This window comes from Mesoplodon densirostris, chromosome 10, assembly GCF_025265405.1.
Source record: "Mesoplodon densirostris isolate mMesDen1 chromosome 10, mMesDen1 primary haplotype, whole genome shotgun sequence".
Classification (NCBI taxonomy): domain Eukaryota; kingdom Metazoa; phylum Chordata; class Mammalia; order Artiodactyla; family Ziphiidae; genus Mesoplodon; species Mesoplodon densirostris.
In genome coordinates, this window is record NC_082670.1 from 98,321,524 (window position 1) to 98,441,301 (window position 119,778).

Here is a 119,778-nt window from a genome sequence, read left to right on the forward strand (position 1 = left end):
AAGTAAGTGGGAGGTAACAAGTAAAAACAAAAACTGTGCTTGAGTAGTGGTAACTTTAAGAATAAAATACCTTATTTCCTCCATTAGCCTTTTCAATGAAGCAAATGTTTTTGTTTGTTTTGCCCAAATTAATCATCAACTGATGAAAGCGTATAAAGAAACATTTTATATCCACAAAGTGACAGACTAACAAATGTGGCCAAACACCCCAGCAACACAACTGTTTCTCAGGATAAATGTTTTAACATTAGGAGGCTAGGTGCAAAAGTAGCAATCAAGAGTTGGCTGAACACTTAAGAATATTATGTGACTTAGTTTTTGAACAACCAACATAAAGACAAGCCTCTCCTTTCGAATGACATGCTAGAAACAAATGTGCGGTCTTCAAGGACTGGGGAATCAGGCTGGGATCCTGATGATAGGGACCTCTGGTTGGAAGCCATCACTCTAAGACAAGGTGCTTTCCTGGCATGTGAAGCAGCTGTTGGGTTTCACAGGATGGAGGCACCGCCCTTGACCTTGTCTCATCTACTGAGGCACGAAGAAGCACGCTCATAATTAGGTTCCTGGCAGAACAGCCTTGCTTTTTGGAACAAAAATTCCCACAAACTGCTCAAATATCCAAGTTATCAAGTAGCTAAACGACAAGAAAGTTTTCTAGCAAACAAAACACATACATATCACAAAGTCATTTCTTTAAAATAAAACATAATAGAGGGAAAGAGAAAAGGAAACAATGAGAGTGAAGCCTGATTTAGCAGATACCACTTTATTCGACACAGTGCATGATCTGAAGCATCTGACACTCCACAGCCAACAAGATTTCCTACTTCCCTATTACAAAATACTGGATACCCTGAATACAGTTAATTCAGGTTCTTGGTTTTTTTCTCCTACATTTAGAATTAAACTGGTTTCTCCATGTAGCAAACATTTCACATTCACCAAAGGCTTTGGGGAGAGGGGGAAATAGGGCTTGTAACTGCCCCCCTGAACCAAAGGCACTTAATGTTAAAATATAAAGCACAGTAAAGTCACCTCACAGACATCCCTGCGTGTTCAGATTGCTGAACTTGAGCGCACCATCACCGGCCCAAGTGGGATTCATTTTAACAATGTAAAAGACACTGATTTCCTTGAAAAAACAAAGTGCAGTATGAATATAAAGACCCATCACTGCCACCCCCCCCCCATTCTTTTCTGAAAATAATATATAAGAGAACAATTATTTTACATGATTAGTATTACCCAAGGTTCACACATGGGAAAAAACAGCTAAAAAACAACCTGCCATAGATTCTCACTATGAAATCACAATAGAATCTGATATATTCAGACAATATGCGAGTTGGGAGACAGCCTCAGACATCATGTTGTGCATCCCCTCACTGGACAGATGAGGTCACTGAGGCCCAGGAAGGTCAAGCGTGGGACCCCGGGGTCTAACCCCAGCGGCAGAGCCTGGGTAGAACGCAGACCTCCTGAGTCCTAGCTCAGGGTGCCCTCCACCGCCTTCCTCTTTAAAAGACTCTCAAAAGTAAAACATGAAATACACCACACAATAAAGCACACTTGCTGATGCAGGTCAGCTATTTGGTCTCGCCACATGGTTCCTTTGGCCATTGGGCAGGTATGTAACCCACCTCGGGGTGGGAATTCTTCACACGAGGTTGTTCAGCCTTTGAGGGAAGCCGCGTGCAGGTTAGACATGACTTCTTCTCCGATTCAGGAAGGCTCTTCGTGGCTCTTAGCCTGTGGTGGGCAGGTGGTCGGCTGCACAGCGGAATCCCAGATTTGAAGCGGAGCTGTCAGGTGTGTTCTGGCTTCGAGCAGCACAGCGATACCTGTAGCAGTAGGACTTTGCAGAGATAACCAGATACATGAGTGCTCTTGGACTCTGGGGTGAAGGCTCTCAACTGTCAGACTGATGTTGTACCCAAGTACCAACTGTAGAGAATTATGCCTGTCTGCAGACAGTGCCTGCCCTACAGGCACCCGCCTCCTGCACAGTTAGCAGCTATGTTTCCGAAAAGGGTAGCACATTCAGAGCTCACCACATTATCTGGTGTTATGTTATAAACATGACTAGATATAGTACAAAGATGTTGGTGTCAGCATTACTTAGAACAGTTAAAAAAAATGTAACGACCAATGGTTACATAAGTTATGGCGCATCCATAATTTAGACTCGTAAGCAGCCATTAAAAGGCATGTTTTCATGTAACATTTAATGACATAGGAATTTCTCAGGATACAATCTTAAATGAAAAAATCAGAATACAAAACTGTATATGTGCTATGATCTCAATCTAGATAATCACGTATGCCAAAGAAAAGCAGACTGGAAGATTCAAAATGCACCACAATCTGAACCGTAGTTATCCTCAGGCAGTGGAGTTTCAAATTTCCGATGATAACTATGTATTACTTTTATAATTTAAAAAGTTATTTGCACATTTAGAATAGCATTTGACAAGAAACCAAGTAATAAAGCTAAATGGAAATTGGGAAAATATTAATTAAGAGCAACATTAAGATATTATTTACTATCCAGCAGGTTGGCAAAAATTGAACAGCAAGCCCAGGAACATCAAGAGTAGGAAAGGCTGTGGAAAACATTTTTTCTTAATACATTGCTTTTGGAGTTTAAATCATAGTAATTCATAAAGCTATGTATCTTTGTGTGGGGGACTTGTTTGGTATTGTTTTATGTTATAAGAGCAGAGTATGGTATATACATATGCACAAACACACAGGCATCAAGCTCTCCAGGCATGGTGCTAGGCGCCTTCACCACTTATTTGACTTGATCATAATGGCCAGAGGAATTAAATGAGTTACCCTACATGACACAGTTGTTAAAAGAAGTAGAATTCGAACCCAGGTCTAACGGTGGTGTGCTTGACTGCCTAGCAACAGTCGATACTCGTAGATGAAAAGGCATCACAACTCATGATTCTGTCCCACCCCTGTTATAGCCCCCTGCATGTACACACGTACTTCCACAAATAAGAAAGCCTAACACATATCCCTGGTCACCTACTAGATATTCAGTGAATAACCACAGATGACTGGATTCAAACACTTCAAAAGCTTCCACATTCCAAAAATAACCATGCATGGAACTCTTATGTCCTAAGATCTTTGATCAAAAATAACAGAGAATGGGGCTTCCCTGGTGGCGCAGTGGTTGAGAGTCCGCCTGCCGATGCAGGGGACACGGGTTCGTGCCCCAGTCTGGGAAGATCCCACATGCCGCGGAGCGGCTGGGCCCGTGAGCCATGGCCACTGAGCCTGCATGTCCAGAGCCTGCGCGTCTGGAGCCTGTGCTCCGCAACGGGAGAGGCCACAACAGTGAGAGGCCCACATACCGCAAAAAAAAAAGAAAGAAAGAAAGAAATAACAGAGAATGAAAATAAACTAGTTACCCTGTGTACCCAAGAGCATCAACTCTGAGTGGGCCCTGGGAAACTCAAGTCCCTGCCACTGGTTAACGAAACTGCACAAAGAATCATGTAGAGTAACTTTGGAACTCATGAGGGAGAGAGAATTTGTGGAGGGGCAAAATAGGTCAGCATGAAAGAGGTTTTTTGTTTTTTCCTTAATTCTTATTATACTCCTTTCTCTCACAAAAGTTGAATGTTTCTAATCTTCATAAAAATTATCTCTAGAGCTGACAAAGGAATTCTCTGGAGCACTTCCACCATAAAAAAAAAGAAAAAAAAGACATGGTGCTCTGTCTTTTATAGATAGCAGAACAGTAGCAACCAATTTTCCCATTTTCCCTGTGGCCAGTGAAGAATGTAACACTATTACCAATATTCAGGCAGGCAGAGGGAAAATGAATAAAAAAATATGCCTGAAATAATGAAAGAAGTGATGGCATCTGCTACTACCTGTGATTGGGATGCAATGGAAGCTCTAAAATGAGTAGAGGTGACCATGCAGGAAGACACAGCAGAAGCTCTGTTCCATGTAGGGCCTACTCACTGGGCTGCTGTGAAGCAAGGTGCTTTGGTATTTCTAGAATCAAGCTCCTGTGGATAATGCAGGGCCCCAGGCTCTCAGTGTATGTAGTGAATTCCACATTGGAGCAAGAATCGAGTTTGGGGCAGGGGGGCAGGCAGTCAGACAGGGACATTCTTGTCCCATAACTGGACCACACATGACAAAAAACAATCAAGCGTTTCCTGATCGCCTCCTATGCACAGTGTCCCGCTGGAGATCACAGGCTGGTTGAGGAAACAATGATTACACATCAAAAAGCTACAAAACAAGCTAGGGTTAAAATATTCTGAGGCTACTATTAATTCAGGGGAGGAAATGGTCACTAAATGTCTAATTTTTTAGGAAAGACTTCTGAAGGCAGAACTTGGCCAGAGCGGGAATTACGTGATTATGGCAGTGGTCTTCCGACTTGAGTATACAGAAGAATAGCCTGGAGAGCTCATGTAAATAACTATTCCTAGGCCACAAACCCAGAGATCCTGATTCAGTAAGTCTGGTGTGGGGTCCAAGAATCTGCATTTCTAACCAGCTTACAGGTGCTGCTAATGCTATGGGCCCATGGACCACAAACTGAGTAGCACCGATTTACAGGACTTAGAAACGAGGAAAGAAGGTATGTTAAGTGGAGAAAACAATGACATCAGAGGCATGAAAATGGAAAAATTCAGGCAAGTGAAGAGGATAGCAAGGCCACAGCCTGAGACTGTCAGAGCATGGTTTATTTATTCATTGAATATTTGAGAGTTTACAACATGCTAGATGCTATTCTGGGCACAAGGGAAGCAATGCGGAACAAAACAATGTACCCGTTCGGGAAGCTTACATTCAACAAGGAGTTAAGTAGTCAGACAATAAATAAAGAGATAAATTCAAGACTGCTTCTGGCAGTGGTCAGCTTGGAAGAAAGTCACATAGGGAGAGAGGACTAGGCGTGACTAGGTGCTACTTAGATAAGGTGGCCTGGGAAGGCTCCTCTGATGAGGCGCTGCGAGAGCTGAGCTGCCCAAAGATTTAGAGAATGAGAATTCCAGGCAAAAGCAATGAGTGGTACAGGGAGGATAACATGATAAAAAGCAGGAAACGTGGGTAGATAAATAGCATGGAGTCACATTAAAGGTGGTCTTCTTGGCAGAAAGAGGTTGGGCTTGACACAGGTGGAAACTGTGACAAACATTTTGCTAATTTACTCACCTGAAAAGGCAAAATCCAAGACTTATTAGCTATTTAACCTTAGGCAAAGCCTTTCTGAATCTGCTCCCTCTTCCAATAAAATGGGGCTATTAATGGAATAATGTCAAAATGCTTCATCTTATCTTTACGTGAAAAAGTAAAGCAGTAGACATGTGGAGATTATTGTAATTGTTACTTTATAATGAACTCAACACTCTTAATTAAAGGAGCTCACTTTGCCTGTCTTATCTGACCTCCTTGGGTTAGCCTGCTTCCTTACTAAAACAAAAGCAGCTTCTCTGCAGGTCTTAGTGATCTTGTGTTGGGAAGATGATTCCTTGCCAGCATCTGAATATGGTTACGCATTTGCTACAAAAATAGGAAAATTATTTGTTATATAAATGGAAAAGGTGAAGGGGTATCTCTGGTGACAAGGCATACGACTGAGGTCTTTGTTGGATGGCATAGTTCAATATGCAACTTATCTCTCAAATTATATAACAAACTGTTTTAAAATTTGGTTTTCATATGCCACAAAATGCAGGCTGTAGCAACGGTGAAGAATTGTGCCTGACTGGAACACTGTGATCAGAAAAGAGATCCATGATGTATAAGAGATTATTGACCATAGTCATATTTGAAGGCCCTGGTACATACAGCATAATTCCATTTTGGGAAGAAAAAATAAAAGTGCACCAAAAAGTTTGGTAGAATACTATTAATAGTTTTCTTCAGAAAGCAGGGTGAACGATTTTTTTCATTTTTATGTTTATTATTTATTTTCTAATTTTTATGCAATGAAAATGTTTTGCTTACATAACAAAAAAGCTTAAAATCAGTGACAACAAAAAGAGCTAGTCCTTTTTTGGATCATAGCAGTACCTAAAGTCTTCCATTAACCTAAATGATGAAGAACTAAACACTAAAAAGCAAGTCTCACTACAAGTTAGTGTTGAAAGGTCAGGACCATCACATGAGAAAACAGTCAGTTCACATTATCATTCCACTGCAAATGCACTCATTCACTCAGCAAACATTTATTAATAAGTAGTTCATTTTAAATTCCGGTAACGGGCAACTAATGGAATACGTAATTAAAGAGGAAAATGGTCTGATTTCATATGTCCTCATTGCTCTTTCTTTTTTTCCAACTCTACTTTTAGCACCAAAAATGGTTATTAATGATGTTAGGTCTTTGAGTGGTTGAAATATGGGTCATTTTATTAATTAAGAACCGAGGTAGTAGTGAGGGCCTATTTTAGCCCCATTTCATCAAAATGGCTAATTACTTTGTGAAATTGACCTCGATATCTGCACTAAGAATATGATCCTGGATTCAAGAACAATTCATTTAAGATAATGGCTTACCAGCCTTGGGGCTCTGAAGTCAAGTGGGACGGCAATATGATTTTTATGAGAGGAAGACTTTTAGGGATAAAGAACAGTTTTAAGGTAATTGTAACTCATTATGAACAAAATGACTATAGAAAAATGACACAGCAGAACTCAGGTCTCTCAATTTCCCATCCATTGCTCTTGCCACTGACACTTGGACAACTCCTTTTGCTACTAATCTTGGTGTAAAATGGTGGGGTTGAGGGTGTAGGGGAGTGAGGATTTCGTCAATGTTGTAGGTTGGGCTAAAGATCCCACAGAGATTAATCTAACAACTTCAAGAAAGACTAGTATTTCTTGAGTACTTACTATGTGAACTGTTCTAAGAACTTCACATGTATTAACTGACTTAATCCTCTCAATAATCCTGAGGTAGGTATTATTAGCATGTGCATCGTATACACAAGGATAAAACCGACGCACAGGTATGGTAATAGTGTGCCTAAGGTCACATGGTTTGTAACTGTGAATCCAGGATTACAGTCTTTTCAGTCCCATTCCAGAATCTGTGCTCTTAACACCATGTTGACTCATAGTTGTTCTTTCTGTGCCTCGTCTCCTTACTGAAGCTATACTTTGGAGGGACTTTCAAAAAGTCAAAAATAATAATCAGAGCTTACTTTAGCCATGCAAACTGGCCCTGGGCCACAATCAAAAGTAAGTCCCCTTCTGAGCAAGGTGATTTTTTTTGCAAAATGAATTACATTATTCTTTTCTCTTTCTATTGATTTTCTTTCTTTTACTGATTTTTACCTGTGCTATAGTAATCATTTCCAGGATTCTGCCTATCTAGTTAGCAGTTCACTAGTTGGTTTTTATTCAAAAGAGAAAATGGGGGAAAACAATCTTATTATAATAAAGATGATGATTAAGAATGATGGTGTTGGGCCTCCCTGGTGGCGCAAGTGGTTGAGAGTCCGCCTGCCGATGCAGGGGATACGGGTTCGTGCCCCGGTCTGGGAGGATCCCATATGCCGCGGAGCGGCTGGGCCCGTGAGCCATGGCCGCTGAGCCTGCGCGTCCGGAGCCTGCGCGTCCGGAGCCTGTGCTCCGCAACGGGGGAGGCCACAACAGTGAGAGGCCCGCATACCGCAAAAAAAAAAAAAAAAAAAAAAAAAAAAAGAATGATGGTGTTAGCAGCAACTAACTTACAGAGACTTTACCATAAGCTACGCACTGTACCAAGTGCTTATTTACTTTGCTGCATTTATTCCTCGTAAGAACCTTACAATAGGTGCAATTATGATGTACATTTTACAAATGTGAAAACGGAGGCTTAGAAAGGTTAAGTAATTTGCCTAGTTACAGGCAAAGACTAGCAAAGAACAGTTACAGAACTCCAACCCAGATCTAATTCTAGAGTCCACATCTTAATATACTTAGTGGCAGTTAAAACTGCCACTCTTAATCTAGTGTAAAGAATAAGCACTGAAAGTAATTCACAGCCAACACTGTGCTGTTTTCTTGACTACACCAAAATAACCAGGCTGAGGTTAAAAACCTACATCATCTACAATTAACTTGACCAAAGATCCTAGAGCTGCCGTTTCTCTCTGGAAAATCTTGTGGATCCCACTCAGTTTTGTCACTCTGCTATTCTCTTTTCCGGAATACTCTCTCCATCACTCTGAGCCTGATTAAATTAAAACTTATCCTTCAGGGTGACTAAGAAAAGTTAAAGATGTATAATATAAACTCTAAATCAGCCACAAAAATTTTAAAACAAAGAATTATAGCTAATAAGCCAAAGGAGAGACAATGAAGTGATAAAAAAACACTTAATCCAAAAAAAGTTAAGAAAAAAAAAGCAAAAGGAAAAGAACAGATGAGACAAAGAGAAAAACAAATATCAAGACAACAAATTTAAACCCAGCCATACCAACAATCACATTAAATGTAAATGGTCTAAACAGCAAGTGAAAAGGCAAAGTTTATGTCAATAAATTCATTAACTCAGCTGAAATGGACAAATTCCTTGAAAGACACAAACTCCCAGAGCTTAATCAAGAACAAACAGATAATCTGCACAACTCTGTAGCTATTAACTAAATTAAATGTATGGTTACAATTCTAGGCCCAAATGGTTTTCCTGGGGAAATTCTATCCGACATTTAAGGAAGAAAAATGCTAATTCTACATTAACTCTTCCCCAAAAAATTCAAGATGAGGGAATATTTCCCAATTCAATCTATGAAGCCAGCAATACACTGATACTAATACCAGACAAAAACAAAAACAAAAACAAAAAAACAAGAGACCAATACCAATCACAAACATATTTTAGCAAACTGCATCCAAGATATATACAAAGGATAATACATCATAACTAAGTGGATGTATTCCAGGAAGCCAAGGATGGTTTAACATTTGAAAACAGAAAATCAATGACCATAATTCACCATATTGACAGGCTGAAAAAGAAAAACCACATAAACATCTCAATAGCCTTAGAAAAAGCATCTGGCAAAATCCACATCCATTTCTGATAAAAAAAAATTCTCAGAAATCTAGGACTAGAAGGAGACTTGCTCAAGCTGATAAAGGGCATCTTTGAAAATGCTATAGCTTATATCATAGCTAATTTTGAAAAGTCATATGTTTTTCCCCTAAGATCAAAAATTAGGTAAGACTGTCTGTTCTTACCACTCCTATTCAACAATATACTGGAGGTTCTAGCCAACACAATACACTAAGAAAAAGCAATAAAAGTATCCAGATTAAAAAGGAAGAGGTAAAATTGTCTATACTCACAGACGGTATAACCACTTATGTAGAAAATACAACAGAATGTACAAAAACAACAGGGAGATCAACTCGATGCTTTGTGACGACCTAGAGGGGTGGGATAGGGAGGATGGGAGGGAGGCTCAAGAGGGAAGAGATATGGGGATATATGTATACTTAGAGCTGATTCACTTTGTTGTACAACAGAAACGAACACAACATTGTAAAGCAATTATACTCCAATAAAGATATATATATATATATATATATTTTTTTAATCTACAAAAACATCACTTATACAGATGAGTTTAACAAGGTTACAGGACACAACATAAATATACAAAAACCAACTGTACCATGAAAATGTATTTATTAAAAATACAGGGCTTCCCTGGTGGTGCAGTGGTTGAGAGTCCACCTGCCAATGCAGGGGACACGGGTTCGTGCCCCGGTCCAGGAAGATCCCACATGCCACGAAGCGGCTGGGCCCGTGAGCCATGGCCGCTGAGCCTGCGCGTCCGGAGCCTGTGCTCCACAAACGGGAGAGACCACAACAGTGAAAGGCCTGCATACACACACACACACACACACACACACACACACACACACAAATATATATATATATATATATATAAAACGTTAAAAGATATTTTAAAAGAATAAATTAAGAAGCTTATAAAAATTTTAAATATTTAAAATAAGCAAGAAAAATGAAATGTTAAAGTAGACACATTCATATGCATGGCACTGGAATATTTTGGTGTTCATGCTTAAAATGTTTTTTACAGGATTCATTTTCTCCACTTATTTGTGAGAAAAAAATCTTCTGGTCTTTAATTCTTATAGAGTAAATGGACTCCCAATTAGGAAAAGTGCCATATGTCAGACACATAACTGGTGGTAATTAGGGTTTTGAGATGCTCTTGTGCAAAAGAGATTCACCTGTTTTTCATGAAAGTCTGGTTCCCCAGCAAGAGGATTCAGATACACCTGCAGCAACAGCTTCAATCAGAGGAAAAAAATCTGGGACTACAGACAGATGGGTATATGAACACTTAAAAATACTGGGACAACCTAGGGCAATGCTTTTAATTTAAAATTAAAGTTAGAATTTTAAAGATAAATTTGTCCACATCTTGTTATAAAGGTAAGTGTAAAGCATAAAGTCAACTCAACTCTATGAACTGCCACCTAAATAACTACACTAAAAATTCTAAGAAATGCAGAAGACACACACCCCTACGAACTCGCAGGTATACATAATTTAAATAGGTTCTCTTTAGGCCAGTGGCTCCCAAACTTTGATGTATGTTATGATCACCTTGAGAGCTTTAAAATCCTGATGCCCAGGTCACAATCCAGAAATATCAAGTCAGAATGAGGTGAGTGAGGAAATAGGCATCAATATCTTTTATAGAACCCAGATGATTCTAATGTACAATAAAGTTTGAGAACCATTATTTTTATTTATTTATTTATTTTTTGCGGTATGCAGGCCTCACACTGCTGTGGCCTCTCCCGTTGCGGAGCACAGCCTCTGGATGCGCAGGCTCAGCGGCCATGGCTCACGGGCCCAGCCGCTCCGCGGCATGTGGGGTCTTCCGGGACCAGGGCACGAACCCATGTCCCCTGCATCGGCAGGTGGACTCTCAACCACTGCGCCACCAGGGAAGCCTGAGAACCATTATTTTAAGGCAAAGTTTGACAATGCCTCCATTATCAAATTAATAACTTAATCTGGAGCCATTACAGTTTTAAGTCTCTGACTGAATTACCATGGGAAGCTTCTTGTAATAACAATCCGCAAAATGCCATGTTTGCATAGAGATAGAAGTTGAAGTGCTAGATAAACTAAAAATATATGATTTAAAGAAAAAAAGGGAGAGAAGTGGTATTCGATTTCTGAACACCTTAAAAAGGTAACTCAGGAAACATTGAGTTACTTCTACTCACCAAGAACAACCAACTCTGACACTGAAATTATAGCCCAAAGAGAAGAATCATTCTCTGAGAGAGATGTTTATTCCACAAAGCACACACTATATACCTAGAACACTTGGGATGTTTTTATTCCAGTATACCACAATCTACCCTCCATTTATAACTCTCAACTTAATCTCAACAGACAAGCCAGAAATTTACGGAAGTCTCAAATAAATTAAGGGTGTGCTTCCAGACTTACATGCTGGAAACCAGATAAATAGCTCACCCTGATTCATGGGACAACAAAGGTCTCTCAAAGGGTCAAGATACAACAGATGGAATATGGTTGACAACAGATCATTTACAACCTCTGCTTCTTGAACCACTTTTCCCCATGCCTGTGCACAAACTTTTTTTTTCCTGGCGTTGATGGAGATAGGTATGTATTAACAGAAGTGGATGAGACATCTTGGGGCTAATGTTTACAATGGATCCATAAACCTGCTGTTAGAACACCAAAACAGAGTTTAGTGACTTGACTTACCTTATGGCACATGTAGGATCCACCTTTCTTCACCCGGTCTTTCCCAGAAGGGGGGCCTTTCTGTGGAGGAAGAGAAGAGAACTCGCTAGTCCATAAAGCACAGCTGTCCCTCCCACAGTCAGAGGGTCTATTTTAAACCAACCAGCTCTCACATGGTTGCCTAAAGTCTCCACATGCATTTCTGCCCCTGGGTCTTGCACCTGCACCCGTGCACCTTCTCGAATGCCCACCTTTCCAAATCCTACATCTTCTAAGGTCCAGCTCAAGTTCCGACTCTTTGGTGAACTCTTTGTGACTACCTTAAGCAATCCAAACCCCTACAGTGTTTCCTACCTAGATGACTAATAAGCTGCTTCGCAGCACCTCTTACATCACCTTCTCACACTGATGGGCAAATTTATCCTGCATTATAACTGGCCAGCTCAACTAAATTGGCAAGCCTCTTTGAATTATGTTTTTAAAATCCTACTGTTCAACACCTAATAAACCCTTTGCTGACTGAATAAACGGATATGCTTTTTATCTTTAAAAAAATTTTAGGTCAGGTTTACTGAGGTATACTTTATATACAGTAAACTTTTATACTTTTAAAACTTTTAAATGCACACTTCTGATGAGTTTTGACAAGTGTATAGTCATGTAACCACCACCACAATCAAGATATAGAACATAGTTTATCTTTTTCAAAAAGATTTATACAGTATGTATTATGAACCAAGTAGAGTTCTAAGTATTCTGCAAATATTAACTCATGTAATTTCTGTAACGACTTCTGAGATTAAGCAAATGCCAGAACGAGGATTCACACCGAGGCAGCCTGGCTCCAGAGTTTAGAGACCAAGAGTATAGGAAATTGGGCAAGGCCTAAAAGAAGGCAAGAAGGAACAGTGGCGGGACTTTCCTGGTGGCTCAGTCATTAAGAATCCACCTGCCAATGCAGGGGACACAGGTTCGAGCCCTGGTCCGGGAAGATCATACATGCCGCGGAGCAACTAAGCCCGTGTGCCACAGCTATTGAGCCTGCACTCTAGAGCCCTTGAGCCACAACTACTGAGCCCATGCGCCACGACTACTGAAGCCCATGCGCTCTAGGGCCCATGTGCCACAGCTACTGAGCCCGCGTGCTGCGCGCCGAGAGCCCGTGCTCTGCAACAAGAGAAGCCACCACAATGAGAAGCCCACGCACCTCAACAAAGAGTAGCCCCCACTCACCGCAACTAGAGGAAGCCCGCACGCAGCAACGAAAACCCAACGCAGCACCCTCCCCACCAAAAAAAGAAGGAACAGTAGCTACCACTGCAATGAGAATTGGAGCCAGAAAAAGCCAGCCAAGAGGTAAGACTATTACTTCTAGGGAGGGCTCTGGATAAATGTGCAATGGAAATGAACACCGTAAAGCTGCCAGGACAAAAGCCTCATCATCACGTAAGCCATGCAAAGAGTATTTGAGAGTTACCAGTAAACTCCTACAAACCAGAGCCACATCTGGGACATCTGAGGGGGATAAGAATTTTTTGCTTTTCCTTTGTTATGCAAGAAGTCAACTAATCATACAGCTGCCTGTTCTTTGTTTACTGAAAATAAGAGAAGGTTGAACAGAGCCTCCTGTCTTAGTTTTCCTTTTGCTTATCAAAGGCCCAGACGTCAGTGGCAGAAGTTAAAAGAACCATGTTTTCTCCAAGCATGGCTAACACACTGACTCGCAAATGTCAACTTGTGGGCAGAAGTTCATGTTTTCTTCTAAGCCAGGTACTTAAAAGCTGTCAAAGACCAAGCCACTGGTTATTTTTCATTCCACTGCAAGGCCACGGCATTTCCATGGCCTTAAATGTTTTATGTTACATTAACAAACTTTTATTGATTACAAATGGGCAAGCTATAATTGAGAGGAGCTACATATGAAAATAATGACTTCACAAAACAGCATCCTTCCCAGGAGTAACTGGAATCTTACAGCTATTACAACAGAATCTGCTGGGTGAGTTTATCATTCTATAAAAGCAGCATAATCACCAAGAATTCACTGAAGCGGAAATGAAAGCATTTAAAGCTGTGTAGCTATCCCATAGCACGGCCGCTCTCTCCGACATTAAATTTCTTGCTTGGGGATTCTTGCGTTACACTGCTTCAGGGGGGTCTCTGCATGCTGGGTTACAATGGAAAAAATGACAGTTTAAATGCTGATTAAAGTCTCTCACAGTATCTGCTATCATGCAAGATTAAATTCTTTTGTCAAGTTAGATCCAAGAACAACAAAAAGGAGCTGATTTGCCAACAGGAAGGAGAACAGAACAGTTCCCTTTCACCACCATCTCCAATGAAGTAAGTCTGCAATCAATAAAAATGACACTCGGGCTTCCCTGATGGCGCAGTGGTTGAGAGTCCGCCTGCCGATGCAGGGGACGCGGGTTCGTGCCCTGGTCCGGGAGGGTCCCGCGTGCTGTGGAGCGGCTAGGCCCGTGAGCCATGGCCGCTGAGCCTGCGTGTCCCGAGCCTGTGCTCCGCAGCGGGAGAGGCCACAGCAGTAAGAGGCCCGCGTACCGCAAAAAAAAAGACACTCATCAAAGTGACCCAAGCGCTCATGAGAGTCATCCCGGGCTGAAACGACCACAGCAGTTAACACAGTCCTCTAGGTGGCTGCTCATTTGGTCCTTATAAATAAAACTATTTTTGCCAGAAAACAACATGATGTAGGATCAGCTACATCTGTTTGAAATGCTTACCACTTTGCCAAAAAACAAAACAAAACAAAACAAAACAAAAAAAACAGAAAAATTACTCGGAGTGTGTAGTGGGTTGACTAGTGTCCTCCCAAATTCATGTTCACCTCAGAATGTGACCTTATTTGGAAATAGGAACTTTGAAGATTTGTAATTTCTGTATTAGTTAAGATGAGGTCATACTGGATTAGGGTGAGCCCTAAATCCAATGACTGGTGTCCTTATAACAGGAGGAGAGGACACAGAGAAGGCCATGTGAAGATGGACACAGAGACTGGAGTGATGCAGCTACGAGTCAAAGAATGCCAAGGATTCCGGGGAACTGCCAGAAGCTAGGAAGAGACAAGGAAGGATTCTAGAAATTCTGAAGTGAGTATGGCCCAGCCAGGACCTTGGTCTCAAGACTTCTAGCCTCCAGAACTCAAAGAATAAATTTCTGTTGTTTCAAGCCACCAAGTTTATGGTAATTTGTTATGGAAGCCCCAGGAAACTAACATAAGGGGGAAACGTCTCCATTTTTCTCATTAAAGAAAGGATCGGTAAATCAAAATTAACGTTGTCTCTCATGATCAAGTTTGTTACTGCAGGTTAAAACAACTTGAGAAGCTACCGACGGTAGTGTCTGAATACTTCACCTCTCTGACTGTATACTTGGCAAGAAGAGAGGGCCATGTCACATAACCTGCACCACCAGTACTCAAGAATCTAAGTAAAAATACACACTGAACACAGAGACCCTGATCAGAAACAGACAAGAACCCATGTGAATGTTGTCTCCAAAGGGACTACTACCCATAACTGCTTTACTCCCAGACAGCAAAATACGAACAGGTCTCTAATGCTTGGATGATTGCAAGGACAGCAAGGAAAAAAAAAAAAAGAGCAGGTTTCTAAATGTTAGCCCCAATAATCTCAAAAGGCCAAGCAAGGTGTATCTCAAGTTCTCAGGACAAGAGCTGAAGGAGTAATGCTCCGAGTGCTAGTGCAGGGGAATAGAGCCTCATCTAAAACACCTCGGAAGGCATAGAAGTCCTTAGTGATGAAACAAATCCACAGAGGATGCCACAGAACCACTCCTCAGCAAGACTGGCTTGTTGAATGAGGAGTAAGCCTGCAGGAAGAGGGCTGACCGATGTGCTGGGGGTGGCCAGCTCGTTCTTCACAGGAGCATAAACAACGACATTTTATGTAGTGAAGAGATACGCTTCCCTTTCCCTCCGTGTCATATGCAATACAACAACAAGGACAGCAAAAGAGGGAACAGAGCGTCTGACAAATTTTCATCAGTCAGCAAAGAGACAAAAAGCACTTCTTTTAAACCATGTGTGATGAAATCCACAGTGTGGAATACTAAGCAGCTGTTAATAAAAATGAGGCATGTTAAAAAAATATGAGGCACTTCTGTATGAGTATATTGTACTGTCGCTTTCACTTAGAAAATGACATGGAATCAAGCATTTATTCTGATTTTCTTATATGTTGTGCCCCAGTGGGGAGTTGATTACCTGGAGTGAGCATCTGGCCCTGGGGCACAGGAGGGTGCCTCCCCCCACAGGCCGCTCCTCATGGGTCAGTCATGCACTCGTCCGTATGTGCTCATTTTCATTCATTTCAGTGTATGGTTTGACCCATGGATTATTTAGAAGTGTGTTTATTGTCCAAGTGTTGGACATTTTCCTATTTTATTTCTGTTACTGATTTCTAGTTGGATTCCACTGCAGTTGGAGAACACACTCTGTATGACTTCAATTTTTCAAAATTTGTTGAGGTTTATTTGATGGTGCAGGATACAGTCTATCTCGGTATATGTTCCATGAGTACTTGAAAAGAAGGGGTATTCTGCTGTTGTAGGGTAGAGCGTTCTACAAATGTCAAGTAGATCCCATTGGTTGATGATATTGTTGAGTTCTTCTATATCCTTGCTGATTTTCTATATAATTGTACCATCAATTGTTGAAAGGAGCATTACAGTCTCCACCTACAATTGCAGGTTAGTCTATTTCTCCTTTCAATTTTATTAGTTTTTGCTTCATATGTTTCAGCTCTTTTCACTGGGGCATACATATTTAGTATTACTATGTCTTGGTAGATTAACTATTTTATCGTTACACAATGTCCTTCTCTGACTCTGGTGATTTTCTTTGCTTTGAAGTCTACTTTATATGACATTAATATAGCCAATCCTGCTTTTTTCTGATTAATGTTTACCTAAAACATCTTTTCCCATCATTTTGTTTTCAACCTATTTATCATTATACTTGAAGTGAGTTTGCTGTAGACCGTATACAGTTAGGTTATGTTTTTTAATCCACTCTGCCAATGTCTTTTAATTGATGTATTTAGACCATTGAGCTTTTAATGAAATTACTGATATCTAAGCACTTAAGACTGTCATTTTATTTTTTGGTTTTTGTCTGTTCTCTATTTTTTTGTTGTTTTCTTTTTTCTGCCTTCCTGTGGATTACCTGAACATTTTTTTAAAAGAAATTCATTTTTATGTACCTATAATGCTTTATCACAGTTTTATATATATATAAATACATACACAATATATTTATAAATATATATTATATATTAATATATAAATATTAAATATATAAAACACATTTTATATTTTTATTAAAATATGTGGATATATTTTACATATAGTTATATATAAAATATTATGTTTATATATATTTAAAATATTTTATATATATTTACATTTATATATATATACATATAACTGTGATAAGATATGTCTACTGGTATTATTTTACCAATTCCAGTGAAGTATAGAAAATTTACCTCCATTCCCAACCCTCTAGCATCCCCTGTTTATAACTGCATTAAAAACTTCCTCTAAAAAAAAAAAAAAAACTTCCTCTAAATACATTTAGAAACACATCAACGTTATAATTTCTGCTTCAACCATCGAACAAAACCTAAAAATCTCGAGAGAAGGACAGCCTACTGTATGCACCCATATTTCTCCTTACTATCTTCCTTCTTCCATCCTGATGTTCAAAGGTTCTTTCTGTAAAAATTTCCTTTCTGTTTAGTGAACTTCCTTTAGACATTCATTTAGGATAGGTCTGCTGGTGACAAATTCTCCAGTTTTCTTTCATTTGAAAATGTCTTGATTTCCTCCTATTGTAAAAGACATTTCACTAGATAAAGGATTCTGGGTTGGCAGTTCTTTCAACACTTAAAAAATATCATGCCCATAGGGAACACAGGGGAAAAGTATCATGCCATTTCTTCTGCCCTTTATTAGGGTCTCTGATGAGAAACCCACTGTCATTCACACTGGCCTTTCCCTTATAGGTAAGGTATCAGTTTTCTCTGAGTGCTTTCAAGATTTTTCTCTGCCTCCTGTTTTCAGAAGTTTAATTATGATATGTCTTGGTATGGGTTTCTTTGGGATGATCCTATTTAAGGTTCACTTAGCCTCCTGACTACAGGTTTAATCTCCTCCCAAATTTGGGAAGTTGTCAGCCATTATTTCTTTGAGTACTCTTTCAGCCCCATGCTCTTTCCCCTCTCCTCTGAGACTCCCATGACACAAATGACCACCTAGAGGGGTGGGATGGGGAGGGTGGGAGGGCGACGCAACAGGAAGGAGATTTGGGGATATATGTATATGTATAGCTGATTCACTTTGTTATACAGCAGAAACTAACACACCATGGTAAAGCAATTATACTCCAATAAAGATGTTAAAAAAATTTTTAAATTTAAAAAATAAAATAAGAAAAACAATGTTAGATGATCTTTTTACAGTCACAAAGGTCCCTGAGGCGTCATTCATTCATTCATTCATTTTCTATTTTCTCTCCATCATTCAGATTGAATAATTTGTTTCCGTTTTTTCCCCCTTTGATTTTTTTTCCCTCTCTGTCCCTTCTATTATGCTGCTGAACCAATTCACAAAGCTTTATTTTGGTTATTCTATTTTTCAGTTCTAAAATTTGCCCTTAGTTCCCATTTATACTATTTATTTCTTTTCTGAAGTTTTTATTCTTTTTTCATTTGTTTCAAGAATGTTCATAATTGCTCACTTAAGTATTTTTATCATGACTGCTTTAAAATCTTTAGCTAAATGGGTAATTCTAACATCTCTGTCATTAGTGTTAGCATCGATTGTCTTTTTTTCATCTCGTTTGGTGCCTCCCTGGTTCTTGATATGACAAGTCATTATTCACTTGAAACCTGGATAATGTTTATATGTTACAAAACTCTGGCTCTTATTTAAATATTCTGTTCCCCTGGCTTTCTTTGACGCCACATTGGCAGGGGAAGGGAGAGAGCCATCTCGTTACTGCCAGGTGGAAGAAGAAGTCTGGGTTCCCCACTCAGCCTCCACTGACACCTCATGAGGGATGCTCATTACTGGAGAAGGTGAGAGTTTTGGCTCCCCAAATGGTAGCCACTTACACTATGGAGAGGGGTGGCCTCATTACTACCAGGCAACTATGAAAGGCCTGGCACCCCACCTGGCCTTCTCTAACACCACCCTGGCAGAGGTATTATGTCACCTCAATACAGCCTCATGAGGGTGCAAGTATAGGCTCCCCACCCTGGCTTTTGCAGGCGTGAGAAAACACAGTGTTTTCCTGTCATGCTTAGATGGAGTAGGGTGGTTTACTGACTAGAAGTTTTCAGTATTGCTAGACTGTCCATTTCCTATTTCCCCTTTGGCTAGAGAGAGCAGGCTTTTCTTGGGACTTTTCTGGTTTACATTCCCTGCATTTGCTGGCTTCTTCAGCTCCAAGTCTGGGATATATGAGGCAAAAAGAAAATCCATGGAACTCACCACCATGTCATTCCTAGGGTCCCAAGGTCTGCAGATACTCTGCCTTCTTTTCACTCTTCAGGGACTTCTTATGTTCCTTTTCTAGGTAGTGTCTGGAGTTTTAATTGTATTTAGTGGGAAGAAGAGGGAAATGTATGTCTGCTCCATTTTCCCAGAATCAGGTCAGACTTCCTTCACATTCATTTTTAAAGGATAGTTTTGCTAGATATAGAACTCTTAGTTGATAGTTGTTTTTTTCCAGCCCTTTGACTGTATCATTACACCGTTTTCTGACTTCCACTGTTTCTGATGAGAAAGCAGTCATTAATCACATTATTGTTGTCCTGTATGTGATAAAGTGCTTTTCTCTTGCTGTTTTCAAGATTTTCTCTTTGTCTTTCAGCACTGTGACTATGACATGTCTAGGTATATTTCTCATTTGTGTTTATCCTAGTTGAAGTTCACTGAATTTCTTGGAACTGGAGATAATTTTCATCAAGTTTGATAAGTATTTAGATCATTTCTGCAAAAATGTTTTGTCCTTTTCTCTCTCCCCTCTCCATCTGGGACTCCTATTACACACGTGTTGAAATTATGTTGAAATGTCTGATACTCTCACACAGGCCTCTGTTGATCTGTCTCCAATTTTTTTCCTCTCTGTTCTTTGGTTTGGAAATTTTCTCTTGATTTACCTTCAAGTTCACTAATTCTGCCATCCTACCATTTCTAATCTGCTATCAAGTTCATCTAGGGAACTCTTCATTTCAGTTATTATAATTTCAATTCTAGAAATTTCACTTGGTTCTTCTTTTATCATTTCCATTTGTCTGTTGTGATTCTGTATTTGTTGATTCACATTGTATTTTTTATCAATTCTTTGAATATATTTTCCCTTAATCCTTTAAACATAATAGCTGCTTTTAAGTCTTTGTTAAATCCAGTATCTGTGCTTACTCAGTTTCTATTTAACTAATCTTTTTCCTTGGTATTGGTCACAGTTTCCTGTTTGCATGTTTATTGCTTTTTAGGTGAAAAGGAGACATTTAGGTTATTTATACACACACACATACACATATAAAAATCCCCTCACTGGAATGATGTGAGGATTAAAAGAGAGAACGCATAGAAAGCACTGAGCAAATAATAAACAATAAATGTGCAGTCATTATTGTTTACTATTACACATTATTAGTTCATGACTAACTCAGACTTCCTGAAGGTGCCCATAAACAAAGTGGCATGTAACCTCCAAAATTCCAAAACCACAGTGGTACCTTGACCCGTTTCTTCTAAGGCCAAAACCTCCAAAAGGAGTCTAAGTTCTAATAAAATAGCTGAACTGTTATTAACACTGCAGAAGGAAGACAGACTATTGTATAGTACAATGAAATTCACATAGCTGGTCGCAGCATTCAGATGCTGTTACCACAGCATCCGACTTAGCAAAACATTAACGTTTTTAATGGTAAAACCCAAACAAAAACATTCTGGTGGCCAGAGAAGGAGTGGAGAGAACTTCTCCTCAAGAAACTTTTAAAAGTCTGAAAATATTATTTGACTTTGTGCTACTTTCTCTTTCCCTTGCCTGGTACAACCGACACCACAAACACCTGAGGAGAAAACTGAGATTCATTATTTTCAATTTGACAATGGCAGCTAGCCTTTATTTTAATAACATTTGTGAGAAGACCCAGAAATCTCGTGAATACCTTGAAGTGTTTTAATGATTGTTTTCATCTGCATATTAGATACCGCTTAAGACCAACAAATGATAACAAGAGTAACTGAGAAGAAGCAACGGACACCCAGTAAAGGATCAAATTGGGGAAGGTCAGACCTATTTCTCACTAAGTCTTCCTCCATTTCACTACACCCTACCCGTCTGCTCAAGCCAGAATCCTGAGGAGCAATTCTCAATTCCTCCCTCTTCCCACCCCGACATCCAGCTGGTCTGATAAGCTCTACCTCCAAGGCAGATGGCGAATGGGTGGCAGCTATCATCTCCATAGTAACCACCCTGGCTCCAAACCACCACTTCTCCCCTGGACTACTACAATAGCCTCCTAAGACGTCTTGCAGCTTCCAAAATGGTACCTAGTAGGAGGAGCACAATAATATTTGTAGAATGAATAAAAGACTATGCCATTGTGAAAGAAGCTAGACAAAAAAAAAAAAAAAGTACACACTGTATGAGTCCATTTATCTAAAACTCTAAAAAATACAAACTAATTTACTATGACACAAAGCAGATCGGTAATTGCTCACATATGAGAGGTAGAGAAGGCAAAATGGAGGGATTACTAAGGGGCACAAGGAAATTCTGGGGTGTTGGATATGTTCACTATCTAGACTATGGTGGGTTCATGGATATGTGTGTATATATATTTATTTTTTGATCAGTATATATATTTATATATATAATTATGTATATGTATACATATACAAACTGATCAAACTGTACATTTTAGAAATGTACAATTTATGCCAATTATATCACAATAAAGCTTTTTTTTTTTTTTAAGAAGATGTTGGGGGAAGGAGTTTTATTAATTAATTTATTTATTTTTGCTGTAGTGGGTCTTCGTTTCTGTGCAAGGGCTTTCTCTAGCTGTGGCAAGCGGGAGCCACTCTTCATCGCAGTGCGCAGGCCTCTCACTATCGCGGCCTCTCTTGTTGGGGAGCACAGGCTCCGGACGCGCAGGCTCAGCAGTTGTGGCTCACGGGCCTAGTTGCTCCGCAGCATGTGGGATCTTCCTAGACCAGGGCTCGAACCCATGTCCCCTGCATTGGCAGGCAGATTCTCAACCACTGCGCCACCAGGGAAGCCCTAAAGCTATTTTTAATGAAAGTAAACCAATTTTTAAAATTATGGTATTTTAAATAAAATATGAGGAGTGGGATTGGCTTCAAATAATCCAGGAGAGAAGGGGAGCAGGGATGAGTGGACGGAAATATAAATGAAACAGGATTAGCCATGAGTTGATAATTATTAAGGCTGGGTACTAAGGACATGGGGGTTTAATATACTATTCTCTCAACTTCTACATGTTTGAAATTTTCTATAATAAAAACAATGTTTTAGTTAAACAAGAGAAAATCATAAACCAGATTAAGCTCAAAGAAGAAAAAACTTCCAGAGCCCCAAAATGCTAGGAGTCAAAGGTTTTCTTAGAAGTTTATGTACAGGGGGTTTGGAGTTTAAAAGGACAGATTTCATTTTCCACTCTCTGACCCTGAGAAGCGTGCATCTTCCCTTGAGAGCTAAGTCATCCTCGCCCTGATTGGTTAAAAGCTGGGCTCTCTGCACACTTGACTTCTAGTCAAGCCTTCAAGCTATCTTATCACCCGGGCTCCCACAGGCATGGTTCTGGCAGCCTGAAGTTTAGGATTATACAAAAATGATCTTGCTGCCCATTTGAAGCACTTCATGCATGCTAAAACAGTGCCCCTGTTAACTCACCAGGTACTATAGCAACAGGCAGCTCAGAAACACACAAACAGGAGCAGCCTTTTCAATCTTTTCCTTCAAGCCTCTGCTCATGTGTCTCCTAAAATGGATCTCTTTTCAATCACCTCAACCATTTTTAAAGAAAGGAACTCTGCCCACATTTGCTTAGAGCAGGCTAATACCTCTTCTCTCATTTGATCCTCACAATAACCTTGGGAAGCAGGAAGTATCATGATCCCCATTTTAGGGATGAGGAATAGTGAAACTCAGAGAGACAGAAAAAATGGAGAGCCCCAGGTCACACAGCTAGCTAGTGACAAGGCCAGGAGTCAAGGTCCCTCCCACATCTGTTCCTGTCCAGCTCAAATCTCTTCCAGGCTAGCTGCACCTCTGACCAACTCACTCTGTTTACCTGATGTCGAACATAACAAGGGATTTTAAGAGTGGGTAGCTGAAACCGGTATTTCAAATAAAGCTTTTTCAATTATGTGTAATTTTATTCATTCCCCAGCACAAGGTCCAACAGAAGGGACTGCAATTAGCTTTAGACCTTGCATGAGGAGAGAAAAAGGAGGGTGACACCCAGAGAAAGGTCAAAGAAAGGAAACTAGAGATCAGATTGGAAAGAAAAGCACATTAAACACACAGTCCAAGTTAACAACCCCTGCAGTATTTTCTCTGTAAAATCAGCATGTGCTGTATGGTGATTACCCTGTTAGAGAAATGAATGAAAACAGTCATTTCCTCCATGTTACTTGTTTCACCCAATCTAGGGTAAAAAGGAAGAGAATTTGCAAAGCTGTATTAACTCGCTGTCAGTGTCCATGGTCCTCCATTTTCCAAAAACAGATGTCACTTTCATAGCCCAAGGACTACAGTAAAAATTCTTGCTTGGGGGGATAATACATAAAAGTGGATATTTAAAAACACTGATGCCAGTTGTAGCAGCTAATAATAGCAGCTAATATTTACTGAGCACATATTAGAGTCGGGTACTATTTTAATGTTTTTCATCTTTAAAATGATATTTTGATGTAGTTTCTATTATTGGTAGGGCAGTTATAGAATTTATTGTCCAAATAAGGATACTTTGAGGAGTGAATAGGGCCGCTATTAACAACTGTGCCAGGCATGAGCACAGGCTAGGAATGTTTGGACACCCCATCATTAGCCCCATCTTACAAATGGAGAAATAAAGAACAGAAAGGTTAAACTGCCTGTCCAATGACACACAGCTAGTAAGTGGAGCAGCCAGGAGTCAAGCCCAGGCCATATGGTTCCAGGCTCACACTCAGCCACTTGGCCATGTGCCCCTTATGAGCTGAAGTGGTATCATATTTTTTAAATAAATTATTCCACTGTTCCAGTTTGAAGAGCACAAAGCTGTCCATATTTCACAAGCTCACTGCAAGAAAATGGCTAAAACTCGTGGGAAACTGTGAGTCGAGAGTTCACATTGTTAAAAAATAAAAGACATTCATTAGCTTTGGGATAGAGCTGAAAAAACTCCCCTTGTTAGATGTGCCTCTCCTAAAGTACTTCTCTTGGCATATGACATCTGCTTCTTTCACTTAGGAATAAATACACATTTAAAGTAGCAACACTTACCATTTAAACAGACATCCATACTTAGATTGATACTGCAGATGCCTTCAGTGGTTTCACTGGCTCAAACCTCCCTGGGTTTGGGGGTCTCAACCTCATAACATGGAAGCAACTGTTCCATTTCATAGACCTACTTTGTCAAGTCTCATCTTCCCTTGTGTATTACTGGAATGGTTTTCAAAAACCTCCAAGGAAAAATCACACCCCAGAAATAAAGGGATAAGGAGGAAATCCAACATCTTCCTTTCATTACAAAATAAACTACAGGTGCCATGAGACCTCAATGAGCCACAATGTCAGGTCGGTAGAAAGTGTCTTTATGTACACACAAGACTGCGTGTGGACATGCTTCTTAAGGCAACATGATGTTGGTCTGTTTCCCATTATCTTTTTTCTTGGGTCCCTCGTGACATCACTGTCCTTTGCACTTACAGTTCTTTCTGCCTCTTCCCTGAGACTTCTCACTCCATTTAGTGTCTCTGTCAAATGACAAGCTTCCAGACAGGCTGAAAGATCATACCCTCCTCCACCTACCATCACTCTCTCTCTTCATACCCTATATATATCCCCCTTCCTCCTTGCTGTGGTATCAAAACACAAATATCTGGTCTTTGTCCCCAGTTCCTGGCACAGAGCTGAAACCCCTGGAAAAGATGTGTCTTTCTTTTGGCTATTCCTGAGTTATATACTTTATAATTAACCAGCAATCATAAGTAAAGTTCTTTCCTGAGTTCTGTGAGTTGTTCTGGTAAATTATCAAACCTGAGGAAGGGGTCATGTGAACCCCCAAATTCAGTCTGCCAGGCAGAAGTGTGGCTAGCCTGGGTACCCCATTTGCAGCTGGCATCTGAAGTAGATGAGTCTTGAAGGACTGAGCCCTTAATCTGCGGTGTCTGGGATAACTCTAAGAGTTAGTATCAGAATTGGATTGAATTTCTGGACACCCAACTGGTGCTGGAGAATTGGTGTGGAAAAATGACACGTATTTGGTGTCAGAAAAAAACACACACATTTGGTGTCAGAACGGTGCCAGAAAAAATTAAATACACCAGCGCTTACCACTTGGTGACAAATTACAAATTGCTTTCCTTCTCCTACTAGAAAGCAGACACCTTGACAGCATGGACTTTGCTCTGTTCACTGCTTTATCATTTGAGCCTTAAATAGTGGCTGGGATTGTAGATGTCAATACTATTTGAACTAGTAGATGATCACCCTGCACTTAAGCTTCTGTGTAATGACTCTTGGCCAAAGTAGAGATTCACCAAAAAAAAAAAAAAAGAGGCGAGAGGTTAGAAAGAAGAGTAAGACGGGAGAGCCCCCTGTGATACAATGGGAAATACATATTTGGTCTTTGAACTGGTTCTCCAGAGTGATGAGTGGTTTCTGTGTGTTAATAAGATGACTGGTAGCTGGAGAGCCCTAGAGAGCTTCAGGATGGGAGCTGGTCAATCAGAAAGACCCAGGCATTATTATCGAGTTGGAACTTTCAGCTCCACTCCCTGATCACTGGGGAGGGGGAAGGGGAAGGGCTGGTAATTGGAACTAATCGCCAATGGCCAATGATTTAATCAATTATACCCATGTAATGAAACTTCCATAAAAAACCCAAACAATGAGGTTGGAGAGCTTCAGAGATGGTGAACACATCCACATGCCAGCAGGGTGGTACACCCCAACGTCACAAGCATAGAAGCTCCTGTGCATGGGACTCTTCTGGACCCCACCCTATGTACCTCTTCATCTGGCTGTTCATTTGTATCCTTTATAATAAACCCATGATAGTAAGTTAAGTGATCTGTGAGCTGTTCTAGAAAATTATCAAACCTGAAAGAGGGGAGCTGGGGGAACTCCTGACTCAGGAGCCAGCTCAGGCAGAAGTGTGGGTACCCAGAGTGCCCAATACTTGGACTGGCATGTGAAGTGGCAGCAGACTTGTAGGACTGAGCCCTTAAACCTTGGAGTCTGTGCTGACTCCAGGTGGTTAGTGTCAGACTAACTTGAATCGAAGGACACTCAGTTGGTGTCCAGAGAATTGGACTTGGTTGTTGGCATGGAAAAAAACCTACACATTTAGTGTCAGAAGTGTTGTGGCACTTTTCACAGAACTAGAATAAAATTTTTGTTTTTAATTTGTATGGAAACACAAAAACACTGAACAGCCAAAACAATCTTGAGAAAGAATGGAGCTGGAGAAATCATGCTCCCTGACTTCAGACTGTACTACAAAGCTACAGTAGTCAAAACAGTATGGTACTGGCACAAAAACAGACAGACAGATCAATGGAACAGGATAGTGAGCCCAGAAATAAACCCAAACTTACATAGGCAATTAATCTGTGACAAAGGAGGCAAGAATATACAATGGAGAAAAGACAGGCTCTTCAATAAGTGATGCTGGGAAAACTCAACAGCTACACATACAAGAAAGAAATTAGAACACTCTCTAACACCATACACAAAAATAAACTCAAAATGGATTACAGACCTAAATGTAAGACTGGACACTATAAAACTCTTAGAGGAAAACATAGGAAGAACACTCTGACATAAATCGCAGCAAGATCTTTTTGGATTCATCTCCTACAGTAATGGAAATAAAAACAAAAATAAACAAACGGGACCTAATTCAACTCAAAAACTTTGGCACAGCAAAGGAAACCATAAACAAAATGAAAAGACACCCTATAGAATGGGAGAAAAATATCTGAAAATGATGCAACTGACAAGAGATTAACCTCCAAAATATACAAACAGCTCATACAGCTCAATATCAAAAAACAAACAACTCAATCAAAAAGTAGGCAGAAGATCTAAATAAACATTTCTCCAAAGAAGATATACAGATGGTCAAAAGGCACATGAAAAGATGTTCAACATCGCTAATTATTAGAGAAATGCAAATCAAAACTACAATGAGGTATCACCTCACATCGGTCAGAATGGCCATAATCAAAAAGCCTATAGGGCTTCCCTGGTGGTGCAGTGGTTGAGAGTCCGCCTGCCGATGCAGGGGACACGGGTTCATGCCCTGGTCTGGGAAGATCCCACATGCTGTGGAGCGGCTAGGCCCGTGAGCCATGGCTGCTGAGCCTGCGCGTCTGGAGCCTGTGCTCCGCAACGGGAGAGGCCACAACAGTGAGAGGCCCGCGTACCGCAAAAAAAAAAAAAAAGCCTATAAATAATAAATGCTGGAGAGGGTGTGGAGAAAAAGGAACCCTCCTATACTGTTGGTGGAAATGTAAATTGGTACAGCCACTATGGAGAACAGTATGGAGGTTCCTTAAAAAACTAAAAACAGAGCTACCATATGATCCTGCAATCCCACTCCTGGGCATATATCCAGAGAAAACCATAATTCGAAAAGATTCATGCACCCCAATGTTCACTTCAGCACTATTTACAATACACAAGACATGGAATCAACCTAAATGTCCACTGACAGAGGAATGGATAAAGATGTGATACATACATACAATGGAATATTACTCAGCCATAAAAAAGAATAAATAATGCCATTTGCAGCAATGTGGATGGACCTAGAGATTATCCTACTAAGTGAAGTAAGTAAGTGAAGTAAGTCAGAGAGAAAGACAAATATCATATGATATCACTTAAGTGTGGAAACTAAAAAAAAAAAAAAAAAAAAAAGGATACAAATGAACTTATATACAAAACAGAAACAGACCCACAGACACAGAAAACAAATTCATGGTTACCAAAGTGGAAAAGAGGAGGAGTGATAAATAAGGAGTTTGGGATCAACATTTACACATTACTATATATAAAATAGAAAATCAACAAGGACCTACTGTATAGCATAGGGAACTATACTCAATATTTCATAATAACCTGTAAGGGATAAGAATCTGAAAAAGTATATACATGTATAACTGAATCACTTTACTGTACACCTGAAACTAACACAATATTGTAAATCAACTATGCTCCAATTTAAAAAAATATAAAATAAAATAAATAAATAAAAATAAGACCCTGCTTTCAATTCTTTTGGGCATATACCCAGAAGTGGCACTGCTGGATCAGAGTTCTATTTTTAACATTCTAAAGAACCACTATGCTGTTCTTCCAAGAAGCTGCACCATTTTACTTTCCTACCAACAGTGCACAAGGGTTCCAATTTCTTCACATCCTTACCCACACTTGTTATTTTCTATTTTTTTTAAATAGTAGCCATCCTAGTGGGTATGAGGTGGCCAAGGGCCTCAACTTCTACACCTTCTAGGTAGAAATGTCTAGGTAGGAAGGAAAGAGAGAAGAAAGAGCAGCAAAGTCCAGGAAAATGGTTAATACTCTGACTTATACAACGGTAGATACATATGATTTGTTTCAGAGATATAGACCATAATAATTGTGCAAATAAGCGGTAGAATTCAACACAAGGCCATGACATATCTAAGTGCTAAAATCCAGTCAACCTAAACACACAAGTAGCAATTATTAAGAGAAAATAAGTAGCACATTGGATTTCTGCAACGAAGAGCTAACTTTCTTATCATCTGCTAATAGGTGTACACTGTTAAATGGAATTTGTTGTCTAATAATGCAGATGGTTCTTTAATTTCTGAAAGCTTAATATGCTAATGTACTACACAAAAGAACATTCATGGCCTATCCAATCCTGGAGGGGTTGGTTCTAAAGTATAGAGAAATCAGTTTGTTTCATCCTAAACAAAGCAAGGTATATAGTAGCATCATCCTAAAGAAAGGTGACTTCTGGGTCAATGAAAACCAAGCCACCAAGATCACACGGTACCAGCTACATCTGCTGAAAGGTCTACTCCAGGTTCAGTCACTTCCATCTCTCAGAATAATGGTGTAAAACCGTTCAGTCCTGCTTGCAAAGCCAGATATGGCTCTAAAGCATTGCGAGAAATAAGAAAAACACAGTTTAGTCTTCTGGAGGATTTCGTTTATCACATTCTCTTACACTCACAATCTACTGTGTTCTTCAGTGACAACTCATTAGCAAGTTATGAGAGAGCATAAGCAATTAGTTTATACCAAATAGTTTGTTGGTTTTTTTTTCCTTTTTTGCGGTACGCGGGCCTCTCACTGTGTGGCCTCTTCCGTTGCGGAGCACAGGCTCCGGATGCGCAGGCTCAGCAGCCATGGCTCACGGGCCCAGGTGCTCCGTGGCATGTGGCATCTTCCCAGATCAGGGCACGAACCCGTGTCCCCTGCATCGGCAGGCGGACTCTCAACTACTGCGCCACCAGGGAAGCCCCCAAATAGTATTTTTAAACATTTTTTTGCAAAGAATACTTGAACACTTCCATGATTTTATTTTGTACATTGCAAAAGTAGACAAGTGCTAAGTGCCCAGTTCTGTAAGTTCTGTCACTTCGTTAGAAGCAGTGTTCACTTTTTTTAGTGAGTATAAAGCAGAGACTGTCCACGGAAAGAAGTGCTATTTACAGTTGCATGTTTCCAGATGTCTTATCTCCTTTCCATATCCCTAAAAAGGTCCAGAATAAATGTCTTTCATGAATTAGATTTCAGAGTGAGGTGTCATTTCATAGCTTGTTAGCTTATTGTGTTTGAATTTTCATTACACATAAAAACAATAGCCACAATTAAGATTTATCAAGTGCTTACCACATACCAGTCACTGCGCTAAACATTTTCTTTGTGGTATCTCATTGAAATCTCTCAGTAACGCTACAAGGGGTAACTACTATTTCCTCACTTATAGATGAGGAAGCTGAGAATTTAAGTGACTTGCCCCAGGTTAATCAGCTGGTAAGTGGCTAAGATAGGAAACCAGGTCGGACTCCAAAACTGCCTGAGTTTAACCATCATGATATACTTCCTCCTCACATATAGTTAAATACATAAGCACATATATATAACGAGGTGTGTTTGCTTGACTCCTTAACATCTGCAGGCTACATGAGGGCAAGCAGATCAGGTCTGTGGGATTCCCAGAAGCCAGCATATAAGTCTGGCATTCAGTAGATTGCCAATAAATTTTGCTGAAAGAATAAAAGTATGTATTTATATAGAAATCACACATGCGGATATGTATGTACCTATACTATCAATATGTCCACATATCCAAATGAAAAATTCCCCAGAATAACCTGATATAAAAGATGATTGAACTGTTCTATTTTTCTCTTCTCAATAACATGTTTTTATTTCCAGATCCTTAGGGAAAGAACAAATGAGTCAAACTATGGCATAGGAAAAGGCATGAAAGGTGAAGCTATAGAAGTGGAAGATGATGCAACATTACTTCACAATTCTTTAACAGGTTAAATGTTCAGTGCAAAACCTGACTTGCCGAATCAATACTTTTATTTTTTATTTTTTTTTTTTTTTTTTTTTTGCGGTATGCGGGCCTCTCACTGCTGTGGCCTCTCCCGTTGCGGAGCACAGGCTCCGGACGCGCAGCCTCAGCGGCCATGGCTCACGGGCCCAGCCTCTCCACGGCATGTGGGATCTTCCCGGACCGGGGCACGAACCCGTGTCCCCTGCATTGGCAGGCGGACTCTCAACCACCGCGCCACCACGGAAGCCCGAATCAATACTTTTAAAGAACAATTTAGTGGAAGTAAGAGATTAGGAAGGTAAAAAGGACAAGAAACTGATTTAAAATCTCAAGATATAAAAAACCATAGGCATAATTCACTGCCTCTCCCTTGCTCTGGAAGAAGCCACTGCATGACACAGTAATTCACATCTCTTAAATTAACTTTCATATTTATAACACTTTCTGAAATTCCTGACTTAGTGTATGCAGTTTGTGGTAAGATACTATAAGGAAGTAAGTAGCCTTTCAAGTTTTGTATTTCAGGTGACATCTGGAGTCTGGTAAATACTATATGAGTCTCAAGATCAGAAGACCTGGGATTTAATCCTGACTCTGCAAATCAAATTCCAAATCTGGGGCAAAGTGAGAACCTCTCTCCACTCCCTGAATTATCATAAGAAATGAGACTAAAACCACATGTCTCCTTTTGCACAATCAGGAATATTTTGCGGGTGTGAGAAATACAGAAGAGTCTCTGAGAAAGAGGGAGGGAGGGAGACAGAGACGACTCTGAGTGCTTCAAGGAGAAAAAAACCAAATATAAGTGTAAAGTATAAAGAATGTTGACTTGGATCCTCACAAAAGCACTGGGCAGCCCTGGGGTAAATTCAGGCTGTGGACCAGGGTCTGAGGCATACCTCTTCTTCTGCAACCCAAACAGTTTACTGTAATAATCTAGAAAGCTAGAGTGCAGAAGGGCTTGAGGGACTGTCTCCAGGTTGACAGAGACCACACTTTTTCTTCCCAAACAGTGTGCAATGATTCCACCTCTGGTTTAGGAGTGCTGTGGTCAAGGTGTTTACGACTATAGGCTGTCGTATGTGAAAAATGGTAAAGAGAATTATTCTGCGTGCCAGAATACACACATACACTAACCCTTGTTGACTGTCAAGCATGATGAGACAGAGGCCTTAGCCGAAAATGTCAAGCATAAATTAGGGGCTGAGATACTGGGGGAGTGTTGAGGGAGTCACTGCAACACCAAGAAAAACGATCTGTCCAGGAAGGCCTAGAGTAGGAAGGAGACGGGAAGGGAGGCCCACGGAGGCGGAAGCCAGGACGCCAAGCCTGATGCAGAGGCTCTGGCTCTGGATACAGCGCCTGCACTTCCGGCTGTCGATTCATTCTGCAAACCACACCAGGAAAGGAGAGAAAAACCTTGTGCAACAGACCCATAAGGGAGGCCTCTTCCACCTAGAGTTTGGCAAGTACTCGCCTCTGTCCAGAAATGCTGCTCAGACTTGGCCTGTCAGCTGTGGACCCAAATAAATAAGGGACCCAAGTGACAGAGACTCTGCAAGACCCCACCCTCCTTTCCCCGTGGCCCCTTCCAGGTAAACAGAGGTGCAGAGAAGGAATAAACAACCTCTGAAAGGAAGTCAAAAACTTGGGCTTCAGTTCTAATTTCCTAAGCGTCAGTGGGGCAAAGGCTTCCTAGTATCATGGAAGAAAGGAACCATAATTAGGGATTGTGAAACTCAAACTCTCTGTAGGCAAGGATGGTATGACATTTATGTCTGCCCCTAGGACAAAGCAAGTGCTCAATAAATGCTTATTAAACAAATGGAAGAAAAGAACATAATCTGGTCTAATAAACAAGAGGATGTGCTGTAGGGGAAAGGATTTTCAAAATGGAAATGTTCCAACTGTGGGGTGCTTGGAAAGTAATCAGCTCTTGTTTACGGCGTGCTTACCGTGCAGGTACAGTGCCACGTGCTTGAATCTCTTGTGAATTCTCAGAACAACCCAATGTCCTTAAATTTTATCGTTACTCCCACTTTACAGGTGAGGAAACAAAATCAAAAGATGTCACCCCCTTCTCCCAAGGCCACTATGCCATCAGTGGCAAAACTAGGATGTAGAACGAGGTGTGAATCGTTTTAAAACCTGTCCTCTTAACCATGTTCCTACCAGCTTCTTCACCCATCACTGCCTGTTTTCCAAGCCAGCACAAGACTCCAGGGCTGCTGTCCAGATTTACTGTACCCTAGGAATGGCTTGCTACATGCCCAGCAAAATTTACAGAGGAAGCAGTAAGCCAGACAAGGGCAAGATGACTCACCAAAGGCCCCTTGACATTTTAAAGCTAAATCTCAGATGGAAACCCAGGCTGCTGACCTCTGCTCCCATCACGAGGCCACGGTTCTGTTATTCAGTGCGGCAAGAACCTGACTGAGGACAACAAATAACCACATTAGCAAACTCTTTGCTCTTTGCCTGTCACGTTTTTGTTATAACCCCAACCCATTATACCGACCTCCTGTCATCCCAATCTTAGAGCATATGGCTCCCCCCTCCCAGGAGTGCTGTACGCTGTGAAAAAGAGAGCTCAGAAAAGCCCTTTTACTGAGCACGCCAAACGAGGAAAGCAAGTCACAAGTCACTCTCCAAAGCCCCTAGTTGGTTAGCTCACAGAAATTCTTGAAACAGCTCGACTGTGCCCATAAGAAGAAAAATACACTGCGGCAAAACCAAAAGAAAGAAACACACACACACCCCTCTCACTGCTTTTACTTTTACTTTCACCGTGAGTATGGAAAAGGCAAGGCGCTTCAGGACTGAGGGGCAAGCAGAGGGCAGCTGTGGCTTCGGGCTTTACTTCAAGAAACTGAAGGCAGCAGGGAAATAAAGGAATGAAAACCCTTCCTCTGCTTACCATGAATTCCTCACGAGGCCATGCCACGTCCTTCCTGTGTCTGGATGCCAAGGACCTGGCACACAACGGCTGCCATCCTTTCTAAGGGCACCTCCTCAGAGAAGGTTTCACGGCTCCAACCAGCAGAGAAAAGAGCTCAGGGAAGCCGTACCTCAACCACATCAGCAGCAAATCTCACCGCAGCACATCGTGATGTATCTGATCACGACCCACCCTCTCCCTGGACTATGCGCTCCCTAACAGCCAGCCCGTCTCATGCATCTTTGCATCCCCGAGAGCCGATACGGCCCCATAACACAGTATAAGTCCTCAGGAAATGCGGCCTGACCCCAGGGCCGACCTCTGCCTTGAGCCTTGTCCCATTCACGTGGTATCACTGACAAAACCACAGCCAAATTGGTTGATTGTAAGAAGCTGGAAGGGAAAACCACTACCATAAATGACACAGCTGATAGTCACAATGAGGTCTGTAAGCAGCCTCTGAAGGTTGAAACCCATTAAAAAAAAATGGAATTTGATGGACAGAAGAGATAGGCTCCTCATTACATTTCAAAACACAGCTACATGGGGCTGCCCTGGTGGCACAGTGGTTAAGAATCCGCCTGCCAATGCAGGGAACATGGGTTCAAGCCCTGGACCGGGAAGATCCCACATGCTGGAGAGCAACTAAGCCCGTGTGCCACAACTACTGAGCCTGCGCTCTAGAGCCCACAAGCCACAACTACTGAGACTGCGCTCTAGAGCCCACGTGCCACAACTACTGAAGCCCACGCGCCTAGAGCCCGTGCTCTGCAACAAGAGAAACCACCGCAGCAAGAAGCCTGCACACTGCAATGAAGAGTAGCCCCCACTCTCCACAACTAGAGAAAGCCCGTACGCAGCAATGAAGACCCAAAGCAGCCAAAAAAAAAAAAAGAATAAAATAAATCAATTTTTTAAAAAAAAACAGCTACATAACATAAAGAAAAGATTCAAAAAAGTTTGAAAACTAGTTTAAAAAATAAATGCATAGGGCTTCCCTGGTGGCGCAGTGGTTGAGAGTCCGCCTGCCAATGCAGGGGACATGGGTTCATGCTCTGGTCCGGGAAGATCCCACATGCCGCAGAGCAGCTAGGCCTGTGAGCCATGGCCACTGAGCCTGCACGTCCGGAGCCTGTGTCCACAACAGGAGAGGCCACAATAGTAAGAGGCCCGCGCACCGCAAAAAAAAAAAAAAAAAAAAAAAAAAAAAAAGCATAAAACACAGCTGCATAACAACAATATTTAGGGAGACCCAGCCTAAAATCAATATGCTGGGGAAGAAAGGGAAGTCTTATTTGGCTACCACAAGCTGCTCCTCCTGTTGCTGCTGCTACTACTACACATAGTAGTGAGAGGACTCAGCAGTGGAGGACAGAACCGGTCACGTTGAAAACGGAAGCTGCCATGTATTGTATGCTTGCTATTTGCCAAATATTGTGCTAAGTGGCTACAAACACTCTCTCAGTTCCTCACAACGACTCTATGAAGTAGGAATCTACATCCCCCTTTACGAAAGAAGCAAACCTGAATCCCAGAGTCGTTAAGTGACTTGCCCAGGGTCACACACCTGGTAAACCACAGTGTCAGTAATAAAATCCAAACCTGGCTCTACTGAATTCCACTGGCTCAACCTTTAACTCCTACCACAATCTGAGACCTGACGACACACAAGGAGGAAAAAGGACAGCCCCACTATTATTTGCATCTATCAGGGAACATCTAGAATGCTGTGTACATTTCCAGATGCCCATTTAGAAAATGGGACTTTTTTAACCACTCATATTATTCAGAGGAACGTAACCTGGGTTGCCCTGGATTGGAAACCAAGTTATTCAAGGTGCAGCTGAAGGAATGGGGATGTTTATCAAGAAAGAGAAAGACGAGGGGGCACAGGCTATGACTCTCTTCAGGTATCTGAAAAGTTTTCGTGCACAAGACAGAAGCTGTGTTCTGTATTCCATCAGCTGCAGAAGGAGGACCTGTGAGCTGAAACTCCGGGGATGGAATATTTGGTTGTCCATGGGAGAACATCAAACAATGAGAGCATCTGATAACACAACTAGATGCCCCAGACCTTAGGGTGTTCTTGGCCCCAGGAAGTTTGAAGCTCAAGGCTGCAGGACCATAGCTGTCATGGGTACCAAAGAAAGGGTTCCTGCAGGGGTAGAAGCTGGAAGTTTTCACTTCCCTCCAAGATCCACTGATCCTCCAAACTAAGAGAGGAGGCCACAGTACATTTGGGTGTCCCACTCTATTGGAACAGGAAGAGTCCAGAGATGTAACATGAGATTGTGAAGGTAATATTATTGTGAATAGCATTTTTACCACCTTCCAAATAGCAACTGGAATTAGCATTCACTCTTTTCAAGCAAGAAGCATGTGTTTGGATAATGTGTTTGAAAATGTGTTTACAGGATCTAAATATCTGAGCCATATACATTCAAGCTTATTCCTTCTGTTTTTCAACAGTTTTTTTGGTTATTGTTGTTGAATGATCAACCTTGCTCCAGAACCACGAAGAACAGTGGCGATGGGTAAACATTAGCTTTTCCTCCAGAATGATTTTCATCTTCCACTAGGGAGAAGATAAAATTCTTTTCATAAGCATGGCCTCTAGAGACTGATGATTTTTGATTGCCCTGCTTTCCCTTTGGGATTTATTAAATATAATTTACAACCACAGTAATTTATTATCAAGTTTAAATCAACTTCCTTAACACTTTCATGCCTTTTTCATTTTGAATACCAGGTCACTTCTACATCAAACTGATTTATTCTGAACTGTCCTCATTGAAAACACGTGAATGACGGCCTTACGGCAGATAAAAATCCTCAGTGAACTCCTTCTCCTAGCACATCCTGGGTATGCCTGCTCCACTGATTAGGCTGCCGATGGGGCAGTCGATGGGTGGGGCAATCTCATCTAACGATGATGTGATATTTACTGTTTCTTGCCCAGCTGAGACAAGGACAGGCTCACGCCATAGGCAGAGGAGGGCTAGGAGACAGGCTAAGCAGGGGTCTAACATTTTTTTTAAGTTTGTTTATTTATTTTTATTTTTTTGGCTGCGTTGGGTCTTTGTTGCTGTGCACAGGCTTTTCTCTAGCTGCGGAGAGCGGGGGCTACTCTTCGTTGCGGTGTGCGGGCTTCTGATTGGGTGGTTTCTCTTGTTGCAGAGCACGGGCTCTAGGCGCGTGGGCTTCAGCAGTTGTGGCACTTGGGCTCAGTAGTTGTGGCTCGCGGGCTCTAGAGCGCAGGCTCAGTAGCTGTGGCGCATGGGCTTAGTTGCTCCGCGGCATGTGGGATCGTCCTGGACCAGGGCTTGAACCCGTGTCCCCTGCATCGGCAGGCGGATTCTTAACCACTGCACCACCAGGGAAGCCCCAGGGGCCTAACATTTTTGATGTACAAAATTCATTGATCCATGTAGTGGTGGAAGGCCAGAGGACGGGTTATTGGGAAGAGGAACAACCAAATGGGGAGTTTAGAGCAGGGGTCCGCAACCCCTGGGGCACAGACCGATACCGGTCCGCAGCCTGTTAGGAACCGGGCCGCACAGCAGGAGGTGAGCGGCAGGCCAGAGAGCGAACCTTCATCTGCGACTCCCCATCGCTCGCGTCACCGCCTGAACCATCCCCCACCCCGTCCGTGGGAAAACTGTCTTCCACAAAACTGGTCCCTGGTGCCAAAAAGGATGGGGACCGCTGGTTTAGAGGATGGGCAAACCAAGTCCAAGCCCCAAGTCCAGTCACCCAATGGCAAAAGCAGGACTGGCCATTAGGCACCTGCCAGCACCTCAGGTCAGAGGGTTGGCATGTGCCCTGTGAGATGGGCAAGGGCTCAGATGTGTGTCCTTCAAAACGAGCAGAGTGTAAACTGCAAACCATGGCTGGCACACAAGGAGGGCTTACAGCCTCCTGGTCAATTCCAAGCCACAACAACGCAGACTTGCAAAACAGAACACACTTCCCAAAATGTCTAGACCTATACAATCTAACTGAACAATCAAACTCCACGTTGACAAAAACAAAACAAACAGAATCTCTGGCTAACAGAATGTGGCAAGCAGCAGGGATTCATTCAGAGGAGGAATACTTTTTAGAAAACTTTATTCCCATTGGACTTTAATGGGCCATGAAGTGAGATTTTCATTGTAAGGATGACTATGTGATATGCTAACAAAAGATAAGGATAGGAGGAATAATAAGCATTCACTATTTATAAGCATCATTTTCTCCCCCTCTGCTTCCAAAGGCCAACATTCCTCATTAATTCTGCTGAACAGAAGCATACAATATCCCAATTAGATACCCCAAAATAATTTAAACAAAAAGAGTAAACCAACACCACAATAGTACTTTTGGGGTATAAAGTAGTTTTACATACAACATTATCAAATCTAACTTCCCAACAATTTCATGAGATAGGTATAGTTTTTCCCAATTTGTAGATAAGGAAACAAGATATATTCTAAGTTTAGAGAGATTCCTTTACTATTAAGTGGCAGAGCTATAATCCAAGTTACTTTGACTAATTCTAAGACTAGAATTCTTTCCCTTAGAAAAAAAAAGCTGCCTGAATGAAACTGTGTACCTCTAAGAGTGGGAAAGATATTATAGATCACTCCATCCTTTCACATCATCAGCAAACAAGTCAGCACGATACCAGGGTAGTGCAAGTGAGGATGCACGTGTGGGAAATCAGGATGCTATATAAGCTCTACATAGTCTTTTATTGAAAGCACCACACACTGCCACAGATTAATAAGGGTCTCCGGGTTAGGTAACTGAAAAGGAAAAAAACCACAAATCATCTTTTATTATTATAATTATTGGGTGAAAAAAAACAGTGGTATTAACAGCCACACTCTGGATTGTGTCTGTGTGGGAAGAGGTGATGCCACCCTAAGCAGTTCCAGAAAACACACACACGCATGCATGCACACTCCCAAGAACCTTCTACCAGGTAAGACCAAACTGACCCTCACTCCATATGGCCAAATAGCTCAGCCTCTCCTAGGATTGTGTGTACAAAGCACAGAAGGTGCTCCCACCACCTGCTTGTGCCATAAATGACTACCCAATAAAATAAACACTAATGATTAACATTTGCTCCCTGGAAGTCACTGAACAAGAAAAAGATAATCCCCGAATAGCCTCTACATACAGAGCACTGACTTTTCCTAAGCTCTCCAAAGAAGATTTAAAATGATTTGCCATTCTGATTGTCTTGGAACTAAAATATACACGACACTGAAGAGGTCAGTTCCTGGGTTGAAATGTCTACTAATCACATGAGTATTTTGCTCCAAAGCTTTTCCTGAAAATATCTGTTTTTTTTTTTGTTTTTTTGTTTTTGTTTTTTTTTTTGCGGTACGCGGGCCTCTCACTGTTGTGGCCTCTCCCGTTGCGGAGCACAGGCTCCGGACGCGCAGGCTCAGTGGCCATGGCTCACGGGCCCAGCCGCTCCGCGGCATATGGGATCCTCCCAGACCGGGGCACGAACCCGTATCCCCTGCATCGGCAGGTGGACTCTCAACCACTGCGCCACCAGGGAGGCCCAAAATATCTGTTTTTAACTAGCCTTTGCTGGAGTATGAACAGTATGAACAGTAACCTGGAGTATGAACAGTAACCAAACTCGCTTGATTCTAGGTATCTGGAATTGGCTTTATTATAGGACCAGTTATTATGTACCAGGTTCTCTGCTAGGCACTGGAGATACACAGGCCATCAGGGAAGAAAGGCAAATAAATTAAGACCTCAAAGAGGGGACTTCCCTGGTGGCTCAGTGGTTAAGAATCCGCCTGCCAATGCAGGCGACACGGGTTCAAACACTGGTCTGGGAAGATCCCACATGCCGCGGAGCAACTAAGCCCATGCGCCACAACTACTGAGGCTGCGCTCTAGAGCCCACGAGCCATAACATGTAGAGCCATGTCTACATGTCTACCGAGCCTGTGTGCCACAATGACTGAAGCCCACACACCTAGCGCCCATGCTCCACAACAAGAGAAGCCACCACAATGAAAACCCCGCGCACCGCAACAAATAGTAGCCCCCGCTCCCCGCAACTAGAGAAAGCCCACGCACAACGATGAAGACCCAACGCAGCCAAAATAAATAAATAATTTTTTTAAAAAAAGACCTCAAAGACAATTGGAACTTTAAATAGATCAGATGAGAATTATCAGGGCTGTGAGGAATTGCAGGGCTCAAACCCCAGAGAGAATGGAAGCTCAGAGATGAGCCTATTTTCCCAGAGGTCTATTGATTCCAATGGCAGCAGCTATAATGCTGAGAAGCTGAAAAGAACTTTGCATAGACTTATAGGCCAAGGAAGAAAAACCTAGAGCTCGGCGCCCTACAAGGAAGAAAAGTCATGGAAAACCCCTAGACTGTTCGTTGGCACCCTGAAGAACTATACCCAACTAGCCCTCACAGGGACTGAAGCCCAGCTTCAAATCATCTCAATTCCTGATTGGAATAAGCTAATATGAAATAGAAGTTTCCAGAAAGGTAAGTCCACTCTAGAGAAAGACTCCACTATCCAGATCTCAAATAATCACCACAGTTTTTCTTAAACAAGATCTGGTACTCAATTAAAAATAGCAAGGCATGTAAGAAAACAAGATGTGACCAAAATTCAAGAACAACAGAAGCAGATCAACAGGGTGGCCAGATATGAGAGCTGTCAGATACAGACTTTAATATATGATGACTAAATGCAAACTAGTATATCTCCAATGGATAAACAAGGTCCTACTGTAGAGCACAGGGAACTATATTCCATATCCTGTGATAAACCATAATGGAAATGATATGAAAAAGAATGTGTATATTTATGTGTAACTGAATCACTTTGCTGTACAGTAGAAATTAACACAACACTGTAAATCAACTGTACTTCAACAAAATAAATTTTAATATACATATACGATGACTAAAAAACCACAGTGAGATAGCGCTATACACTGACCAGAATAGCTTAAATTAAAAATCCTGACAAATATCAAGCGTTGACTAGTTTTTGTTCTTGTTCTTTAGCTAAAAGAAATATAGTAAATACAATATACTGTCAATATACGTTAAATCAAAATGGTCGATATAATAGTTATCTGTTATGCTATTTTCTGTACTTGTCTGAATTTTTGTAACATTTCATAATTAAATGTTGAAAGAAGAAGAAAAAGCCGTGGCCATTGAGAGATCAGCAAGGGCTAAATGATCTTAGCCTTCAGAAGTCATGTTCAAGAGTTGGTACTTTATTTTAAACAGAGGAGTGACAGCATTAAGCATGTCCTCTATAAAGATCATTACAGCTGCAGGAGAGCAGAAAGAGTGCCGGCAGGGAGCCCAGCTGGGAAGCTGATGCTGTAATGCAGATGAGAGACAGGCAGTGGCTCTACAAATGAAGCAGAGTTGTGAAGATTTGAATGAAAGAGTCTGAGCTTGCAAGGGAGTTGGGATTTAGTTCTCAAAACTGTTGAATTTTATCCCAGTCAAATAAGGAAGCAAATGAGGCCTCTGTGACAGAGAGAAACCTACAAGGAGAATGATTTACAGACCAGACAACATCTGAGATAGAGCCCGGGACTGGGGAAAACAAGAAAAATATGGATTTTTCTGTAAATCCTTAGAAGAGACAAAAGCAATTATAAAACTGAAACTAATAAGCACTCAGCTCAACAACAGATGGTCCAAGAGATACATTCACAACTTGCCAGTATTTTGAAGCCTCGTGCACCCCCTTCCAAACATGCAGATGCTTTAATCTGAGGGGAAAAAAACTTCTATTTCTGATTCTGACAGCAAACGCCAAGTCACATATTGCCAGTAGAGAATGGTGTCTCCCAACCACAAACCCACTGAGAACTTCACAACCTTATTCTCATTTTGGAGAGATGCGTTGTCTTTGACCACTACTTCCACCAGCCCTGCCAGAAAGTACAAGGAAAACAAGGAGGAAATGACACTTTCCGAAAAACTCAGCTTTTTCATCTGCCCCCAAGAAAATAGATTTCTGTCTCGAGATTATCCATGAGCAATCCACGTGTTATTCTGTGAAGAAAAATCAAGCATATCAAACAAATTTATCCCCATATTCTGAAAAATGGCCCGAGGCACAGAGTCTGACAATTTCTTCAATTACTCTGCGCTGTTCACTCTACTGAGAAGAGATCGAAGAATTAATTTTCTTTATCACTACCTTTAGTGCCTTTTCAAGAGGTTAAGGTTTAAAATTAAACATATTAAGTTCCCCATCTAGCTAGTTTTGGTATAAATATACATTCTTGGATCTGACCTATGAATGTCTAGTTTGCTAGAGATAGGATTTTTAAATGGTATTTTCCCCCCAATCTGTTTACACAAGAAATATTCAGACATGTTCTTTTTAAAGGAAGTACTTCCCACCCACATGCCCCGTTTTTGTAGCGTCTCAATTTTTGTATATTCTGCTGGGAGAGCTTGGTTTTAGAGGCAGAGAAGTCCACCAACTGCAGTCAACATTCCTCCCATGCCAGAAAAAGTAAAACTTAAACATGGTTGTCTCAATTCCCAAGGTTTATGATGCACTGAACTGCCATACTGTGGAGTTCAGCAAATAATCATGAAATGACTCAACTTCCTGATTCAACATTCACCCAGAAAACACCCTTTCTCATTTTCTGCAAACAACGCTCTTCAATCAAAATTTCAACCAATGAAAACTGAGGCAATTAGCTGGATGATAAATACCATCTACCAGATCTCACTAGTTATTAATAAACATTAATAAATCTTGCATACTTATTTATATATCTCACTTTGATCACATTTATGAGGCTGAAATAATTTCTAAAGTTACAGACAGATTCCCTCAAATCATTATCACCATCGCAATCCAGCAGCATATAAAATGTCCATAGACATGTCTACACAATGCTTTAAGGTTAAAATAAGAGACAAGTGCTTAATATCCCTTTGGGGAAACTCCAAGATTAATGTCAATAGAAAATAAATACCCGAAACACATGAAATTGCTGCCACAGACTGCCCAGGGGATGGATGTAACCTTTTCACAATACATACTCTGAGACTGATACTCACTGGATTAATAATCGTTTCTTCAACAGAATGGTGAATGGTCCACCAGTCTGAAGTCCACTCCCAGGCATTCCCTACTATATTGTATAAGCCGTAACCATTGGGAGGAAAGGCGTCAACCTAAAAATTAAAAAAGGGGGGAAATGTTGTCAAAGTACTCATCTTGTCTAGAAAACCTCTTTGGTACACAAATGTACAAAGAACTCTTACTTTAAAGTATGAATATTAATTCTCATTCCAACAGTGAAAATACAATCTGGCCAATGTAGAAACAAAGAAAGATATTCTTCAGCTTTGAGCTCTCAAAGGGAGTTTAGAAACCTAAGAAGAGTTTACATTACATGGTAGGAAAGTCAATGAAATTATTCCTAATAGAGAGACTAGTACTGGTCATAAGTCAAATCTGTATCTGACTGGGGAGTGAGGGGTAAACGATCTTTAGACGTTCAAAAGCATAACAGAAACACCATATTAGACCTGGTATCAGTCTTGTCATCAGAGCTGAACTCTGCTGGCCATGATGTCTTTTTTAGCACTGAGAGACCCTAAGCCAATTCTGTCCTCTCCACCAGCCCCCTCCAACTCACCAGCTTATCTTTACGCCTCAGTCATTATCATCACAACACTGAGGGGACTTGTTTTTATAAAGAAAATGTGAATTCATTACCAAGCGTATCTGTAATACATAGAGGGTTTGCAATCTCTGGCACGTGGAAGTATGAGGTAAGCTGCACAGGCTCTTCAGCAAGTAATTTGATCACATTTCAAAGGCAGATCAGACAGTCTGCCACATGATACTGTCACAGACATGGTACCAAAGTGCAACACTTGTGTAAGAAGGAGGGTGGGGAGGAGGAGAGAAAAATCTTTGACCGAATAGTAAATATGTACAGAACAGTTTTGCTATTTTAGGGACGCAAAATTTTTCCTAACATATTGTAATAGAAATTCTCATACATGAAGAAAACTTTTATTTTTTAAATGAAAAAAATATTAAGTTATCTTTGGGGTTCTTTTTTAAAAATCTTTTTTTAAATCCATGGGTTTTTTCCCAATTAATGAGGTGGAACTAAAAGGAATACCATTCACTTCTACTTGGCTTCAGAAGGTTTTAGATTGACACATAAATATGGAAGCATCTCATACCTGGGCAATTCAGAGCACTTCAAAGTTATGAAGCTACTCCAGAAAAAAAACTTAATCCAGGCGAGGTGGAAAGCCGAAAATGTTTACCACTCTGCTTCCTTACTCAGCATTCATTATGGAAACAGTGGTACCTATTCATGGCTTCATTCAGTAATTCCATGCGTGTCGAATGAAAGCAGGAAGGGTTTGATGACATAGACATGAACGAGCTTTAATGAGGGAGAAAGGAGGAGGATAGCAAAAATAAAAAATCCAATCCTGAAAGGCAGGGTGGGATGAGTAAGGTAAGATAATGAAAGAAAAGGTGCCGGAACTCCCAAGAAGGAGAGATTTCGGGCTGAAGGTGAACCCTCCTCAACAAAGGTAGAAGTGCCTTGTGGGAATTGAGGTCAGAGTTCAAAAGACAGAGAGACAGTAAAGGAGGAAAGGCCAGAGGATACACTGTCCTTTCAAGAATTTGGAGATGATCAGGAACAGCAAGACAGAATAACAGCTGGAAAGAGAAGGAAGGAAAAGGAGAAAATAGGGCTTCCCTGGTGGCGCAGTGGTTGACAGTCCACCTGTCGATGCAGGGGACGCGGGTTCGTGCCCCGGTCTGGTAAGATCCCACGTGCCACGGAGCGGCTGGGCCCGTGAGCCATGGCCGCTGAGCCTGCACGTCCGGAGCCTGTGCTCCGCAACGGGAGAAGCCACAACAGTGAGAGGCCACAACAGTGAGAGGCCTGCGTACCGCAAAAAAAAAGGAGAAAATAAGTTGTTTCAGGGAAAGAAGGTAAGGAGCAAGGGACGCGAGAGCAAGTGAGATGGAATGAATGCTCTGGAAGAAGGAATCATTTCTCAGGCTCAGAAAGCAGACAAGTGGAGGGGCTCTCAGGTCAGTCAGCCTGAGGTCTCCTTTATGTACCAACATGCAGCAACCACTGGGCAAGCAAGTTAGCCTGTCTGGAGCGGTTAAACCATAAGATGAAGAAATAAGAGCATCTACTCAAAGGTTTGAGGGGTTTTCCCTATTTAAACAATATGACGTTTAAGTGAGCTCAAATCAGAAGGTCACCACCCCCAAAATTACCACATGAGAGTATAAAAATTTTAAATGCTCATGGTTAAATTAATCATACCAACCAAAGCTTCCTTCCAGAAAGCTCAGAAGAAGACAAATGTACATGAGAAATACTTCAAACATGTTTATTTTCAGGTGAATGAGCTGATAGGCATGAATACCAAAACATACTAACAACTGTACAACAGAGGCCTAACCAAATACAAATCCAATTCTTCAAATTCCCTGTGGTCAGAATAGTCTGCTCAGTTTACAACCAGAGTGAAAATAATAAAATACATAAAATAGCAGAGGAGGGAGCTATTTTACTGTAGTCCATCCTATCATTAAAGTTCAATTCCTGCTCTCAACTGACCAGGGCCTGTGGACACAACAAGGCAGCTAAGGAGGACTTCAGATAATTCTCTGGGTAAACGGTCCCAATTTAAAGGTACAGATCTCGTCAAGTCTCATTCCAAACACAGGTGGAAGTGGCCTCTCTATAACTTGCGGCTTTTTTTCTCTGCAGGTCCTGTTTCTCAAATTGGTTATTTGCGGGCTCCTGGTAACTGTTCTAAATTTTTTTTTTTTTTTTTTTTTTTTTTTTGCGGTACACAGGCCTCTCACTGTTGTGGCCTCTCCCGTTGCAGAGCACAGGCTTCGGACGCGCAGGCTCAGTGGCCATGGCTCACGGGCCCAGCCACTCCACAGCATGTGGGATCTTCCCGGACCGTGGCACGAACCCATGTCCCCTGCATCGGCAGGCGGACTCTCAACCACTGCGCCACCAGGGAAGCCCTAACTGTTCTAATTTTGTCTTAGGAACTTCCATGGCAACTTCTTCAGGTAAGTTCTATTGAATATACTCCAAGCAGACATCTGTTGAACCCACAGTTAAATGTTCCAACTCTAAATATCTGTAGAGTATCCTTATTTCACATGGAAACGGGTGTTTTCTGAAAAGGTGCACTGACTTGAGAATAAATGACTATTTTCCTTGGAGGCTCATGTGCTTAAATAATGATAAGAAATTCTGTAGCCATTAAGTGCTGTAAAATATTCATAACTGTCCAATACAGCTTCTCATGGCCTTTTATGAAAACTGGCAGACACTAATATAATTTGTGTGGTCCATCAGAAGCCCATGCCATAGGCTTCAAGGCTAAAGGGCAGTGGCCCTACTTCACACAGACTCCCATTGAAGAGGGACATCCAGGCTGCCGAGGCCTTTCTCAAACCACGTGATGGCCACTGTCCTCCTTCTGCACCAACTATCATCTTTCCTGGGGTGTCATGAGCAACCTCATCAGGCACCTTATTCTGTTCATCCTGCAGCACTGTTCTGCCGACAAAAGGTGGCCCATGAAATACTGGCTGGGCTTCTTACCAGCAAACGGTTGAGAACAGGTTGAGATAGTTTAGACCCCAAGGTCTCTAATCACTCATTTTACTGACTAAAACTATGCACCCATGAGAGCACAAGCGATCCTGAAGGAAACTTGAGAAGAAACAACTTCTAGATGGCCTGATTAGTTCCCGTTGGTTTGTGTTGGTACCTTTATCATATACCTAACTCATACATATAGAATTTTAGAAGCACACACATATGCACTCATGTGCCTATTTAAGGGCAACATATTCTCATGCAACTTTTTTTTTTACATTAACTCTGCAAAAAAAAAAAGTATATTGCTTTAACTATATGGCTCAAAATATTTTTAAAGTTCTGATAGGTCAAGTGTCTCCTCACCCTTCATCTTTTCCAATGTCTCGGTCTTTCTCACTTGTTTATTATTTCAGTTGAAATTCTGGAATCATATGGTCATGTTCCAAATAACATATGTGTGCTACATTCATAAATAAATTTTGGAAGAATTATATTCATGTGAAACAAAAATACAAATATTTTAAAAATGACAACTGTTTGAAAGATTGTTGAAAGAAAACTGTGAAAAGGACTATACTACCCAAAGCAATCTACAGATTCAATGCAATCCCTATCAAACTACCAATGGCATTTTTGACAGAACTAGAACAAAAAATCTCACAATTTATATGGAAACACAGAAGACCCCGAATAGCCAAAGCAATCTTGAGAAAGAAAAATGGAGCTGGAGGAATCGGGCTCCCGGACTTCAGACTATACTACAAAGCTACAGTAATCAAGACAGTATGGTACTGGCAGAAAAACAGAAATATAGATCAATGGAACAGGATAGAAAGCCCAGAGATACACCCATGCACATATGGTCACCTTATTTTTGATAAAGGAGGTAAGAATATACAATGGAGAAAAGACAGCCTCTTCAATAAGTGGTACTGAGAAAACTGGACAGCTACATGTAAAAGAATGAAATTAGAACACTCCCTAACATCATACACAAAAATAAACTCAAAATGGATTAAAGACCTAAATGTAAGGCCAGACACTATAAAACTCTTAGAGGAGAACACAGGCAGAACACTCCATGACATAAATCACAGCAAGCTCTTTTTTGACCCACCTCCTAGAGAAATGGAAATAAAAACAAAAATAAACAAATGGAACCTAATGAAACTTCAAAGCTTTTGCACAGCAAAGGAAAACATAAACAAGAAGAAAAGACAACCCTCAGAGTGGGAGAAAATATTTGCAAATGAAGCAACTGACAAAGGATTAATCTCCAAAATTGACAAGCAGCTCATGCAGCTCAATATCAAAAAACCAAACAACCCAATCCAAAAATGGGCAGAAGACCTAAACAGACATTTCTCCAAAGAAGATATACAGATTGCTAACAAACACATGAAAGGATGCTCAACATCACTAATCATTAGAGAAATGCAAATCAAAACTACAATGAGGTATCACCTCACACCAGTCAGAATGGCCATCATCAAAAAGTCTACAAACAATAAATGCCGGAGAGGATGTGGAGAAAAGGGAACCCTCTTGCACTGTTAGTGGGAATGTAAATGATACAGCCACTACGGAGAACAGTTTGGAGGTTCCTTAAAAAACTAAAAATAGAACTACCATATGACCTAGCAATCCCACTACTGGGCATATACCCTCAGAAACTCATAATTCAAAAAGAGTCATGTACCACATGTTCAATGCAGCTCTATTTCCAATAGCCAGGACATGGAAGCAACCTAAGTGTCTATCAACAGATGAACGGATAAAGAAGATGTGGCACATATATACAATGGAATATTACTCAGCCATAAAAGGGAACGAAATTGAGTTATTTGTAGTGAGGTGGATGGACCTAGAGTCTGTCATACAGAGTGAAGTAAGTCAGAAAGAGAAAAACAAATACCGTATGCTAACAGATATATATGGAATCTAAAAAATAAAAAAAAATGGTTCTGAAGAACCGAGGGGCAGTACCGGAATCAAGACACAGACGTAGAGAATGGATGTGAGGACATGGGGAGGGGGAAGGGTAAGCTGGGATGAAGTGAGAGGGTGACATGGACATATATATACTACCAAATGTAAAATAGATAGCTAGTGGGAAGCAGCCACATAGCACAGGGAGATCAGCTCAGTGCTTTGTGTCCACCTAGAGGGGTAGGATAGGGAGGGTGGGAGGGAGATGCAAGAGGGAGGTGATATGGGGATATATGTAAATGTATAGCTGATTCACTATGTTATAAAGCAGAAACTAACACACCATTGTAAAGCAATTATACTCCAATAAAGATGTTAAAAAAAAAAGAGAGAAAACGAAATGCTTTTAACATTGCTTCATTAATGTATGGTTTTGCTGACAAAAGAGCAGAAAGAAAGGAACACTCATGGAGGGAAACATGCAATACGCAGTCTGGAAAAGAGTTTCGTTATATATCTGAAACCCTTATCAAGAAAGTTTTCTAGTCTTTGACTCATTAATTGCACTGTTAGGAATCTATCTTTTAAAAAATCATCAGACTAATAAGGACCTACTCTATAGCACAGAGAACTCTTCTCAATACTCTGTAATGACCTACATGGAAAAGGAATCTAAAAGAGTGGATATATATATATGTATAATTGATTCACTCTGCTGTACAGGAGAAACTAACACAACATTGTAAATCAACTATATTCCAATAATAATGTTTTAAAAAATCATCAGAGATACAACCTAATATCTATGCATAAGATGTTCATTGTTGTTCAGCAGAAAAACAGATATAATGTAAATTTGCAAAAATAAGAGGTAAATAAATTAGGGTTCATTCAAATGACAAGTTATCCAGCTACTAAAAGACATGTATTTGTGAAAAACTGCTAATGACAGATAAAACGTTGCTGATATTACACAGGGAAAAACAGTAGGATTTTAAATATCATAGTATGACCCAAAAGTAATATGTAAATAATATATAGGCACATATACACCAGAAACATTTATGCTGGCATCTATGGTAGTTAAGAGCATGGCCTTTGAAAACAAACCGACCTGGTTCAAATCCCAGCTGTGCTGCTTTCCAGCTGTGTAACCTTGGACAAGTTAGTTAACCTCTGTGTGCCTCAGAGTGCTCACCTGGAAAATGGGGATAACAGTACCTACCTTACAGAGCTGAACAGACATTAAATGAGGTAGTTCATGCAAATGGCTCAGCAACATGCCTGGCACTCTGCAAGCGCTCACTAACTACTAGCCATTAGGAGCATCATTAACACAGGAGACAAATGGGAGGAAATGCACCTAAACCGTTAACAGGGGTTACCTATCTCTGGGTGGTAGGATTCCAGATCCTTTCAATTTTCTCCTCTGTACACTTCTTGTTTTTTCAAAGTTTCCACAACAAATATTATGGAATCAGAAAGAAAAAGGTGTTACAGAAAAAGAACGTCTGGTTAATTATTTGCTACGTGCGGTGGTGGACGGAGGCAGGAGGGGGCAGCACATGGGGCAGAGAGTGAGCGGCACTTTCACTCATTGCTGGCGGTTTCTCAGTGCACTGCAGCCGCCGCCATCTGTCACAAGCCTCGCTACTCACAGGCGCAGTCCCTCGAAAGCCGTCCTCTCCGGTGTTGGTCACAGGAAACTCGCCCTGCCAAATGTTGGCATAATGTTGGCCCTTCGGCTGCAGTTTGTTGCCCCAGGGGAAGAGTCTGTCAGAAGAGACACAGGCATCAGCCTGTCAAATAGACACAGGCTTCTGGACGAAAGTCAAGAGGAGGAAGGCAGTGAAAGAGAGAACATTGCTTGCTTGTTCCGAGTGAGCTATTTAAAAAAAAAAAAATACATAAAGCTTTTAATCAGGATTTTTTTTTAACTTCCGCACAACCAGTTCATGTCAAGTTCACAACAACCTTGGTCTCTCCCGAGGACTCAGGAGGCCTGAAATAAATCACAGAACTAAAAGAAGGGCTTATAGGAGGCTGGGAAAGCAGACATCATCCTGGACTTATATGGAAGCATGATCAGGCAACATCACACCGCACTTTTTTATAAAGCCTTCGTTATTTTAAGGAGCCTTTCCTAGAAGATGTGACCCAAACATGAGTTTTCTGTCTCATGGCTCTGGAAGCAAAGATATATTGCTGCTTCAGGAGATGCCTAAAATAAGAAAATCCAAAAAGCAAGGCAGCCTGCCAGGAGGCTCTAAGGAGGACTATGTGACACGGGGATGGGGGCTCAATTGCCGTAGCCCACCTCACCACACACATGGCTTTGGGAGACTGTCAGGGGGTGGTGACCCCTGCATCCATGTTTCCTAAGTAACTTCACGGGCGGGAAGAAAGCCCAGTAGGAGTAAGCTGCAATCTGGCTGTGGTTTTAAATCAACTGTCCAGCCAAAGTAAGTTCCGTAGATTCAGAAAAAGGTCCACATACTGTTAGGCAAAGATGAGACCCTCCAAGTACCTATTTCGCAGGCCTCCTCGACAGCTGTACTCCCACTCGGCTTCCGTGGGCAACCGCTTCCCGGCCCATGTGCAGTAGGCGACGGCGTCGTTCCAGGAGACGTGAAGAACCGGGTGATCTGGCCTGGGGAACAGCGAGAGCAGAGTGAGCAGGGCAGGAACCAGGACAGGAACAGGAACAGGAACCGGCAGGACCGGCTTCAGCAAAGTGCCCATCAGCACCTTCACCTCAATCTGTGATGCTGAGGTGGGCCTGGTCCCCAAATCAAGCCCCAGCTGGGCCACATCTGTCACCCGCTACCACGGGTTTCTGACACCTCAGGCTCCCAAAGAGGCTATGATCCCCCTTGGAACAAGACTCAGAACATTTCTTCACTTTGCAGGCAGGCCTGGACCCCCAGAGAATCTCACTTGGTGCAGTGGGTGTGGAGATGCACCAGCCAGATCCCCCTATGAGGAAGGAATGATTTTCCAGCTGCTGGGCGTGGCGTCAGCAGAAGCTACCAGCTCTCGGCTCCTTCAGGAGAGCTGCAAAGAGCCGCCTCACAGCCAGCAATGACCAACCACGGCAGGGGCATAAAGGCGCAGCTGTGTGAGTTCACCATAGCTAAATCCTACGGGTCATTTATACCCCAGAGCCCCAGGGACTGGGTGGGACGTCCTGGACCTGCACTGTAGTCTTGGCTTCTCCCTCTGCCCAATCCTGTTTCCTCCCCATCCCTTCCACAGGTGTGGATCCCCTTATATAAACATTCTGCACACCAAGCTCTATCTCATCATCTGTTTCCAGAGAATCCAATCTGTGATACTTGGCCTTAAACTTTGTGTCTTTCTGCTACAGATGAGTCAGCTATATGTGCCTCACTCTAGCAAGTGAGGAATCTAGCAAATTCCAAGTAAGTCTTTATTTTTTCTAAAGGTATAGAGGGGTAGGGAAGGTTAGGGGGAAAGTTTGAGAGTAAGGGGATAAACATATTTACCCAGCACCAGATAACTTTAATTCCCTGCTCACTCTTTCTCAGGTGGACTCTACATTCCTAGGCTATTTCTTAAGCATCTTTGAATTCCCTACAGTAATTACACCACGACTTTCACTTATTCTTTACAAGCGTTTATTGAGCACCTATTACATGCCAGTCACTGTTTTCAGCACTGATATTAAGACACGCACTTTTCTCAGAAGAAGGACTCACTCAGTGGATATAATACATTCCACTCTGAGTTCACCTTCTACCCTTCGCTTTTTCTTCTATTAAATTCAGGAAAGAAGATAACAATTGGGACCTAAGAGGCCGTCAACCTGAGGTACCCAAGAATCCTACAACTTTCTACCTCAGGGTCTATTTCTACCACAGAGGCTACCACCTCAGGCTTTCAAAGATTTCTGACGTTTTCAAGGGGCTATATTCCTAAAGCTGAACTTCATGTACTTCCAGCTTCCTGACAATGAGGTCAATAACCAGGAATTTTGTCAAAAATAGAAGCTCGAAAATCCCATCTGAAAAACTGGGTTAGGAGAACAGTTTTCTTGGGCTGTTGAGATGCTGAGTCCTGACCCAAACCTTTCTGCGTCTTCAGGGCTTAAAGTGCTATCCATTTTTGCTTGAGATAATTATTTCTTTGCCACCCTGGAGACTTGCTGACCGACTTGCAGCTCTGTGGTTTTTCGGTCAGATGGTGGCTTCAAAGTATGTCAGTCCAGGACTGGAGATAACATGAGTCCTAAACCCAAGGCCTGAGCTTCTAGAGTGGCCACCTGGCAGGACACCACCACTTATCTGTAAGACAGATGGTCTCCTTCCTCACAATGACCCACTCATGAGGGAGAGCAAACAGACAAGTTGTAAAGGTTAAACATGTCGTGAGATTTGTAATAGGCCTGTCAAAGGGGGAAAAAATCTCCAAGAGGGAACCCTCTGACAGGCCAAATGAGGGAGGAGGAAGGCCACTTATTAAGAGCTCTCTGTGAGCTAGGTGCTATGTTTGGGTCTGTACATACAGTATTTGCTGCCATCCTATTTTCCTACCGACCAAGTGAGTAGAGTTTGTCATACTCACTCTTTTATAGAAGATGGCCACTGAGTTTCTTTTCAACAGCATAGGAACCTATTTTGGAATGAAACATGTCATCCGGGGGAAGACCCACCAGCCTCACCTGTGCAGGACAGTAGAGTCGGGCCCTTCTGGGTGTCTCCAGTTAGCGCCTTTAACAGGTAACCACCAGGGAGCAGCTGCCACCTCAAAGCAACCCAGAATAAGCTGAGGTTAGTTATGATGCCTCTAGAAAAACACTGACTCAGTCTGTGCAGAAAAAAATCTCTCTTAAGGTCTTCAACTTCCAGTTGACTTACCAAATAACTTTACCAGAATATCAAAAATAAAGATTTATATGTAACTAAATCTAACAAATAAGCATTATCTCGGGAATTCTCTGGCGGTCTACTGGTTAGGACTTGATGTTTCACTGCTGTGGTCCAGGTTCAATCCCTGGTTGGGGAACTAAGATCCAGCAAGCCACATGTTGTGGCCAAAAAAAAAAAGCATTATCTCACACCATAAAGCACCACAGTGATTAAATAAATATGTATCTAAATGGTGCGTGTCTCCAAGAATTTTAAAAGACACACTGCTAGCTAACCCTCTATAATCTCTAACAAGTGAGACAGGTAGTACTGCTCCTATTTAAAAGATGGCAAAACAGCATTAATCTTACAGTTAAGTGCCGGGCTGAAGGTCAACCAAGGTAGTCAGAGACCAAGCTGAAGCACAGCATGAAGAGCTGGACTGTGTTTTCAAAAGACCCTGGTTAATATCCAGCCCAACATTAGTTGTATGGCTCTGGGCAAGTTCACTGCTTGCCTGGCCCCAGAGTCCTCATCTGTGAAATGGGAGCAGGCCCGCCTGCCTCACCTACCTCAGACTCAGAGGAGGCTGCATTAGATAGGACTGGGAAGTGCTCAGCCCAGATCCTGTTCCCAGAACTGTAACTCCTACTTTACAGGTCTGTTAACCCAAATACCAATATCAAGGGGCCCTCATTTAGTGACTGATTGAGAACTTGGCTTTGGAGTCAGGCAAAATGAGATGTGACTCATGGCTCTGCCACTCCCAGGGTGACCCCTGGCAACCTAATCAACCTCACCACACCCGTTTTCTCATTTGTAGATGAAAACAGTAACAATGCCTACCTCAGGGGTTATTACAAGGAGGAAACAGAACATACACACAGGGCTTAGGACTATGCCTAGCACTTAGCAAGCACTCAGTAAAGGGAACCAGTCTCAACCATGGGCCTCATGACAGTCAGGAAGAGAGTTACAAAAAAATTACCATCATCAATGATGATAATACTAAGTAAAGAAGTTTGCAAATGTTTCTTCTAATATAAACCAGAGCAGACTCAAGGTTATCCCCATGACAATGTTACTCTCAATCCTCTGCGTCCTGATGAGCCAGCCTGGGTGGAAGAGAAGGGGGAATGTGTTCCTGCTAACAATTACAGCAATCACTGAAAACACCAAACCCTGTCTTGTTCTCTTTTCACATCAGTGCAATCAAAATATTCATGGTATTCCAATCACAATTTGATGGAAAAAGCCAAATTCTTTTATATTTCACCGAAAGACACATTGTGTCCTTAAAGGACACTCCTGCAAAGTGTTTTATGTTTCAGAGAGCAGGAGAGGTGAAAGGCATGGCTTCTTCCTATTTCTCCTGTGGCAGTGCGGAATCTTTAATGGGGAGATGTTCTCGCTGACTACTCTGCTTGATGTTTAGGTGCCAGTGACAGGTAACTCATTCCATGTCAAGGGAAGACCTGCAGAGAAAGCCCAGGTCATCCCACTCTTACATTCCAGTATCTTTACATCACTCACCCACCTCTACCCCACCCCCAACACTAAGGCCACCAGAAGGTTCTATTTCTCAAATAAAAAATAAAAAAATTTGGGCTTCCCTGGTGGCGCAGTGGTTGAGAGTCCGCCTGCCGATGCAGGAGACATGGGTTCATGCCCCCGTCTGGGAAGATCCCACATGCCGCAGAGCGGCTAGGCCCGTGAGCCATGGCCACTGAGCCTGCGCGTCCTGAGCCTGTGCTCCACAACGGGAGAGGCCACAGCAGTGAGAGGCCCGCGTACCGCAAAAAATAAATAAATAAATTAAAATAAAAAATAAAAAAAATTTTTAAAAAGGAGAAGAAGAAGAAGAAAGAAAAACAAACAGGAAAAATGTTAACCTTTGTTAAATCTGGGTGGTAGGAACTAGAATGCCTATTTTTCTTATACCCTATTGTGTTTTGAAATATTTCATCATTAGCAATTTTTTAACATCTTTATTGGAGTATAATTGCTTTACAATGGTGTGTTAGTTTCTGCTGTATAACAAAGTGAATCAGATATACGTATACATATATCCCCATATCCCCTCCTTCTTGTGTCTCCCTCCCACCCTCCCTATCCCACCCCTCTAAGTAGACACAAAGCACTGAGCTGATCTCCCTGTGCTGTGCGGCTGCTTCCCACTAGATATATATTTTACATTTGGTACTGTATATATGTCCATGCCACTCTCTCACTTCATCCCAGCTTACCCTTTCCCCTCCCCATGTCCTCAAGTCCATTAGCAATTTTTTTAATGGATTTATTCATCTATTCTATTACTGATGGGCATTTGGGTAGCTTCCAGTTTGGGCTACTATGAATGGTAGTACTTCTGTGAACATTCTTGAAAGCTCATGACTTAGTAAATATGCATAAGCATTTCTGCTGATTGCACACTGTGGAGTGGAACTGCTGGATCTCAGGGTAGACACAGGCGCAACTTTAGTAAAGACAGCCGAACACAAGCCTTAATGGCAGAAGTCCTCCACGGCTCCCGACCTTCTTCAACGGGGAACTTCCATGGAGCTGGCTTGTGTGCGGTAGACCCAGGGTAGCTGCTCCAGTGGCCTCTGAGTCCATTCCCTTTCCCTCTCCTCTTCCCCTTAACGCACTCTGGTTGCAAATATTTACTGAGCACCTACTATCTGCCGGGAGCTGAGCGTAATTCCTAAAGGGGATCTTCAACTCCCAGAATCCTCTGAGTATGACTTAAGACAGTTGGTATATTGAGAGTTTTTCAATTATTTATTGCACATATTTATCTTACATGGTTAACTGCACAAAGCAGAATACAAAGTGTGAACCTAGGCATTTTATTTTCTTCCAAAAGTATCTACAAAACTCTAATTGGCAGGTCCGGGTACCACCTTCACACATCAGTTCTACAGCTCCTACTCAGCTTCCTCCCCGTCATATACACACACTTGCCTCTCCTTCTAGGTATCTGCTTTTCATTTCTCCCACTATCACGCTTGCCTGAAATCTTTCACATTTCTTAGCAACCCATCGAAAACAGACCACCTCAGCACTATTGACTTATTAGACCACATAATTCCTTGTTGGAGGGGTGCTGTCCCGTGCATTGTAGGATGCTCAGCCGCATCGCAGACCCCTCCCCACTAGATGCCAGTAGCATCCTACCCGCAACCCAACTATGACAACCAAAACTGTATCCATATTCACCAAGCCCCAAACAAGACAAAGCTACGGGTCCTATAAGGGAACCTAACAGCATCGCCACCTGTCAGAAAGACTGTAAGTCCCCATTGTAATGGTCAGATGCAGAGTCAGGAACCATTTCCACATAGGACACATGAAGAAGGAAAGGGAAGTAATCAAAGTCACCCACAGCAGAAGACTGAACTCAGAGGTAGTACATCATTCATCATAGCCAAGTTGTCCTGGGAAAGCCATGTTTTCTGGCCAAACTGATGGCAAATCCCATCAAGGGTCACCAGGTGCCTTCTTCCAAATATCACTGTTAACTCCATGTTTTTATTTATTTATTTATTTATTAGCATCTTTGAGTATAATTGCTTTACAATGGTGTGTTTAGTTTCTGCTTTATAACAAAGTGAATCAGCTATACATATACATATATCCCTATATCTCCTCCCTTGAGTCTCCCTCCCACCCTCCCTATCCCACCACTAGGAGGTCACAAAGCACCGAGCTGATCTCCCAGTGCTATGTGGCTGCTTCCCACTAGCTATCCATTTTACATTTGGTAGTGTATAATGTCCATGCCACACTCTCACTTCGTCCCAGCTTACCCTTTCCCCTCCCCCTGTCCTCAAGTCCATTCTCTACATTTGTGTCTTTATTCCTGTCCTGCCCCTAGGTTCTTCAGAACCATGTTTTTTTTAGATTGCAAATACACGTGTTAGCATATGGTATTTGTTTTTCTCTTTCTGACTTGCTTCACTCTGTATGACAGACTCTAGGTCCATCCACCTCACTACAAATAACTCAATTTCGTTCCCTTTTATGGCTGAGTAATATTCCATTGTATATATGTGCCACATCTTCTTTATCCATTCATCTATTGTTGGACACTTAGATTGCTTCCATATCCTGCCTATTGTAAATAGAGCTGCTATGAACACTGTGGTACGTGACTCTTTTTGAATTATGGTTTTCTGAGGGTATATGCCCAGGAGTGGAATTGCTAGGTCATATGGTAGTTCTATTTTTAGTTTTTTAAGGAACCTCCATACTGTTCTCCATAGTGGCTGTATCAATTTACATTCCCGCTAACAGTGCAAGAGGGTTCCCTTTTCTCCACACCCTCTCCGGCATTTACTGTTTGTAGATTTTTTGATGATGGCCATTCTGACTGGTGTGAGGTGATACCTCATTGTAGTTTTGATTTGCATTTCTCTAATGATTAGTGATGTTGAGCATCCTTTCATGTGTTTGTTAGCAATCTGTATATCTTCTTTGGAGAAATGTCTATTTAAGTCTTCTGCCCATTTTTGGATTGGGTTGTTTGTTTTTTTGATATGGAGCCACATAAGCTGCTTGTCAATTTTGGAGATTAATCCTTTGTCAGTTGCTTCACTTGCAAATATTTTCTCCCATTCTGAGGGTTGTTTTTTCTCCTTGTTTATGTTCTCCTTTGCTGTGCAAAAGCAGGTAGGATTGTATTGCTATAAACTTCCCTCTTAGAACTGCCTTTGCTGCATCCCATAGGTTTTGGGCCATCGTGTTTTCACTGTCATTTGTTTCTAGGTATTTTCTGATTTCCTCTTTGATTTCTTCAGTGATCTCTTGGTTATTAAGTAGTGTATTGTTTAGCCTCCATGTGTTTGTATTTTTTACAGATTTTTTTCCTGTAATTGATATCTAGTCTCATAGTGTTGTGGTTGGAAAAGATACTTGATATAACTTCAATTTTCTTAAATTTACCAAGGCTTAATTTGTGACCCAAGATATGATCTATCCTGGAGCATGTTCCATGAACACTTGAGAAGAAAGTGTGTTCTGTTGTTTTTGGATGGAATGTCCTATAAATATCAATTAAGTCCATCTTGTTTAATGTATCATTTAAAGCTTGTGTTTCCTTATTAATGTTCATTTTGGATGAGCTGTCCATTGGTGAAAGTGGAGTGTTAAAGTCCCCTACTATGATTGTATTACTGTTGATATCCCCTTTTATGGCTGTTAGTATTTGCCTTATGTATTGAGGTGCTCCTATGTTGGGTGCATAAATATTTACAATTGTTATATCCTCTTCTTGGACTGACCCCTTGATCATTATATAGTGTCCTTCTTTGTCTCTTGTAATAGTCTTTATTTTAAAGTCTATTTTGTCTGATATGAGAATTGTTACTCCAGCTTTCTTTTGATTTCCATTTGCATGGAATATCTTTTTCCATCCCCTCACTTTCAGTCTGTATGTGTCCCTAGGTCTGAAGTGGGTCTCTTGTAGACAGCATATATATGGGTTTTGTTTCTGTATCCATCCAGCCAGTCTATGTCTTTTGCTTGGAGCATTTAATCCATTTACATTTAAGGTAGTTATCGACATATATGTTCCTATGACCATTTTCTTAATTGTTTTCCATTTGTTATTTAGGTGTTTTTCCTTCTCTAGTGTTTCCTGCCTAGAGAAGTTCCCTTAGCATTTGTTGTAAAAGCTGGTTTGGTGGTGCTGAATTCTCATAGCTTCTGCTTGGCTGTAAAGGTGTGAATTTCTCTGTCGAATCTAAATGAGATCCTTGCTGGGTAGAGTAATCTTGGTTATAGGTTTTTCCCTTTCATCACTTTAAATATGTCCTGCCACTCTCTTCCGGCTTGCAGAGTTTCTGCTGAATGATCAGCTGTTAACGTTATGGGAATTCCCTTGTATGTTATTTGTTCATTTTCCCTGCTGCTTTTAATATTTTTTCTTTGTATTTAATGTTTGATAGTTTGACTAATATGTGTCTCGGCATGTTTCTCCTTGGATTTATTCTATATGGGACTCTCTGCATGTACTGGACTTGATTGACTGCTTCTTTTCCCATATTAGGGAACTTTTCAACTATAATCTCTTCAAATATTTTCTCAGTCCCTTTCTTTTTCTCTTCTTCTTCTGGGACCCCTATAATTTGAATGTTGGTGCATTTAATGTTGTCCCAGAGGTCTCTGAGACTGTCCTCAATTCTTTTCATTCGTTTTTCTGTATTCTGCTCTGTGGTAGTTATTTCCACTATTTTATCTTCCAGGTCACTTATCTGTTCCTCTCCCTCAGTTATTCTGCTATTGATTCCTTCTAGAGAAGATTTAATTTCATTTATTGTGTTGTTCATCGTTGTTTGTTTGCTCTTTAGTTCTTCTACATCGTCGTTCAACGTTTCTTGTATTTTCTCCATTCTATTTCCAAGATTTTGGATCATCTTTACTATCATTGCTCTGAATTCTTTTTCAGGTAGTCTGCTTATTTCCTCCTCATTTGTTTGGTATCGTGGGTTTTTACCTTGCTCCTTCATCTGCTGTGTTTCTCTGCCTTCTCATTTTGCTTAACTTACTGTGTTTGGGGTCTCCTTTTCGCAGGCTGCAGGTTCGTAGTTCCCGTTATTTTTGATGTCTGCCCCCAGTGGCTAACGTTGGTTCAGTGGGCTGTGTAGGCTTCCTGGTGGAGGGGACTAGTGCCTGTGTTCTGGTGAATGAGGCTGGATCTTGTCTTTCTGGTGGACAGTACAATGTCCAGTGGTGAGTTTTTGGGTGTCTGTGACCTTATTATGATTTTAGGCAGCCTCTCTGCTAACAGGTGGGGTTGTATTCCTGTCTTGCTAGTTGTTTGGCAGATGGTGTCCAGCACTGTAGCTTGCTGGTCATTGAGGGGAGCTGGGTCTTAGCATTGAGATGGAGATCTCTGGGGGAGCTTTTGCTGTTTGATTTTACATGGAGCTGGGAGGTCTCTGGTGGACCAGTGTCCTGAACTCGGCTCTCCCACCTCAGAGGCACAGGCCTGACACCTGGCCAGAGCACCAAGACCCTGTCAGCCAAACAGCTCAGAAGAAAAGGTAGAAAAAAAGAAAGAAAAAAAAAGAGAAAAATAAAGTTATTAAAATAAAAAAATTTTAAATTATTAAAAATTAAAAAATTAAAAAGTAATAAAAAACAGAAAGAAAGAAAGAAAAGAGCAACCAAACCAGAAAACAAATCCACCAATAACAACAAGCGCTAAAAACAATACTTAAAAAAAAAAGAAAAAGAAAAAGGACAGACAGAACCCTAGGACAAATGGTAAAAGAAAAGCTACACAGACAAAATTACACAAATAAGCACAGACATACACACTCACAAAAAGAGAAAAAGGAAAAAATATATATCTATATATAAAAAAAAGAGACCTACCGAATCAATGAACAAATCTACCAATGATAATAAACCCTAAATACTAAACTAAGACAAACATAAAACCAGGAACAAATTAGATGCGGAAAGCAAACCCCAAGTCCACAGTTGCTCCCAAAGTCCACCACCTTAATTTGGGATGATTCATTGTCTATTCAGGTATTCCACAGATGCAGGGTGCATCAAGTTGATTGTGGAGATTTAATCCGCTGCTCCTGAGGCTGCTGCAAGAGATTTCCCTTTCTCTTCTTTGTTCGCACAGCTCCTGGGGTTCAGCTTTGGATTTGGCCTCGCCTCTGCATGTAGGTCGTCTGAGGGTGTCTCTTCTTTGCCCAGACAGGTCGGGGTTAAAGCAGCAGCTGATTAGGGGGCTCTGGCTCACTCAGGCCAGGGGGAAGGAGGGGTATGGAATGCGGGGCGAGCCTGCAGCAGCAGAGGCTGGCATAATGTTGCAACAGCCTGAGGCGCGCTGTGTGTTCTCCCAGGGAAGTTGTCCCTGGATCACAGGACCCTGGCAGTGGTGGGCTGCACAGGCTCTCGGGAGGGGAGGTGTGGATAGTGACCTATGCTTGCACACAGGCTTCTTGGTGCCTGCAACAGCAGCCTTAGTACTTCATGCCCGTCTCTGGGGTCCGTGCTGATAGCCATGGCTCGTGCCCATCTCTGGAGCTCCTTTAGGTGGTGCTCTGAATCCCCTCTCTTCACGCACCTGGAAACAACTATCTCTTGCCTCTTCGGCAGGTCCAGACATTTTCCCGGACTCCCTCCCGGCTAGCTGTGGTGCACTAGCCCCCTTAGGCTGTGTTCACACAGCCAACCCCAGTCCTCTCCCTGGGATCTGACCTCTGAAGCCCGAGCCTCAGCTCCCAGCCCCCACCTGCCCCAGCGGGTGAGCAGACAAGCCTCTCAGGCTGGGGAGTGCTGGTTGGCACCAATCCTTTGTGCGGCAATCTCTCCGCTTTGCCCTCTGCACCCCTGTTGCTGCACTCTAATCCGTGGCTCTGAAGCTCCCCACCCCGCCACCCCCCGTCTATGCCAGCGAAGGGGCTTCCTAGTGTGTGGAAACTTTTCCTCCTTTACAGCTCCCTCCCAGAGGTGCAGGTCCTGTTCCTGTTTTTTGCCTCTGTTTTTTCATTTTTCTTTTGCCCTCCCCAGATACGTGGGGAGTTTCTTGCCTTTGGGGAAGTCTGAGGCCTTCTGCCAACGTTCAGTAGGTATTCTGTAGGAGTTGTTCCACATGTAGATGTATCTCTGATATATTTGTGGGGAGGAAGGTGATCTCCACGTCTTACTCCTCTGCCATCTTGAAGGTCCCCCTCAACTCCATGTTTTTAAACACTGTTTTTGAACTCCTGGTCATGTCTTGAAAATAAATGCTATTCTACTATGTTTAGGAACTTATTAAATAAGCACCTTTTGATAGTCATATATGAGCCAGTTAATTCAAGGTTATACTGCAAATTATGACATCTCTCATTCCTTTTCTTTAACAGAAATAGTCTTCAGGTGTGTTGTTTCCAGATTCACAGCAGCAATGTGAGTGGACTAGCATCTGTGACAAGCCTCATCCTAAAAAGAAAAATTTGGGGGTTAGGGGGGGAATGTGGTTGCCCATCTACATATTTTTTTGTTCAACTAAGACACTTCTAGTTGAGTTACAGCACTCCCTCATATCCAGGGGGAAAAGGACTTAACTTGACCTATTTCAAGTCAACCATCTCCATAGTGACTGTCTTGGGTTTAAGTTGAAACATCTGTACCAGAGAGCCAGCAACCAATTACAATGTAAATAGTATCCTTGTATGTATTGATATCCCCTTGAGAAATGGACTTCAGAGAGCAAAGACATCTTTTCCCACCTCTCCCTAGGGACATAACCATACTTGTAGTAACAGCTCAAAGAAAAGAAAAGGGAAAGACAGCAAAGGTGCCTTTATTCTTGCCAAGTGGTAAATTATGCTTCTCATACACACACAGCCTAGAATGAAGTCGGCACAGGAAAAAGAGCACTGTGTAATTACACACATTCAAGTATAAAGATGTCAAGTTCACAACTTTACAACTGTTCTTTTAAAAATTAAATGCATTTAGACAAGAGAATTAAAAAGATGGACATTTCTTGAAACACACTATAAACATGACAGTTATACCATAAAAACAGCCTGGGAGAATTTTTCAACTGGCACCAGTAAACAATGAGAAATCACAGAACTGTTCAAATTCATGAGGTATAAATAAAATTGGATGAGAATCAAATGCAACTGAAGGAATAAAATGGAATAGAAAGCACACAATGAGTAAAAATCTCTTTCTTCAACACCTAACACAAATGTAGAAAATTGAGAACTAGGCTTGAATAAAGACTAAAAACAAATTCATCATTAAACTAGATAGGTAGTCAAGTCTGACAGCTTATTTCAAATTAAATCCTTAAGCAGGTACGTTGACTACTTAATAGAACACATGAGAGTGGAAAATCCACGCTTTTTCAAACAGAGTACAAATATTTAAGAAATTTAAGGCAGATCTGAAATTTTTCAATACTTCTTGCTTCAGTTCTTACTGAAATTCCTCATGCTAGAATACACTGCATTCCACGACACCAATCGGTATACTCTAAACATTCATTACGTTTCCTTAAGAGAGTAGCAGAAATTCTATAGAGTCACTCATTATAGACAATGTGTAAAAAATAGCCTAAGGGAGAGGGCAGATAGCAGAAGGAAGAAAAACTACAATCCTGCAGCCTGTGCAACAACAACCACATTCACAGAAATACAGACAACATGAAAAAGCAGAGGGCTATGTACCAGATGAAGGAAAAAGACAAAACCCCAGAAAAACAACTAAATGATGTGGAGATAGGCAACCTTCCAGAAAAAGAATTCAGAATAATGATAGTGAAGATGATCTAGGACCTCGGAAAAACAATGGAGGAAAAGATCGAAAAGACGCAAAAAATGTTTTACAAAGAAATACAAGAATTAAGAACAAACAAACAGAGACGAACAATACAATAACTGAAATGAAAACTACACTACAAGGGTTCAATAGCAGAACTGAGGCAGAAGAACAGATAAGTGACCTGGAAGACAGAATGGTGGAATTCAGTGCTGTGGAATAGAATAAAGAAGAAAGAATGAAAAGAAATGAAGACAGCCTAAGAGACCCGTGGGACAACATTAAACGCAACAATGTTCACATTATAGGGGTCCCAGAAGGAGAAGAGAGAGAGAAAGAACCAGAGAAAATATTTGAGATTATAGTCGAAAACTTCCCTAAGATGGGAAAGGAAAGAGCCTCCCAAGACCAGGAAGTGCAGAGAGTCCCATACAGGATAAACCCAAAGAGAAACACGCCGAGACACATAGTAATCAAATGGGCAAAAATTAAAGACAAAGAAAAATTACTGAAAGCAGCAAGGGAAAAACGACAAATAAAATACAAGGGAACTCCCATTAGGTTAAGAGCCGATTTCTCAGCAGAAACTCTACAAGCCAGAAGGGGGTGGCATGATATACTTAAAGTGATGAAATGGAAGAAACTACAACCAAGATTACTCTACCCAGCTAGGTTCTCATTCAGATTCGATGGAGAAATCAAAAGCTTTACAGACAAGCAAAAGCTAAGAGAATTCAGCACCACCAAACCAGCTCCACAACAAATGCTAAAGGAACTTCTCTAAGTGGGAAACACAAGAGAAGAAAATGACCTACAAAAACACATCCAAAACAATTAAGAAAATGGTCATAGGAACATACATATCGATAATTACCTTAAATGTGAATGATTAAATGCTCCAACCAAAAGACACAGGCTTGCTGAATGGATACAAAAACAAGACCCATATATATGCTGTCTACAAGAGACCCACTTCAGACCTAGGGACACATTCAGACTGCAAGTGAGGGGATGGAAAAAGATATTCCATGCAAATGGAAATCAAAAGAAAGCTGGAGTAGCAATACTCGTATCAGATAAAATAGACTTTAAAATAAAGAATGTTACAAGAGACAAGGAAGAACACTACATAATGATCAGGGGGTCAATCCAAGAAGAAGACATAACAATTATAAATATATATGCACCCAACATAGGAGAACCTGAATACATAAGGCAATGGCTAACAGCTATAAAAGAGGAAATCGACAGTAACACAATAATAGTGGGGGACTTTAACATCTCACTTACACGAATGGACAGATCATCCAAAATGAAAACAAATAAGGAAACAGAGGCTTTAAATGACACAATACACCAGATAGATTTAATTGATATTTATAGGATATTCCATCCAAAAACAGCAGATTACACTTTCTTCTCAAGTGCGCACAGAACATTCTCCAGGATAGATCACATCTTGGGTCACAAATCAAGCCTCAGTAAATTTAAGAAAATTGAAATCATATCCAGCATCTTTTCTGTCCACAACGCTATGAGATTAGAAATGAATTACAGGGGAAAAAACGTAAAAAACACAAACACATGGAGGCTAAATAATACGTTACTAAATAACCAAGAGATCACTGAAGAAATCAAGGAGAAAATCAAAAAATACCTAGAAACAAATGACAATGAAAACACGATGTCCCAAAACCTATGGGATGCAGCAAAGGCAGTTCTAAGAGGGAAGTTTATAGCTATACAAGCCTATCTCAAGAAACAAGAAACATCTCAAATAAACCATCTAACCTTACACCTAAAGGAACTAGAGAAAGAAGCACCCAAACAACACCCAAAGTCAGCAGAAGGAAAGAAATCATAAAGATCAGGGCAGAAATAAATGAAATAGAAACAAAGGAAACAATAGCAAAGATCAATAAAACTAAAAGCTGGTTCTTTGAGAAGATAAACAAAATTGATAAACCATTAGCCAGACTCATCAAGAAAAAGAGGGAGAGGACTCAAATCAATAAAATTAGAAATGAAAAAGAAGTTACAACAGACACCACAGAAATACAAAGCATCCTAAGAGACTACTACAAGCAACTCTATGCCAATAAAGTGGACAACCTGGAAGAAATGGACAAATTCTTAGAAAGGTATAAACTTCCAAGACTGAACCAGGAAGAAGTAGAAAATCTGAACAGGCCAATCACAAGTAATGAAATTGAAACTGTGATTAAAAGTCTTCCAACAAACAAAAGTCCAGGACCAGATGGCTTCACAGGGGAATTCTATCAAACATTTAGAGAAGAGCTAACACCCACCCTTCACAGACTCTTCCAAAAAATTGCAGAGGAAGGAACACTCCCAAACTCATTCTATGAGGCCACCATCACCCTGATACCAGCATCAGACAAAGATACTACAAAAAAAGAAAATTACAGACCAATATCACTGATGAATATAGATGCAAAAATCCTCAACAAAATACTAGCAAACAGAATCCAACAACACATTAAAAGGATCATACACCATGATCAAGTGGGATTTATCCCAGGGATGCAAGGATTCTTCAATATATGCAAATCAATCAATGTGATACACCATATTAACAAATTGAAGAATAAAAACCATATGATCATCTCAACAGATGCAGAAAAAGCTTTTGACAAAATTCAACACCCAGGGCCTCCCTGGTGGCGCAGTGGTTAAGAGTCCGCCTGCCGATGCAGGGGATACGGGTTCGTGCCCCGGTCTGGGAGGATCCCATATGCCGCGGAGTGGCTGGGCCCGTGAGCCATGGCCGCTGGGCCTGCGCATCCGGAGCCTGTGCTCCGCAACGGGAGAGGCCACAACAGTGAGAGGCCCGCATACCGCAAAAAGAAAAAAAAAAAAAAAAATTCAACACCCATTTATGATAAAACTCTCCAGAAAGTGGGCATAGAGGGAACGTACCTCAACAACAATAAAGGCCATATACGACAAACCCACAGCAAACATCATTCTCAATGGTGAAAAACTGAAAGCATTTCCTCTGAGATCAGGAACAGGACAAGGATGTCCACTCTTGCCACTGTTATTCAACATAGTTTTGGAAGTCCTAGCCACGGCAGTCAGAGAAGAAAATGAAAGAAAAGGAATACAAATTGGAAAAGAAGAAGTAAAACTGTCACTGTTTGCAGAAGACATGATGCTATACACAGAGAATCCTAAAGATGCCACCAGAAAACTACTAGAGCTAATCAATGAATCTGGTAAAGTTGAAGGATACAAAATTAATGCACAGAAATCTCCTGCATTCCTATACACTAATGATGAAATATCTGAAAGAGAAATTAAGGAAACACTCCCATTTACCACTGCAACAAAAAGAATAAAATACCTAGGAATAAAGCTACCTAGGGAGATGAAAGACCTGTATGCAGAAAACTATAAGACACTGATGAAAGAAATTAAAGATGATACCAACAGATGCAGAGATATACCATGTTCTTGGACTGGAAGAATCAATATTGTGAAAATGACTATACTACCCAAAGCAATCTACAGATTCAATGTATCCCTATCAAACTACCAATGGCATTTTTTATGGAACTACAACAAAAAAATCTTAAAATTTGTATGGAGACACAAAAGACCCCGAATAGCCAAAGCAGTCCTGAGGGAAAAAAACAGAGCTGGAGGAATCAGACTCACTGTCTTCAGACTATACTACAAAGCTACAGTAATCAAGACAATATGGTGCTGGCACAAAAACAGAAACACAGATCAATGGAACAAGATAGGAAGCCCAGAGATAAATCCATGCACCTATGGTCAACTAATCTATGACAAAGGAGGCAAGGATATACAATGGAGAAAAGACAGTCTCTTCAGTAAGTGGTGCTGGGAAAACTGGACAGCTACATGTAAAAGAATGAAATTAGAACACTCCCTAACACCATACACAAAAATAAACTCAAAATGGATTAGAGACCTAAATGTAAGACTGGACACTATAAAATTCTTAGAGGAAAACAAAGGAAGAACACTCTTTGACATAAATCACAGCAAGATCTGTCTTAATCACCTCCTAGAGTAATGGAAATAAAAACAAAAATAAACAAATGGGACCTAATGAAACTTCAAAGCTTTTGCACAGCAAAGGAAACCATAAACAAGACGAAAAGACAACCCTCAGAATGGGAGAAAATATTTGCAAATGAATCAATGGACAAAGGATCAATCTCCAAAATATATAAATAGCTCATGCAGTTCAATATTAAAAAAACAAATAATCTAATCCAAATATGGGCAGAAGATCTAAACAGACATTTCTCCAAAGACATACAGATGGCCAAGTAGCACATGGAAAGCTGATCAACATCACTAATTATTAGAGAAATGCAAATCAAAATTACAGTGAGGTATCACCTCACACCAGCTAGAATGGGCCTCATCAGAAAATCTACAAATAGCAAATGCTGGAGAGGTTGTGGAGAAAAGGGAACCCTCTTGCACTGTTGATGGGAATGTAAATTGATACAGCCACTATGGAGAACAGTATGGAGGTTCCTTAAAAAACTAAAAATAGAATTACCATATGATCCAGCAATCCCACTACCGGGCATATACCTAGAGAAAACCACAATTCAAAAAGACACATGCACCCCAATGTTCATTGCAGGAACATGTACAACAGCCAGGTCATGGAAGCAACCTAAATGCCCATCGACAGACGAATGGATAAAGAAGATGTGGTACATATATACAATTGAATATTACTCAGCCATAAAAAGGAACGAAATTGGGTCATTTGTAGAGACGTGGATGGATCTAGAAACTGTCATAAAGAGAGAAGTCAGAAGGAGAAAAACAAATATCGTATATTAACACATATATGTGGAGCCTAGAAAAATGGTACAGATGAACCAGTTTGTACGGCAGAAATAGAGACACAGAGGTAGAGAAGAAACGTGTGGACACCAAGCGGGGAAAGCGGCGGGGTGGTGGTGGTGGTGGTGTGATGAATTGGGCGATTGGGATTGACATGTATACACTGGTGTGTATAAAATTGATGACTAATAAGAACCTGCCGTATAAATAAATAAATAAAATTAAACTAAAAAAAAAGAAAAATGGCCTAAGGGATCTTTAGCATCAAAGAACCCTTTAAAAGTGATCTAGTTGACTGATTCTCAGTCGAGAACTCCATGAACATGGGAAAAGTAGATTTGCGGCTTTTTACTACAATTTTTTTTTTTTTAAAGAAGGTGTTGGGGGGAGGCGTTTATTTATTTATTTATTTATTTTTGTTGTGTTGGGTCTTTGTTTCTGTGCATGGGCTTCCTCTAGTTGTGGCAAGCAGGGGCCACTCTTCATTGCGGTGCACGGGCCTCTCACTATCACGGCCTCTCTTGTTGCGGAGCACAGGCTCCAGACATGCAGGCTCAGTAGTTGTGGCTCATGGGCCCAGATGCTCCGCGGCATGTGGGATCCTCCCAGAACAGGGATCAAACCCCTGTCCCCTGAATTAGCAGGCAGACTCTCAACTGCTGCGCCACCAAAGAAGCCCCTACTAGAAAATTTTTATTGAAGTATAGTTGATTTATAATATTGTATTCGTTTCAGGTGTACAACATATACTCCACTTAAAGTTATTACAATAGCTCTATTTCCCTGTGCTGTACAACATATGCTCGTTCCCTACCTATTTTGTACATAGTAGTTTGTATCTCTTATTCCCCTACCCCTATCTTGCCCTTCCTCCCTTTCCTCTCCCCACTGGTAACCACTATATTGCTCTCTGTTTCTGTTTGGTTATATGTATTTGTTTATTTTTTGGATTCTATATATAAGAGATAGAATACAATATTTGTCTCTCTCTTTCTGACTTATTTCACTTAGCATAATGCTCTCTAGGTCCAGGATCTGGGGCTTTTTTAAAAATTCATAAAAACAAGACAAAACAATGTTGTTTTTTTTTTAAGTAATTTTTTACTTCTTTAGGCAAGGTGACCAAGTAAATTGATACAACCTATCTTGAAATCAATTTGACAATACTCAGCAAAAGGCTACATCACATGCATACCCATAGGGGACACTGGCTGAGTCCCTTACTGTGCATCCATATGAAGGAATACAACATAATAACTAAAAATTATATGCAGGAAAAAACGTAACTACTTGGATAAATGTTCACAATTTAAAGTGAAAACAGCCAGTTGCAAGTATGGCTGTACAAATCTGCTTAAAAATATGTCTAGAAACAGACACACACACACACCCCCGCCCCACCAAGAAAAGATTACTGGTATATATACTGAAATGTCTGCAACGATTATTTCTGGGTGGTGAGATGATGGGTGATATTTAATGTACTTTTTTGTGTCATTTTTCTTTTCTAAATTATCTAGAGTGAATATATTTTTTATTCAGATTTTCTCAGTTTGTTCTTCTAACAGAGCTGAGAGTTAATTTACATTGAAAAAAAAGTAAGCAATATTAAATATTAATTTAATTAAAATAACATATTCACCATTCTCTATAAACTGTTTTTATATTCAGCTTCCAGTTTCATCAATAAGCATACACATTTTCACAGATTTTTTTCCAAATTTATATGTATTGATTGTTTTCATTTACTTTATAAAATATTTTCTTATGCTTTATCTGAACTTCACAACAAACATTTTTAGAGAATGCACAATATTTTCTCGTGTTGATGTACTGTACTTTACCAAGCAATCTCCTAACATTGAACCACTCAGGTTATATTCAACTTTGTTGCTTTTTTTACTATTATAGATAACACTACAGTGAACATCTTCAAACATGTTCATTTAGTTTTTGCTTTTGCTAAATTTCTAGAACTGGCATCACTGTACCTAAGAGTGTGTTCCTGTGGCTCTTGCTAAAAATTGTTTTTTTTTAAAAAAAAATCAACAACGGATTTTAAAAAATCTACCAACATTAATAGATGGCGTTGCTAGTTTCCCTCTGGAAAGAGGGATGAGTACATGTAAAAATCATGGCACCCCAGAGCGAGGTTTTTATTACAACTCTTTACAAGAAGGCTCCATTTAGGTTCCTTAAATTGCTACTGGCTTACCTACAGACCTTTCTTCAATGTATAAAACAGGGAAATTACAGAAAGTCTGAATGCCATTTGATTGGTTCTGTACTTTTTTTTCATGGCTTACAAGTTCAGAGGCTACTGAGAAAAAAGGTCAAACAGAAGACAGAACATAGAAAAGGCATATAAGATGCTTTCCCAGCCTGGCTGCATAGTTAACACACGCCGGATTACAGTGCCGCAGGATTTTAAAGGTGGGAAGGATCAGGGAGGTCGTATATTTAAATTCCCTCATTTTAAGGATGGAAAAATAAGCCCTGAAAGGTGGCAGGTAGTGACAGAGCCAGGAAAAGAACCTGCAGCCGCAGATATTCAATTTATAACTCTGTTCTACTATCCAAGCATTTCCCAGTGGCTGTTTCCTAAGCCTTCCAAATGACTTTACAATGTACAGGAGGGAGAAAAAGTAACATAATCAAAGCATTCAAAATTCAAACTAGGCATTAAAGCACTGGGTTAATCAAGTTAAACTAGTTTTTAATTGCAGAACTTCTCAAAATCTTTGAACTGCTAACGTTAACAGTTATGGTTAAGTTCTAAGTAAGGGGAGATTTTTTTTTTAACATCCTTATTGGAGTATAATTGCTTAACAATGGTGTGTGAGTTTCTGCTTTATAACAAAGTGAATCAGCTATACATATATATATATCCCCATATCTCCTCCTTCTTGCTTCTCCCTCCCACCCTCCCTATCCCACTGCTCTAGGTGGTCACAGAGCACCGAGATGATCTCCCTGTGCTATGCGCGGCATCCCACTAGCTATCTATTTTACATTTGGCAGTGTATATATGTCCACACCACTCTCTCACTTCATCCCAGCTTACCCTTCCCCCTCCCCGTCCTCAAGCCCATTCTCTACATCTGCATCTTTATTTCTGTCCTGCCCCTAGGTTCTTCAGAACCTTTTATTTTTAGATTCCATATGTATGCGTTAGCATACGGTATTTGTTTTTCTCTTTCTGACTTACTTCACTCTGTATTACAGACTCTAGGTCCATCCACCTCATTACAAATAACTCAATTTCGTTTCTTTTTATGGCTGAGTAATATTCCATTGTATATGTGTGCCACATCTTCTTTATCCATTCATCTGTTGATGGACACTTAGGTTGCTTCCAAGTCCTGGCTATTGTAAATAAAGCTGCAGTGAACATTGTGGTACATGACTCTTTTTGAATTATGGTTTTCTCAGGGTATATGCCCAGTAGTGGGACAGCTGGGTCGTATGGTACTTCTATTATTAGTTTTTTAAAGAACCTCCAAACTGTTCTCCATAGTGACTGTATCAATTTACATTCCCACCAACAGTGCAAGAGGGTTCCCTTTTCCCCACACCCTCTTCAGTATTTATTGTTTGTAGATTTTTTGATGATGGCCATTCTGACTGGAGTGAGGTGATGCCTCATTGTAGTTTTGATTTGCATTTCTCTAATGATTACCGATGTTGAGCATTCTTTCACGTGTTTGTTAGCAATCTGTATATCTTCTTTGGAGAAATGTCTATTTAGGTCTTCTGCCCACTTTTGGATTGGGTTGTTTTTTTTGATATTAAGCTGCATGAGCTGCTTGTAAATTTTGGAGATTAATCCTTTGTCAGTTGCTTCATTTGCAAATCTTTTCTCCCATTCTGAGGGTTGCCTTTTCTTCTTGTTTATATTTTCCTTTGCTGTGAGAAAGCTTTTAAGTTTCATTAGGTCAAAGGATCTTGCTGTGATTTATGTCATAGAGTGTTCTGCCTATGTTTTCCTCTACGTGGTTTATAGTATCTGGCCTTACATTTAGGTCTTTAATCCATTTGGAGTTTATTTTTGTGTATGGTGTTAGGGAGTGTTCTAATTTCATTCTTCTACATGTAGCTGTCCAGTTTTCCCAGCACCACTTATTGAAGAGGCTGTCTTTTCTCCATTGTATATTCTTGCCTCCTTCATCAAAAATAAGATGACCATATGTGTGTAGGTTTATCTCTGGGCTTTCTAGCCTGTTCTATTGATCTATACTTCTGTTTTTGTGCCAGTACCATACTGTCTTGATTACTGTAGCTTTGTAGTATAGTCTGAAGTCCGGGAGCCTGATTCCTCTAGCTCCATTTTTCTTTCTCAAGACTGCTTTGGCTATTCGGGGTCTTCCTAAGAATTTGTCCATTTCTTTCAGGTTCTCCATTTTATTGGCATACAGTTCCTTGTAGTGATCTCTCATGATCCTTGTTATTTCTGCAGTGTCAGTTGTTACTTCTCCTTTTTCATTTCTGAGTCTAGTGATTTGAGTCCTCTTCCTTTTTTTCTTGATGACTCTGGCTAATGGTTTCTCAATTTTCTTTATCTTCTCAAAGAACCAGCTTTTAGTTTTATTGATCTTAGCTACTGTTTCCTTCATTTCTTTTTCATGTTTTTCTGATCTGATCTTTATGATTTCTTTCCTTCTGCTAACTTTGGGGTTTTTTGTTCTTCTTTCTATAATTGCTTTAGGTGTAAGGTTAGGTTGTTTACTTGAGATGTTTCTTGTTTCTTGAGGTAGGATTGTATTGCTATAAACTTCCCTCTTAGAACTGCCTTTGCTGCATCCCATACGTTTTGGTTCGTCGTATTTTCATTGTCACTTGTTTCTAGGTATTTTTTAATTTCCTCTTTGATTTCTTCAGTGATCTCTTGGTTATTAAGTAGTGTATTGTTTAGCCTCCATGTGTTTGTATTTGTACAGATTTTTTTCCTGAAATTGGTATCTAGTCTCGTAGTGTTGCGGTCGGAAAAGATACTTGATATGATTTCAATTTTCTTAAATTTACCATGGCTTGATTTGTGACCCAAGATATGATTTATCCTGGAGAATGTTTCATGAGCACTTGAGAAGAAAGTTTATTCTGTTGTTTTTGGATGGAATGTCCTATAAATATCAATTAAATCCATCTTGTTTAATGTATCATTTAAAGCTTGTGTTTCCTTATTTATTTTCATTTCGGATGATCTGTCCATTGGTGAAAGTGAGGTGTTCAAGTCCCCGACTATGACTCTGTTACTGTTGATTTCCCCTTTTATAGCTGTTAGTGTTTCCCTTATGTACTGAGGCGCTCCTATGTTGGATTCATAAATATTTACAATTGTTATATCTTCTTCTTGGATTGATCCCTTGATCATTATGTAGTGTCCTTCTTTGTCTCTTGTAATAGTCTTTATTTTAAAGTCTATTTTGTCTGATATGAGAATTACTACTCCAGCGTTCTTTTGATTTCCATTTGCATGGAATACCTTTTTCCATCCCCTCACTTTCAGTCTGTATGTGTCCCTAGGTCTGAAGTGGGTCTCTTGTAGACAGCATATTTATGGGTCTTGTTTCTGTATCCATTCAGCCAGTCTATGTCTTTTGCTTGGAGCATTTAATCCATTTACATTTAAGGTAGTTATTGACATATATATTCCTATGACCATTTTCTTAATTGTTTTGGATTTCTTGTTCTAGGTCTTTTCCTTCTCTTGTGTTTCCTGACTAGAGAAGTTCCTTTAGCATTTGTTGTAAAGCCGGTTTGGTGGTGCTAAATTCTCTTAGCGTCTTCTTGTCTGTAAAGGTTTTAATTTCTCCATCGAATCTGAATGAGATCCTTGCTGGGTACAGTAATCTTGGTTGTAGGTTTTTCCCTTTCATCAGTTTTAATATGTCCTGCCACTCCCTTCTGGATTGCAGAGTTTGTGCTGAAAGATCAGCTGTTAACCATATGGGGACTCCCTTGTATGTTATTTGTTGTTTTTCCCTGCTGCTCTTAATATTTTTTCTTTGTATTTAATTTCTTCTTATTTATTTATTTATTTTTGGCTGCATTGGGTCTTTGTTGCTGTGCACAGGCTTTCTCTAGTTCCAGCAAGCAGGGGCTACTGTTTGTTGGGGTGCGAAGGCTTCTCATTGTGGTGACTTCTCTTGTTATGGAGCACAGGATCTAGGTGTGCGGGCTTCAGTAACTGTGGTACATTGGCTCAGTAGTTATGGCTTGCAGGCTCTAGAGTACAGGTTCAGTAGCTGTGGCACACAGGTTTTGTTGCTCCGTGGCATATGGGATCTTCCTGGACCAGGGCTCGAACCCGTTTTCCCTGCATTGGCAGGTGGATTCTTAACCATTGTGCCACCATGGAAGCCCCTGTATTTAATTTTTATAGTTTGATTAATATGTTTCTTGGCGTGTTTCTCCTTGAAAATATCCTGTATGGGACTCTCTGCCCTTCCTGAAGATGATTAACTATTTCCTTTCTCATATTAATTAAGTTTTCAACTATAATCTCTTCAAATATTTTCTCAATCCCTTTCTTTTTCTCTTCTTCTTCTGGGACCCCTATAATATAATTCGACTGTTGGTGTGTTTAATGTTGTCCCAGAGGTCTCTATAACTATCCTCAATTCTTTTCATTCTTTTTTCTATATTCTGCTCTGCAGTAGTTATTTCCACTATTTTATCTTCCAGGTCACTTATCCGTTCTTCTACCTCAGTTATTCAGCTATTGATTCCTTCTAGGGAATTTTTAATTTCATTTATCGTGTTGTTCATCACTGTTTGCTCTTTGGTTCTTCTAGATCCTTGTTAAACATTTCTTGTATTTTCTACATTCTACCAAGATTATGGATCATCTTTACTATCATTATTCTGAATTCTTTTTCAGGTAGATTGCCTATTTCCTCTTTATTTGTTTGGTCTAGTGGGTTTTTATCTTTCTCCTTCATCTGCTGTGTGTTTCTCTGTCTTCTCATTTTGCTTAACTTACTGTGTTTGGGGTCTCCTTTTCGCAGGCTGCAGGTTCGTAGTTCCCATTGTTTTTGGTGTCTGCCCCCAGTGGCTAAGGTTGGTTCAGTGGGTTGTGTAGGCTTCCTGGTGGAGGGGACTAGTGCCTGTGTTCTGGTGGATGAGGCTGGATATTGTCTTTCTGGTAGGCAGGACCACGTCCAGTGGTGTGTTTTGGGGTGTCTGTGACCTCATTAAGAATTTAGGCAGCCTCTCTCCTAGTGGGTGGTGTTGTGTTCCTGTCTTGCTAGTTGTTTGGCATAGGGTGTCCAGCACTGTAGCTTGCTGGCTGTTGAGTGGAGCTGGGTCTTAGCGTTGAGATAGAGATCTCTGGGACAGCTTTCGCCACTTGATATTACGTGGAGCTGGGAGGTCTCTGGTGGACCAATGTCCTGATCTCGGCTCTCCCACCTCAGAGGCACAGGCCTGACACCAGGCCAGAGCAGCAAGACCCTGTCAGCCATACAGCTCAGAAGAAAAGGGAGAAAAAAAGGAAAGAAAGAAAGAAAAAATAAAATAAAATAAAGTTATTAAAATAAACAATAAAAAATCATTATTAAAATTTTTTTAATTAATAAAAAAAAGAAAGGAGAGAGCAACAAAACCAAAAAAAAAAAAAAATCCACCAATGATAATAAGGGCTAAAAACGACACTAAAAAAAAAAAAAAAAAAAAGGACACACAGAACCCTAGGACAAATGGTAAAAGCAAAGCTATACAGACAAAATCACACAAAGAAGCATACACATACACACTCACAAAAAGAGAAAAAGGAAAATATATATCTATATATAAAAAAAGGAGTAAGTGAGCAACCAAATCAATAAACAAATCTACCAATGATAATAAACTCTAAATACTAAACTAAGGTAAACATAAAGCCAGGAAGAAATTAGATGCAGAAAGCAAACACCAAGTCCACAGTTGCTCCCAAAGTCCACCACCTCAATTTTGGGATGATTCATTGTCTATTCTGGTATTCCACAGATGCAGGGTAGAACCAGTTCATTGTGGAGATTTAATCCGCTGCTCCTGAGGCTGCTGGGAGAGATTTCCCTTTCTCTTCTTTTTTCGCACAGCTCCTGGGGTTCAGCTTTGGATTTGGACCCACCTCTGCGTGTAGGTCACCTGAGGGTGCCTGTTCTTCACCCAGACAGGACGGGGTCAAAGGAGCAGCTGATTAGGGGGCTCTGGCTCACTCAGGCCGGGGGGAGGGAGGGATATGAAAAGTGGGGCGAGCCTACGGTGGCAGAGGTCGGTGTGACATTGCACCAGCCTGAGGTGCGCTGTGCGTTCTCCCGGGGAAGTTGTCCCTGGATCACAGGATCCTGGCAGTGGTGGGCTGCACAGGCTCCCAGGCAGGCGGTGCGGACAGTGACCTGTGTTTGTACACAGGCTTCTTGATGGCTGCAGCAGCAGCCTTAGTGTCTCATGCCCGTCTCTGGTGTCCGTGCTGATAGCTGCAGCTCGCACCCATCTCTGGAGCTCGTTTAGGGGGCGCTGTGAATCCCCTCTCCTCGCACACGCCAAAACAATGGTCTCTTGCCTCTTAGGCATGTCCAGACTTTTTCCTGGACTCCCTCCCGGCTAGCTGTGGCGCACTAGCCCCCTTCAGGCTGTGTTTATGCAGCCAACCCCAGTCCTCTCCCTGGGATCCGAACTCCAAAGCCCGAGCCTCAGTTCCCAGCCCTCACCCATCCCAGCGGGTGAGTACAGAAGCCTCTTGGGCTGGTGAGTGCTGGTCGGCACTGATCCTCTGTGTGGGAATCTCTCCGCTTTGCCCTCTGCACCCCTGTGGCTGCGCTAACCTCCGTGGCTCCAAAGCTTCCCTCCCGCCCCCCACCCATCTCTGCCAGTGAAGTGGCTTCCTAGTGTGTGGAAGCCTTTCCTCCTTCACAGCTCCCCCCACTAGGTGCAAGTCCTGTCCCTGTTCTTTTATTTTTTATTTTATTTTATTTTTGCGGTATGCGGGCCTCTCACTGTTGTGGCCTCTCCCGTTGCAGAGCACAGGCTCCGGACACGCAGGCTCAGCGGCCATGGCTCACGGGCCCAGCCGCTCCGCGGCATGTGGGATCTTCCCGGACTGGGGCACGAACCCGTGTCCCCTGCGTCAGCAGGCGGACTCCCAACCACTGCGCCACCAGTGAAGCCCCTGTCCCTGTTCTTTTGTCTCTGTTTTTTCTTTTTTCTTTTGCCCTCCCCAGGTACATGGGGAGTTTCTTGACTTTTGGGAGGTCTGAGGTCTTCTGCCAGCTATCTGGCACTGCCAGGCCCATAGCATACACAGGATCAATATTCATTTAACAAATAAGTTCACCTGTTCCTGAGGTTTCCATGGCTTCCAAAGCCCTCAGCACCTTGGGTGACCATCTTCTGGATAAATGCCAATTTTAGATATAGTCTTTCAGTGGGATATACTTTTAAAGAGAGAGAGAATCAGCCATTGTCTTATGGGTTTTGCACAGGGGGCCGTAAGGGGAAAGGAACTAGACTAGTTCTCAGGTACTATTCCGTGGCCCTCCTCAAACATTACAGAGAACTGAGGGGAGCCGTTTCCCCTCCTGGGCCATGGCTGCCTCATCTACAAGAGGAAGGGTTTGTGCCAGATGATTTTGAAAGTTCCCTCCATTCTAAACCCTCATTTTTGCATAAATTTTTCTTAAAGCTGGATATCCCCTGAGCAGGACTCCCTACTAGATAGTCTGTCTTTGTCTCACCAAGGAGAATTTACGGTGCAAACGCCAACATCTGGGAGGTAGGGGGGATGTGAGAATCATTTTTATTTCTTAATCCAAGATAGACCTCAAAAGACCCATGACTTGAAAAGACACTTAAGAACACCTTAAACAGATATTTGGAATCTGAGCCCCTGGGACCCCAACACACCTCACTCACACTCATTCTGATCAGGTACCTTGTTTTGGAGCAGGCTGGAATAAAATATTGTGCCCTGTTATCTTATTATATTGGGTTCTCAGTTTCCAGGGTTAACATGCTTTGCTTCCTGAGCCTACACCACACACTGACTCCTAATACAGGTGGACAACTACTCCTTTCAAAAACAGACATAAAATACGGTTGTCTGACCATGTTCCCTTCTTATCCAATCAGCCAGCCCTGGATCGCTCTTGCCAAAACTCTTCAGTTACTGTGAACCCACCTTAACCCTGTTGATTGCATCAGTGTTCTCGTGCCAAGGAAAAGCTGCCTTTCCAACATAAGACAGGTCACACCAGGTCTGAGCCCCTCAGCCCTCAAAAACTAATGCTCCCCCAGGTGATACCCAAATGGCATTCTTTCATTTTTCGACAAATATTTATTAAGTGCTTATTGAGTGACAGTTACTAGGCTGGGCATATTGTGAATAATACAGAAGCATCCCCACCCACCATCACAGGACATATCAGGTAAAGCAAAGGGCATTCAACAAATACCTACACAAATAATTATAGGTGAGATAAATGACATAAAAGGAAGGCACAAGAAGCCGTAAGAACAAATAAATGGAAACATCTAAATCTGAAATGAGGGACAATGGAAGGGCATTTCAAATGGACTTCCCAGAGTAAGCTTAGCTGAGTCCTGACCATGTAAAGCTGAATGTGGATGGTCAACGCATCCAGACATAGTAGGCCCTCCACCAGACGCTGTGCCCTAGTTGATCCCAAGATGAGTTCTTCCTCACCTGCAAGGCTTCCCTAAAATGCCTCTTCTTCACACAGGCCTTCTCTGATCAACCTAGCAAATTCAGCTTTCCAGGCGTCTCCCCCAACTCCTCACCACTTCTCTTTATCATAGCACCTGCTGATGTACTTCCACTACAGAATAGGATGGACTTCATATACTCTCATTCTTTTCAAGAATTTTTAAACAGATGATATACGTGTTTTCATTTTTATTTCTCTATTAAAAAGTCATAAATCAGAAAAAAAAAAAACCACCTCGGGCTTCCCTGGTGGCGCAGTAGTTGAGAGTCTGCCTGCCGATGCAGGGGACATGGGTTCGTGCCCCAGTCTGGGAAGATCCCACATGCCGCGGAGCGGCTATGCCCGTGAGCCATGACCGCTGAGCCTGCACATCCAGAGCCTGTGCTCCACAGCAGGAGAGGCCACAACAGTGCGACACCCGCGTACCACAAAAAAAAAAAAAAAAAACAAACCCACCTCATATTAGTTCAGAGTCAATGTTACTGTATCCCTTAGTTTGAGCAGCTAAAAGACAGGGAAGGTATGTTTCATCACTGTATTCTCAGGAATAGCACAGTACCTAGAAAACAGTAGGACACTTCTGATGGTTTGCTAAACAAACAGCCCACATTTTATGCCAGAAAGCAAATCTTCAAACAGAGGGAGCTAGACTCATTTCTATCACTAGAAGAAGTCAAAAAACAGACCCCACTGATGGATGGCAGACAATCAAGGAGGCATGAATCCAAAAAAAAGATATGTTACTGTATATACCCAAAAGAATTGAAAGCAGGGACTCAGCCAGATACTTGTACACCAATGCTCATGGCAGCATTATTCACAATACACAAAAGCTGAAAACAACCCAAACATCCACTGACAGATGAATAAACAAAATGTGGTATACAGAAACAGTGGAATATTATTCAGCCTTAAAAAGGAATGAAATTCTTTTCATTGAAGTATAGTTGATTTACAAAGTTGTGTTAATTTCTACTGTACAGCAAAGTGATTCAGTTATACATATATATACATTCTTTTCTTATATTCATTTTCATTATGGTTTATCACAGAATACTGAATATATTTCCCTGTGCTAATCAGCAGGACCTTGCTGTTTATCAAGAAATGAAATTCTGATACATGCTACAACACAAATGAACCTTGAAGACATTATGGTAAGTGAAATAAGCCAATCATAAAAGGACAAATATTGTATGATTCCGTCTATGAGGCACTTAGAATAGAGTAATTAACAGAGAAACAAAGTAGAAAAAAGGTTACCAGGGGCTAGGGGAAGAGAGAATGAAAAATTATTGTTTAATGGTACTGAGTTTCTGTTTGGGATGGTGAACAAGTTCGGGAAATGCACAGTGGTGATTGAGGGTTGCACAACATTGGGAATCTATGTGATGTCAATGAATTACCCGTTTAAAAATAATTAAAATGATACATTTTATCTTATATATATATTTTACCTCCTTCCCCCACCAAAAAAAGATTTATCACTTGTATATTCCTCCAGTCAAGGACTCTGAGATAATCCAAGAGGCTTTATTCCACAACAGCAAATCCTTTGAAAATATCATTGTAATTTGGTAGAACACTATATGTGGCATTTCCAATTCTTGAAAATGGGCAGGAGTGAAGCAAAGAAGATTTAAATAAATTTTCAATTAGGCCAGGCAAAGAGATAGTGCATTTGAAGAAACCAGAATAACAACGTTTACTAAAAGGCTCTTTATATGTGCTAGATATGTACTACTAGGTGATTCTGTGTACATTATTTCATTTGGTCTTTACAATACTAGGTAGGCATTATTATGCCTTTAATCAATTACAAGAAATTGATTAAACAAGTAAAACGTGATAAACCATAATGGAAAAGAATATGAAAAGCAATATATATATATATATGTATAACTGAATCATTTTGCTGGACAGCAGAAATTAACACAACATTGTAAATCAAATATACTTCAATAAAAAAAAGTAAAATGCTAGTTACGACAAAGAAAAAACCTACAGTGCTATGCTAGCATGAAAGGGATGAATGAACAGAGCTACAAAATCACTACTAGCAGTAGGCAAGACAAAACTGCTGATCTGTACTTAACCAGGTTATCAGGTTGATTGCCTCAAAAAAAAAGAAGTCAACATTCTCCAGAGCATTATAATAGGACCCAGAGTCCCAATACTGAAGGGAAAAGAAAATGAACAGGTGCCAACCCCAAGATGACCCAGATATTGGAATTATCAGACAAAGACCAAAGCAGCTATTATAACCATCAGCTATGAGGTAAAGATGAATGCTCTTGAAATGAATGAAAAGACAGGCATTCATTCTCAACAGAAAAGGAGGAGCGATTTTTAAAAAGAAAACTTTAGAATTGCAAAATACAATATCTGAAATTCAAAATTCACTGGACAGGCTCAAGAGCGGAATGAAAATGACAGAGAAAATAGGAAACTTGAAGACATATCAAAACAAAGTACACGGGGCCTCCCTGGTGGCGCAAGTGGTTGGGAGTCCGCCTGCCGATGCAGGGGATACGGGTTCGTGCCCCGGTCTGGGAGGATCCCATGTGCCGCGGAGCGGCTGGGCCCGTGAGCCATGGCCGCTGAGCCTGCGCGTCCGGAGCCTGCGCGTCCGGAGCCTGTGCTCCGCAGCGGGGGAGGCCGCAACGGTGTGAGGCCCGCATACCGCAAAAAAAAAAAAAAAAAAAAAAACAAAGTACACAAACTTAGAATAGAGAAAAAAATTTTAAATAGTGAACAAAGCCTAAGGCACCTCTCAGATAATCAAAGGTCTAACATTCATGCACTCGTATCCCAAAATGAGAGGCGACATTGGTGTAGAAAAAATATTTGGAATCATGGCTAAAAACTCCCCCAAATATGGTTAAAGACACAAATTTACAGACACAAGTATCTCAACAAACCCCAAAAAGGATAATCTCTAAGAAAACAATGTCCAAAAGCATTATAATCAAACTACTGCAGACAAAAAAATTTTTAAATATTGAAAGAAGCCAGGAAAAAAAAAATGACACAATACATATGAGAGAACAGTGATTCAAATGATTGTTATTAGAAACCACATGAACAGAAAAGAGTGAAATATATTTGAAATGATGAAAGCAAAGAACTGTCAACTTAGGACTGTGTATCCAGTGAAAATAACATTCAAGAATGAAGGTGAGGGCCTCCCTGGTGGCGCAGTGGTTAAGAGTCCGCCTGCCGATGCAGGGGATACGGGTTCGTGCCCCGGTCTGGGAAGATCCCATATGCCGCGGAGCGGCTGGGCCCGTGAGCCATGGCCGCTGGGCCTGCGCGTCCGGAGCCTGTGCTCCGCAACGGGAGAGGCCACAACAGTGAGAGGCCCACATACTGCAAAAAGAAAAAAAAAAAAAAAAAAAAAAGAATGAAGGTGAAATAAAGACATTTGCAGATGAAGAGAAACTAAGAGAATTCATCATCATAAGACTTGCTCTAAAAGAAACACTAAAAGAAGTTTTCTAAGGTGAAGGGAAACATGGAACTTCAGGAATGAAGGAAGAGCAACAGAAATAGTTTGGGTAAATATCATAAATTATTTTCTCCTTTAAATTATAAAAAATATGTATGAGTGCTACAAGCAAAAATTATATTCAGGCCACAACTACTGAGCCTGTGCTCTAGAGCCCGCAAGCCACAACTACTGAGCCTGCATGCCACAATTACTGAAGCCCACACACCTAGAGCCTGTGTTTCGCAACAAGAGAAGCCACCACTGTAAGAAGCCCACGCACTGAAATGAAGAGCAGCCCCCGCTCAATGCAACTGGAGAAAGCCCGCACGCAGCAACAAAGACCAAATGCAGCCAAAAATAAATAAATAAAAACTTTTTTTTTTTTCCGTTCATCTGTTGGTTCATTTTTTTTTCCTTTTTTTTTTATTAGTTTCTGCTTTATAACAAAGTGAATCAGTCATACATATACATCTGTTCCCACATCCCCTCCCTCATGCATCTCCCTCCCTCCCACCCTCCCCATCCCTCCCCTCCAGGCAGTCACAAAGCACCGAGCTGATCTCCCTGTGCTCTGCGGCTGCTTCCCACTATCTATCTACCCTACGTTTGGTAGTGTATATATGTCCATGCCTCTCTTTCGCTTTGTCACAGCTTACCCTTCCCCCTCCCCATATCCTCAAGTCCATTCTCAAGTAGGTCTGTGTCTTTATTCCCGTTTTACCCCTAGGTTCTTCATGACATTTTTTTTTCTTATATTCCATATATATGTGTTAGCATACGGTATTTGTCTTTCTCTTTCTGACTTACTTCACTCTGTATGACAGACTCTAGGTCTATCCACCTCATTACAAATAGCTCAGTTTCGTTTCTTTTTATGGCTGAGTAATATTCCATTGTATATATGTGCCACATCTTCTTTATCCATTCATCCGATGATGGACACTTAGGTTGTTTCCAGCTCCGGGCTATTGTGAATAGAGCTGCAATGAACATTTTGGTACATGTCTCTTTTTGAATTATGGTTTTTTCAGGGTATATGCCTAGTAGTGGGATTGCTGGATCATATGGTAGTTCTATTTGTAGTTTTTTAAGGAAACTCCATACTGTTCTCCATAGTGGCTGTACCAATTCACATTCCCACCAGCAGTGCAAGAGTGTTCCCTTTTCTCCACACCCTCATCAGCATTTATTGTTTCTAGATTTCTTGATGATGGCCATTCTGACTGGTGTGAGATGATATCTCATTGTAGTTTTGATTTGCATTTCTCTAATGATTAATGATGTTGAGCATTCTTTCATGTGTTTGTTGGCAGTCTGTATATCTTCTTTGGAGAAATGCCTATTTAAGTCTTCTGCCCATTTTTGGATTGGGTTGTTTGTTTTTTTGCTATTGAGCTGCATGAGCTGTTTATAAATTTTGGAGATTAATCCTTTGTCAGTTGCTTCATTTGCAAATATTTTCTCCCATTCTGAGGGTTGTCTTTTGGTCTTGTTTATGGTTTCCTTTGCTGTGCAAAAGCTTTGAAGTTTCATTAGGTCCCATGTGTTTATCTTTGTTTTTATTTCCATTTCTCTAGGAGGTGGGTCCAAAAGGATCTTGCTGTGATTTATGTCATAGAGTGTTCTACCTATGTTTTCCTCTAAGAGTTTGATAGTTTCTGGCCTTACATTTAAGTCTTTAATCCATTTTGAGCTTATTTTTGTGTATGGTGTTAGGGAATGATCTAATCTCATACTTTTACATGTCCCTGTCCAGTTTTCCCAGCACCACTTATTGAAGAGGCTGTCCTTTCTCCACTGTACATTCCTGCCTCCTTTATCAAAGATAAGTTGGCCATATGTGCGTGGGTTTATCTCTGGGCTTTCTATCCTGATCCACTGATCTATCTTTCTGTTTTTATGCCAGTACCACACTGTCTTAATTACTGTAGCTTTGTAGTATAGTCTGAAGTCAGGGAGCCTGATTCCTCCAGCTCCTTTTTTCGTTCTCAAGATTGCTTTGGCTATTCGGGGTCTTTTGTTTTTCCAAACAAATTTTGAAATTTTTTGTTCTAGTTCTGTGAAAAATGCCAGTGGTAGTTTGATAGGGATTGCATTGAATCTGTAGATTGCTTTGGGTAGTAGAGTCATTTTCACAATATTGATTCTTCCAATCCAGGAGCATGGTATATCTCTCCATCTGTTTGTATCATCTTTAATTTCTTTCATCAGTGTCTTATAATTTTCTGCATACAGGTCTTTTGTCTCCTTAGGTAGGTTTATTCCTAGATATTTTATTCTTTTTGTTGCAATGGTAAATGGGAGTGTTTTCTTGATTTCATTTTCAGATTTTTCATCATTAGTGTACAGGAATGCCAGAGATTTCTGTACATTAATTTTGTAACCTGCTACTTTACCAAATTCATTGATTAGCTCTAGTAGTTTTTCGGTAGCGTCTTTAGGATTCTCTATGTATAGTATCATGTCATCTGCAAACAATGACAGCTTTACTTCTTCTTTTCCGATTTGGATTCCTTTTATTTCCTTTTCTTCTCTGATTGCTGTGGCTAAAACTTCCAAAACTAGGTTGAATAAGAGTGGTGAGAGTGGGCAGCCTTGTCTTGTTCCTGATCTTAGTGGAAATGGTTTCAGTTTCTCACCATTGAGGACAATGTTGGCTGTGGGTTTGTCATATATGGCCTTTATTATGTTGAGGAAAGATCCCTCTATGCCTACTTTCTGCAGGGTTTTTATCATAAATGGGTGTTGAATTTTGTCAAAATATAAAAACTTTTTAAAAAATATTAAAAAATTCTTTTAAAACCGAACTACTTAAAACAAAAACAAAAACATAACTGTTAAGAATAATCCAGGGATCCACCAGAGGACAGACAACAGAAGCAAAAAGAACAACAATCCTGCAGGCTGTGGAACAAAAACCACATTTACAGAAAGATAGACAACATGAAAAGGCAGAGGCTATGTACCAGATGAAGAAACAAGATAAAACCCCATAAAAACAACTAAATGAAGTGGAGATAGGCAACCTTCCAGAAAAAGAATTCAAAATAATGATAGTGAAGATGATCCAGGACCTCGGAAAAACAATGGAGGCAAAGATCGAGAAGATGGAAGAAATGTTTAATAAAGACCTAGAAGAATTAAAGAACAAACAGAGATGAACAATACAAAAACTGAAATGAAAACTACACTAGAAGGAAGCAATAGCAGAATAACGGAGGCACAAGAACGGACAAGTGACCTGGAAGACAGAATGGTGGAATTCAGTGCTGTGGAACAGAATAAAGAAAAAAGAATGAAAAGAAATGAAGACAGGTTAAGAGACCTCTGGGACAACATTAAAGGCAACAACATCACATTAGAGGGGTCCCAGAAGGAGAAGAGAGAGAGAAAGGACCCAAGAAAATATTTGAGGACATTATAGTTGAAAACTTCCCTAACATGGGAAATGAAATAGCCACCCAAGTCCAGGAAGGGCAGTGAGTCCCATACAGGATAAACCCAAGGAGAAACACACCAAGACACACAGTAATCAAACTGGCAAAAATTAAAGACAAAGAAAAATTACTGAAAGCAGCAAGGGAAAAACGACAAATAAAATACAAGGGAACTCCTATAAGCTTAACAGCTGATTTCTCAGCATAAATTCTACAAGCCAGAAGGGGGTGGCATGATATACTTAAAGTGATGAAATGGAAGAAACTACAACCAAGATTACTCTACCCAGCTAGGTTCTCATTCAGATTCGATGGAGAAATCAAAGCTTTACAGACAAGCAAAAGCTAAGAGAATTCAGCACCACCAAACCAGCTCTACAACAAATGCTAAAGGAACTTCTCTAAGTGGGAAACACAAGAGAAGAAAATGACCTACAAAAACAAATCCAAAACAATTAAGAAAATGGTCATAGGAACATACATATCGATAATTACCTTAAATGTGAATGGATTAAATGCTCCAAACAAAAGACACAGGCTTGCTGAATGGATACAAAAACAAGACCCATATATATGCTGTCTACAAGAGACCCACTTCAGACCTAGGGACACATTCAGACTGCAAGTGAGGGGATGGAAAAAGATATTCCATGCAAATGGAAATCAAAAGAAAGCTGGAGTAGCAATACTCATATCAGGTAAAATAGACTTTAAAATAAAGAATGTTACAAGAGACAAGGAAGAACACTACATAATGATCAGGGGGTCAATCCAAGAAGAAGACATAACAATTATAAATATATATGCACCCAATATAGGAGAACCTGAATACATAAGGCAACGGCTAACAGCTCTAAAAGAGGAAGTCGACAGTAACACAATAATAGTGGGGGACTTTAACACCTCACTTACACGAATGGACAGATCATCCAAAATGAAAACAAATAAGGAAACAAAAGCTTTAAATGACACAATACACCAGATAGATTTAATTGATATTTATAGGATATTCCATCCAAAAACAGCAGATTACACTTTCTTCTCAAGTGCGCACGGAACATTCTCCAGGATAGATCACATCTTGGGTCACAAATCAAGCCTGAGTAAATTTAAGAAAATTGAAATCATATCAAGCATCTTTTCTGACCACAACGCTATGAGATTAGAAATGAATTATAGGGGGGAAAACATAAAAAACACAAACACATGTAGGCTAAACACTATGTAACTAAATAACCAAGAGATCACTGAAGAAATCAAAGAGGAAATCAAAAAATACCTAGAGACAAATGACAATGAAACACGACAATCCAAAACCTATGGGATTCGGCAAAAGCAGTTCTAAGAGGGAAGTTTAGAGCTATACAAGCCTACCTCAAGAACCAAGAAAAGTCTCAAAGAAATAATCTAACCTTACACCTAAAGGAACTAGAGAAAGAAGCACAAACAACACCCAAAGTCAGCAGAAGGAAAGAAATCATAAAGATCAGGGCAGAAATAAATGAAATAGAAACAAAGGAAACAATAGTAAAGATCAATAAAACTAAAAGCTGGTTCTTTGAGAAGATAAACAAAATTGATAAACCAGGGCCTCCCTGGTGGCGCAAGTGGTTGAGAGTCCGCCTGCCGATGCAGGGGATACGGGTTCGTGCCCCGGTCTGGGAGGATCCCATATGCCGCGGAGCGGCTGGGCCCGTGAGCCATGGCCGCTGAGCCTGCGCGTCCGGAGCCTGCGCGTCCGGAGCCTGTGCTCCGCAACGGGGGAGGCCACAACAGTGAGAGGCCCGCATTCCGCAAAAAAAAAAAAAAAAAAATTGATAAACCATTAGCCAGACTCATCAAGAAAAAGAGGGAGAGGACTCAAATCAATAAAATTAGAAATGAAAAAGGAGAAGTTACAACAGACACTGCGGAAATACAAAGCATCCTAAGAGACTACTACAAGCAACTCTATAGCAATAAAATGGACAACCTGGAAGAAATGGACAAATTCTTAGAAAGGTATAACCTTCCAAGACTGAACCAGGAAGAAATAGAAAATATGAACAGACCAATCACAAGTAATGAAATTGAAACTGTGATAAGAAATCTTCCAATAAACAAAAGTCCAGGACCAGATGGCTTCACAGGCGAATTCTATCAAACATTCAGAGGAGAGCTAACACCAATCCTTCTCAAACTCTTCCAAAATACTGAAGAGGAAGGAACCCTCCCTAACTCATTCTATGAGGCCACCATCACCCTGATACCAAAACCAGACAAAGATACTACAAAAAAAGAAAATTACAGACCAATATCACTGATGAATATAGATGCAAAAATCCTCAAGAAAATACTAGCAAACAGAATCCAACAACACATTAAAAGGATCATACACCATAATCAAGTGGGATTTATCCCAGGGATGCAAGGATTCTTCAATATACGCAAATCAATCAATGTGATACACCATATTAACAAATTGAAGAATAAAAACCATATGATCATCTCAACAGATGTAGAAAAAGCTTTTGACAAAATTCAACACCGATTTATGATAAAAACTCTCCAGAAAGTGGGCATAGAGGGAACCTACCTCAACATAATAAAGGCCATATATGACAAACCCACAGCAAACATCATTCTCAATGGTGAAAAATTGAAACCATTTCCTCTGAGATCAGGAACAAGACAAGGATGTCCACTCTCGCCACTATTATTCAACATAGTTTTGGAAGTTTTAGCCACAGCCATCAGAGAAGAAAAGGAAATAAAAGGAATACACTTTGGAAAAGAAGAAGTAAAACTGTCACTGTTCGCAGATGACATGATACTATACACAGAGAATCCTAAAGATGCCACCAGAAAACTACTAGAGCTAATCAATGAATCTGGTAAAGTTGAAGGATACAAAATTAATGCACAGAAATCTCCTGCATTCCTATACACTAATGATGAAATATCTGAAAGAGAAATTAAGGAAACACTCTCATTTACCACTGCAACAAAAAGAATAAAACACCTAGGAATAAAGCTACCTAGGGAGACAAAAAAACCTGTATGAAGAAAACTATAAGACACTGATGAAAGAAATTAAAGATGATACCAACAGATGCAGAGATATACCATGTTCTTGGACTGGAAGAATCAATATTGTGAAAATGACTGTACTACCCAAAGCAATCGAGATTCAATGCAATCCCTATCAAATTACCAATGGCATTTTTTACGGAAGCAGAAGAAAAAGTCTGAAAATTTGTATGGAGACACAAAAGACCCCAAATAGCCAAAGCAGTCTTTAGGGGAAAAAATGGAGCTGGAGGAATCACATTCCCTGATTTCAGACTATATACTACAAAGCTACAGTAATCAAGACAATATGGTACTGGCACAAAAACAGAAACACAGATCAATGGAACAAGATAGAAAGCGCAGAGATAAACCTACGCACCTATGGTCAACTAATCTATGACAAAGCAGGCAAGGATATACAATGGAGAAAAGACAGCCTCTTCAATAAGTGGTGCTGAGAAAACTGGACAGCTACATGTAAAAGAATGAAATTAGAACACTCCCTAACACCATACACAAAAATAAACTCAAAGTGGATTAGAGACCTAAATGTAAGACTGGACACTATAAAACACTTAGAGGAAAACACAGGAAGAACACTCTGACATAAATCACAGCAAGATCTTTTTTGACCCACCTCCTAGAGTAATGAAAATAAAACCAAAAATAAACAAATGGGACCTAATGAAACTTCAAAGCTTTTGCACAGCAAAGGAAACCATAAATAAGACAAAAAGACAACCCTCAGAATGGGAGAAAATATTTGCAAACGAATCAACGGACAAAGGATTAATCTCCAAAATATATAAACAGCTCATTCAGCTCGATATTAAAAAAACAAACAACCCAATCCAAAAATGGGCAGAAGACCTAAATAGACATTTCTCCAAAGAAGACATACAGATGGCCAAGAAGCACATGAAAAGCTGCTCAACATCACTTATTATTAGAGAAATGCAAATCAAAACTACAATGAGGTATCACCTCACACCAGTTAGAATGGGTGTCATCAGAAAATCTACAAACAACAAATGCTGGAGAGGGTGTGGAGAAAAGGGTACCCTCTTGCACTGTTGATGGGAATGTAAATTGATACAGCCACTATGGAGAACAGTATGGAGGTTCCTTAAAAAACTAAAAATAGAATTACCATATGATCCAGCAATCCCACTACTGGGCATATACCCAGAGAAAACCACAATTCAAAAAGACACATGCACCCCAATGTTCATTGCAGCACTATGTACAACAGCCAGGTCATGGAAGCAACCTAAATGCCCATCGACAGACGAATGGATAAAGCAGATGTGGTACATATATACAATGGAATATTACTCAGCCATAAAAAGGAATGAAATTGGGTCATTTGTAGAGACGTGAATGGATCTAGAGACTGTCATACAGAGTAAGTCAGAAAGAGAAAAACAAATATCGTATATTAATGCATACACGTGGAACCTAGAAAAATGGTACAGATGAACTGGTTTTCGGGGCAGAAATTGAGACAGAGACGTAGAGAACAAACGTATGGACAACAAGGGGGGAAAGCCGCAGGGGGGTGAGGGTCATGGTGTGATGAATTGGGTGATTGAGATTGACATGTATACACTGATGTGTATAAAATTGATGACTAATAAGAACCTGCTGTATAAAAAAAAAAAAGACAACATTCTTTTCTCCCCCCCCCCCCAAAAAAAGAATAATCCCGGGAATTCCCAGGTGGTCCAGTGGTTAGGACTCTGCACTTCCACTGCAGGGGGCACAGGTTCGATCCCTGGTCAGGGAACTAAGATCCCTCATGCCACATGCCATGGCCTAAAAAAAAAAAAAAAAAAAAAGAACAATCCAGATTTGTTTTAAAAACACCACTCCTCAGACCCAGGAAGCCCAATAAAACTCAAGCAGGAAAAATGAAAGAAATCATCACCTAGACATACCACAGTGAAACTAGAATAACAAAAACAGACAGTTTTAAAAGCAGGCAGAGCCCAGTCACCTACAGGGGAAGAGCAATAGATGTTCCTGATGGCTGACTTTTGAATGGCAACAGCAAAAGCCAGAAGACAGTGAAATAAGCCCTACGGTGTACTGACAGGAAATAACTGCCAACCTAAAATTTTTAGTTGGTGAAAATATCTTTCAGTAATGAAGCAAAATAAAGATATTTTAAGACAAGTAATAACAAAAACATTTACCAAAGGATGTCCTTTAGGGAGAAGAGACATCCGTTTTTTTACTCGAAAAAAGAAGAAAGAGAAGCAGCAGCCTTGGTAATTCTGAATCCTCACTGAAATTGGCTTTCAGTTGAAAATAACATCTCAAAATAGCCTCCCATCCTCCTTTATGGAGGACATTTATTCAGGAATTTGTTTCCTTAAACTGTTAATAACTTTGAAAGTACCAATTACAAACCAATAGATGATCATTGTTTCTCAGGCTCCCATCAAGAGGAACTGTTTCTCCCACCCCACAGCCATTCCTCTGTCAAAGATTTAAGAGATACGTTAATGACACAAGTAAAAAAATGAAACATACTTTTTAGAAATTAAATATTTTAAATACCATCCTTTTCAACAATAAGTTTTCTAGGGTAAAATACCCTCAACCAACAAAATCAACAACACAACAACCTTAATCCTTTCTAGGATTTGATATCTATAGCTTTTAAGACCCTGTTTCAAATTCAGCATCCAAATACTAATCACGAATAAGAAAATTCCAGCATGCACATGTACTCTATTTTTAACCATGAAATTCACAGTTTATCTTTACAAGCAAACCCTGAAAGCCAGATCAATGTTTTGCCTCAAAACTGTATACATTAAAAAACAAACAAACCAAAGAGGATAGCAGCATCAGCATAGTTTTTGAATCTCTCCAAATCTACGTATAAAACAAGACAGAGCAACTAGATAACCACTGGATAACAACACCAAAAACCCAAGAACAACATGCAGAGCCAATCTATGTGCCAGGGTACCTTCATCAAAGCCAGAATACAAGTAGGTGAGGAAAAACTGCGAATAGCCATACAACCTGCATGGTGCCTATGGCTGGGCAGGAGAAAGCAGAAGAAACAGCAAGTCATCAGAGATGTGACGAGAAAAATCCCAAAGTAGCCAATGGGTATCACTGGAAAGCAGAGAATTACAGTGTGAGAAAGCATTGAAAACGGGAAGGAATTCTGCCCACTTTGCTGGTGAGTGTATGTAAGGGGCCCGCAGTGAGAGAGTATAAAGGCCTTCGAACAGTCTTGCCCTATGAATTCTTTACACTGACCTGCCAGGGCTCCCTTCCAGAAAAGAGACCCTCACCAAGGAGAAACCTCAGAGAATGAAATCAAACTCCAGAAAACAAGGGACAAGAGAGAAAAGGAGAAGGAGTGGAGGGGAAGAGATGCTGGCAATCTGAGGAAGCAGGAGGCCTTTTTTTTTTTTTTTTGGCCGCAGGGCATGTGGGATCTTAGTTCCCCAACCAGGGATTGAACTTGTGCCCCCTGCGGTGGAAGCACGGAGTCTTAACCACTGGATGACCAGGAAAGTCCCAGGAGGCCATATTTTTGACGCCTACATGAGTACAACTGAAGAAAGAGTTCTGTGAAGTTACAGAAGCTACCCTGGGCCACGCCTCCTTCTAAAGGTTAAGTCATGCTCAAAATAAGCCTGCAACAGGCCATTTCAAAATGAGGTCAGCGGAATTAAGAAAATGATTCATGAGAGAATAAAATAAATCAGAATCAGCAAACTCAGATGAGGTAGAGAACTCAAGAAACAACTAAAACAAAAGAAAAAGTCAGTTCAGAAATGAACACAAGAATACTTAAGAGACAAGATGAAAAGGAAGAATTTAATTTAAAAAAAAGAGATAGAAATGATTCAAAAGAAAGTGATAAACACTGAAAATGAATCCTACAAACAGATGTATTAAGAATTCCTAGGGGCTTCCCTGGTGGCGCAGTGGCAGAGAATCTGCCTGCTAATGCAGGGGACACGGGTTCGAGCCCTGGTCTGGGAGGATCCCACATGCCGTGGAGCGGCTAGGCCCGTGAGCCACAGCTACTGAGCCTGCGCGTCTGGACCCTGTGCTCCGCAACGGGAGAGGTCGCGATAGTGAGGCCCGCGCACCGCGATGAAGAGTGGCCCCCACTTGCCACAACTGGAGAAAGCCCTCGCACAGAAACGAAGAGCCAACGCAGCAAAAATAAAAAAAAATAAAAAAAAAAAAATTCCTAAAGAAGAAAAAAGAAGTAAGGGCACAGAAAAAAATAGCAAAAACTTTAAGAAAAATTTCCAGAAATTAGAAAAAAAATTTTTGAAGCTACATATTAAAAGAACACACCCCATACCTGAGAATACTGACCCATAAAGAAACACCAAGATATATTCTGGTAAAATCACTAGATACTAAAGAAAAAGAAAAAAAAATCCTTGGGTATCTAGGCAAAAACAACAAGTAGCTTTTAAGGGAAAGAAAATTTGACTATCATCAGACTTTCAACAATAATGCCTATTCCAAGAGAAAACAAAATAACATATATAAGATACTCAAGAAAAACAAAAGTGAACCAGATTTCATATCCAGCAAAATTGACTTTAAAGTCTAACGGGCAATGACAAACTGTCAACAATATGCAAAAAGTAGGCAATACTGTCCCCAAGACCATTTCCTTAAGAATCTAGTAGAGAAAAAGCTTCATTAATCCAAATGACTAGAGAGACATTGAACATAGAAAGCATTAAACATATAGTTACTTGTGGAAGTGAGTACTCTATGTAATGGACACATGCTCTGATAATACAGAAATAGTACAACAATTTTAAAACTGGGAGAGAAACAGGCAAAGCAAATGTAAAAGCTATTTTTTTCTGACCTGGTCTCAGTAATTCCATTGGCGATGGTAGCATTAGTCTTGTTATTTTGAGACTGCCACGTATAAGAGCTGGGATAAAATAAATGAGTAATTATAGTTTGTTCTGATTCTATCATCCCCTGTGTCCTTGAGAACCAGGATTCTTGATGTGGAAGGAAGGAGATACATGTAATACAAAAACAGGCTAAGTTATAAACCCTAACCTAGAAACATCGGTATGAACTCATAGAGCATTTTATCTCAGCTCTGCCCACTGAAGAGGCCTAGAAACAATGACCAACCTTAGGCAATGAGCACACCTAGAACCTAGACAGGGTCCTGGAATACTATTTTCTACTAAAAGGTGCTAGTGTTTCTTAAATAAATGGCTGATTCCAGGCCAGGGGGTCATTACAGAAATCAAGGAAGCACTGAAAGACAACTAGGGTTACTTCAAAAGGACTCAGGACAGTTGCCTAAGGCTCAGGGTGGGAATGAGGAAGGACTGCAAATGGGCACATGGTTCCTTTTGGGCTGGTGGATATGTTCTGCACTGGGATGGTGGTGACGGCTGCACGACTCTATAAATGCACCAGAAAAAGCTGAATAAAGTATGCACGTAAATGGTGAATTCTGTGGGATAATAAATATCTCAATAAAGTTGTTTTAAAAAGAGAAGAAAAAAAGAACTCATAAGAACTTAAAGAGGCACTCAATACCCCAAAATAGGAAAATTTGACGTTCAAAAGGTATCATGATCCCAAGTGAATAAAACACATTATATATATATATATATATATATATATATATATATATACACACACACACACTTTTTTTTTTTTTTTTTTTTTTTTGTGGTACGCGTGCCTCTCACTGTTGTGGCCTCTCCCGCTGCGGAGCACAGGCTCCGGACACGCAGGCTCAGCGGCCATGGCTCACGGGCCCAGAAGCTCCGCGGCATGTGGGATCTTCCTGGACCGGGGCACAAACCCCTGTCCCCTGCATCGGCAGGCGGACTCTCAACCACTGCGCCACCAGGGAAGCCCCATAAAATATTTTTAAATCCATAGGTTCATGAAGGTAATTTTTTAATCTGGTGATTATACAAATCTACATTTGTGATTAAATTGTGTACAACTAAATACACACATACAAATGAATACATATAAAACTGCTAGAACCAGACAAAGGTTAAGTGGGTTGAGTCAACTGTCGATTTCCTGGTTGTAAAGCTGTACTGTAGTTATACAAGATGTTATCATTGAAGGAAACCAGGGGGAAGGTGCACAGGATCTCTGTATTATTTCTTACAACTGCATGTGATTTACAATATTCTTTAAATGTTTAATTTTTTAAAAAAGAAACCTAATTGGTCACTTAAAAAAAAAAGAAAGAAAATAGCAGATGAGGGAACCATCTCTTTATAAAAGTATCTCAATTAATAAATGAAAAAAAAACCTATTAGATTATCAGAATCTTCCCACTCCCAGTGAATTAATGGATCTAGGCACTGAGCACTCACAGCAGGTAACATCACAAAAAGAGGGAGAAGCAGACATTAGGTGCCTCGTAGTGAAAGAACACGTCACTATCTGAGGTCTTGCCATAGGGTCCAAACATGAGTCTGATCAGGCCTGGCGATCCAGCTACCAACTTGCAGGACAGGGAGGACAGTTGAGCTGTACTGTGACAGCGCAGGCAGCAATATTCAGACTGTGGGAAAGCCCTACCGCTAAGACAACTGGATTCTTCCACAGATAAATTGTTAGGGGGAAAAGGGGGGCGAGGGCCAGGGGCTGGGCAGGCGCAGGGTGATGGAAGGGAAATCCATAGATTAAAAGAGTCTTAAAAGACACAAATTTCCTTTAAATAGACCAGAATAAACATTGGTAGTCTTGGGATGCACACCTGGCAATATTACTATAAAGAAATGCAGGGAAGCAACTACTTTAAAAAGCAAGACAGGGCCTCCCTGGTGGCGCAAGTGGTTGAGAGTCCGCCTGCCGATGCAGGGGATACGGGTTCGTGCCCCGGTCTGGGAGGATCCCATATGCCGCGGAGCGGCTGGGCCCGTGGGCCATGGCCGCTGAGCCTGCGCGTCCGGAGCCTGTGCTCCGCAACGGGAGAGGCCACAACAGTGAGAGGCCCACGTACCGCAAAAAAAAAAAAAAAAAAAAAGCAAGACAGTGGCTACTTCAGGGACAGAGAGGGTGGTGATCAGGATGTGGCTCGTGGATGGGATCGCTGGGGCAGGGAGCAAAATCCTAATTCTTGACTTAAGGGAAGGTTACGATCATGTTTGTTTTAAAATAACACAGTAGGGCTTCCCTGGTGGCGCAGTGGTTGAGAGTCCGCCTGCCGATGCAGGGGACGCGGGTTCGTGCCCCGATCCCAGAAGATCCCACATGCCGCGGAGCGGCTGGGCCCGCGAGCCATGGCCGCGGAGCCTGTGTGTCCGGAGCCTGTGCTCCGCAACGGGAGAGGCCACAGCAGTGAGAGGCCCGCGTACAGCAAAAAAAAAAAAAAAATAACACAGTAAAGCTACACATTTGCTTTGCATGATGTTCTGTATTTGACTTTTCTTTTACAATAAAAAGGCTTTTTCTAATAAGGAAAAGTTACATCACTAGTGTTACCTGTCATAAGAGAACATTTATGATATTTAAAATAATTACATTTATTTTAAATAATTATATGAAACATTTAAAATAATTACACGACAGTAAACATCTAAAACAACTATGTGAAAGTAAACAATCTTATAAAATAATCACATTTAAAATGTACATACAGATGAACCTATTTGCAAAGCAGAAATAGAGACACGGATGTAGGGAACAAACATATGGACACCAAGGGGGGAAAGGGAGGGTGGGATGAATTGGGAGATTGGGATTGACATATATACACTACTATGTATAAAATAGATAACTAATGAAAACCTACTGTATAGCACAGGGAGCTCTACTCAATGCTGTGTGGAGATCTAAATAGGAAGGAAATCCAAAAAAGAGGGAATATACGTATACGTATAGCTGATTCACTTTGCTGTACAGCAGAAACTAATACAACATTGTAAGGCAACCATACTCCAATAAAAATTTTTAAAGTAAATAAATAAAATGTACACAAACATAAACCGTATTATTAAATTCCAGCCAGCCACTGAAGCCTGAGGAAGGTTCTGAGGCCTATTTTGTGTTAAAAAGGAGATTAACAAGTGCCGCTGAGCGTTAGTGACAGACCAGCGCTCTAATGAGACTTTCTTCTCAACTTAATGAGGCCTTGAAAGAACCCTGAGACAATGTGATTCAGGATTCTCAAACGTTTGGCCATGTACCACCTGAAGTCACCTGCTTCGCTTCAAGTCACCTCGTGGACCATCTCCTATCCTACACTTCTGGAAACACTGGGTTAAAAACAGGTCTGGTGCATTAGGGTAGGCCAAGACCTGAGAACAAAAACTTAGCTCTCTCAGATCACCAACAGATTCATTTCACTTGTTCCCACCCTTTCTAAACATACTTAAAAGGTTTGCTTTTCCATTATGAGCATTTAAGCGAGAGACCAACACTACGACCCGGTAAGAGCTGCTTATCCTCATCCTAGTTACCAGCACACGCACTTCACTATGGACTTAAGAGGCCACCGTCAGAGCCTGGTAATCATCTGCCTCTGCCTTTATGCCTAATGTGCTCAGCGGTTCTCAAGTGACAGGAGGCCTTGTATCGGAAAGCACAAATTACAAAAATAAGTGCAAAGGCCCTCCCCGAGCTGAACTCCCCGTCGTAAAACAAGGCACCACATCCTGAGCCACTGGCTCATCAACACTAAGCCAATCTGACCTCAAAGCCCTTTAAAAAAAGGCGGGCGGGGGGGGTGTCAGGTTATATAACAGACTTATAATATAAACTTGTAGCAAGCAAAGAAAGCTCTGAAATTCAGATGGAATTCAGTCATGTTTTAAAAACATTTTTCTAAAATACATACATAAAAGTGGCCTGATTCTCCTATAAATGACTTGAGTGCAAATCTGCTTTTACCTCTTCTTTCCCCCACCCCAAGTTTTGCTACGAGTTTGAAGAGAAAGCAAACCCGAGCCAGGAATGTTTAATTTTTCTGGCACTGCTGCTCACCAGAGAATAGTGACTCCAACACATAAAGATGAGATTCAGGCAGGAGTTGAAAGGGAACTTGTATAACAAAGGAAGATTAGTGCTGAATTCCTGTCTTCAATGTCTGTATCTTAATCAGTCTCCCTTGGGTCAGCTGACCCCGTTTCCTTTCCTCTCTTCCCACCTCCTGCTTCTTCTGTGTCCTCAGCCATCCTTGTTTTGTGAACCCTCAGCTTCCCAGCTTACCCACACTCCTTCCCTTCTATATTTGGCTTTCTCATGAGACATGTGAGTAAACAAATTCTCAAATATACACAAACCTACTAAAATGTCTGCAACAGAAATCCCAAGTTCCACTCACCACACAGGGGCTTATGGAGACCTAGTCCAGTCTCCATGATTTCCCTGGACCCCTTTATGAGAGAAGGTACACCCTGGATGGTCAGGACCAGGTCCTGGGTTCAATTGCCTGTGTACATCCACAGCAAAGGGCCCCTTTCATAACTACTACTCTGATCAAGTGAATTCAGGAATGTTTAAATAGGAAGCTCTCTCTCCATACCAGAACCTGATGAGACCAAGACTTTGAGAACAGAAGTAAAAAACATGCACATTTAACCCTCCATTCTAGAAATGGCTATGAGCAAAAGAAACCCAGAAGTGTCTAAAGCCCAGCTGAGCTCCACTTATACTCAGGTGCACAAGACAAAAGCTCATGTCAGACCCAACACTTCAGATACTGTCCCAGGTTTGTGCCATTTTCCTCAAGGTAAGGTGCCCTGGTCCCATAGGCCTGTTCTACAGGCAAATCTATAGCAGGAAAAATGGTGAGGCCTTTTTGGGGGGGGGAGGGGGGCTGGTAGTTTGGATTTTTCACCCAAGCCCTTTCCAATGAGCAATAGAGAAATATGAGAGCCTGTTTAAACATTACTTACTGCCTGTTGGATATCAGACTTCACTTGCTCACTCAACATGCCTTCAAAGACAAAGGAGTCACCAAACTTCTCAGCCTAAAGGAAGGAAATAAAAATCCAGAAAAGGTTGTAGTAACGTATTTCACATGTGCCGTTTTCTCTGTACACTACTAAAGTGGTTCTTCTTGTCCAAATGAACTTAAACTTGTCTTATAACCTCCCAAATGATTCAGAAATGACCTAAAAGCATCTGGCTTCCTGTTAAAACAGGTTACTGTCACTTACAGAGACCATTTTTATTTAAGGCTCATTTAGCTGATAAGAACGCAGACTGGAAGAGATTAGCTATTGAGACTGTGATTGTTTCTGCTGATGGAAACACATCTCCCCAAGTATTACAAATGACTTTGGAAAATAACAGGATTCTTTACATGTCAGATTATGTAATCAACCTTTGTCCTTTGTCCTGCTCCTGGAACCTAGCTAAAAGAAGTAAATGGCACTGTTTGTTGATATTCTGACACACTCCACTAAGGTGTCCACTGTGCTTACACATCTCAAGTGGCCAATTCAAGCACCAGATGGAAATCTGTATTTTAATCATTTTTATTTACCATTACTGTCTCAAGTCCATATCTACCTTTCTTTGTTGCATATGACCCCAGTTCTGGAAACACCCAATGTAGTCTCTTGGTCTCCGTGATTCTACTCTTCTAGTTTTCTTCCTCCTTGTAGACTCCTCCTCCTCATCTCCTGAAATACATGGGCTCTTCTTCTTGCCCCTAAGACACTGTTGCTCCCCAGAGCTCTGCCCTGGCTCTCTGCTCTTCTTACTCTACACCAGTGGCCCTCAGGCTTTGTGCAGTTGAGATCACCTGGCCAGCTTGTTATAGCTACACAGCACAGCTCCCCAAGCCCAGAGGTTCTGATTCTGTAGGTCTGGGGTGAGGCCAAGGAACCTGCCCGTGTGAACAGATAAGCTGGTGATTCTAATATAGGTGGTCTAAGAGATCACACGATGAGATACACTGACCTGCTGCTGGACAAACTCTTGAAATCCCATGATTTTAACCACCACTGGCATTTCAAATGATGCTCATATCTCCAACTCCAGTCCTCTCCTCTCCTCACCACATGATATTAATGGCCTACTAGATCCCTGTATTTCCAGCCTTATGAGCACCTCAAACTTCTTTTGCTGATTAGAGCTCATCATCTTTTCTCCACCCCAGCTCTTATTTCTGTAGTCCCTTGTGGCATCACCATGCCTGAGAACCCAGACCATTCCTTCACTCAACAACATGTACCAAACACCTATCAGATGCCTGGCTTTGGGCTAAATGACAGAGATATAAGGTCAATATTACAGAGGCATGGTCTCTGTCCTTAGAGCACTCACATATGGGGCCACAAACAAAAGTCAAGTCAAACAAAGAAAGGAAGAATATAATTACAACTTTACTTGACCTTGTAAAGCAGAGAGTATAGAGAGAAGCCTCCTTTTGATAGGGTGGGCAGAGGAAGCCTCCCTGAGAGGGATATTTAAGCTGAGATGACTCGAGAATGAGAAGGAGCCAGCCATGCAAAAGGGGGACAGGCAACGGGGTCAGGAAATTCCAAGCGGGGGAAAGTATGGGCTGCACCCCCAAGATGGGAAAGAGTGTCAAGTCTGCAAGGAATAGGAACAAGAACAGCAGGGCTAGAGCATGGTGAGCAAGGGAAATGTGATATAAAATGAAGCTGGAGAAATGGAAGAAAAGAAACATGAATGCCATAATAAAATGAAGTATTTTATCCAAAGCAGGGGTTTTAACCCTTTTTGTGCCCTGGACCCCTGTGGCAGTATGGTGAAGCTTAAGGATCTCCTTCTCAGAATGAAATGTTTAAGTGTGTAAAATAAAATCAATACAATTACAAAGAAAACTAGTTATATCAAAATATTAGTAAAACAAATTTGTGCTATAGTAACATATACTATATGTATATCTATACATTAAATATAGATATGTATAAATAATACATTAAATAAGATCTAGTGGCAGGTCTCATAATTATCATTTCTAAAGTAAGGATGAATACAAACAATATTTTATGATCTCTGCAACAACAATAATGGGATACAAATTGTCTGTGATTTCTACTGGTGGTAAAGTCATAGGCACAGCTGCCACTACTGTGGTATGTTGTCTATTCCTAACCGAAGGAAACGCTGAACTTCAGTTAGAGGGTAATAGAAATCCAGATGCAATATTTCCCCATCCATGCTCCTAGATGCCCTAAACTCTTCTTATTCTATCTAGTCTTGATGGGAATCCTAGTCTAAGGGAAGCTTCTTGCCTTAGAAGCCCACTTCTAACTTCATCAGACTACTGAGGAACTTGACCTGAGAGTATCCTCATGAAACAAAAAGAACAGCAACTTCTTACTACAAATAGGTACAAAAAGACAACTACTTTGTATATTTTAAGAAATTCCAAAGAAATGCAAAACCAAATTTGGATGTTGTTTTGCTTTCAGCATTCGCTCTGAAATTTTGTTTTAAAGAAAGGAAGATGTTCTGGCCTGGAAAAAAACAAAAACAAGGACAGGGACTTCACAAACTGAAGGCAAGGGTAGGGTAGAGTCCTTTGGTAAGAAAAAATTGGGAAACCTACATAACAAGGATATTTTAGACACTCACAGAAACTTTCATAAACTAGAAAGCCTCTCTCTTCCTATTCCTGTTTAGGACAAATATCCACTTTCAGAACCTTGCTCTGTGATTCAGTGACCACAGGATAAAGCCTGGAACTGCCAAAGGAAAGCTTATGAGTCGTCAGGCACTGGAATAAAACCACAAAAATGAAAAGCTGCACTTCTGCATCTATTACTTATGAATTATGCAATGCTTCTGGAACATCCAAACTATAATTTTTTGAGAGGGAAAAGTGGCCTTACTTTACATGCTATCATCTCAAAAAGCCTGAGAGGACAGTGATGCTCTCTGGCAGATTAAAGCACTGACACACTAGAGCATAATGGTTAAGACAGGTCCTGGGGTCACACTGGCCAGGCTTGAATCCCAACTCCGCCACCAACCGGCTGTGGGACTCAGGGCAAATCACTTTGCTAATCCCCAGTTTGCCACCTGAAAAATAACCTGCCTCACTGGGTTGCTATGAGAACAAAAATTACATGAAATATACATAAAGTGCCTATCACAGCACTGGGCACACAGGAAAAAGCGGTCAACTGATAAAGTTCTTCCTCCCCATTCCAACCCCATTACCTCTGTCAAATAGCCAGTTGAGTTCACAAACTTCTCAAATTCAGCATTACTGACTTCATAGGCATCCATGTAAAAGGCATCAATAGCAACTCTCCTCGCAGGTGCTTCCCCATCCTGCTTTATCTGAGGATCATCTGTGCCCATTGTAAATACTCCGGCAGGGATGGGGACCATCTGCAGCAAAAGGGGAAACACGGGAAGTCAGGCCGTCACCGCCAGAGTGAACCTGGGTCAAGTGTAGAGTGCCAGAACACAGTAAGCACCCAACAGCGAGCCAACCTCTGCCACAAAAGCCACTGTGAAATGAGTAAAATCATGGCATACTCCAATGAATGAGTAAAATCATGGCATACTCCAATGAATGATTAGTCACAAAAAGAAGTGAACATTCTTTAGGGTAGTAATTTCTTTAGGAAAAACGCTACATAATACGCATCTGCACACGCCATGGAAACAGGTCTGGAGCAACGGTCATCAAGCTGCTAATGGCTGCAGAGGCAGGGAGAATATTCCACTTCTTTATACATTTGTGCATTTTTGTCCTTTATTATGTCCATATTTCTTTTGAATTATTTTTAAAAGCAAATATAAAAATGCCAAATACAATATTTTTTTTTTTTTACTTTTTTTTTTTTTTTTTGGCCACATGGCATGTGGGATCTTAGTTCCCCGACCAGGGAAACCCGCGCCCCCTGCAGTGGAAGCGCAGTCTTAACCACTGGACCACCAGGGAAGTCGCCATATATAATGTATTTAAAAACCCACTGAGTGAATCTAGGTTCCCAATGATAATGGAAAAGACTTAGATCATTGAAATGGAAAATCTAAAAGATTTGCTAAAGGACCATGTCTTGTCCTTATTTAATACCTTACTAAAACTCTAATTGTTCCTATCTACTGTTTCACATAACCTCTAAACACCAAGAGGGCAGCAACTGAGGCTGCTTTGTTCACATGTTTTCCTAGCACTAAACATAAGATCTGAGGATCACACCGAAAACTTTCAGTGAAGAAACACAGGTCCATCCTCAGCATCACTTGGGAAATCCAACACTACAGTGGTCATCCAGTTTTACTGGGTATCCTAAATACATATCCCTCTGTCCGCTCCCCTTTTCTTTTCCTCGATTGATGCTGTAGACTCACAATTGTCTCCTTGCCTCCAGTCTCATCCCTTCACATTTCTCCCGGCTCCTCTCTAAGCCATCAACCTTCCTTTCCATCATTCATACAAGTATTTAAGCCCCTACTGAACTTTCCAAAATATCTGTCTTCTGTATCCCACACAATTTGTTGAAGCTCTGCTTGGAACAGAAAAAGACTGGAAACAACCTAAATATTTTTCAATATTGGAATGATTAAATTGTGGGCCACCCAGAAAATGGAAAATGAGGCAGCCATAAGAAAAGGAAAAGAAGGAAGACAACAGGAAAAAAAAGACACTTTTAATATATTGATATAGAGAGATTTCACCACGATGAAGAGGAAAGTGAACAAAGCAAGGTGCACCCTAGAAAGCATGGTGTGTTATCATTTGCATGAAAAGGAGGTGGGCGGGAGAACACAGATTCACATATTTCTTTGTATTCGCTTAATTTGCAGAACACGGCTCTGGGAAGATATTCAAGAAACTCATGCAGTGGTTGTCTGAGGGGAAGGTTATTACATAAGTGGAAAATTTTTCACTATACACCTTTCTACAGAATTTTTTTTTTTAATTTTAAAACCATGTACTCTATTCAAAATAACAAACAATAAAGTGTCAATCTGATTATACCACTTTCCTACTTAAATTCTTCAGGGATCCCCAGCACCTTTGAGGGTAAAATATCTCAGCATCAGAGCCTAACCTCTCCCCATCTCTCTCATCCTGTACTCCACCTGCACTTCATCTCTTGTGAATAACATCAATGCTCAAGGATCACCTCCTACAGAAGAAGGCCTTCCCTGCCTGCATTTCCCTCTGCTGGCTGGGCATATCCCCCTCATTTGGGATCCTCTGATAAACACCTCTCTAAACAACTGACACACACTGTACATACTTTAATGGCTTGTTTTTACCTGCCCTAGATCCCAGGCTCCTTGGGGACCAGAAATAAAGTTTTCACTTCTATGTCCCCAGCTCCTAGTTCGGTGCATAATTCACGGAAGGAAGGAAAGAAGGAAGGAAGGAAGGAAGGAAGGGAGTGGGGGGGATGGATGGATGAAGAAACTTCATTGACTGAAAGAGTGACATCACGGATACAATGAAAAAATGTATCATTTGAATTATTCCTAATTATAAAAATTCTTTCTTTTATAACACCATCCCAGACATGGATAGCACGCCTGCATCACAGTGAAACCTGTTTAAGAGACTCTGCTCAAAGACTGAACTAGGTTCACACATTATTCTCATTATTCTCCAAGCATCTGGGACACAAGATTCCTCAGTCGAGATGAGAAGTCAGAATTTCAAGCAGCTCTGCAAAGAAGCAGAAAAATAGAAGCCTGCAGACGAAAGCTTAAAATGATTATTTAAATGATCTAATAAAAGGTTTCATGTTTCCTAAAGGACTTTAAGGAAAAAAAAAAAAAAAAGCTTTCCAGCAGCAGACAAGTAGGTCCTTTTCTGAGAACGGTTGTTCATCCCAAGGTGCAAACACAAGGCCTATAGGAAACTGTGCCCATTGTTCCCAATGAAGTTTTACAATTATCTCAGTTTTTCATCCCACTCTCCCTCAAGGTGAGCACCAACAATGCTAATACAACCATAACTTCCACTGTGGACTTCTGGCCTAATTTTTTTTCTTTCATTAACCATCAGAGATAGCCAGCAATGAATAAGCCAAGTTTCCATTCTGGAGGCTATAGATAAAAATAGCCTGCATGGCTCTGACTGGATCATAATTCCCAATTTGCACTAATGAAGTCTCTGTCCTACAAATGTAGAATGTCGTTCTAGTGAAATCCAGAGCATCAGGTCTCACACTCCTAAACCAAATACAAAGAACCATTTTGATCAAGTCTTCATGAAGGTCCAGATTCAAACAGTCCATTCCTCCTAGGACGTAAGTTAAAACCCCTTCTGGCACATCAGTTTCTGCCACTGCCAAGCAAGCCAAAAGGACAGGTGAAGTCAAAGCAACTCTCTTATCACTAGGACCATATCTGAGCTACACACTCTGGCCAGGTGCAGTGGACATCTATGATTTTTGCCCACCTGGCACCCATTCCCTCCTGTTCTTGTAAGAGCAAGTGACATCTCTTTGAAAACCACTTCAACTAAGTACATATCTCAGGTGGAGCTGGATGACACTGCTCCATGCCCCCCACTCCCCCACCACACACACATACCCCGCCCCTGCCCCATGACTCAGGCCTAGCCAATTACCACATTCTTTTGACCACAGAGATGTAATCAGGGATAGGCCCATGACCCAATCAAAGTTAATCTCAGAACTTTTGCTGGAGCTATGAGGGAAAGAAAACTCTCTTTCTCTTCCAGCTCTTTGATCATTAGAAGGAATACTACCTAAAAATGAAGCCAACAGGGAAGAAAGAGGAGCTGCCAAGAGAGAGCCAAAAAGAGAGATCTGGAGATGCTGCCTGAGGCCCTGCATCCAGCTGTGTCTGGGACCATATCTGCACTTGAACTTCCCAGCCATGAGAGCCCATAAATGTCCCTACCCACACTTCTTTATCAGCCTACTAAGCTAGTTTTAAGAATCTTTTCTTTCACTTGCTTCTGTGGGACTTTTGTTCTACACACAAAAATGAAATAAGTTTATATGCAACTCTTTTGTGTAGCACTTCTCCTTTTCCTTCTTTCCTCTCCTCAAACCTAAGTAAAAAGCTAAAGGCTCCGGAGAAAGCTGGGTGAATAACAAGAGAAGCAAGCTCCCTGGATCTGCCCACAAACTGCTGCCTTATCTACCTACGCAGGGCTTACCTGCCTATATCATCCTGTCACTCTACTGACACAAATCATAGATGAAATGGCATTAAAGTTCCTTCAAGCCCTGGGATTTCATGATTCTATTCAGCCTCAGTTGTCACATCTGTAAAGTGGGGGATAATATCTCACAGGATCCTGGGGAGGATAAGATACAGCAAAAAGACTGCTTTCCAAAGGTTTCTTTAAAAAGTAACTCATACCCTTAATTCCCCTGGCAGTTTCTCAATATTGTATCCAACAAAAAAAGGTAAAAGATCATTCCAGAAATTGTTACACAATGCCTAAATGTGTAAAGCGCTGGGAGGATACAGACATTAAAACAGGTCTAAAAAATTGCTTCCCGTGTAGAAAGAGATATCAGACAATTACACAAATAACACTACTTCACAGAAAATATACAAGTTTCCATCAGACTGACAAAATGCTATGAGAATTTAGAGGATAGAAACACCACTTCTTCCTGGAGGAAAGGGGTCATAGAAGAGATGGTATTCAATCATGTCTTGACACCTGGGTAAGCATTACCCGATCAAACCATCCTCAGACCGGAAATTGACTGACTTTACCCACATATACGGAGATACCACGTACAATTTTATTGTCTCATGATCTTCAATGCCTTTTCAAACAACTCTTTTAAAAGATACATGGAGATTAAAACATTTTGATACCTTTTTATAAAATAATAAGCTGTACAGAACATTGTTAGAATAGTTTTCTCAATGTGCATTGTATATTTTTTAATCAGAGGGAAGTTAAGTAAAATTTGAAAATATCTATATTGTTTCCCAGACAATTCTTACTGCCATAACTTTCTAGTGAAACCTAAATTCCTTGAGGGTAAAGCCCAGTGCTATTTACTTCTTTGTAAATTTAAAAGGGTGAAAATGTCATCCCCAGAAACCTTAAACTACTTACATATCCCAGAACACACCATGCACTTGTACAATGCTTCGTTTGTACCCATGCTATTCTCCTTCTTGCAATGTCCTTCAATCTGCCCTTCCACCCCCAACTCCTGAAAATGTCTCCTCCAAGGCCTAGCCTAATGTGGTGTTTTCTTTGAGCACTTCCTGACTTGTCCAGGAAACAAGAATTCTTTCTTCCTCTCCAAGTACTTTGTACATACTCCTCCTATAGGACTGTCACTATAGAAAAATGATGCTTGCATATAACTGTGATTGTGTGTGTGTGTGTGTGTGTGTGTGTGTGTGTGTGACAGAGAGAGAGAGACAGAGACAGAGACAGAGAGAGCGAGACAGAGAGAAAGAGAGAGAGGTCTAGCAACAAGTCAATGCCTTGAGGGTAGGGCATAGGTCTTTCTTTTCTATAAGCCCAGAACACAGGACAGAGTCTTATACAATATGTGTACCAAATAAGTATTTATTGAATTAAACTAAATAAACAGAAAACAAAAATAGATTCAGTACAACCTCAATCCAAATCCCAGCAAGTTATTTGATCGATATCAGCAATATGATACTCAAGTTTATATGGAGAGGCAAAAGACCCAGAAGAACCAACACAATATTGATGAGAAAAACAAAGTTGGAGGAAAGACATTATGCAACTTACTATAAAACTACAGTAGCCAAGACATGTATTGGTTAAAGAACACCCAAACAGATTAATGGAACAGCAGAGAGAGACCAGAAATAGACCTCCATAAATATAATCAAATGATCTTTGACAAAGGAGCAAAGACAATACAATGGAGCTAAGGCAGTCTCTTCAACAAATATTCATACAACTGGACATCCACGTGCAAAAAAAAAAAAAAAGAATCTAGACAGAGACCACTCTTCAAAAGACAATGTCAAGAGATTGAGAAGACAAGCAACAGACTGGGAGAAAATAGTTGCTGATGACACATCTGATAAAGGACTGTTTTCCAAAATAAACAATTCTTAAAACTCAACAATAAGAAAACAAACAATACAATTAAAAATGGGCCAAGGACCTTCCAAAGAAGATATACAGGTGGCAAAGATGCTCAGCATGTCAACCAAAAAATGCAAAATTAAAACAAGATACCATTACATACCTTAGAATGGCCAAAATCTGAAACACTGACAACACCAAATGCTGACAAGGGTGTGGAGCAACAGGAATTCTCATGCACTGCTAGTAGGAATGCACAACGGTAGAGCCGCTTTGGAAGAGTTTGGTGGTTTCTTACAAAACTAAGCATACTCTTGCTATATGATCCAACAATCACATTCCTTGGTATTTACCCAAAGGTGTTGAAAATTTTATGTCCACACAAAAACCTGCACCCAGATTTTTATAGCAGCTTTATTCATAATTGCCAAAACTCAGAAACAAGCAAGATGCCTTTCAGTAGGTGAATGGATAAACTGTGGTACATCCAGACAACACATCATTATTCAGCACGAAACATAAATGAACTATCAAGCTATGAAAAGACACAGAGGAAACTTAAATGAATATTACTAAGTGAAGGAAGCCAATCTGAAGAGCCTACATACTGTATGATTCCAACTATAAGACATTCTGGAAAAGGCAAAACTTATGGAGACAGTAAAAAGATCAGTGGTTGCCACTGGGGAGGAGGGAGAGGGATGAAGAGGCAGGGCACAGAAGATTCTTGGGGCAATAAAAACATTCTGTATGATACTACAGTGATGGACATATGTCGCTGTACATTCGTCCAAACCTATAAAATGTTCAACACCAACAGTGAACCCTAATGTAAATTACAGTTGACTCCTGAACAACACGGATTTGAACTACGGGGGTCAACTTATACGTAGATTTTTTCAATAGATACATACTTCACTACTACATGACCTGCACTTTGAATTCTGGAATGCAGAACCACAGGTATGGAGGGCCAACTGTAAAGTTATACTAGGATTTTTGACCGCGCAGGGGGCCAGTGCCCCTAACCCACATGTTTTTCAAGGGTCAACTGTATAGACTTTGGGTGATTATGATATGTCGGTGTAGGTTTATCAATTGTAACAAATGTACCACTGTGGTGGAGGATGTTGATAATGGGCAAGGCTATGCCTGTGTTGGGGCAGGAGGTATATGGGAAATCTCTTTACCTTCCTCTCAATTTTGTTGTGAACCTAAAACCACTCAAAAAAATAATCCTTTTGGGCTTCCCTGCTGGCGCAGTGGTTGAGAGTCTGCCTGCCAATGCAGGGGACATGGGTTCGTGCCGCGGTCCAGGAGTATCCCACATGCCGTGGAGCGGCTAGGCCCGTGAGCCATGGCCGCTGAGCTTGCCCGTCCGGAGCCTGTGCTCCGCAACGGGAGAGGCCACAACAGTGAGAGGCCCGCATACCGCAAAATAAATAAATAATAATAATAATCCTTTTATTTAAAAAAAGAAAGAAAATTAAGAAAAAAAAGGGTTATCACTACGACCATGTATCTCACATAATATTGAACTTCCTGAATTCAGAATAAATGGCTAAGTGTCAGAATTAGACCAAAGTCATCTGCACATGAACTAAAACATCTGAAACCAGGGAAAACAGAGAGACAAAGAACAGCCTCCTATGAAGTCCTAAAGGTCTTGATGAGAAGTCTACTTCAGGATCAAGCATTAAGTTTAAGAGTCCTTGAAGGCTTGTGAGCTGTGTTCTCAACAACTGCTAGTTTACTAATAACTTGGGATGCTGCCAAACATTATGGAAACTGAGTGCAAGGGAAGATAAACATAAAATAAATACACATATACAAAATATAAATAAATTAATTATATATTTTTCCCTTTATAAAATGAATGTAAAATATGGCCAAAGATGACCCATACAATACTCAGTCCGGACGTGAAACCACTCTAAAGGGATGAAAAATGTATATCTTATAATGATACGTACATCCCATTCTGGAATCAGTAGGACACTGGAGCATTTAAAATGAGAAATGTTCAGTACTGGTCAGAAGGTTCTCGGCAAAAGTTTGACACAGACCAATGTACATGCAAATAAGACAGCGTCCGTTAGTTACAAAGCAGATAAACAGAGGGCTTTCCCTGGAGGAGGAGGGAGAAATTGATTATCAATTACCATTCAAGTTATAGAGGAATTAAAATCAAGTATGGCCAACACACACTACACAACTGTAACCAAGGCTCCCCACCACACAAAAGATAAACACTAATAATGCAGGGAATCCTCTGAGGAACAACAGGAAAAATTTTAAAGGCCAGTAATTATACAGGATGGAGAAACAATGAGAAGTCCAGCTACCAACCTCCTAACACTCTATACCCAAGTCACAAAAATACGGTCCTGACTCCCCTCCCTCTCACAACCTAGCTGGGGAGAGACACCAACAGACAAATATCTTCAGTAATGGTTACGTCAGAGCAAACACGTACAACTGCGGCAGCATATGGAAATACTGAAGGGGAAGGAAGGAAAGAGGTCAGGTAAGGCCTGCAGGAGGATGTTACCTCTCACCTAAGTCCTGAAAATTGGTCAGAATTAACCCACAGGAAAAAAAAAAAACTGGGACGGAAAAAGCTGGAAAGGGTGTACTGATATTCAAGAAGAAGAACTTCTTTGGGAGTCAGCAGATCTAAGTTGTTTTCACAACCATACCAATATGCAAAATACCTGGAATGGTAAGAACTAAGGAACAGTTATTAATTTTTTTTTTGTTTTTTGTTTTAACTAAGAACTAAATAATAGTTATTATTAATGTTATTATTTACATATCCTAGCCCATAAAACATTCAGGCACTGTGCAAGGTATAGATAAACGATAGTAATAAAACAACTACTGTTTACTTAGTCTTTCCCATGTACTAAAGTGCTAGGAATAGCAGAATAAATAAGACAAGTCCTTGTCCTCAAGAAGCAGAGTCTACTGTCAGAGACTACTGATAAGTAAACAACAAGGTTAGAGACACTGACACCCAGCGTCCTGATTCCTTCACAATTAATAAGAGGAACGCAGGACTTAACCCCACATCTATCTGCCTTAAAATTCTGAGAACCTCATCAAGAAGACAGGGTGCAAGAACGAGGAAGCAGGAGCTAAGAGGTAAGAAAAGGAAAGACAACTGTCCTCAAACCAAACTCCCTAATGCTCAGCATTATGCAGAGCCCCAAGACCCACCCGTTTCGGAGGGCGGGAGAACTTCTCATCAAACTGCAGCTGCAAGTGCGCGATTTGGCAATGTGATTATAATCTTTACTTGCCTTCCTCCAACCCCTGGCCTTACCCATCCCAACCCTGTCGAGGAACCCGGCGACCCCCACCCGTCGTTAGGGAACCAAAAGAGCACCTTGGTGGGCGGGAACGGCCGCTCTCCGGCTACCGAGCCCGGGGCGTTCGCCTCCCGCGAGTATCGCTGCGCGGCCGCCGAGCTGCCATGGGCCCCGGGCCGCTGGGGAGTGCCACAACCGCACGAGCCCGCGAGGGACGCCGCGCCCGCCTCGGCCCCGGCCTCTTCGCCTCCCGCCGCCCGGCCCAGCAGCAAAAGCAGAGGCAAAGAGAGAACGAGACCGAGCCAGGTGCCTCGTCCTCGAGCCGGCCCTAGCGCGGGCGCAGCCATGTTTTCCCACTAGCCATGTGACCCTTTGGGTCACGTGGCCCCGCCCTCCTTAAAGGCGCCAAGCCCTAGGCTGACTTCAGTGTGCCTAAGAGTTGCCCTCTTTCCACTTCTCTCCAGGTACCTCTCCTTTAGAGCCTTCCTCTTTGGCTCTCCTGACGTGAAAACAAGAAAACCCAAAAAGTCTTGGCCTTCCGCAGCCTGTGCGCCCCATTATTATTTTTAGGTTGAAAAAATTATCATCGAGTTTATTGAGCATTTGTTATGTGCCAGGCAATACACTAGGTGAGCACTTTATTTTTTGAAATCTCGTTTAATCCTCACGAGGACCCTGAATGTTGAGTGCACAGAACACTTAAGTGATCTGCCCAAGGTCACAAGGCAAATAAATGTCAAAAGACGAGGTTTGAACCCAGCCACACTGCGTCTCTAACACATACCTTCAAACCCTGAGTTTTAAACCATTATGCTGTAATGCAGGCAATTCAATAAGTTTCCCTTAACAGGAAAATGGAAGATGAACGTGTTGAAGGACACCTCACCAAGGGATACAGTTAGAGAAATCCCTACTGTGGCTCTCAAAGTGTCGTCCCAGACCAGCAGCATCAGCATCACCCGGGAACTTGTTAGAAATTCAATACTCAGAATGTCTGGGGACAGGACACATCAATCCGTGCATTTAACAAGTTCTCCAGATGATTCTAAAGCATACTGATGCACACTAAAGTTTGAGAACCACTGTTTTATAAGACCCAATCTCTTCAGGGGGAAAAAAAAAGGCAAAACAAAAACCAGAAATAGGGGGGACCTATAGATTAAATATGACATCTCACACAATTGTAGTATATATGAATCTTATCTAAAAACTGATTCAAACCTACTGATCTCAAATTTTTTAGGATAATCAGAGAAATATGGCCACTAAATCAAGTTATGATATTTGATAAAATTAAGAATTACTGTCAATTTTGTTTTTAGTTTTTTAAGAATGATAATGGTATTTGTGGGTATGTTTTTAAAAGAATCCCTTCCTTTGAGATATATGTATTGAAATAGATGATACATAGATAGATAGATAGATAGATAAAAAGACATGCTGTTGCCAAGGAGTTGCTTCTCAAAATATGGTGAATGGGGGGGATGGCTAGAGATGAAACACAATTGGCCATGAGTTGGTCATTGTTAAAGCTGCTTTATGGATTTTTGAGTGGTTATTGTCCTATTCTTTCTAGTCTATGTTTGAATTTTTTTAATATAAAGGAAAGTCCGTGGTGATCATTTTGCAATACATACAAATAGGGAATCATTCTGCTGTACACCTGAAACTAATCTAATACGTCAACTTTATCACAAATGAAAAAGAAAGGTGAAAAAAATTTTAAGTCCTTCCATACTTGCTATTTTACAGTTTGCCAAGAGCTTTCACACATTTTCTCATTTAACTTCACAACCCCTTGGCAAGAAATCTACTATTACTATACCCATTTTACAACTGATGAGGCTAAAAGGTCAATGCTTTAACCAAGGTTTTACATATTAACTGTGCAGAAATATAGATTCTATGTCAGAGATAATCTTTGTCAGTCTCTTTGCAAGTGTTCAATCTCAGCACAAGCCTGCTGCCCTACCGAGCCCTGAATTCCTTTGATTGATGGTCCTGCTACACTATTAGGCGATAAGCTTCATGAAGGCAAGGATCCTGCCTATTTGTATACCATTGTATCTGCAAAATTAGGCCAAGAACTGGCACTTAATAAACACTTAGTGAATATTTGTTGAGTTAATGGAAAAATGAATGGCAGTAATCATGATGTCTTTCCCTTAAAGAGAAACAAATTGTTGAGAAAATAATACAGATTTTAGACTCAGAAAGGGCTGTGTTTAAAGCCGGCCACTTACAAGAAGCATTCACCTTTCTAAGACACTATTTCTTCATGTGTGAAACAGGGAGAATAATAGCACCTTCTTACAGATTTTATGAAGATTAAGTAAGATAGAGTTGTAAAAGTCTTAGCATTTCACAATACCTCAAAAAAATGTTTGCTATTATTAGCCATCATTATCAAAGATGGAAACTTTGTTGATTCTCCAGGAAGTATCAACCTTCTCTCTCAATTCATTAAATAATTTCTTATTGGTCACTAATCAATGAGTAAGTGGGAAAAAATGATGAGAAATCCATAGGTGAGAAGGCCATGCTAGGAATCAAAATACAGCTCAGCAATCAACTCTACAACAATTAGGGCAATTTATCTAGACTTTCTCTCATGCTCTGACTCCCACTTAAGTTCCTTCTGCTGGTCTTCTTGCCCCTTCCATCTAATGAAGCTAGATGAAAGACCTCAGACCTGACAGTGACTTCCGTGTTCACTAAACAGCGAGACCAGTGTGACTGCAGTAGAATGAACAAGGGAAGGGGGAAAAACAAAGGAGCCCAGAAAGTAACAGGGGGCAGATTATGTAGGATCTAGTAAGCTTTTACTCTAACTGAAAGGCAGTGTCATTACACAGTTTTGAGAAGACATCTCACACTTTTCCTGCTAATCAGGGTCAATTTCCCTGCCAAGTTATAGACTCCTTGTCTTGCCTGCTGGTCCCTGAACACAAGGAGTCCAAAGTGCCCTGATAGCAGGCATGGCTTGTAGTTCAATGGGGTCTTTCCTGTGCACAGAAAGAGTGTACTCCTTTGAGGACCAGGACGAGGCGAGCCTCTGTTGAACTGCTGAGTGATGCTGGTGCCGCTCTGCCCCGTGCATGCCTGACAGCCTTGGCACCTAGCATCTCATGAGGGCCCTCCCAGGGAATACAGTCCTCAGTGGGTCTTCTGGCCTCTCAGAATAAATCCAAACAGCATTTTTACTTCCCTGAGCTATCAAGTCCTTTCTTCTATCTGCCTCAGCAACCCATGCATTTCACCTTCATTTAGAGTAAGCCACTGCTTTCTCCCGGCTTCTAGATCCACTCTAGCAGTGAGTCTGCCCCTTTCCCTGGGGTCCTTGCCAAGGTATGAAATACCAAGTCCTAAGTGAGAACTTCCAAGTCAATACATTCCCGCCCATCCATTCTTGTGTTTTGGGCCCTTAATCAAACACCCACACAGTTCAGGCCCAAGGTTACTCCCCTGGCTTTGGTTCATACGTGCTAGTTAATTCCTTTGTAAAACAGCTTTACTGAGATATAATTCACACACCATACAATCCACCCTTTTAAAGTATATAATTCAATGATTTTTCATATACTCACATTATTATACAACCATCACCACAATCTAATTTTGGAACATTTTTATTATCCCCCCCAAAGAAACTCCAAACCTCATCAACAGTGACTCTTCATTCCTTCATCCCCCCAACCCTGCCCCAGGTAACACCCACTCGACTTTCTGTCTCCATAGCCTTGGACATTTCTTGTAAATGAAATCATAAAACATATGGCTTTTTGTGTCTGCTTCTTTCACTTGGAATATTTCTGAGATTCATCCATGTTGTAGCACAAATCAGCACTTCTTTCCTTTTTATGGCCAAAACACCAAATTTAATTCATCCGTTCATCAGTTGATGGACATTTGGATTGTTTCCACTTTTTAGCTATTATGAATAATGCAGCTATGGACAGCGTGTGAACATTTGTCTACAAGTTTTGTGTGGACATATGTTTCATTTCTCTTGGGTATAAACTAGGGGTGGGATTGTTTGGTTACATGGTAACTCTGTAACCTCTTGCAGGAGCTACCAAACTGTTTTCCAAAGCGCCTGTACCAGTTTACATTCCCATCAACAATGTCTGAGGGGTTCTACTTTCTCCATCATGCTAGTTAATTCTTGCATTTCCTTTAGAGTAAAATCTCTTTTCTCCTTTCTGAGGCCCAGCATTTCCTCAGTTTGGCTATACTGGGATTTAACTCTCCTTACAGCCTGGCAGGCACAGAGGAGGCGGGGGCACTGCCTGGGGTGAGGGGGACCTTCAGCATCTTCCCACATGGAGGACCTGCTAGTTCTCCAAACTCAGTACTAGTTCTCTGCAGGCTCTTGGGCTCAGAGAAGTCTGCAGAGCCACATTTCTCAGGGGCCTCCATCTACATGTTCCTGCCCCATGTTTTGGGTCCCAGGTTTTTCCAGTCTGATCCCTGACGTTAGCATAGGAAGCCTGCCATGGCTGAGCATCCAAACATCTTTGGAGCTCTGGATTCTAACAGTCAGATCATTAGCCTGACACTCAGCTCGACCTGCTCTTAAACAGCTACCAAAGAGCCCCTTTGGCTCTCACATGGACTTCTTAACTGTTTTTTTAGCTGCCCTTGTTTCTCTTTGTCTCTCTTTAGGGTGTCAATGCCACTTGGTAATAACCAGCCAATCCCATTATTCTTGGATGCATTGCTCCTCTATGTCTTTCAAATTCCCCAAATCAGCACACTGGTGTAGATGTTCCTTTCCACATGGACATTATCCCATGTCAGCACCAGCAAAAATTTTAACAGTTGGGCTGCCACCTTGTGCCAAGGGCTGTCCGTACCCTACATACCACTCAAGATGGGGGTCCTCTGAGGAGGAAGAACAGAGCTGGAGGAATCATGTTCACTGACTTCAGACTGTACTGCAAAGCTACAGGATTCAAAAGAGTATGGTACTGGCACAAAAACAGACACATAGATCAATGGAAAAGGATAGAAAGGATAGAAAGCCCAGAAATAAATCCACACACATAGATGGTCAATTAATCTACAACAAAGAAGGCAGGAATATACAATGAGAAAAGACAGTCTCTTCAATAAAGAGTGCTGGGAAAACTGGACAGCTACATGTAAAAGAACGAAATTAGAACATTCTCTAATACCATATACAAAAATAACCTCAAAATGGATTAAGACCTAAATGTAAGACTGGAAACCATAAAACCCCTGGAAGAAAACATAGGCAGAACACTCTTTGACATAAATCGCAGCAGTATTTTTTGGGGGGAATCTGTCTCCTAAAGCAAAGGAAGTAAAAGCAAAAATAAACAAATGGGACCTAAGTAGGCTTGAAAGTATTTGCACAGCAAAGGAAACCATCAACAAAAGGAAAAGACAACCTACTGAATGGGAGAAAATATCTTCTAATGATATGACCAATAAGGGGTTAATATCCAAAATATATAAAAAGGTCAAACAACTCAACAACAAAAAAAAAACAAAAAACCTGATTAAAAAATGGGCAGAAGACCTGAACAGACACTTTTCCAAAGAAGACATGCAGATAGCCAACAGGCACTTGACAAGATTCTCAACATCATTAATCATCAGATAAATGCAAATTAAAACCGCCAAAAGATATCACCACACACCTGTCAGAATGGCTATCATCAAAAAGAACACAAATAGGAATGTTGGTGAGGATATGGAGAAAATGGCTCCCTCATACACAGTTGGTGGGAATGTGAACTTGTGCAGCCATTGTGGAAAACAGTATGGAGGGTTCTCAAAAAACTAAAAATAGAATTATGATATGACCCAGCAATTCCACTCCTGGGTATACATCTGGAAAAAAAATGAAAATACTAATTCAGAAAGATACATGCACCCCAATGTCCATAGCAGCATTATTTATAGTAGCTGAGATATGGAAGCAACCTAAGTGTCCATCAATAGTGGATAAAGAAGATATATATATACACACATATTCATATATATATATATGCACACACATATGTAATGGAATACTACTCAGCCTTAGAAAAGAATGAAATTTTGCCATTTGCAACAACATGGATGTCCTTGGGGGATATTATGCTAAGTGAAATAAGTCAGAGACAAATACTGTATGATATCACTTATATGTGGAATCTAAAAACTAAAACAATCTAGTGAATATAACTAAAAGGAAACAGACGCACAGATATAGAGAACAAAGTAGTGGTTACCAGTGGTGAGAGGGAAGGAGGAGGGGCAAACCACCATGTATAAAATAAAGAAGATACAAGGATATATTGTACAACACAGGGAAAACAGCCACTATTTTATGATAACTATAAATGGAGTATAACCTTTAAAAATTGTGAATCACTATGTTGTACACCTGTAACTTATATAATATTGTACATCAACTCTATCTCATTAAAAAAAGATGGGCATCCTCACTGCCAGCCAGGCAGTGGATGACCCAGTCCTCAAATCCCATCTTATCACCTGCTTTCTCAGACCACTTCTAGTACCAACTCTGTCAGTGTGGTTCATGTCAAAAACAGATGCCTCCAAAACCAGAAATATAGATCAATGGAAGAGGATAGCAAGCCCAGAGATAAACCCATGCACCTATGGTCACCCAATCTATGACAAAGGAGGCAAGAATAAACAATGGGGAAAAGACAGTCTGTTCAATAAGTGGTGCTGGGAAAACTGGACAGCTACATGTAAAAGAATGAAATTAGAAACTCTCCCAAAGCAAATAAACAGCATACACAAAAGTAAACTCAAAATGGATTAAAGACCTAAATGTAAGCCGGACACTATAAAACTCATAGAGGAAAACATAGGCAGAACGCTCTCAGACATAAATCGCAGCAAGATCTTTTTTGACCCCCCTCCTAGAGTAATGAAAATAAAAGCAAAAATAAACAAATGGGACCTAATGAAACTCAAAAGCTTTTGCACAGCAAAGGAAACCATAAACAAGACGAAAAGACAACCCTCAGAATAGGAAAAAATATTTGCAAATGAAGCAACTGACAAGGGATTAATCTCCAAAATATACAAACAGCTCATGCAGCTCAATATCAACAAAACAAACAATCTAACCAAATTATTACAGAATTATTAGAGAAACGCAAGTCAAAACTACCGTGAGGTATCCCCTCACGCCGGTCAGAATGGCCATGATCAAAAAAATCCACAAACAATAAATGCTGGAGAGGGTGTGGAGAAAAAAATGGAACCCTCTTACTCTGCTGGTGGGAATGTAAATTAATATGGCCAATATGGAGAACAGTATGGAGGTTCCCTACAAAACTAAAAATAGACCTACCATATGAACCAGCAATCCCACTCCTGGGCATATACCTGGAGAAAACCGTAATTCAAAAGATACACGTGCCTCAATATTCACTGCAGCACTATTTACAATAGCCAGGATCTGGAAGCAACCTAAATGTCCCTCAACAGAAGAATGGATACAGAAGATGTGGTACATATATGCAATGTAATATTACTCAGTCATAAAAAGGAACAAAATTGTGCTATTTGCAGAGATGTGGATAGAGCTAGAGACTGCCATACAGAGTGAAGTAAGTCAGAAAGAGAAAAACAAATATTGCATAATATCACTTATATGTTGAATCTAGAAAAACAATACAGATGATTTTATTTGCAAAGCAGAAATAGAGACACAGATATAGAGAACAGACGTATGAAGATCAGGTGGGGAAAGGGGGGTGGGATGAATTGGGAGATTAATTTGACATATATACACTACTATGTTTAAAATAGATAACTAATGAGAACCTACTGTATAGCACAGGGAACACTATTTGGTGCTCTGTGGTGACCTAAATGGAAAGGAAATCCAAAAAAGAGGGGATGTATGTACATGTATAGCCGATTCACTTTGCTGTACAGCAGAAACTAACGCAGCATTGTAAAACAACTATAGTCCAATAAAAATTAATTTAAAAAGAAACAGATGCCAAGATGTAAACAGAAATACAAGAGATTTATTGCTGGTAACACCTGTGAAAACTAAAGGGACAAGGGAATACAAAGGAACGGGCATTGAAAGCCTCCAGACCGTAATACAGATTTGAAACCTGTGAAAGGAAGGAGGCAGGAAGGTGCATTGAGCAGGAAAAGCCTCTCTGTCTAGTGCATTTGAATTGGTGGACTGAGTAAAGCAGAAGACCCTCTCCAGGGTGGGTGGGCATCAATGTTAGGATTTAGAAGAGAAGCTAGGACGGTGATTTTTTACGTTATTCCTTCCTTTCTCTTCCCAAAGGCCCATAAATCATCTTTTACTTGCTCTGAACTTCTTTTGGCGCACTCTAGCTTCTTCCCATCTTTCTCTCCAATCACCACTGTTCAAGAACATCGGGAATATGAATGGATGGTAAGTGTGGAGAAAGGAAAATGGTAGGCTGTACTGGAATTGTCACGGAGCTTGCCATGCCTGCCTCCAGCATTGCTAAGAGAAAAATGTCCCTCCCAGCACAGGTACAAAGGAGTACAGCTAGCGGCTTGGTTTACAAGAGCCAGCATCTATAAACTGTCTGAATCAGCAGCATCAGCAGCATTGGGGAACTTGTTAGAAATGCAAATTCTTGGGCCCCACCCAAGACCTCCTGAGTCTGAGGGTGGGCCCACCAAGCATT

The 119,778-nt window shown here is 40.9% G+C and overlaps 1 protein-coding gene across 3 annotated transcripts; it reads right to left on the minus strand.

Annotated features, from left to right (window-relative positions):
- Positions 1-893: 893 nt before the first annotated feature.
- Positions 894-111,460, minus strand: SUMF1 (sulfatase modifying factor 1). 3 transcript variants are annotated; one of them, XM_060110034.1, is made up of 9 exons: positions 111,178-111,460; positions 101,972-102,145; positions 98,725-98,799; positions 52,814-52,896; positions 50,660-50,782; positions 49,791-49,905; positions 42,635-42,751; positions 11,765-11,824; positions 894-1,858 (listed from the first exon to the last, which is right to left on the minus strand). In XM_060110034.1, exons 1-9 carry the CDS (start codon positions 111,445-111,447, stop codon positions 1,748-1,750), a joined length of 1,128 nt encoding a protein of 375 aa, XP_059966017.1. In that variant the 5' UTR covers positions 111,448-111,460; the 3' UTR covers positions 894-1,747. The 3 variants fall into 3 exon arrangements, with proteins under 3 accessions (XP_059966017.1, XP_059966019.1, XP_059966018.1); XM_060110036.1 differs by lacking the exon at positions 101,972-102,145; XM_060110035.1 differs by lacking the exon at positions 42,635-42,751.
- Between the last annotated feature and the right edge of the window lie 8,318 nt (positions 111,461-119,778).

Excerpts from the sequence above, each read along its gene's own strand:
- SUMF1 (XM_060110034.1), bottom strand. The coding sequence starts at position 111,447 with ATGGCTGCGCCCGCGCTAGGGCCGGCTCGAGGACGAGGCACCTGGCTC. Across the intron at positions 102,146-111,177 it reads GGCCGTTCCCGCCCACCAAG|ATGGTCCCCATCCCTGCCGG; the intron begins GTGCTCTTTTGG and ends CTTTTGCTGCAG. Across the intron at positions 11,825-42,634 it reads AAGAAACGATTATTAATCCA|AAAGGCCCCCCTTCTGGGAA; the intron begins GTGAGTATCAGT and ends CTTCCTCCACAG.